Genomic DNA, 144,179 nt, shown 5'->3' on the forward strand with positions numbered 1-144,179 from the left:
CATTTTCATCGGGGTATTTTTAAGTATTATACATAAGTATAAGATTAGTATAAAATACGTTAAACAATAGTTACACTATAAACTTTAAATATTTTAACTCAGAAAATAAGTAGCGCTAGCTTTCGTTACACACATTTGCACATGAACGTCAGAGCCGCCTCACAAACGACCTGCGTTTGGTTGATCTACGACGACGCCCTGCTTCACTCCTCAATTTGGTAAACACATTGTAAATGTATTGTGGAAAAAAAGATGGGAATAGTAAATAAAATTATATTGGATATATAAGAATGAATGAAATGTTAAATGTTTTGTTAACAGTCGCGGTGTGCGTAACTAGGCAACCACGTTCAAGTTCACGTTGCATGACGTCATCGAAGTATGTCCCAGAACGTGTATACTTTTTGCTACACACTCAAAAGTATGTACTTTTTCATCACAAAAAAAGTACATACTTTTAGGTCGTAGTATAAGTAGGCGAATTGGGACTCAGCCATCTTCTTCTTCTTGAGGTTTAAGGCGGTTTGGCAAACCAACTTAAAAGGTGCATTTCTGCCACCTACTGGTCTGGAGTGTGGCCGTACATCAAGAATATTACAAGGGATAAGGGGAATGGGCTAAATAAAAATAAATAAATAAATGAATAAACACACACACACACACACACACACACACACACACATATATGAAGACTCTTGTAATGAAGACTTTTGTAATGTTTCATGATTATCAATTTTCTGGAATGATTTGAGCTCTTATTATTTTTCTAAAGTTAATATGAACGGTAATCTACGCATTAAGGATGTCATTTGTCTTTTTGAAAACCCAAACAAATCTTTAGAATCTACTGTTAACTTCCTTATCCTTGTGGCAAAGTTTTATTTTCACAAACAAAGGTTTCTCAAGAAAATTCCTACTTTTAAAGATTTCTTATGTGAAGTAGAATATTTAATCAAATCACTAAGAATAATTGATGAGAAAATGTACTTTTTTGAAGAAATATGATGAGATCTTTCATTTACCATGATTAATATCTGTTTGCTTTTTTCTTTTCTTTTTCTTTGTTTCGTTCTTTCCATTTTTGTCCTATGAGTGTGCAAAAATGATTACTTGTTTAATATGTACATTGTTGGAACAGTTCTAGATTTCTAAGAGATGCGTGTTTGCACTATTGTATTTTTTTTTCTTGAATTAAAAATAAATAAAAAAAAGGTCTCGGTGCGTCCTCCAAAGGCCACATCCTTCAAAGGATGCAGCCCCTGAATTGGGACACAGCTACTAACATGAAACATGAACCCAAAACACCGGAGAAGGTTGCAACAGGCCACAGGGGAAGTTGCAAGTGTAACATTCATTAAAAAGGTAATCAAATATTTTTTTAACATCATTTTCAAATGTATTTATTTTACATGTGCACAGGGTCTTCCCTAAGTTAAATTGGCTGGGGGAAAACATTTTTAAGTAACAATCAGCTAGGTTTTGCTAAATTATTACGAACTACAAAATATTTATTTTAATCAAAATCAACACACTGAAATGTAATACTTATGTGAAAGCTTACTGTACATTAAGTACGTGAATGTTGGATTATATTCTTATATTATTGCAAGGTTATCAAAGTTCCCTTTCAAAAGGGAACTCACCAGGCACGGCGCCAGGATTTCAGTTTTGGATGGGCCAGACCAATTGTGGGTGGGCCTTAAATTAAAAACGTTATCCAATCACTGTTTAACCTAATAAAAATTACTGACTAATATACTGTTATATTATCTGTGCGTATAATATAGATTTTAATAGCTTGATGCTCTTTAAATATTTTGTTGCATTGTAAAAAGTGTCGGTGCATAAGACGGACCTCTCCGCGATCGCTCTCCATGGTTCTGACCAAAGAAGAGCGCTTTGTAATCTCCATTACGCATCAAACCTGGCGTTGTCTCTTAGTGCGTTACGAAGACTCTTGAGTCTTGAGGTATAACTTAACTAAAGGTATACTACCACTAAAGGTACCATTGTCTTCAGGGCTATCATCCACTCGCGAGGCAGAGGCGCTGGCGCCCTCCTAGCAACGGCGCTGGTCGCCGAGAAAGATATGATACATCATGAGATGCGCAAATATGTCTGGAGACATGACATGTAAGACATGATTTTGACCACTTCATTGAGTTTTGTTTAGTAGAAAGACTTTTTTTTAAAAAGATTTTCGTTTTGTATAAATTGTATCTTAATTTTGATCAATGTTTTACCAATCAATTGCCTGTATTTAATTAATAATAAGAAAATATATAGCAGACAATGTAATAAGGCGCCGGCATGATCACTTGCATTGCACGTGAACTGGAGGGTGCCGAAACTCAGCTTGTGCCTCACAGATTTCAGAAATATAGACTATCTATTATAGAAAGCTTGAAATGTCTACTTTTAAACGAAAATATTCAAAACCAAAAGAAATAGGCTCTCTGATTATGAAATCCATATGAAATGTGCATTTTTCTCGCGTTCATGGCGAGTCAGCATCGTCAGCAACTTCATCTTTGCAGCGACACATAAAACACCAGTTTATTAATAAATAATTAAATGTCTCCTCCTTGCTATTTTAGACACATTCATAATCATGACTTTTACCGGTTCTTTGTGGCTAGCAAGCGTGCGGTCGTGCGCTTGACGTAAACTATCATTATCCTGTGTAGGCTATATGGGCCATTCTACAGAATTGGTGCAAACTGCTGTCCCTCATCCAAAAAACACATTTGAAAAGCATTTAATTATTAAAATCTTAGATGTTTACTAAGATCCTTCAATTATCTATTGAAACCCACAATAATATTTAAGATATCAGTAAGCTTTATATATATAAAATCATAATTTATGGGCTACTTTCAATTAGGAGGTGGCTGTCCCAAACCCTAACCCCTAAATTTCAACTTGTGAAAATGATATTGAATAATTTTTTGCAAATTTTTCCATTCTTGTTTTAAAAAAAATATTTTTGTTTTTTTAAAAAAAATGAAGTTAAAAAAAATATTTATTTTATATTTTATTTTTAAATCATGAAACTTTATCTAAAAAAACATGTCCCGCATTTTCATGTCACTACCAAAACAGTGAATGTTGTAGTCCATTGGCTGAGACTGATTTTAACCACACTCCTACATTTTTGATCAGGAAATATTCCTGTGTCCCTCTCTCTCATGTGCTATATGGTGAGTAGATTGATCCCATCATTTTGAGGTAAATGTGTTCTAAAGTCTAAAAATCTGTGTGTAACTTTAAGGAATGTCACTACCAAACTCATTTTTTCTGCTATTGAGTATTTTTTTTGGGATGTTATTCCATAAAATTTAGTTGTTATATGTGTTCAACTGTTCTGACCAGTGATGGCTAACCATGTGCTGATTAGCATCTTCGAGCTAGGCTCAAAAGTTATCTAAAATTGTCACTACCAAAACAGTCACAACCGAAACATTTTCTTGAAGTTTCGGTTGTGACATTGTTTTGGTAGTGACAAAAGGGAACACATAATCCTTTATTTGGAGGAATAAACTACATTTTAGTACAGTTATGCAAATAATTACTACTGTAGTATGTTTTAGTAGTGTTTTAGTATGCAATATTCTGTTAAAATTCTGTAATGTGATGAGGTTACAATTACTTAAGGTTGCAGTCCATGATACTAGCTTAGGTGTAAGGTTGTTGTCAGTAATGTTAATTTCTATGATTAACTTGGCAAGGAGAATGACATAAAACACCAACATGCCTAAAAAAAATAGAAAAACTACAACAGAGAGACAGAGAGAATACAAACAAAGGTTGAGGGAAGACCCAGTGAAGTACGAGGAATACTTAAGGAAAGAAAATGAAAGAAATAAGAAACGAAGGGAAGAAGGAAAGTTGAAGAGTATCAGTGAATTATCTGACAGGGAGCAAAGACATGTCAGAAAAGCATGGAGGAAAAGACAGAAAAGACACAGGATGATGGTGAAAAGACAAAAAGAGATGGAGACATTTTGCAGGGCTTCCACACCACCTAGCACTTCCAGTGAGGGTGATCAGACACCAGTACACACACACACACACACACACACACACACACACACACACACACACACACACAGTTCAGTGGTTCTGGAGATTTATCTGAATGAGGAAAATTATTCTGAAATTAATGTATTATGTAAACACACACACACACACACACACACACACACACACACACACACACAGAGTTCAGTGGTTCTGGAGATTTATCTGAATGACTCATAAACAAAATGTTGAAAATGTGAAAATAAAACAAAGTGGTTCTGAGTCTACATTGTAAGTTGTTGTTTTTTTAGGAAGAAAAATCTATGAGCATACCTCTTCTCACTTGCACCTCAAGACCAAAGTATAGAATAGCTCGAGGTGTTCTTATAAGATATTTACTGTCAGATGTGTGTCTGCTATATGTACTGACTGCATATGTGCATCATAGTTATTTATTTATATTAACATAAAATGTGGACAGTCTGATTCAGCCATGGCAAACTAATTATTGTGGTCACTACCAAAACATTACTGTCACTACCAAAAATGTGCAGTCACTACCGTAACATGGGATGTTTTGTCAAAAATAAAGTATATTGAATTATCAACTAAGATGTTATGATAGTGTTTGGTTCAATGCATATTAATACTAATGAATCCTTAACTTTGAAATCAGTACGATAAACTTTATGCCTTCTACAAAGAAAGATTGGGTTCAAAATACAACAAATCTCATAAATCACACTTAAAATATTATTAAAATTATAATCTTTATTGATTTAACCAGTAAAAATATTTTTTAAAAATAGAAAAAATATATATTTATAAGGTAGATGTAAACAAAATCTTAATAGGTCATTATAAGCCTTCTTAATAAATTATTTAATATTGTGTTTCGGTAGTGACAAATTTGGGGAGAAGGAAAATATTCCAGCATTTTCTGAAAATACAATATGAGAATTAACTGCACAATTACTAGAAAAGCATACCTTGGATATTATACAATTTGCATACATGCAAAATTTGTGGGAAAAAACAAAAAAATTTCAAGATGTTTCCAACTCTGACTTTGCACCAATTCTGTAGAATGGCCCATATAGCCTAAGTAGCATAATTCAAATAATATACAGGGGCGATTTATCCACGAATGGCTTAAATGAACAACGACTAGTTCGCTAAAAAAAAAATGTTTTAAGTCAGCCCTATTCCACATTTTTTCGAACCAGGCAACAGGACATCTGGGTTGAGCGAGCGGCCCTGCGGAATGAGCGAGCGGAGTGGAATATTCAGAAATGCGCTCTCCACTCACGAGCTCTGATCGGAACAAACCCGAACCACTGTCTGCTGAATTTGCGCAGAAACATCAAAATAGACATAACCAGCTTTTTAAAATGGTTTTTAAAACTAAACATTTAGACTATTTTAGCACAAATTATTACGATTTTTTATAGTTCTTGACAAAATTAGAATATATGAAACGTTTTTTTTGAAGAAGAAGAAGAAGAAGAAAAGTTTTGGGTGGGCCTGTTGAAAAGTGGGTGGGCCTAGGCCCGTCAGGCCCACCCATAACGCCGTGCCTGGAACTCACACTGATGACACTGAGGCATTCCCCAAAGCAGCATTGATGCAGTGCGAGTTCCCTGTTCTCAGGGAACAAAGGTTACAGTCGTAACCTAAGACGGGTTTTTTTGCCTCAGACTCAGTGTCTTGCCTTTACTCTTAGTTTGCTACTTACATCAGAACAGAAGGAAACCCCTATCTGTTGTGCATTTCGTCTCATGAGGCATACTGAAAACACAGAACAGATCAAATGTATGCCTAGTCTGATTTTTACTTAAATAAAAACTGTTTACTTAAATGAAAAGGGGAGATACCTGACTATTAAAATGGGTTGTTTATTAATAGGGGAGACCGGGGACAGTTGCAACACTTTTTGCATTTCTCTCAATTACTCAGAGACTATTTGGACTAGACCAACCAAATTTGTATATATTAAACTTGCATCTGTCTGCTAATTACCCATACCATTTAAAGATGATTATATATGACATATCGTTCACAGTATTTATTTGAATGGAAGAAGTCAGATGTTGCAACTGACCCCGACCCAGGGGACGGTTGCAACACGTTAAAAATACCTTAAATTTCATTAATTAACTTAAGCTTTTTGTCTCAATGAGCATATAATTCTGAAAATATTAACTGTTTTAGGCCTACTATAATATTATAGTATTATTTATTTCAATAATATTATTGTAGCCTATTATTTATCTATTTAGTCATATTTATCAAATAACGGTTATTGAGTTTTGTTTGTTCATGTGTAGAACATAGGCCTACACAGATTCAGTGATCAGGTGTTACAGATGCTATTCAATCCCTCCATATTTCAGTGTCAGACAGGAAGAATTGAACAATTTGCAATGCAACAAACTTTTATTAAACATGCAATTTATAATTTGTTGCAACCGTCCCCGACCCTATCAGCCATGACAGAACATCATGCCTGCTAGACACACTGACTTTGACACATGCTAACCATGTCACTTAGAAGTCAACAAAACAATAATTCAAACTAAGTAAGTTTTGATTAATTCATACAAAATTTCAGGACAGTATGACAAAAATATATCTAATGAAAAAATCTACTTTCATACCTCCAAAACAAGTTTTGTTCAATAAATGCAGCAACAGATGCTGAATATGTCTACCGTTTTCTTGGTGGGGGGAGGGTCTAACTGTGCATGTGCAGTGTGAGTGTCATCACTCTAGCTTGTTTCGAAAACTGACATGTTGCAACCATCCCCTGTTCCAACTGTCCCCGGTCTCCCCTACATAAATTTATAATTTTGTTAAGTTATGACAAGATTTTACATCAATGTTGTGATAAGGGAAGACAGTCATGATAAAACTTGCTCTGTTAGCTTGACACAACAGCTTTGACACATGCAAGCTATGCATTTTAAAAGGTAAGAAAACACGGATTAAAATAATATAACTTTACAATGCCTCCCGCAAACATTTTAGACTGTATGAAAAATAAAATAAAAAATATATACTTTTTAACTTTAAATGTATTTAGTTATTACTTATTTGCAGAAGGATTGGTCATATGTGGCTGTTTTCTTCCGGGAAGGAAGATGGGCTAACTGAGCATGTGTAATATGAACATCAGCTCACATTCCTGAGTGGAGACATAAGCCATGTTGCAACTGTCCCATCTTGCAGTCGAACAGACATAAAAGGAACGGAAGCATTGTTATTTCATTCTGTTCCTGACACATGATGGATCTGCGAGTCTCTGTTGTTCTTCTTTTCGTTTTTCTCACTGGAGGTACAAGAAACAACAAGTATTGAATGTATTTTTTGGTACATACTGTAGACTGGTAACTCAACATGTCTCTCTATCCTTAAGGATATTCTCTTAAGTGTTACTCGTGCATGCCTGATTCGACGGGTTCCTGTAAAGCAAAAGTGGAGACATGTCCAGATGGATTTTCTAAATGTGCAGGCAGTATAGTGGAACAATCAGATGGTAAGTCCAGTGTGATGTGGAAATCTGCTGGAATAATTTACTGAAACTGATTGTACCGCTGGAGAGAAAGTACTTGTTGATGTTTTTGCATTACTGCAAATCTTGGAATTGTTTTATTATCCTATTATATGGTTGTTTATGTCTTTTTTATCAGGTTCCACTAAGGTCTTCATTACGAAAGCATGTGCAAATCAATGTAAACCAGGGACCCAAAAGATAGATGGAGGGTCATTGTCTGTCCAGTGCTGTAACACTGACCTTACTTAAAATGAGGAAATGATACAAACATTAATACAAGTAATTCAATAATTCAAACAAACAATACTAATACACAAGTGATTGTTCATAAGACACAATATCAAGAGTAGTCAAGAGTAGAGTTTTTATTGTTTTTAAAAATGTGATGAAATTGATCAACAATGAACATGCTATTTTTAATAACTATTACTATTATTAGTAGTACTAATTACTGTAATACTAATTTCTTTATCATGTTTATTAGATGGAATGTATAAGGGACGCTTCTTCCTGCTCTTCTCTCCTCTGCTCTTCTACTTCCTGTTTCAGTGAATCCAGATTCTGCTCTTCAGATTCTTCAGCAAACACCAGCGAATGATGATGGATTGCTATATTTTACTGAATAAAGATTGTTTGTTGCACTGATGTTCTTTGGTTTAAGGAACTGAAAGTATGTACTTGAATATTGAATAAATGAATATTAAACAAAATACTGCATCAGCACTAACAGATGTATACATCTCTTATGCTTAAAATAAAAGGGTAACACTTTACAATACAGGTGCACTAATATGCATTAATTCATGCTTAACTAATGCACAGATAATCATGTGTTAATGTATGACTCATGAAGAACTAAACCATTAATTAATGATTACTGCATCAGCAACTAATAAAGATTCTATATGGTTAATATATTAAGTAATATATGAATTGTTATTAATTAAATGTGTCATAATGTATTCATTTCTTAATAACATATTTTATTAACTAAAAGTGAAAATTAAAATAAAATAAATCATGTAATTTCATGGTGTAACCACTAGATCCCTGTGCATACCATTCCAATGAAGCTAAGTTTTTTAAAAATTCAAAATACAAAACTTTTCGGTCAAAAGTGACCAAAGACCACCAGAGGGTTAATGTGGTCTTTCATTCACCGCTATACAAGTTTACAAGTATGACGTCCTGCTTTAGAGAAACCTGGAAATGTGAAGTCAAATATATATCAAACTTTGTTAGATTTACAAAGTTAATTAATTTTTGAACTTATCATTATTATGTATTGAATAAAACGGTTTTCTTTTTCTTAAATTTAAATATAACTCGTGCAAAATGGTTAATTATTTTAAATGTGAGATTGTAAATGTTTTGCCTGTTTCTTCATCTTGTTTTCTAGTGAGATGTGCAGACGAAACACACTTTGTGGCCACCACAGATTGAGTCTGTGAAGACTTTGAAATCTCCATCAACTTAAAGGGGCTATATGCAACTGTTTCCCCAAAATAAACGTAACAATTGCCTTTTTATTTGACCATGTATGACTCAAACATCTCCTGATGAGCATACTGACACCTTGTCAGCTCACAGTGGGTGCACCTATAAGCCTGTATCCTATTTTTCCTATTTTCTGTCGGGTCGGATTTTTCGCGCGCTGTCTCCGGATGTGACGTCAAGTGCGTTCATGTTAAACGTTTCAGATCACTCTGCCACCACCGCTAGTCAGCAAACAAACTTAGTTTCTCAAACAATATATGTATTTGACTGTTCTTACCTCTGTAAACATAATGTTGACTTCTTTGCAGCGGATGACTTGTGAAGTGTGCACGTACGAGAGCGAGCAGAAAGGAAGAGCAGTTCCGTTTTTTGGCCACAGGTGTCAGTCGCGAGTTTAAATTTCAGAAAAAAGCATATAGCCCCTTTAAACAAGTGGCTGCTTTCCTGACCTTATGAGTCGCTTGAGCTTTGCAAGATAGTTCTCAAATGGAAATGGACCTCTAGGTGTCTAGAAATCGCCTCTGCTGGTAGATTTACTATTGAATGGATGTTGTAGACCATGAAGTGGTCTTTTGTTGTGTTTTGCCTAGCAGACACTTGCCCCTTTTTGTCTCTAACCTACATCTTGGTTATATTGGTCACATGGTATACATTGACATGAAAAATCTTTAATATTTATAATTTATATATTATAATTTATAATATAGTTATAACATACCTGATTCAAGTCATCAGTTGAGTAGTAAATTACTTAAAGACCTGAAACCTTCCAGGAAAATGGTAAGGGAACTCTATAAATATTAAATATGAGCGCCCTCTACTGCCTGTTAATGGTAAGTGATATTAAAATAATAACCTGCAGAGAACGTTCTGGGAAGGTTCTCTTTAGGTTATAAAAAGAAAACCTACAGAGAACGTTCCTTCCTAGAACGTTCTTATTTGGTACCCAAAAAACTAACCAAATGGGAACCATATGGGAACGTTAGGGGAACGTTCTGTGTTTACTGGGGTAGCCTATACTTAGCCTACTACATAATGTATAGGCCTACTTAAAAATATACTTGAACATTACTTAAGTATAGGCTACTTCATAAAATGAACTTGAAGTAGGCCTATACTTCTTTTTCGTAAGGGTCAGTAAATCAAGCCAGTGACTAAACGATCAACTTCACGTTGTTTCTCTTAGTAGGATAAAAAATAATCTTATTTAAACGGTGATTAAAATATATACAGAAAGCGATCAAAGAACAATCCCTTTCCAATCGTCCAAGCTGTCAATCATACAGCGCGAGTTTATCTGGACACTTGCCAAAACTTGTTATGAAATCAATGACGCTGTTACACTGCACAACGAAGCTCTTCCTGTATTTACCTCATGTTTGCATTGGTGAAATCATTAGTGAGAGTGCAGAAACTGCATTGCAATGATAAGATCTTCATTCATGCGATCAACAGGCTGTCTGTCATCTGCTCATCACTGCAACCTTTTATGTGATGGGAATAAATCTAAAAACTTTAAAAGCTTCTCACGATTTGTTAATCTCGATAGCTGTAATAGTAAAAACGTATAATAGCTGTAATAGTAAAAGTTTTCGTTTCATATGCAAACATGTCAGCCAATCACAGCAGTGGGCGTTTACACTGAAGTCTCACACAGACACGCCCCTTCAAACTGAGCATTCAAATCAGAGGCTAAAATCAGGCTTGGAAAAATGCCTTTTATATCTAAATTATTAACATTATAAAATAATAAAATAATCCATGCCATGGGACCTTTAAATGTTCCTTTATTTTTAATTGGCAAGTAGGCTACATTATGTAAAATTAAGTTTGTGTTTCAAGAAATGTCTACCTGTGTTAAACTTTCATTTTCTCATGAAGACCCTCCCCTTTTGATAAGATATATAATGGCACTGAAACAGACACATTATTTCATTCTCCTCCTGATCGAATATGGATCTGCAAATCTCAGTTTTTCTTCTGTTCATTCTCTTCACTGCAGGTACGAAGACAAATAATGTTTGTGATGTTACTGGGTACAAATACAGATCATTGATGTCTCATTCTCTCTGTTTTATTCCTAAAGGACATTCTCTCAGCTGTTATGAGTGCTCGAGTCTGACGGGTTCTTGTGCAGGACAAACGGTTAAAACATGTCCCAGTGGATCTACTCAGTGTGAGAGTTCAACAGCAGTGACACAAGCTGGTAAGTCCAATATGAAATGTACAGTTATTTGACTGATAGAGACTGTGTTAATTTACTGGTGCTGCAACAGAACGTCTTCTCCTTTTTCTGTCGGAATATTCTATGCAGAATATTCAACCTATATTTCTGATATTTCATTTATAATTTTATATTTAATAAATGGTTTGAAATGAGAAAAATGCTACATTTTGACATTTATAAATACATTTACCATTAAAATAATATGCAGTTAAACTGGTCTCTCCTGTATCATTCATATTTTAGGTGACACTAAAGTGAAGACTAAAGATTGTGCAGTTGCCTGTCAAAATGGGTCCTTGAATTTCGGCATTGTAAGGACGACTTCTTCCTGCTGTAACACAGACCAGTGTAACGCTCAAGATGCTCCAGGTATTGTGCTTCAATGATCATGTACAAATAACTTCTGTAAATTCAACTCTCTTTTACTTCCAAATGACATTAAAATAAAAAGCATGGTGTGATTTGTCTGTGGTGAACTGATTGAACACTTCATTCAATACTCCAGCTAAAGGATTGTTGTTTCAGTAGATATTTTGTACAGAAAATAAAATAAAAGCATACTTGTTTTCCTCCTGTAGATCCCTCTAACATCCCCAATGGAAAGAAATGTTACTATTGTGATAAAGATAAGAGCTGCTCAAACACAGTGGACTGTTCAGGGACTGAAGATCGCTGCATTAAAGCAACAGGTGAGAATCTGGAAAAGGAAAAAGATTAAACCCATTATCATTTAAACTCTCTTAAACATTTGATAAAGATCACATACAGTATCAATGTCCAGCTTAGACTGAATCAACCTTTGTTTTCTCTCTTTTCATCAGGGACTTTTGAAGGCCAGTCATGGGTGTTTAAAGGCTGCGTGTCTAAATCTGGTTGTGACGCCACAACATCAGTTAGAGGTATTGAAAGCTTCACATGTTGTGAGGGGAACCTGTGTAACGGGGCTCAGAGTGTCACCCAGAGCTTCCTGTTCCTCTGCTGTTCTCTGCTCTCCTACTTCATGATGCACTGAATACAGCAGATCTTCACATTCTACAATCAGACACTCTTTACTGAATATATAGCTATTTCTTTGTACTACCATTGGTGTTCTGACATGATAAATATTTTTTGCTGTAGAACTCTGTGACATTTTCTGAAATAAAATACTTTTAACACCTTGTTCCTGCAGTCATATTTAATAAAGTTTGTCATGCTGTAAAGAAGTCTGATAAAACCACAATATTAAAAATATCTTACCGGTATTTCTTAAAAAGAAGATTAAAGGGGTAGATCATAGAATGGAAATAATTTACTCACCATGGTGTCATTCTAATGCAGTATGCCCTTCTTTTTTCGAACCACAAAAGAAGAAGAAAAGAAAAAAAATCACTTCCATTTGTTCATATAACGGCAGCAGCATGACCAGGATCAAACTTTTAAAAATGATCCCATGCAACATGTGTCGTATATTCCAACTGTTCCCAGGGGTATATGGTGAAAAACAAACAGAAATTAATGTATTATTTAATGAAAATCCTGACCTTGGGCGTTGGTCTTGTGTCATTCATGACACTCTGTTAGCACCAGTTCACTTCGACTCCTGGTGCCACCCTGCAGCGTTGATGTGGTTTCACTCTCAACTTGATTCTATCGTACCCTGGTGCACTTTCGTTCATCTTCACAAATGTGCAGGGCGCATGATAGAGCTATGTAAAACGCTCTTAAAGGTACATTGTGTAATATTTAGGAGGATCTGTTGACAGAAATGCAATTTAATATACATAACTATGTTTTCAGTGCTGTATAAAGACCTTACATAATGAACCGTTATGTTTTTATTACCTTAGAATAAGCCATTTCTATCTACATACACCGCGGGTCCCCTTACATTGAAATTTTGCGCTGTTGTTCTTCATGCAAAGAAGCTAGCTATAGTCAGCGAATAAAACACTGAAACAATGATGAACAAGTAACAATAATATTCGCTATAACTATAACATATCGTTTTACTGAATAATTAAGTAAATATAATTTCTTAATTAATCTTTGTAAAGAAACCTCTTACTTAACCTGCTTAACTGGTTACTCTCTGGTGTCTCAGACGACGACATCTTTTCCTGTCGGCAACCGTAACTTCTGTTGGTTGCAATTTGCAACCTCACTGCTAGATGCCGCTAAAACTTACTAAAATTTCAATTTAAATATAACATTTACACACTGCACCTTTAAGACTACGATTAAAAGGGACAATAACCATCTTGTCCTTTGTTTTCTGCTATTGTGTTTTTTATTAATTTGGTGCTATTATGCGCATCATTTGCCGCTCTGATTGCACTCGCTATGCGCGATTACACTACAGGCTCGCTCTTGCTGGTATCGGTAAATCATCAACACTATCATCATTGAAATAAATATGTCGTCATCAGCTAAAACACATGCGCAGGTTACTTTTCTTCACGAACAAGTGCTCACCCGAGTTCATGTTGTTTTTACATTCACGTGAATCACGCCACAGTTCCAGTGCAACCGATCTCAGACCACCTCCTTCAGGTAGTCTCGGGTTCAGTACCCCGGTGCGCACCCGGGACCGCATGACAGCTTTCACCAATTTTTCATGCGAACCGTGCCCCGTTTCGAACTAAACTGCCAGTGTGAAAGCACTACAAGTGAACCGAACATGTGCCTTCCCTTCCCAGTCACATTACAACATTATATCTTCTTTTGATATAGGCCTATCTCTATTTCATGTTCGCAGTTGATAACGCTGACGTTTCCCCAGTCTGGGAAATAGCTTGCATAAAGGTGGGGTAAGCAGTATTTGAAAAGCGCTGTTTGGAAGTTAGTCGGACCAACACATGAACAACAAACGTGTGTAGCCAATCAGCATTAGGGGGCGAATGATGGTGGAGGAGAGAGAATGAGCAAGAGGGAGATTTGAAGAAAGACTGGATAAATAGAGATGAGACATAATACTAAAGAGAACAGCTCATAAGAATATCACTGGATAATGAAGGGTTATAATCAGTAAAGAGCTTTAGGACAAGCTTTGATTCGCTCCAAACGTGTGTAACACTGGGTTTGAGTGTCATTGTTCGTCTGGAGCTGCTGTGCTGTTGCCAACTAACAACGACACTTGTTTGTAATTACTATTGTGTACTGTACGCTAATTTTTTTGTACTTTCTTGCTATTCGTTCATCATCTGTACTTTATCATTTGTGAAGCACAATTTTGTTGCGCTTCTGCTTTGATAAACAGTCATCCACTCTTGGATTGCATGCATAACAGAGATGATGAGTCATAAGTGAGGGTCCCGCTGACGAACGTTTAACGTCATTGTTAGCGCACTCGCCTCACATGCCGGTAATCGGGGTTCGAGACCGACCCGGAGAAGGGCAGTTAGGATTGGAGAGTGATTTTTGGAGGCAGAGAAATGAAAAGAGGGGTGTGTTTGTTTGGGTTGATTTCAAATATCAACAATGTCCAACAGCGGTTTTGAAATAACGCTTACCCCCTTTAAATTTAACTCGACTTTTTCGTAGTCTGTTTATTACAGGTTTTTTTCGGTTGCTTAAACACATTTATTGAAATTATACCTCCTTTTCTCGAAACTCTAAACACAAATCCATAACTTCTCTTTCAGGTTAGAATGAAGCTCACAAAGCTTTGCTCTCAGACATGACGAACAAGCCCTCAAAAACACACACACTACAACATACTCTTACACACTACTGAGATCAATCCAAAACTCTGTAACTTTTGGCAATCAGGAATCATTTTACAGCTCAATGTCTATTGTATACAACATAAATAGAGGGATGCAGATACAGTGAAATTCAACAATAAGCTTTAGGAAAAGTGTATTCATTACATTACTGTAAATAGATCTTGCAGTAGATGAAACTAACTAGAAAAGAAAACTTGAAATACCAAAGAATTGAACATGAACTTGGAATTGCAATACAATACAGTATACTGTCAATTACAGTAAATAAACACATAAATTCAGCATCCTTGGCCAAATTGCATTGCAGTGGTAATGACCATATGCTACACTATAACAGTGTCTTCTGACAAAAGACTTTCTCTCCCTCACCTAGGCAGTCGTCTCTCAGTTCTGTAAAAATATTACATGTATACAAGAACTTAAGTAATTGGCTACAAATCAGTTTGTCAATTACGAGTTTGAGGGTGTACAACATGTGCTACAGTATTTACTGTATACTGTATGGAATAGTGAAAGTTCTCTCATCTAAATATTGCTACTGTGTGCTGTAATTATACTGTATGTGTAAGTAATAAAACCCTGTAGATGAGCCTGTAGACCAACTTCCCTGGTCATATAAGAACATGCAACTATAGTGCTTTGTATTTCATCAGGAACAAATGTACTTTGATGCTATCCATTTTATTTTCCTCTCCTCTTCCTCTTCCTCTTTTTCCAAAGCACCCATGGCCCTATTTATATTATCCTGAGATTCTGATTGTGTGTCATCAGTTTTGCTACTTAATGTGTACACATGGACAAATGTGTGCTAATTGAGTTCACAGTGAGACACTTGAGGTAATTATATGTGTTTTCTGAATGAGAACATGGTTAAACTTGTGCAAAATGTGGACATTGTTGTGTAGAGTTTTGCAGAAAACATTGAGACATTTTTGCTGCTTCGTAAATTCCAAATCTGTTAAGAAATCTTCCAGAAAATCCTTTATACTTTAATGTGTTTTCATAGCCATTTTTAATATAAAATATTATAATAATATTTTATAATACTTATATGATTAAAATAATGTTAAAGCAAGTTGAATCACTGGCACATACTTCCTCAAATCCATAATGTTGAGAAAAAAATGATATCATCTGATTAAAAAGGTATCACTTGCCCAGTTTGACATGCAAATTGGCATGAAAATACTTCCCTTTCAATCAACAAGCAAGATATGATGTGCTTCTCTTAAACATGCAAACATTCTGCATATTATTTGTCTGCCATTATACATTTTCCCTTCCATTGTTCCTTATTTCCTTAACTTATTTTTCCACTGCTCATATCTCGTTCCTATATTTTTTTCCCCTTCTATTTGTTTTTATCTTGATATAAAATGTTCTTTTTTTGTTTCCTTATTTATGGTTCTTCTTTATTATTATTTTCATATGCAGCATTGACTTTTTTCCCTTGTGCTCTAAACCCATATTTTTGTTTGTTTAAACTAAAACAAACAAATGTAATTTTATTAACTGTCTTGGTCTTCACTCCTGCTTTGTAATTCCTCATCTTTTAAGAAATCCACAACTTTCTCAATCAAATCAAGTCAATTTATTTCCCTTATTATTATAAGGAGGAAAGAGGGAGAGAAAAGAAAGGAAAAGGAAAAAAAAAGAAGAAAGGTGAAGGAGAGGAAAGGGAAATAAAGATAAAAAGAAAACCTATTTGTGCACTCCTAGATGCTTCCGCTAACTGTAGTAAAACTATTGCTGTTTTTTCTCTGTTTTTCTCTCTCAGCAAAATACCCAGTGTTGTTCAGAGTTGTTTTGTTAATTATAATATGGGTTAATTTACCAGTGTTAAAAAGTGTTGATTCTGGTGTTGATTTGAATCACATCAACAGTGTAAATCAGTGGTCGGAGTTAGTGTAATAACAGTGAGTTGACATAATTGACACTGGTGATGAACTGGTGATGAGTTGATCCTATTTCCGGTCCTTGAACATCGTTTCCTGTTTGATTAATGGCGGACTACCACGAGGAGATCAACAGTGTTCAAACAGGTATAATATTTTTAACCACTTAATTCTGCCAGTTTTCATATTTAGATTAGGTTTCTCAACGTTGTCGGAGTGCTAACTTTAACCGATAGCAGCCACTAGGTCATCTTGCAAATTGAGGTAAGATTTACAGAAAGGAAAAGGAATGAATTTTCATTTTTGGGTGAACTAACCCTTTAAGGTGGAAATCGACAAGATATTTTCTTTGAATCGTGTAACTTTAACTGTGTTAAAACCATAGACTGTAAAAAATAAAATAAAAAATGAACGCAAATGGGCCATTCCACCGAATGGGTGACATTTTCTTGTTGTAACTCTGCAAAATTAAACTTTATTTTGTATCTTTATTTTAACACTAAATCTAATACTACACATATTTAACTATTCAAAATGTGTATTGGTCAAACTCTGGCAACTTTTTTACAAGCTTTCCAAGCAGAAGATGGACGCATCAGTCCTGTTACCGAAACTCATGTGCCATTTAAAAAGCATGTTTAAAAGCATGTCAATAAATTCCTTTGTTTTCTCCACAAGAAAGTGTTTAAAGAAATTGTTGGTTATATGATCAAATAATTGATATTTGTGACAAAAAAATATATTAAAGGGGCTATATGCAACTTTTTCCCCAAAATAAACGTAACAATAGCCTTTTTATTTGACCATGTATGACTCAAACATCTCCTGATGAGCATACTGACACCTTGTCAGCTCACAGTGGGTGCACCTATAAGCCTGTATCCTATTTTTCCTATTTTCTGTCGGGTCGGATTTTTCGCGCGCTGTCTCCGGATGTGACGTCAAGCGCGTTCATGTTAAACGTTTCAGATCACTCTGCCACCACCGCTAGTCAGCAAACAAACTTAGTTTCTCAAACAATATATGTATTTGACTGTTCTTACCTCTGTAAACATAATGTTGACTTCTTTGCAGCGGATAAATTGTGAAGTGTGCACGTACGAGAGCGAGCAGAAAGGAAGAGCAGTTCCGTTTTTTGGCCACTGGTGTCAGTCGCGAGTTTAAATTTCAGAAAAAAGCATATAGCCCCTTTAAGGCAAGGTGTATTTTATTTTATTTTTAAAACCACAAAGTAATTTTTTCATTTTAAAGAAGACCGAAGCCTCAAGTTTATACATTTTTTATCATTTAATTTATTAAACAATTGACCCTTCGCTAAGCCCCGCCCTCCTTAGTTACTGTAGCTACGCCTGTCAAGCTTTTGCGCCTGGCACGTCTATTACAGTTGTATGCACTGGTTTCAGACATTCCTAAGGAGATAATTAGTCATTTTGGCGAACAGGTGAAAATATGAGAGAGCAAGACTGCAGTATGCATTCGAGGGCTATATCCACGACATAATATGCAAACGATTAGAGAATAATTTCATCAAAATTGAAGCTAAAGCCTATAACGTTAGGTCCCAGCGCAAGCAGCAGCCGCCTCATACGCTGACCATTCAAATGGGAAACACACAAATTGAGGAACAGCTATGTGCATGCACAGCAGCGTAAGTGAAATTTGAAAATATTCTAATATTTATAAATCAAACAGCTTATCCATAATATTGTGGAATAAACACAAGACATTAGCCTGACCACTTTGCAATGATAACATTCTCCCGCTTATATTTTTAGTGCGGCAGGCTACCGCTCACACGTCGTGGGTCATTTAAGTGACTAACTTACTGTTATGAACTGATTAAGTTTGCATACCAGCCTTTTCCTTGGAGATCTCCGGCAAGCCCCCTGATGTTCCCTCCTTTTACTACCTTTTACTTTTACTAGAACTAACACCGGGAGAGTCGCGATCGGATTGGGGTAACGTTACTTGTTTGGCCGTCGATTAACAAAATGCTGAAATATATTTTTAAGTAACGTTAAGTTATGTCTGTGAGCCTCCGTCTTGCCTTTAATCACACTGCTTGATCCACGAGCTGGACAATAACTTTATTCTAGAGCTGCTATAAAGCCAAAACACTTTACTTTTAATTTACTATTATCAATGAAAAGCTGCTTTGGAACAATCTACATTGTTAAAAGCGCTATATAAATGAAGATGACGCCCGGCATTTCTCCCTTTGGGTTTTAGGTTTCGGGAAGGGAATAAAATCCACCACTGCGTCCAAACTTTTAGGATACCGGGTATCAGATTTGCACAATCCATACGCACAACGCTTCGGCATGTTTCCCTCGCTCGAAAGCTTGCCAGACCTCCCGCGCCTAGTTACGGTTGCTAAGCCACGACTGGCCTGTGGCGGTTTTCGGGCGTGGCTTAGCGAAGGGTCAGTTGTATAAATGATGGACCAAACAAAATTGATAAAGTGGTTTAACTTTTTTTTTTTTTTTTAGAATGAATGAACATTGAGTAACAGGAATGAGTTTCTATGTGTGTGTATGAGATTTCTGTGTTGAAGTGATTAACTATGTGCTAGTACTTCACAGTGAAGGAGGTGGAAAGAGAAAGAAGGAGAGAGAGGAAGGAAGAAAGAAAGAGGGAAGATAAGACAAAATGTGGGGAAACGAGAGGTTTTCTCCTTCCCGTACAGCATGCCATGGGAGGGTGTTTCTGGCACCTGCATAGTATGGGTTCTCTCCATCTTCTACAAAATAAGGAAGACAAAGATAAAAAGTTTAAGTCACTTTGTGGTGGACTGGCTCCCTGGAAGTATGGTATTCACATTGTAAAACTAATATTAAAGGGATTGTTCACTTTGAAATTAAATTTTGGTATGTTTTAGCTTACCTCAAGGGCATCCAAGATGTAGGTGTCTTTTTTTCCGCAGTAGTTTCAATTTTGATATTTTTAGGGCAAACCGTTCTTGTCTGACAGTCATATAATGCAGGTCTGTGGTCACTGTCTCAAAGAGCATGCACAGAGTCCAAATTAAAACAATTCCCCATCGTAAGTACACATTGATGGCCTAAGACACGAAACGAGCGGTTTGTGTGAGAAAACGAACAGTATTTATATCGTTTTTACCTCTTGTAACACAGCCACGTCCAAGTGATCTGAAGGCGCGGGCGCTTCCTGCTGTGTGACGTGTGCGCAGACTGGTGCATAGATATATATATACACTAGATGCCGCCTTGGCTACGGCAGTTCTTTGGAACGAATGTCTTTAATGCGACATCTAGTGTAGTGTATATTCCTGCTGTGTGCGCACACGTCACACAGCAGGAAGCGCCCGCGCCTTCAGATCACTTGGACGTGGCTGTGTTACAAGAGGTAAAAACGATATAAATACTGTTCGTTTTCTCACACAAACCGCTCGTTTCGTGTCTTAGGCCATCAATGTGTACTTACGATGGGGAATTGTTTAATTTGGACGATGGGGAATTGTTTTAATTTGGACTCTGTGCATGCTCTTTGAGACAGTGACCATAGACCTGCATGATATGACTGTCAGACAAGAACGGTTTGCCCTAAAAATATCAAAATTGAAACTACTGCGGAAAAAAAGACACCTACATCTTGGATGCCCTTGAGGTAAGCTAAAACATACCAAAATTTAATTTCAAAGTGAACTATCCCTTTAATGTCTACAATTTAAGTAATTGCAACCTTAAAACTCATAGCCTAATTCAGGTGAATATTATTATATAAACTAATATGTACTGTATTACAGTTTTTCTCGATTGCTTAAAGGGTTAGTTCACCCAAAAATGAAAATTCTATCAGTAATTACTCACCCTCATGTTGTTCCAACCGCGTAAGACCTTCGTTCATCTTCGGAACACAAATTAAGTTATTTTTGATGAAAAATGAGCCAAGTCTGAATCCTCCATAGGCTGCTATGTGACCGAAACTTGCTGGCCCAGAAAAGTTATTAAAGAGGTCGTTAATATAGTCCAAGTGACTCCAGTGGCTCAATCTTAAGTATATCAAGCGACGAGAATACTTTTTGTGCGCAAAAACAAACAAAAATAACGACTTTATTCCACTTTTCATTTCCTTCTCTCTGGGCCTCGTAGTGTTTTTGCGCTGCGCGTCTGTGTACACGTCATCACGCATCACACACATGACCGGCGTCGGCCAATAGTGAGCCTACGTGGTGACGTGTAACACAGACGCGCTGCGCAAAAACACTACGCGAATCAACTAGAGGTCCAGAGAGAAGGAAATGAATAGTGGAATAAAGTCGTTATTTTTGTTTGTTTTTGCGCACAAAAAGTATTCTCGTCGCTTGATATACTTAAGATTGAGCCACTGGAGTCACTTGGACTATATTAACGATCTCTTTAATAACTTTTCTGGGCCAGCAAGTTTCGGTCACATAGCAGCCTATGGAGGAGTGAGACTTGGCTCAGATTTCATCAAAAATATCTTAATTTGTGTTCCGAAGATGAACGAAGGTCTTACGCGGTTGGAACAACATGAGGGTGAGTAATTACTGACAGAATTTTCATTTTTGGGTGAACTAACCCTTTAAACACTATAACCAGGCTTTTGAACTAAAATTTCAAAACCATAATGCCATTTATCAAAAAGCACACCCATTTCCCTAAACTTTAAACACTATTCCCTGTTTTGACACATGAGTCAGATTTGTTGAACTGTCACTGCAAAACTCTACAGACAAATCCCTTCATTCCTCATTGCCTACACCATGTTGTCATTTAGAAAGCACTAGCATTCAATATTGTTCACTCAAGTCAGCACAGCTTCAGCTCAGTTAGCACACAATTACCCAGGTGGAAACACTAAGAGTCAAAATATAACACACATCAATCAGATCCTTCAATAGATAGATAAAAGGGTACAAATTATCTAAAATGATCTAGATAAAAGGGCCCGAATCAGTTTATTGAGTTTTGGAACAATGGATCCAGAAAGACATGAAGGAAGAGATCAAGGAGGGATAAGAAGGAGGAGGAGGAAGGGCAAGAAGACAAGCAGTCTCAGATGAAATTCAAGTCACTCTAATTGCCCATGTCGTTATATATGGTATGATATGAGGGAGGCTCGGCTACGAGTAAGGCCAAATTTGAGTCCCTTTACCGTCGCCTCGAGAACCTTCAGGGAGGTGTGGTGGCAAACAAAATTCTATCACTGAATAAAAGACAAACATTTCCAATAGTCTTTGATGAGGTGTATTTTCTTGCAAGAAAAGGCCAGCAGTCGTACAGTCACACAGAGTGGCTGCAGAGTGTGACAGTGAAGGGAGGGCATCCTTTCTCCTTTATAGTCTTGACTCCCAGAATGTTATCTTTCTAGGCCAATGATGGTATTTCAACCATATGTGGAACATTCTTAGACGTGTTCATCATATTGTCTCCTTGAGTGGAGACCCTCACGTCCCAACACTCTTTACCATTCCAATACAATTCCATATTAGAATAAGGTTTGTGTGTGCTCTTTTACTGTCATATGATGGTCACACACATCTTACTGTAAGTAAATATAAAAAAAAAATAGAGGAGAGAATAAAAAAATAAAACAGGGAAAAAATGTTTGTTTTGTTTTGTTGTGTGTGTGTTGTACTGTGTAGTACACAAATGAATAAAAATGTGCCAATGTATCCACTGGTTGTGTCTTTTGTTCATCATGTGAAAAGGTTTGTGAGGGGGGGGGAACCACAAGCAACATAACTTACCAGTTTTGGAAATGTTGTTTTAAATTTATTGCACCAGTGTGTAAGACTATGTTGTAGTGTGTGTGATTTTGAGGGCTTGTGTGTCCTGTCTGAGGCCAAAGTTGTTGTTTTCAGCAAGAGTGAATGGTTTTGAGTGTAGAGCTTCATTCTGACCTGAAAATAGGATGTTTGGGGAATTGGGTGAGACGTTATGGATTTGTGTTTACAGTTTTGAGAATACGAGGCATAGTTTCAAGCAATGTGTTTAAGCAACCGAGAAAAACTGTAAATCAACAAAACAGAGGACTCTACTCACTCCTGTTACTTCACTCCATTTATTTTTCATATGAGTAACAAGACTGAAAGTAACAGGATTGAGTTTTTAAGCAAAAAGCTATCAAATACATGACATATGGCCACATAGCATACATGCTAACAGCATGAGGACACTGAGAAAATTCTAGTGACTTACCAAAAGTTAATATTTTTAAAATAAACAAATAATATCTAAGAAATATTTTCGGTAACAGGACAGTATGTTGAGATTGACCTTCTCAGTCATCATCTTCTTCTTCTGTAGTTTCTTTGGCAGTTTGCAAACGAAGTGCATTACCGCCATCTTCTGGACTGAGGTGTGATCTCATTGGGCTGTCAGTTTACACAATGAGAAAAAAATAAATAATAATTCTAAATTCTATTTGCAAGCTGAGTTTCTTTCAGAAAGATCATAACTTCCTTAATTATAGATTGTGTGTCATACAAACTCAATAAGTTTTTTTTTAACTCAATTCATTCTTCGTTGCCCTCTCTACTTCTTTCCTTTTTTCAGAGTACTATACATGTCAAGAGTACATGTTTTACATTTTCCACTTCTCCACAATGTATGCATAGTCCAGTCTGGTGTTTTCCTATTATATTTAGGCAGCCATTTAATCTTGTGTGCCCTATTCTCAACCTTGTAAGCATATTTTCCTCCTGCCGTCTCAGATTACTGTAGTTTTTCACTATCACTTCTTTCTGAATGCTATATAAATGTCTTCCTTTCTGCTCCTGATCCCATGTATCCTGCCACATTTTGTTAATAGTATCTTTAATGATAACTTTAATTTCTGATTTACTAAGTGGAACTTGTATATCTAAGAAACTAATAATGAATTCAGTTTTGTGTATTGAAAACGACTTGGATTTAACCAAATCATAAGACGGATTTTTCGTTCGTTCAAATTCGTGTCGTACCGTCCACTAGATGGCAACACGAATGGACCGATCTATGCTGGTCCATTCCTGGGGAAGATGTTTTTAATCTTAGTTGATGTCCATTCTAAGTGGATAGAGGCATATTCAGTTCTTTTAAAATAAAAAGCAAAACACGCGATAAGTGACCATTCACAATGAGCGCTGCTATATAGTCTTATTAGTCTAAGCCTTGTCATAGTTACCTTTGATGATAAAATTCGCAGACGACCGTTTCACTTTCCGACGCTCTTCGTGATTGTCAGGCATTTCTCCTTTTAAGAGAAATTCTTGAACTTTCACATAAAATGCAAAAGAATCCAAGTTTTTTTTCGCACATGCAGGACAGTACAGTACAAATCGTGACAGTAAAGTACGGATCGAGTAGTGACAATGACGTTGTCGTAAAAACATTGACGATGACAGGAAGTGGCAGAAAAACTTCGTTCTCGCACATGCGCAGTACAGATCGTGTTTCTATGTCTGTGTGATCTGTTCGAGCTGTCAGCTGTAAAGTTGTTGATTCCTGTTTGTAGTGATTGCTCCAGATGGAATATCACATGTTAGTCACTGACCTCAAAGTAAGACGATTTTATTATATCTATGTTAAACGTGATCTGAATGATCTGAACTAAATGAATGCTCTGCTGGTTAACTGGAGATGTTTTATTTATAGTCCAGGCGTTTTAGGAAAAAAGGGTGAACAAATTGCAACAGAATCAAACTCAACTGATTTTGTATCCTCAATATGTCCTGAGTAAGGAAAAAAAAGTCCAGAAGAATCCCATTAGGGGAAAGTTCCGAAAAAGACCCAAATATAGCCTATTCATACGCCTATTCATTCTTTTTCTCACATGAATAGGGTAAAAAATGTAACCTTTAGATATCACCATGAAAATTACTGAGTTGATTACTTACATCAAGACAAACAAAAAATGTATTACAAGTTTTTTTAAATTGTTTGTTAACATGGACAAACGGTGCATAATCTAATTACAGATGTGCTAATTTGCATAAATACCACAACAGATCTAAACATTGGGTATAGCCAGGCGAAAATGTCTTGTTGAATCTTGTTGACACATAACAGTAAAATACTTAATGTTAAGGTCTGAATGGAGCCCATTTAGGCTACCCATGAACATTAATACATAGAGGCAGGAAGAAGTACTTTAAACCAGCCTTTATTAATTATTATTGCAGAAATGGGGTTTGGGGCTGGGTCCGTGGGACTGTTTCTGGGAGACGAGTCTGAGGGAAGAACAGGAGACAATGGTAAGGAGAATGCAGAAGACAAAAGGTAGGCAAAATAAAAAGTGAACCCCCAGAAACAGTCCCACGGACCCAGCCCCAAACCCCATCTATGTATTAATGTTCATGGGTAGCCTAAATGGGCTCCATTCAGACCTTAACATTAAGTATTTTACTGTTATGTGTCAACAAGATTCAACAAGACATTTTCTCCTGGCTATACCCAATGTTTAGATCTGGTGTGTTATTTATGCAAATTAGCACATACGTAATTAGATTATGCACTGTTTGTCCATGTTAACAAACAATTTAAAAAAACTTGTAATACATTTTTTTGTTTGTCTTGATGTAAGTAATCAACTCAGTAATTTTCATGGTGATATCTAAAGGTTACATTTTTTACCCTATTCATGTGAGAAAAAGAATGAATAGGCGTATAAATAGGCTATATTTGGGTGTTTTTCGAAACTTTCCCCTAATGGGATTCTTCGGGGCTTTTTTTCCCCTTACTCAGGACATATTGAGGATACAAAATCAGTTGAGTTTGATTTTGTTGCAATTTGTTCACGGTTGACCCCCATTTTGGCTTAAAACGCCTGGACTATTATTTGTATTGGTACATTCGTGCCGCGAGATGTTTCAAAAGTGGTGGGGACAATATCGACCTCAGCAAAAATTGGTGGGGATCCGACCACCCGTCCCACCCGCATAGGCCGTCCCACCCGCAAATTACGCCTATGCTGACTAAAGACTTTCAAGCTGCCTTGGGTGTTCAACCTTATGATACTAATCTTGTGTAATTGGATGCTGATATTAAAATGCCAGAATCACTCAGTACGTCGACAACACCTGAATCATTTCCAACTGTAGATAACTGGGAGCCTGAGAGTTCGAAATCTGGGTGTCAAAGAAATCAATTGCCAGATTCACCCAATGCTCAAAGAATGCCTGAATTGACTCAAACTGCAGACAGAAAGGAGCCTGTGAGTGCACCCTCTGGATGTCTACGACGCTCAGTAAGAGAGAGGAAACCACCAGCATATCTTAAAAACTTTGTGACATAAGAAATAGCGTCATCAAAAAGAACATTAGAACCTATAGAATTATGAATGTTGCGAATTGTATGATGTTAAAAAAAAAAAAGAAAAAAAAAGAAAAAGAAAATCACCACTGTAAAATTGTCCTAGAATAAATGTTGTGTCTTGGGGAAGGATTGCATATGAGTTAAATGTTAGGGGACATGTTGTATGTTAAGGGTGGTATTTGGTTTGTCCAGGAGGGGGCGGTGGCGCACTGTGTTTGTGGGCTGTGGCAGTGTTAAACGCACAGAATAGATGAGTCCTATTAAAAAGAGACCATCCAGAAGTTTTTCCTTGGTATCTACGATACAACAGTAATAATGACTTAACATCTCATAATAATGAGAAACTTTCTTGTAATAATGAGAAACTTTCTAGTAATTATGACTTAACATCTCATAATAATGAGAAACTTTCTCATAATAATGACTTAACATCTCATAATAATAAGAAACTTTATTTAAAGTTTATAAATAATGAGAAAATGATAAATATGAATATTAATTAAATTATTCATTTGTATTATTAATTGTTAATTAAATAAACAAAATTATGAGATGTTAAGTAATAATTATGAGAAATTCTCTAAGAACATAGAGAGTTATACAGGCATCTAATGCTAACACCATGAAATGACGTTTTATTAGAGTTTTTGGCACTAATAATGTAAAATACTGCATTAATTGAAAAAATATTTTAAAAATAAGAACTTTTTTATTATTATTTTCATTGGCAAAAATTAACCATAATTATTGTATAAATATTAATAAATACCATCAAATCCTCTCAAAATGCAAAAGAAAAAATATTATTGAACAAACATATATTACATTGGTCTTACTAGGGTGGAGGAAGTTCCATTTTCAGGTGTAAAGATAACAAGTGTGACTCCCAAATGAGGAGCACAGTAAAAAAATTCTTGGCTCAAAGCTGGGCTTAAAAGTTACTTATCAAGCATCTCAGTCGTGATTTAAGTGAAGTGTATGACTAAATCTTAAGTGCCAGTTTTAGAGAGGACATTCATCAGGGGGAACGAGAAAAAAAAAAAAAATTTCATCCAACAACACAAACTTGTATTTTTGTCTTTTGGATGCACATTGTAGATTGGATAACAAGATAACCTAAATGCATGAAATAAAAAGTATTTACGTTTAAAATATCAACATTTAACCTGCAAAGATTATGTGTTTTTTGCACTCACTGATACCCAACCATAGACACATACTGCACACACCCAAACACATTTGCAAAGTCCATGTTTGCATTGCAAAAGCTTTAACAAAAAGTTGAGAATGTTGGTTTAAATGTGCTCGTTCTCTTGAGTATGGAAGCTTTTTCGTTTAAAATGAATAAATAAAACAGTTCAGATGTTTTTTAGGTTAGTTCTACAGTGGTGTAACCGACTAAAAATTCGGGCACAACAGGGCTGAAAACATTCAGTGGTCAAAGGAATGTTTTCCTCTTGTAAAACAAGTAACTATCAAAAAAACACCACTGCTTCCTTGAGAAAATGAAACTTATGAGAAAACGAAACTTAAGATTCTGTTTAAGGTTGCATCATGTCCCTCACAGTGTGTACTGTAGGTGTTACACTGTAACTGAACTGCAGCTATTGTAATGCTTTATTGTTTAAGCTTGTGTCCTGGCTTCTCAATAACTTCCCATCCTCCTCACTGAATGGTAATCCATAAAGCCTTTTTATTTAAATTGATTTTTTCTTCTGCAGAAAAAAAGAAGATACTTCTGTGTTCTACGGAAGAAATAAATTCATACAGGTTTTGAACGACATGAGGATGAGTAAATTATGACAGAATTTCCATGTTTGGGTCAACCATCACTTTAAGAAGGTTGGTTCAAGACAAGTAGACACATACATAGACATATACATAGACATATTCTTACAATTCTTAAACTTTCCTTTATCTTTAATTGGCAAGTACATTGTGTAAGATTAAGTTTCTGTTTCAAGAAATGTCTACCTGTGTTAAACTTTCATTTTCTCACGAAGACCCTCCCCTTTTGATGAGCTATAAAATGGCACTGAAACAGACACATTATTTCATTCTCCTCCTGATCGAATATGGATCTGCAAATCTCAGTTTTTCTCTGTTCATTGCTGTAGAACTCTGATGTGACATTTTATTAAATAAAATACTACATCACCATTTTCCTGCAGTCATATTTAATAAAGCATGTCATGCTGTAAATAATTCTGATAAAACCGCAATAATAAAAATATCTTATTTCTTAAAGGGGTAGTTCATAACATGAAAATCATTTACTCACACTGGTGTTCTAATGCAGTATGCCCTTCTTTCTTTTTCGGACTGTTTCATTCTATTCTTTATCTATAAATAGAATGGACGGTTAACGCCAATATAGTTGCGTACACTTGAGTTTATTGAACAACCATAAACCCGCATGTGTGCTCAAAATGTAAACAACGGAAGTTCACAGGTGTTACACTTAATACAGTCTGTACTGCAACAACAACCATCCCAACACGGACCACAAAAGGAGACATAAAAAAAAAGTCCGCTTCCACTCGTTCATATAATGGCAGAATGACCAGCATCAAGCTTTTAAAAAAGATGCAGAGAATGATCCCGACACGTGTCGTATAATCCAACTCTTCTGGGGGTATGTGATAGGGTTTGGTGAAAAACAAACCGAAATGAATGTATTATTTAATGAAAATCCTGACCTTGGCCGTTGGTCTTCTGTCCACGGCGCACATTCATGACATTCTGTTAGTGCCGCATTTCACTTCGACTGGAGAAATCAAGATTAATAAAAGCTCGACATGAAATACAATGGTTTCAACGTGACTCACTTTGTCGTGGGCATGACAAACTAAGGGGGCTTTCGCACTGGACACGTTTGCTGCGGTCCACCTGCAGCATTGGTGTGGTTTCACACTCAACTTGATGCTATTGAACCCTGGTGTACTTTTGTTCATCTTACGACATCACAAACATTCACAGTGCATCTTAAGACTATGGTTGTTAAGAAGGCACAACCAATAATTAGCAAAAGAACATCTGACAGCCTAAATGTTTATGCAGTTGAACATCGTATACAGGCAGGTCCTTCATCAGATATAGTGTAACGACGCCCAGTTCCAGGAATGCACTAATATTTTGTTGGTAGTACCAGTTTGCAACAATTATTAGTTAACACTAAGTTGTCAAAACTTCGAAAAAAAATAATAAAAAATGCCTCGCTTTCTGCCAGGACTTTATTCAGGCTTTTCCCAAATCACGGAAGTGACCTCAGCATCCGGGTTAGCGGTAGCATAAGCCATCAGGCAAGTGTTATTTAAATAAACTCCTGATGTACTTACAAATTTGTCCTCGATACATCAGCATAATGTATTTCCTTATATTCCTGATGCTTATTTTTTGCAATCAGGAATTAAATTAAAGGGTCATGAAACCCTAAACCAAATTTTCTGAGATTTTAAACAGAGGTATGTGTGTTGAACACCATTGAAGACAATGTTAGCATCTGTTAGATTTAAAAGTAGGGGGACAATGGTTTAATTTGAGTTTTTTTCCGCTATTTTCATCTTCCGGGTTTAAAATCTTCATCGTGTGCACGTCACAGGCTGTGACCATAGACAGTATAAGAAGTGGACAGAGCCATCTCATTGGAACTCAATTGAGACAAGTGAAGCCCACTTTTAGCGATTTTTTAGGATTTCCGTTCCTGACGCGCAGACTCAAACCGACTCAAACAGAGCTTGACGACGTAGATGTGACGTGAGCAACCCATCTGTCTTCTAGTGGCTGTGGCATGAGAAATCTGAATCATTCCCTTCCGAAACTTGCAGAGACGGAGAGTGTGAGTAGGAGGTGTCCATGAGCTTGGAGCAGGAGAAACTTTTGCCATGTATTCTGATTAATTATTTTGTAATTTTGCCTCCACGTCCCCCCGATTGCCCGCGAGCTTCTCCTCCTGTCCATACGGTAATCTCTCTATTGTGCGACAGAGAGTCGCGTGGTTATGACGCAATCATTAGCCTACTTTTACAAAAACTGCTTCTACGGGGCCATAACATAAGCTAAGGCAATGGAGCATTTTATACATTGTCGTGTTTCTTTAGAAATAAATAATGGACAAATGGAGTCTTCAAACGCCTCAGATGTAAAGTTATTCGCTGTCAAAGTGACGCCAAAATGAATGGGAGTCAATGGAATGCTAACAGCAGGTGAAGTTCTGCTACAAGATGGTGGCACGCGGCAGGCTTCAACTTCCGGTCGACTTCCTTCCCGCTTGGCTGTGACGTGGCAGAGCACTATAGTACTTTGATGACTCATCGGTGTCTCATAATTATTCATGACTGAGTTTTCTTATCCAATGAGAAGACACTTGCTCTTAATTATTCATGACACCACGTGGAACTTTCCAATGACGGACATGTCAAACTGTGATATCGCGTAGTAGTTGAGATAGCAATGATGGGACGCGCGTTTGTTTTCGTGGTGCAAAAGTTCCATTGCATCTTTCCCCGTCACCGTGATGCTGCCAGGGCTGGACTCTGACTGCGGACGGTTGGTTGGCCATCAACCACGGACACATCTAAACTATGTGTGTTGCAACCATTCAACTGGAGAATAGTGGACTTCGACCTGGCCAATGCAGGTTTCGTCATGCGAGTGATGCGGTCCCGATGACTTTTCTATCGCTTCAGAGGTGTGTGTGTGTCTGTCTAAAATGTAACCCTGGCCTGAACGTTTTTGCCTTTTGTTAAATAATCACTCGTTATTAAAATGTAGATATTTCGATAAAACCTCAATTGTATGGAACGTATGCTTAATTTGTGCAAATGTCTATGTCACTGTCCATCTTTATTATGTGGGTTCAGGGGGCACGTAGATCTAGGCCAGGGGTGGGGAACATTGATCCTGGAGGGCTGCTGTCCTGCAGAGTTTAGCTCCAACCCTGAAAAAAACATTCGGCTGCCTGCAACTTCAGTAATCCTGAAGACATTGATTAGCTTCAGGTGTGTTTAATTAGGGTTGGAGCTAAACTCTGCAGGACAATGGCCCTCCAGGATCAACGTTCCCCACCCCTGATCTAGGCTATAAGCGGAAAATGTATTATTTTCAAATATATGCATTTGTAGTGTGTATTTAAACAAATATATATTTTATAATGACATAATTATACATATGCATGTACATTTACATGTTTTAAATAGAATTATGATTACTGTACAGTAGGCTAATATATGTGGCAGGGCATTCAGTTACTTTTGAAAGGACAAAAATAAGGTGTCAGTGTATTTCATTAGACTTTAACTTTGTCAGCTATAAAAAAATCTTGCATTTCCACACGTTTTACCACTGATTTTTAGTGACAGTCGATATGCATGGGCCACTGGCGATGACAGTTTCCCCCCCTCCCCTTTCCCCTGCCGTGGGATACCACACCCACTCCCCTCCCTTCTTCTCACAGCCACCACGGCCATTTAAGTTTCATTTTTCAAAAAGATTGTGAGCTAGACTTGAGCTGAAAGAGGGGGGTTTCATGACCCTTAAAATCTATAACTGACGATTTGATTTTTATTTGAGAGATGAAAATATTTTTTCACAGTGTGTGTATATATATATATATATATATATATATATTCCTCAAGCTTGAGAATGTGATCAAAATGATGAAACTCACTCTGATGTGTTTATTAAAGATTCAGTTTTTGTCTTTCACAATGTCTCAGGTCTAGTTAATAATTTCAGAGAAAATGAAACTTATGATTCTGTTTAAGGTTGCACAGGTGTACAACACAAGGGGTGTGTACTGTAGGTGTTATACTACTGAACTGCAGCTATTGTAATACTTTATTGTTTAAGCTTGTGTCCTGGCTTCTCAATAACTTCCCATCCTCCTCACTGAATGGTAATCCCTAAAGCCTTTTTATTTAAATTGAAATGTCTTCTACATAAAAAAGGAAGATACTTCTGTGTTCTACAGAAGAAAGAAATTCATACAGGTTTTGAATGACATGAGGATGAGTAAATTATGACAGAATTTCCATGTTTGGGTCAACCATCACTTTATGAAGGTTGGTTCAAGTACCTATACATTTCTTACAATTCTTAAACTTTCCTTTATCTTTAATTGGCAAGTACATTGTGTAAGATTAAGTTTCTGTTTCAAGAAATGTTTACCTGTGTTAAACTTTCATTTTCTCACGAAGACCCTCCCCTTTTGATGAGCTATAAAATGGCACTGAAACAGACACATTATTTCATTCTCCTCCTGATCAAAGATGGATCTGCAAATCTCAGTTTTTCTCCTGTTCATTCTCTTCACTGCAGGTACGAAGACAAATAATGTTTGTGATGTTACTGGGTACAAATACAGATAATTGATGTCTTATTCTCTCTGTTTTATTCCTAAAGGACATTCTTTCAGCTGTTATGAATGCATGAATACGGAGGGTTCTTGTGCAGGACAAACGGTTAAAACATGTCCCAGTGGATATTCTCAGTGTGAGAGTGCAACAGTAGTGGCACAAGCTGGTAAGTCCAATAGGATTGAAATGTACAGTTATTTGACTGATGGAGACTGTGTTAATTTACTGGTGCTGCAACAGAACGGCTACTCCTTTTTCTGGTGCAATATTCTATGCAGAATATTCAACATGTATTTCTGATATTTCATTTATGATTTTGTATTTAAAAAATGGTTTGAAATGAGAAAAATGCTAAATTTTGACATTTATAAATACATTTACCATTAAACTAATATGCAGTTGAACTGGTCTTTCCTGTATCATTCATATTTTAGGTGACATTACTTCTAAAGTGAAGGCTAAAGGTTGTGCTGTTGCCTGTCAAAGTGGGTCCATGAATTTCGGCATTGTAAAGATGACTTCTTCCTGCTGTAACACGAACCAGTGTAACGCTCAAGATGCTCCAGGTATTGTGCTTCAATGATCATGTATAAATATCATCTTTAAAGTCAACATTCAATTTACTTTCATATGAGATTCAATCAGAAAATAAAAAGCATGGTGTGGTTTGTCTGTGGTGAACTGATTGAATGGCGCTGCAAAAGGAGTGTTGTTTCATTAGATATTTTGTACAGAAAATAAAATAAAAGGATACTTGTTTTCCTCCTGTAGATCCCTCTAACATCCCCAATGGAAAGAAATGTTTCTCTTGTGATGATAAGAGCTGCTCAAACACAGTGGACTGTTCAGGGCCTGAAGATCGCTGCATTAAAGCAACAGGTGAGGATCTGGAAACGGAAGAAGATTAAACTCATTATCTTTTAAACTGTCTTAGGTTTAAACATTTGATAAAGATCACATATACCAATGTCCAGCTTAGACTGAATCAACCTTTGTTTTCTTTCTTTTCATCAGGGACTTTTGGAGGTCAGTCATTGGTTGTAAAAGGCTGTGCGTCTAAATCTATTTGTGACGCCACATCAGTTAGTAGTGTTGAGGCCATCACATGTTGTGAGGGGAACCTGTGTAACGGGGCTCAGAGTGTCACCCAGAGCTTCCTGTTCCTCTGCTGTTCTCTGCTCTCCTACTTCATGATGCACTGAATACAGCAGATCTTCACATTCTACAGTGTGACACGCTGTACTGAATATAGTATTTTTTTGTACTACCATTGGTGTTCTGATGTTATTTTTTAAAAAAATGTTTTGCTGTAGAACTCTGATGTGACATTTTATGAAATAAAATACTACATCACCCTTTTCCTGCAGTCATATTTAATAAAGCATGTCATGCTGTAAATAATTCTGATAAAACCGCAATAATAAAAATATCTTATTTCTTTAAGGGGTAGTTCATAACATGAAAATCATTTACTCACACTGGTGTTGTTCTAATGCAGTATGCCCTTCTTTCTTTTTCGGACCACAAAAGGAGACATTAAAAAAAATGTCCGCTTCCACTCGTTCATATAATGGCAGTGAAAAGCAGAATGACAAGCATAAAAAAGATGCAGAGAATGATCCTGACACGTGTCGTATATTCCAACTCTTCTGGGGGTATGTGATAGGGTTTGGTGAAAAACAATGAATGTATTATTTAATGGAAAATCCTGACCTTGGCCGTTGGTCTTCTGTCCACGGCGCACATTCATGACATTCTGTTAGTGCCGCATTTCACTCGACTGGAGAAATCAAGATTAATAAAAGCTCGATATGAAATACAATGGTTTCAACATACTGTGACTCACTATGTCATGGGCATGTCCGAGTCTGAGCGCGATGGTTCCCGGTGCCCCCCTGCAGCACTGGTGTGGTTTCACACTCAACTTGATGCTATCGAACCCTGGTGTACTTTTGTTCATCTTACGTCATCACAAACATTCACGGCGCATCTTAAGACTATGGTTATTAAGAAGGCACAGCCTAAATGTTTATGCAGTTGAAATATGTGCCATACTTATTGCATTAGAATGGATTGAACAGTTTAGGGATATCAACATTCTAGTATGTAGAGACTCTGTATCAGCTCTTATGAGTATGAAGACTGGAAAAGCTAGTAGTCATCAAGAAATATTATATGAAATCTTGTTTATAAATTCAAGGGTACAAGGGGAAAATATTACATATATGTGGATACCAGCACATGTGGGCATACAGGGAAATGAGAAAGTTAATAGATTGGCAAAAAAAGGCAACAAAAAAAAGAGCATGTTGACATTGAAATTAAATGGTCAGAATCAGAGTAAGGGAAGAGTCTAGTGTGGAAAAAGGTAATGGAAATATGGCAACATCAGTGGGATCATAAAAGTAAAGAAAGATATCTATATGATTCAAAATAAAGTAGGCGTTATAAGAGAGATGACAAATAGAAGGAAAGAACAAGTTGTAATAAGACTTAGGATTGGGCATTATAAGTTAAATGGAACTCTTTGTATGTTAGGAAAACATCCCACAGGTCAATGCGATGAATGTCAAGAGGAGGAAACAGTCACATTTTTATGTCATGCAGGAAATTTACACAAGAAAGTCAAGAGTTGAAACATCATTTACAAGAAATTGGTATAGGACAGTATAATGTAAAAAGTATATTAGAATGTGGAAAGAGTGAACAAGGAAGGCAATATTTGTTTTATTTTTTAAAGAGGACTGGACTGGAAAGACGAATATAAGTATGAAGTGTCATGCTAAGAGACAGCAGATGGCAGTAATGCAACTTTTTGGATGCCAACTGCCTTAAAACACAGAAGAAGAAGAAGAAGAAGAAGAAGAAGAAGAAGGCACAACCAATAAGCACACTCTTCACTACGTGACGTCAGCCAGTGTGTGCCCACTGAAGAGAGATGAGCTTTATGATGAGATGAGACAGAGAATGTCTAATAAGGGGAGAGCTTCCACTCTGAGTAAACTTCCGGCTTCTGAACTGGTTGCAGTTCCACTGTAAGAACTGATTTTCCTGCTAAGACAAAACTAACCCTGCAATAAAGTCATAAAATGCACCCTGGACAGCAGATAGCAAAGACAGAGCACAGGACGTTGTCTGTCCAAACTTTTCTCCTACCTTATCTCTGCATCCCCTCTCCCTCCTCAAGTCACTGAAAGTTCATTAAGAATATCTATATATCACATATGGTGTATCTTGTGAATCTATTGTTTTTCCTTTTCATGTTTGGTATCATTTAATTAGTCTTAATTTCATTGCAGTCATTGGTTTAATGAGAAAGATTGAGAAGAATGGAGAATCCAGTTCCCCTCTCTGGGTGAAATCTCCTGAAACCAGGTGTTACCCCCTGGGGTACACGGATTGACCCAAACAACTCTAAACAATGTTTGTATAACCCTTTTGTTCTGGTCTGGGTATTTAAGGCTAGGTGTCAGAGCAGTCTTTGGGATCCTTTACCAGGCATCCCCCATACAGTGATGTTTCAGTGTTTTCCTGTTGGAAAGCACTGACACACCACTGTGTGTCTCTGTCAGGAAAGCATACTTTTAGAGTAATCTTTGAGTAAATGATGTCCTGTATTATTTCTGAATTGGCTTTTAATCATTTACTTGTGTAATTGGCATGATACAATTTTACCTGACAAATAAATGTAACATCTTGATTTATTCTGAAGTTTCAGAAATCATTTATTTTAGTAGATTAAAAGTGCAGTCTGGTGTTTCCGCAAATCTTTGTCCAGGATAGATCAAACTAAAGGCACTTTGAATGGACCATGGGGCATATCTTAGGAAGACCTTCTGATTTCTGACTATTCCCTGACTTAGCATGTTGTACTCTGCAACTATTACAAAAAATTACACCTACGGGTCAGCAGTGAGCGGCCACATAGGGTAAAATAGTTGCACTGCACCCTCTGACTATTTCAGGACTGGCTAGTTTGTGAGCGTGAGCGCACATTCGCGACGTGACGTCTCAAAGTGACACTAGGTCCATAATGAACGAATATTTGAAATTATAATAATCAAAGATCTAAATTAATTACTAAATTAATGTACAAAGCTGTAAGCCTGTAAGCGCCTTCTCGTTCCCTTCGGTCTACGGATTCTCTTACTCTTCAGCAGCCTCCCTGTAGATTAAAGTCTATGGGGGAGAGAGCTTTCTCTGTTGCGGCACCCAGGTTATGGAATGCACTTCCTCTTACTGTTAGAGATGCTCCTACATTAGCCAGTTTCAAGAAGTTGTTAAAAACACATCTTTTTAAAATTGCTTACATAGACTGTCATGATTAGTATTTTATTGGGTTGCACTGTAATGATTATTTTGTATTACTCTTGTACTTCTGTACTTTACTTGTTTTATTGTCTGTAGCGCTTTGGGTTTTAGAAAAGCACATTATAAATAAAATGTATTATTATTATTATAATTCATAATCAATATTTATGATTATTTTCTAATCAGAAACACGATCTGAATTTGATTATCATTTGAAATTGGAGTCAGATTAAGCATGGAGCTAAAGTAATATTGAAACTAAATTCCAATAAATTAAGTGAACTTCACTGGAGCGCTGAAAAGACATACACGCATTATTCCTTCGCCAGGCCGTTGGATTCTGTCGTTGGGCCAATGAGTGGTCCTTACACCACTCTGGTTCCATATGAGGGCGCTCACAGGACGAGTGCAGAATGAATGGAGGTCTATGGAGCTATACCCCTCAAAATCCACTTTTCTCAGGATATAATTTTTTGTCTAGTAATTTGAATGTTGTATTCGAAAGGAGATGCAAAGAAATTACACATTGCTGGGTGTTAGATTTTTTTAGAGTCAATTATTTGCTTTAAAAAGTCTTTTAAAATGGCAATGACGTCATACACATCGTACGATAGATACTGCTTTACGGCAGTCCTTCAGTCGCTTTGGTGCTTTCGCGCTCTGCACTTTCTTTTCTCTCGAGGCATCGACAACACAGCTGACACAGGTAAATACACGTGCTAGTTTTGTTTGTTTCTGGTCCCGCTTCGGATGCCACGATGCCATCAAGCGGTATCTCTGGTCGTAATCAGTCCTTCACTGACCAATCAGCGTTCATTAGCAGAATGCTAGCGTGTTATGGGCAACAAAAACTCAACCTGTAAGAAATCGAAAGGACATAAGTACTCGTTCATTCAACTTTCAACCTATAACCCATGTTGAACTTGCAAAACCTACAATCAAATCTGAGATTTCTCAAGGGCAATCGGGTGAAAGAGACAAATTTAGCCGTCTAGCCCCATTGACTCCCATTCATTTTGCACTCATGGGCGATCGCCCCCAGTGGAACTCTGGTGGAACTACAACCAAAATTCGGTACAATAGGACTTAATAGGGAGTGGCCAGGTTCTCCGTAGACAGGCTCTGGATGAGATGAGTTTTCTGAGGCTGAACCAATGATCTATATAATGACTGGATAGCTCATGACGTTCTAAACTGCCAGTAGGCAGTGAAGCCACTGGAAGTGTTCGAGCCGCCATCTTATGATTCCCTACCAGCAGAGGGCTCCAACGGTCCTTATACAGAGATTGGTAGCTCCGACGGCACTTTTAAGGTGACCCGCTGTACAGCATACAAGTGTAAAACGACGTTCACAAAAGGATGTAGAAAACTGCCCACAGGTTGTAATTAAAGTCCTATACTGTAAGTAGTAATGTATATGCACAATTGTCGCTATTCCCGTGTTGTTTTCTCCGAGGCAAGAGTAATGCTTCTTCTTCACACAAAAAAACCTTATAAAACAGTGGGGGTGTTTGGCATGAGGTCACGGTGCAAAGGACCCTAGGTTGAAATTACTCCGAACCATCCCTTTAAACACATTTGTTGAAATTATGCCTCATTTTCTCGAAACTCTAAACACAAATCAATAACTTCTCACCCAATTCCCCATATTTCCTATTTTCAGGTCAGAATGAAGCTCACAAAGCTTTGCTCTCAGACATGACACACAAGCCTTTAAAAACACACAACTGCCACATTGTCAGTCTGTTTTGATTTCTGTCTTTGTCTGTGTTCTGTCAATTAGTTCAGTTCTGTCTTTCTCCGCCCCCTGCCTGTTGGTTTATGGTGTTTGAATTATTGCTAGTTCAGTTCAGGTGTCTTGTTAATTTGCTCTTCAGTTCTGTCTATTCAAACCCTGTGTTCTGTCTTGTTCTTAACATTGCATGTTTTGGTTGTTCTGTTCGTATTCTTCTCCTGAGGTTATTTTGTGAAGTTTGAGTTTGTTTGTTAATAAAACTGCTGCAAGTAGATCCTGCTTCCTCCATCTCTGCTACACGGCCGCGGCCACGGAGGCTGTTCCCGAGACACCCCCTGAACTGCCTGCACCTCCCTGGCCTCCTGAATGGCCGGATCCTACCTGACCTGTTGGCTCCGCCCTGGCCTCCTGAACGGCTGGATCCGCCCTGGCCCCCTTAACGGCCGGATTCGTCTTGGCCTCCTGAATGGCTGGATCCACCCTGGCCGCCTGAATGGCCGGAGAGTTCTGTTGGTGCCACCCTGGAGGCTCCCTGTCCGGCTAGGCCTCGCCCTCGTCGGCCTCCAGGACGGCCACCCTCCCACCCCATGTGAAGTCCTTGCGGTGTGAGGACATGCCTTCCGGGAGGTGAGCGTTCTGTCACATTGTCAGTCTGTTTTGATTTCTGTCTTTGTCTGTGTTCTGTCAATTAGTTCAGTTCTGTCTTTCTCTTCAATTCGGCCTATTTAAACCCTGTGTTCTGTCTTGTTCTTGGTCCATTCTTAACGTTGCATGTTTTGGTTGTTCTGTTCTTGTTCTTGTCCTGGTCCTGAGGTTATTTTGTGAAGTTTGAGTTTGTTTGTTAATAAAACTGCTGCATGTAGATCCTGCTTCCTCCATCTCTGCAACCGATAGTAACAACGACATAGTCTTACACACTCGTGAGATCAATCCAAAACACTGTCACAAAAACCTCGTTTTGGCAATCAGGAATCGTTTTACAGCTCAATGTCTATTACAGTATACAAAATAAATAGAGGGATGAAGATCCAGTGAAATTCACTGTATCTTGATGAAAAGAAAAGTTTATTCATTCCACTACTGTAAAGAGATCTTGCAGTAGATGAAACATATCTTCAGTAAATCTTTTCTTTAATTCTTCTTTCAAACATCTGGTCCTTGGGTCCTAAACTGTTAACCCCTCAACAGTAATTGTGGAGAATGCGGGCAATTATTCTCGGTGACACCCCTGGCAAATCACCAAACAAGATAGAAAGATTGTATTATTTGGTTAGGGCTGTCTGAATGGAAGAGATTGGGAAAGGAGAGCGGGAGAGCTTCACTCCGAAGAGGAGAGTGAGGATTAATTATACTAAAGTATAAGAAGTCACTGATGCCGTCGTTAGAGGCAGCAGACAGCGCAAGCGAAGCATGCTCTGTGGGGGCCCGCTGGGCATTGTTGGTGTAGCACCACCTCAGCAGAGTACGTCCCTGGATTGTAGGTCCAGTGGCACCACAAACCTGCTCCATCTCTTCCATCTCAGATAGGGGATCCCCGAATTTAGTGAATCAGGCAGTTAGGGATTAAGCTATTAGTTAGAAAAACAAAAATAGACTAGAAATAGGGTTGTTTGCCAGGGATGCATCAGGAACGATCCCGAGAGAAAAATAAAAAAGTTGTGACCCAAATATGCATGGACCAGTATATTTATCTGTCATTTTTGAGTATACTTTGCAGTTTCATCACGCAGATCTGCAATAACTTCAGGTGAGTTTGAACCGTGATTAAGATATGGCAGACAAATTGAGTAACTTGATCAGTAACCTGAACAGTCCTGAAACAAATAGTGAGACAGAAGAGAGCAAACGCTGTAGACAGCTGTGCTCTGAAGCCATGACTTCAAAGAAATTTGCAGAAATTATTAAGAAAATGGGTAGTCAGGATTTTGATTACAATTGGCAAGATAAACAACAGCTTGACTGGCTACAAACAAACAAAGAAACTGAAAAATTAAAAAAAATTAGCCTTGTATTGTCCCTGATTGGGACACACTGCTTCAGTGGTGTGTAGTAAGTTGGAGCCGTTTTGCAAGCTCACAATGATCGAAATGTTGGCAAGATGTGTGCTGCTGTAGTTGAGGTTGACACAGCCACCAGATGACAGAGAGTGTTTTACTGTAAATGGCCACTCAGAAGGTGAGAAAATGTGAAAGTGACAGGAATTTCTGGTGTTAATGTGTTAGTGTGAGAGACTGCTTGGGTGGAGAAAGGGATGGTATTTCTGTTATCGGCCTGCTAAAGCAAGCTTAAACAAAATAATGATAATGAACCAAAACAACCCAGCTGACTTTTCTAAAAATCAAATGAATAATGAAAAGAGATGCTTTGAAACTGGTTAAGAGACTATGTAAAATTAGGTAAAACCGAAAGAAACATATGAAGTAAATATTTTTTGAGTTAATATAAAAAAGCGAACATTGAAAATGAGCAGTTACCATATGTGTGTCTAGTATAAGTGCATGTGTTAACTGGACTTTATGTCTTGTATGTGTTAGATTGGGAACTATTATTTCCTGATCTTGTGGATATTGTGTCATTAACCTATGGAATAAGTGTTTTATCATTACAGATGGGTTAAGTGAAACAACAAAACTTTAAAGAAGCTGATAATTCAAAGTCAATCTGATGAAAAGACAATACAGACCATGGGACGAGCTTTAATTGGATTGGTTTTCCAGCTCTGTCTGCTACTGGTAATTATGATTAATTTAGTCATTTATGATGTTGATCTGAATTACTCTCTGGATTAGTATTAATGTAAATTGGAATTGTGAAGTTGAAGATTGCCGTCCATTATGGGGTAAAACTCATGTAAATTCAACTGAGGGTCTAAATTTAAATAGACAACTAGGTGGGATCATAATGGTAAACGTAAAAAAAAAAAAAAAAAAAAACAGTACAAAGGCTGACAGCGCTGAGAGACTCGGTAGAAGAGGGAAGTGAAAAACAAAAAGCTTGTTGTGTGAGATGGGTATGTGGGATTTTAAGAAAGCAATCATGCACTGGTTAGATGAGGCAGAGCGAAAAGAAAGGAAAAGGAGAAGAAACTGGCATGCAGAGAAGTAGGGAAAGATGAGAAGAAATATAGTAGAAAAATGAATGTTATGAAAATAAAAATTTCTGATAGAATTTATGGAACTATTTATGAACGCCTGTTAAGTCAAATTAAGTTGAAATGGTATGAAAAGTGAGTTTCAGATCAAAAATAAGGCGGCATTGAGTATGATTAACAGGGATTAACGCTATATAAAGATACAGAATGAAAAAAGTTTTATTAAGCAAAATGGGGAACAATTCTATATTTTAATGGAAAATAATGATTGAAATGAGGATGTGAATTTGTTTTATTTTATTTTATTTTATTTAACTTGTCGAGTTCACGCGTGTGATCATAGGTAACTAAACCTATGCGCGTGAACTCGACAATCGATTACTATGAACTTCGACCGAAAACAGGAAGAAAATACAGGTATGTGCACTGGCTGAAATAACATCATTTTTATTAATATCTTTCACATCTACTGCAGTCAGATTCACCGTGTTCACTCTGAAGGAATCACTCACATGGCTGTGCACTTGTAATGACACATCAAGGATGTTAAGAGGCTAAAAGCAGGTTTAAAACTTGCCCCATTGAAGTCAACAGGGTGCAAATTTTAAAAAGAGGATAACACGGTGTAGGCAACACTGATTTTTGTCGTTGTTCTCTGTATTGACAGCACTCCAAATTAACAAAAAAATGAGCTCAATGTTAAAATTGACCGGCGTTCTCCTTTAATGAATAGATGCTCAGCTGCTCATCTGCAGTGATGCGTGTTGCATTGGCGTCGTCATATCTGGCTATAACATATAGGCCTAGCCATAACACTCTCTCACACGTTTATTTTTTTAGCATTTTTGGGAGGAGTACAATTTACATATGTGGTTTCTACAGCCAGATGCATTTACACTTGTCCAGTTTCATCTGGAATGCGGCCCAGGCCTCCTCCTGAAGTGGTTTGAGCGATCTGATTCAAATCAGTTTTGAAATGTGTTTCGGAGGGTCTTTTCCTCCGTGGTCTTTTCACGATCGGATAGCTATCAGATCTGAGAAAACGCATGAAGCGACCAGGTGTAAACAGCTAAAAGTTCACGCAGCTCCTGAAGCTCTCTACCAAGCAAATATTGCCCGTATCTTGGTGAAACTAAGATGCACTAATATTCAGGGAATTTGACATATAGATTAGTGGTTCTCATGTGTGTAATCAATATAAAATGGAGAGAGATGTCACCAGTCGAAATAGCTGTACCCCCCCGAAGCTCACGGTATAATTCAAAAGCTAGTGGGAAAAGTTTGTTGTAAGATGTGAGATGAGATAGGCTAAACATGTTCTGAGATGTGCGTGAGACGAATGTGTCTGTGGTTGTGTGAGTGTCTCTGCGTAAGAAAATAAATATGTAACAGTTTAAAATTGTTTACAAAAAAATCTCTCAAAATATGGCTTCTTTTCTCGAAGCTCTACACACAAGGCCACAAAACACACACACACAACATGCAAAACGACACACATCTCTTGCAACGGCAAACACTTCATTCAAAACTATTTGAACTCTTCAAAAAATTTTGTTTTTTATACTAACGCTACACACAAACCATCAAATGATTCGCCATACACGTCAAAATACACATGGATGTGAAAAATGTAAAACTCTAAAATCTTGTGTCTTTTTCTTGTTCAGTGTGCAGCGGAGTTACAGGAGTTTGTCACACGTACATGTGTGTTCACAAATACACTGTATTTACGGTATGCATGGACAACTGTTGCACAAGTGATGTACTTTACAGTTATTGACCTGAATCCACACTTGAGCTGAATAATGACACTATTGGCCTGTTAGAGCTGCTTACAGAAGAATTTTTAAGCTGCTTTAAAACAATCTGTACTGTATAAAGCGCTATAGAAATACATTTTACGACTTAGAAATACAATGGTGAAAATTTTATTTGTTTCTCAAAACATTATGGCAGCATGCGAAGTCTGTTACAAACTGTTAATGGGCTTATGTGTCTTTACATTTGTTATTTATGGTTTTGTGTTTCTGTTGACTATGGTGCAGTCTATTAGGTTTATGATACAATTGTTTAATCTGGCTCATTATTCTAAAACATTCATTTATAATAAGTTTAAGATATGCTGTTTGAGTTGACAAATCAGCGGTCATCAAAACGTGTTATGTCTACGGTAGTTTCCCTTTGATGTATTTTTCCCCATTAACCACACAGAGACAAGTTGTAGTTGTGCATTTTTGTTATTTATTATTTGAAATCTGTATTTATCCCCACATTGCAAACAGTTACTCCACAATCCACATGCTGCCTACTTGTTCCTGTGACTTCTCAAAGGTGGGACCGCAGCTTCCCTTTTTTAGTGTTTGGTTAAACCATTTCTATTAATAAGGAAGATAACTTAACCCTTGGTGATTTAGGCATGGAGAAATGTCGGTAACACTTTAGAATACTGTATCTTACTTACTGCATAACTAATAAGCAATTATTGAAGAACTAATAGGTAATTATTCATTAACTACTTCTTCACTACTGTTAACTACTAAGGAAGATGTGTTAACTAATCAGTATGTAATATATTTTTATGATTGTGTTAAGTAACAGTTAGTTAATCAATAAATAATGAATTCTGTCATAACTCTTGAAGAACTACTACTAATTATCTACTAATTAAGGTTCAAGAAAAATAACTAAGAAGTAACTACTAATGAACAGTCATACAAAACTAACCTCAGATTAGTTTTTATATTTTATATACAGTACTGTGTGTGTCTGTTTTCCTCAGCATAGAATGCCATTGAGTAAATTCATGTTTGAGGCAATGACTGAGGGAAACTGAAAATATAGGGAACTTATTAGTAATTCATAAATAATTATCAAATAATTCTGCAGGAATTACTTAGAACCTGGAACAGTATTCTAAAGTGAGAATATAGGGAACTCATTAGTAATTAATAAATAATTATCAAATAATTATCCAGGAATTAGGCTACTTATAACCTGAAACAGTATTCTAAAGTGAACATATAAGGAAATTAATTGGTAATTAACAAATAATTATTAGATAATTCTTCAGGAATTACTTGGAACCTGGAACAGTATTCTAAAGTGAGAATATAGGGAACTCATTAGTAATTAATACAGAATTACCACATACTTCTGACTCAAATCAAACTTACTGTAAAAAACACATTATTAACGGTATTATCTAAACCTTTGTAAAATAGATAAGTTATCATACATTATGATACATTTTGCTAATTAAATAAAAAGTTTGCTTATTTGCAGATCAATATATAGCCTAGTAAATGTCTGCACTTATCTTTCTTATTAGTGCTGAAGAATGACTAAAACTGGCTAGAAAATAAAATAAAAAACATTGATCAGTGCTTTTTACTTTTCAAGTAATTACCTTATACTTTTACTAAGGTAATTTTGAAAATGAATAGGCCAATAGTTTATCATTTTACTGGAGTAATATTTTATTGGGTTATCTGTACTTTTACTCAAGTACTTGATTTGTGTACTTCATCCACCACTCCACTGCTAAACGGTTTATTGTAGTAACCACTGTGTATGACTGTTCATTAGTAGTTACTTCTTAGTTATTTTTCTTGCACATTAATTAATAGATAATTGATCATAGTTCTTCAAGAGTTATGACATAATTCATTAGTTATTGATTAACTAATTGAAACTTAACACAATCATACAATTCTATTACATACTAATTAGTTAACACATCTTCCTTAGTAGTTAACAGTAGTGACTTAAGTGTTAATAAATAATTATCTATTAGTTCCTCAATAATTCCTTATTAGTTATGCAGTAAGTAAGATACAGTATTCTAAAGTGTTACCGAAATGTCTTATGGTGTTTACACTTAGTTTAAGTGGCTGAATGAGTTTATTTTATTTATTTTCTGAAGTTAAATGGTTAAATGGTCATATGTTTTGGCTACAAAGGTTTTTGGTATTGATGCCCCTGCAGTTGGTACGGTCTTGGTTGTAATGAGCCTGTCCTAGGCTATATAAGCCAGTCTAAGCTGAATCTTGGGAAGGGAAAAATGGGGTCACATTGTTGAATGTATCCATGTAGATTTTGCTGCCTGTAGCAATTTGGTTTCCTTTGGTTGTTGATACATCAAAGTTTGCACTGAGTTAATATATTTATTTTTGTAAATATATATATATATTTTTTTTTTGTTTTTTGACACATCACTGTGAATATGTACACCCCTACTTCTCCACTGGCATTTAATAAAAATCCTCTGTGGATGATAACTGAGTCCTGAGCCTATACCACCTCCCCTTGATCTCCACGGGACACGTTATGACAGCATTTAAAAGCTGTTAGTTTTGAATGATGTTTCTAATGTAGAGAACTGTGTTTAGCATGTTGCAAAAAGTTTGTTTTACAATTGCAAACAGAGTGTAAAGCAGATACTGTGCTTGCAGTTTTGCAGGCTTGGCCTGAAGATTAGATGAGTACATGGTTTCAAAGGCTGGATGTTTCAAATGTAAGTGTTAGCAGTTGTTAGCAGATTATAGTCTTATTGTTTCTAACCATTTTAAACATTTGATTGGTTAGTTGAACAACCATAAGCACATTTTCATGAAATGAAAAACACATTTATCTTATACGATCTCAAAGTATCTCATTTTCTGTGTATGAAAGAAATGTTTGTTTTGAATCTTCTAATTATTTGACTATAAAAAAATCTTCTTTTTTTTCTTCTCATAATGATGAGGCAGTATATTTGTTTCAAATTTGTTTATTACAGTTTTTCTCAATCGATTTGACACATTTCTCCAAATGAATGTAGTTGCTCTCAAAACAATTAACACAGCAAACTAAACACTCTTTTTTTCTTCATAATGAAGCACTGAATTGTATTATATTAATGCATTATATCAAAAATAAATACTAACATCAAAACTACAATTGTGTTCTGTTGATTTGATGATAAATTCAGCTGATCTTTCTAAATCCTCAACTCTTCTTGCTCCATTCCTTTCCCCTCATCTCGTTCTACCTCTTCCACTGTTCATCTCCCTCTCAACATTACCCTTCCTCTATCCTCTCCAAAATGTCTATCTCTTACACCTCTTCCTTTCCCATTCTCCCCCCCCCCCCCCCTCCCCCTTTATAGTTTTTGTAATTGAGATAGCTGTGTAAACAAGCATTCTCTGGGCCCTATTTTAAAGATCTAAGCGTATGGTCTAAAGGGCATGGCGCAAATTCAGTTTGGGCGTGTCCTAATCCACTTTTGCTAGTTTAATATTCTCTTAATGAGTAATGGGTGTGTTTTGGGCGTAACGTCAAATAAACCAACCAGAGTCTCATCTCCCATTGCCTTTAAAAGCCAGTTGCGTTCACGCCATGGCAGATTCGCTATTTACATGACGGAACTGCTCGTGCGCGAGGTTAAAGCGCGTGAGCAGACCATCTACGGGACTAGCCGGATTCCACCATATATTTATGTACACAATAATAATCTTTTGCATTGTAATCCTTTAATTTTTAATATTTGTGTATATAGGTACGCGTCCCTGTGTGTGTGTAATAAGCAGAGTGTGCATGCGTTGTGGACCCACACAATAGCCTACTAACGCGCTCTTTAAATAACAAATATATATATATATATTGGTCAATGGCGCAGTCTATTTCAAGTGCCTCAAAATAGCAACGCGCCAACAATGCACCTGAACACACCTCGTTTTCAAATGCATTTGCTATTTAAACAACGTGGGTGTCGCAGGACGTGGAAATGATAACTGTTGCGCCATGTGTAAGATAGGGCCCCCTGTGTTGTATTACGGTACTAACTCAGCAGATTTTGAGAACATTCCAAGTGCAACTGAGAATTTAACAAATAACAGAGTTTTGTTTGTTGTGTTTGGAAAAATGGTCCACAAATGATTACAGTGTTTTGAGAAAATTATGCATGTGACTTTAATTTGCATGAAATGAAGGAAAATGTACATCCTGTTTAGGACAATTACAAACTGTTAAGATCACTGTGATAACTTGAGAACAGTGACCTGAGTTTGGAGAAATATGACAAATCGACTGAGAAAAACTGTAAAATTGTTTATTAAGATAATCAAATCATGATACAAAGAACAGCAGAGCAATGAACAAGCTTTATTAAGTTAAGTATTATTAAGTATAGCAATGCATCAAAATGTGAATCATATTCGCTGGTGTTTGCTGAAGAATCTGAAGAGCAGAATCTGGACTCACTGAAACAGGAAGTAGAAGAGCAGAGGAGAGAAGAGCAGGAGGAAGCATCCCTTATACATTCCATCTAATAAACATGATACAGAAATGAGTATTAATTCATAATTTAGTAATAATAATAATTATAATAACAGTGGTTAATAAAATGCCATGTTTATCGTTGATCAATTTCATCAGTTTTCTAAAAACAATACAAAGTACAAACTCTCAGAAAGCACTTGACAAATTCCAAAAAACTTATTTCACACTTTTCTAGTTTAATGCTATTTTTATACTGAAATTAGATTTTGTGCTCATTCTGAACAATCACTTGTGTTTGAATTATAATAATCGTGGTGGGAAAAGGCAACTGTTAGTTGAATACATGTAAATGTATATCAAATAAAGCACAATACCTGCTGCATTGCAAAGATCAGTGTCACAGCACGTTGTTGTAATTCCATACTGTTTGACCCCTGGTACACATTCAGATGCACACCTTTTAAATGTGGCAGTCACCTCAGTGTAACCTGCAAAAAAGACAAACTTCCTATAATAGGCTAAAGAAACAATTCCAGAAATCATGTTCCTCTTGCAATAGACAAGTAATGCCATTTATGTGATGAGATTAATCTATAATACTTCTACAGTACTTCATATTATCACTTTCAGTAAATTTCCACTTCATACCAACAGGTATTTCGCCTGTAATGCTTTCACATTTAGAATTTCCAGCTGGACATGTCTCCTCTTTCGCGTCACAGAAACCCTTTGAATCAGGCATGCACGAGTAACACCTGAGAGGATTAACTTAAAAACAGAGAGACATTCAGTGACCTCAGTGTACCAAATAATACATTCAATACTTGCTGGGTAGAAATCAGTATTCATTGTATACTAATAATAATAATTATAATAACAGTGGTTAATAAAATGGCATGTTTATCGTTGATCAATTTCATCAGTTTTCTCAAAACAATACAAAGTACAAACTCTCAGAAAGCACTTGACAAATTCCCAAAAACTTTTTTGGATAAAAATATCAAATAAAGCACAATACCTGCTGCATTTGCTGAATTGCAAAAATCAGTGTCACAGCACGTAGTTCTCATTCCATAATGATTGATCCCTGGTTTACAAGTAAATGAACACCTTTTATTTATGGAAGGCACCTTAGTGGAACCTGCAAAAAAGACAAACTTACTGTAATATGGTAAAAAAAACAATTCCAGAAATCATTAACCTATAATACTTCTACTTCATATTATCACTTTCAGAAAATTTCCACTTCATACCAACTGTTATTTCGCCTGTAGTGGTTTCACATTTATAATGTCCAGCTGGACATGTCTCCTCTTTCTCGTCACAGAAACCCTTTGAATCCGATCTGCAGGAGAAACACCTGAGAGAATATCCTTAAAGACAGAGAGAGACATTCAGTGACCTCAGTGTACCAAATAATACATTCAATACTTGCTGGGTAGAAATGAGTATTCATTGTATACTAATAATACAGTAATAATTATAATAACAGTGGTTAATAAAATGGCATGTTTATCGTTGATCAATTTCATCAGTTTTCTCAAAACAATACAAAGTACAAACTCTCAGAAAGCACTTGACAAATTCAAAAAAACTTCTTTTCACACTTTTCTAGGTTAACGCTATTTTTATAGTGAAATTAGATTTTGTGCTCATTCTGAACAATCACTTGTGTTTGAATTATAATAATCGTGGTGGAAAAAGGCAACTGTTAGTTGAATACATGTAAATGTATATCAAATAAAGCACAATACCTGCTGCATTTGCTGCATTGCAAAAATCAGTGTCACAGCACGTAGTTCTCATTCCAAAATGATTGATCCCTGGTTTACAATTAGATGAACACCCTTTAGTTATGGAAGGCACCTTAGTGGAACCTGCAAAAAAGACAAACTTACTGTAATATGGTAAAAAAAACAATTCCAGAAATCATGTTCCTCTTGCAATAGACAAGTAATGCCAATTATGTGATGAGATTAACCTATTATACTTCTACTTCATATTATCACTTTCAGAAAATTTCCACTTCATACCAACTGTTATTTCGCCTGTACTGCTTCCACATTTATAATTTCCAGCTGGACATGTCTCCTCTTTCTCGTCACAGAAACCCTTTGCATCAGATTTGCAGGAGAAACACCTGAGAGAATATCCTTAAAAACAGAGAGACATTCAGTGACCTCAGTGTACCAAATAATACATTCAATACTTGCTAGGTAGAAATGAGTATTTATTATATACTAATAATAATAATTATAATTAATAGTAGTTAATAAAATGGCATGTTTATCGTTGATCAATTTCATCAGTTTTCTCAAAACAATACAAAGTACAAACTCTCAGAAAGCACTTGACAAATTCCAAGAAACTTCTTTTCACACTTTTCTAGGTTAACGCTATTTTTATACTGAAATTAGATTTTGTGCTCATTCTGAACAATCACTTGTGTTTGAATTATAATAATCGTGGTGGGAAAAGGCAACTGTTGGCTAAATACATGTAAATGTAGATTAGCACACAGTCAAATAAACACAAGTACCTGGTGCATTGCAAAGATCATTGTCACAGCACTGGATAGACAATGACACTCCATATAACGTTTGTTTCCCTGGTTTACATCGAGATAAACACCCTTGATATGTGGCAGTCACCTCAGTGGGACCTGCAAAAAAAGACAAAATTCCTATATAATAGGCTAAAGAAACAATTCCAGAAATCATGTTCCTCTTGCAATTGACAAGTAATGCCAATTATGTGATGAGATTAACCTATTATACTTCTACTTCATATTATCACCTGAAATTAATTTCCACCAATTAATACCAACTGATATTTTGCCTGTTCCGTTTGCACATTTATAATTTCCATATGGACATGTCTCCAGCCTTTTCTCGTCACAGGAACCCATCATATTAGGTGTACACGAGTAACACCTGAGAGAATAGCCTTAAAGACAGAGAGAGACATTCAGTGACCTCAGTGTACCAAATAATACATTCAATACTTGCTGTTTCTTGTACCTCCAGTGAGAAAAACGAAAAAAAGAACAACAGACACACGCAGATCCATCATGTATCAGGAACAGAATGAAATAACAATGTTTCCGTTCCTTTTATGTCTGTTCAGAAAGGGGTGGGTTTAACAAGGAAACTTTGTGAAGTCCCACACAAATTTGACAATCTCAAACAGCCACAGTCAGTAGCGCGGGAAGGGGGGTGATGTGAGTGCTGCAGCCCCCCTCGTCATAGCATCAGCACCCCCTGGAGGAGGGCTGTGGACTAACATAATATTGTACTTAAAAACGAGAAATAAAAAGAATAAATGGACATCGTTAACTAACGCTCTTATGCCTAATGTAGTGAGTGTTCAAGCTATGGATAAAATGAAATAAAGTTTGAATTTGTCATGCTTTGTTCCGATCAGAGCATGTGAGTGGAGAGCGCATTTCTGAATATTCCGCTCCAGAATCTAAGCCATTAGTGGACAAATCGTCCCTTTATATTTATTTAATTACTTAAATAGGCTATACAGGATAATGAGCGTTTACATAATATAGCCGCACTCAAGCGCACGACCGCACGCATAAAGCTTGCCACAAAGAACCGGCAAGTAATGATTATGAATGTGTCAAAAATAGCAAGGAGGCATTTAATTGTTTATTAATAAACTGGTGTTTTCTGTGTCGCTGCAAAGATGAATTGCGGACTCGCCATGAACACCAGAGAGAAATGCACATTTCATAATATGGATTACATAATCAGAGAGTAGCTTATTTCGTTTCGTTTTGAATAGTTTTGTTTAAAAGTAGACATTTCAAGCTTTCTATAATAGATGGCTTATATTTCTCAAATCTGTGAGGCACAAGCTGAGTTTCGGCGCCCTCCAGTTCACGTGCAATGCAAGTGATTGTGCCTGCGCCTTATTACATTGTCTGCTATACATTTTCTTCTTATTTATTAAATGCAGGCAATTGGTTGATGAAACATTGATCAAAATTAAGATACAATTTATACAAAACGAAAATCTTTTAAAAAGAGTCTTTCTACTAAGCAAAACTTAATGAAGTGTTCAAAATCATGTCTTACCCACTTTCATGTCTCCAGACATATTGCGCATCTCATGATGTATCATATCTTTCTCACTTTCATAATCAACATTTATTAAATAAAAAACTAACATAATATTTAAACATAAATATGAAACTAAATATGTTTTCTTTAATGGCTACAACAGGTATACAGTACAGAGAAATTTCATGTCTTGTCATTAGCCACAACATAATGACGTCACATATTTTCCCACTCACCCCTATTTCTGTAGTAAATGTTAATTAGTTAATTAATTACAGCGTTCCAGAGAACTTTTCTCTTCCACAAGTAATGAGCAGTTACAGTTTTTTTTTTTTTTTTAATTCCTAACAAGCATGGGTAAATACTGAAGACACATTTTCAAAATCCTTCACTCAGTGAAGCAGAAGTATATATATACCAAACTGTGAATAATTTTTCATTGCTTTTACACAAAAGGCATTTAATGACCATGTTTCCCAAAATCCATGAACACTTTTGTCATCATACTTCACCATCTGCAAAACACTATATAGCACCTTTTTTTTCACGTGGCAACACACTGCTTTCAAAACTGATAAAAACTTTCAAATCAGAATGATGGCAAACACTGTACATTTCTGCAGGAATTATATTCAAATATAAAATAATATTTGTAATTAAATTAAATGATAATTACTACAAACACAACTAATTGCAATTTCAGCTGAAAACCGACCCAGGTATCCCAGTTTTATTCTCTATTACAGTAGTAATTAAATTTATTTTTTTAATCATTTGATAAATTGGGAATGCTTTAGAATGATTTTGTTTGGAAACATGGATCAAAGAAGACAAATTGGTGGGGAAAGAAGAGTGTCAGAGAGAGGGAGGACTTACTAGAACCCTCACAGTCCATCCATCCATCCATCTATTCCCTACCGCTTGTCCAATAGGGTCTGGAGGCTGGAGTCTTTCCCAGTGTCTCGGGTCGTAGGCAGGAAAACACACTGGACAGGCTGGTCCATCACAGGGATGACAAACTCACACACACATTCACACTCACACAGACAAACTTACAGTCTCCACTTCACCTGTCCTTGTATGTCTGTGGATTGTGGGGGAAACCGAGAAAACCAACGCCAACACTGAGAGAACATACAAACTCCACAACAGAAAGGATTCCTGCACAACTACGACTCCAATACATTCGCGATATACATGTTTTTTATGTTTTTGTTGTTATACTGCCACCATCAGGTAGAGAATGTAAAGACAAGATCGTAACACCTCCCTCCTCAAAAAGATTCTGCAAAGAACCAAAGAGAGGGAAAAAAATTAAGAAACAACCCAAAGGAACAAAACAATTGTAGGCTATAAAAGGCTCCCGAAGAAGTCTTCTATTGTGGGACTTTTATTTTGATAGTTATTTTGGAGTGCGATACCCGATGCTTCCAGAAGGAGGCTATTGTAATTGTTTGCTGCCTGCTGCGTAAATATAGATTACTGAGAGAACGGCTGCTGCGCACCAAGTTTCTTCCTGCCTGCTATTTGGATGTTCATTGGCGTTTTGGTGTTAAAAGTAATAAAGGAAAAAATATATAGGGGAGAGCGGGGCACAACCTAACGCTTTTTGACTTTCTCAGTTTGTGCAAATCTACTTATGGTTCAGAGTATTTATTTTTTCCCCACATTAATTTCCCACATGTCTAGTACAATTATGTGTTTTTGTTTTATTAATACAGTATATACTTTTTTCCTGATATAGCCCGAAAGAATGGAAGTGAAATGTGACAACATGCCCCATAGGTGGGGTACATTGTAACATGTGTGGGGCACATTGTAACATGACATATGGCAGCTTAAAATGTTATCTGATCCAATAAAAAAAATATACAAAACAAACTAAAATATTTTCTAAATAAAATACAATTAAAAAACTCTTTCATATAAAATAATGGCAATTTTTAATAATTAAATATAAACTCATTTTTGAGTTTTGACTACGAACACATGAAAACACAGCTATACAACATAGTTCAAAACAAATAAATAATTAGTAATTTCTGGACATTGACTCTCAGCCTTTATTCACCTTTTTCTCACGTTTTCTCAATAAAATTAATAAAAGTATAGAATATAATAGCATATTTCTAATAGGGGCACATTGTAACGCAGTGTTACAACATGCCCCCGCCTGCACAACTGGGATTTAAACCCTACTAGTGTCTTCTGCTAGTTAGCGAAGCATTAAAGAACTATCTCAACTGTTAAATAACATCTTGGAGATTAAAATAATATCAGATTTGTCTTATTTTAAATAAACACAAAAAATAGAGATGAAAAATTAACTTAAGTAAGAAATTTACTTTTGCTATAGTTTAATAAATGTCTATGGATATCTTCCAAAAAGAAAATAATTTTGGCGGATTTTTTTTTTTCTATATAGTGTTGATATGGCAACTAGTAAATACACAAAGTTCCGTCATCCAAGCATGTGCGGAAGTATTTAAAACAAGCGTGTTACAACTAACCCCGCGTTAGGTTGTGCCCCGCGCTCCCCTACTATGGAAGTCAATGAGACCAGAAACTGTCTGGTTACTGATTTTCTTCTAAATATCTTCCTTTCTGTCCAGCAGAAGAAAGAAATTCATAAAGGATTGAAACAACATGAGGGTGAGTATATGATGACAGAATTTTCATTTTAAAGTGGAGTATCCCAAAGTAAAACCAGAAACAAGTGCAGAGGTGATTTGCACATTGTATTTCATAAAGTGTACATACAAAATACAGGCCATATGTTCAGTGAAGCATGTAACATTGTAGAAGACTGTTTTCAGTGCATCATGAAGTAGAAGAGCAGAGAACAGCAGAGGAACAGGAAGCTCTGGGTGACACTCTGAGCCCCGTTACACAGGAATAAATGATGTGGCATCACAAATGAATTTAGAGACACAGCCTTTTACAACCAATGACTGGCTTCCAAAATTCCCTTATGAAAACAAAGATTAGTCTAAGCTGGACATTGCTAAACGTGATCTGTGTCAAATATTTAAAACCTAAGGCAGTTTAAATGATAATGACTTTAATCTTCTTCCGTTTCCAGATTCTCACCTGTTGCTTTAATGCAGCAATCTTCAGTCCCTGAACAGCTCACTGTGTTCAAGCAGCTCTTATCATCACAGTAGTAACAAGACTTTCCATTGGTGGTATTAGAGGGACCTACAGAAGGAAAAATAGAGGGTCCTGGTCTTATTCTGCACGGTTGCCGTGATTTTGCTAAGACATGGTCCTGGATCAGCATCTTTTGTTGATCCTGGAACAACATTTATGTTCACAGATGCTGCAGAGCCCAAATTTTAGCAGCGTGAGGCGCAACTCGAAGCTTCAGTAGTTTATGCTTAAGTGCGAGATAAGATAGCTAAACTAAACAGTTCCTATTTGACAGCTGTTTTAGGTAATAAATGTTAGACTGACAGAAATAATCAGGCAAACTAATAAACTTTTGTCTAATTTCGCCATTTTTAACTGAAAATAGGCCTATGTAACGTGATTCATGTAATGTAATAATATAGTTTACTGTCATTGTGAGGGGAGGGGACAAAAAACATTAACAAAGCCGTTTTCATCATATCAGGCACACGGTTAATATGAATGTGTACATATTGAGAATTAATATTATAATATAATTTGTAGCCTTCAGTAAATTATAAAAGACCAGCTTTAGGATAAGGCAAGATAAGGATACTGAGAGAAAAAGAAAGACTGATGGAGTTGAGGAGAGAGCAGATATTGACAAATAATTACTGCCCGCTAACATGGGTTTAACGCCATTTCTTATCCTCTTTGGGCTTCAAACGTCTTGAAATGCACATATGTCGATCAGAAAACTTTTAACCCCCTAACAACCTCAAATTTAGGACCTAATTGATTATAAATCCCGACTCAAGCGAAAAGGTGATCGTGCCTTTTCGATAGCCGGTCCTAGGTTATGGAATAACTTGCCATCCGCTCCGTCCCCTCTTTGTCCTCTTTTAAAGGGGACATATCATGCTAAATCCACTTTTTTAGCCCTTAAATGCATTTTGTTGTATATTTGGAGTGTTTAGAAGTACAGAAAAGTTTAAATTATTCTCTTCAGGTGTTTCGTTGATATCTTTATATTCTGTTTTGGTCATATTTTTCAACCTGTTCCGATTTTTCTGTTCTCTATGACGTTTTGTGAACTATTACGTCACAGTATTTGCAGCGGAACTGCCAAATAAGGACATTGACTTCCAGCTCAACACTTCGAGCAATCCGCCATTTTTATTTCTCGCTGCAATTTTGTAGTCCAAGCTAAAGGATGCAGAAGTTACGAGAGGGTAAGTTAAAATGTTCGGTTGTTGGATGTAGTAACCCACACGCTTCATTACACCGTCTAATGTAGATGAACTGCTTCGCTTGTGACAGGGCGCATGTTTAACTGAAAGAACGAGCACAGAGAGAGAGACCCGGTCGCGCTCACTCTCTCTCTCTTCAGAGCCAGGCGAAAGTGTAAACAAGACTTCACCGTCTCCAAACTAGATGCTGTCTTGCTCTCTCTCCCTCGCACATATTAATCAAAATAAATCGACACGGTGGTAAAAGGTCGGAAGACCAAAGTTTCATGTGTAAATACAGTAACACACCATTGCGATACATCCATATGAAGACGTTGTTCTGCAGGTTCGTCGTCTTCATTTTCATCTCGCTCCGGCTCCGACTCTGGCTCGAACATGTAAGGCTGGCTGGACAAGTCTTCCATTGTTGACATTTTGTTAATAACGTGTGAATAAAACGTTTCTGTGCTGCTAGATAATCGTATCTCTGCTATCATCAAACTACAAAAATGGCCGAACGGGGTGGAGTTGAACCAAGTGTCACCTGGAGAGGGGGCGGGGTATGACGTGTCTCAATTGTATTTAAAGAGACCGCACCAAAACGAGTTGCTCTCAGACGCACATCAGAAAAGGGGTAGAAAAGGGGCCTGTGGAGCTATAATAATGAGGAATTCAGACCCAAGCATTGCAGTTCCGCTTTATATAGACTACAAATGTATGATTTATATGTAAAAAGGAACGATTTAAAAGCATGATATGTCTCCTTTAAAACGGCTTTGAAGAAGCACTTTTATAGCTTGGCGTTTGACTCTGACCCAGGAGAGAACTAAATATTAATTTTATGTTGTTGTGTTTTGTATTTTCTTTGTTTGGTCTTATTGATGATGGCTTTGTACAGCACTTTGGGCTGCAATTGAGGCAGTAGAAATGTGCTATATAAAAAAATAAAATAAACTAAATCAAGGATTTTTTTGGCAAAACTTTATTTTTGCTGTATCGAAAACGTACCGAACTGTGTAACGGTTCACAAAATTCACGGTTCGGTTTGGTTATATATATATATGAAGAGTTCAGACTTAGAGGCACTTAGAGGCTTTTGCATCTGAACTCTTCATATATATATATATATACGTATATGTATATGTATACGGGTATTAATAAATTACATACAGTTTAAGCAAACACTTCTGAATAGGCCAACTGCTCAGATGAAAAAACTGTGTATACTATGTATACATTAAAATGTCAAATAATTGAAAGTGAATGTTGCACAGCAATATGGATTTTGCTCTTCCATGAAATGTCATATTACACCATTGCATAAAAGCCTTTGTGTCTTAATGACATTTTTTTTAAACATGACATGGACAATTACAAAATGTAGTCTGTTGGTTGGTTATCAATATATCTGTCATGACAACTCTCGGAGTGTATTGGCATGGTAATGCCAATATATGCCAATATTGTATATTTGGTCTTGGTGGAATAGATCTGCTACACTGCGAGAGATTGTTATGAGGTTATTGCTGCTGCTGCGGGACTTAGCAAGTACGGGACTTGCTTCTGCCAATACGTACTGTACATGACACACTGCTGTGAGCAAGTAAGGCATGCTGCTGCTGTACAATATAACGTACATGAATTACCCTTAGCAGATCTACAGGTGGAGCTGGGGAAGGTGGAGGGTTTCTGTAAGCGCGCTGCACTGCTAAGGCAAATGCTACACAAGTATTGAAGGTTGAGCACATAAGCTCATTGGCTACTGATATGGCAGGAACCAATCAGCTGCGCCCTATAGATAACGATGTGATTATGAACAGGTGAGTAAAAGGACCTATTAGCTTGCACCATCTACAGTTTCATGCTAGTACTTTGTATATATTTATTAAATAAATGATGATATTAAATAAATGATTTTTTTTTTTTCATTATTGTGTATTGTTTTTGGTAACACTTAACAAAAAAGGTACATGAATGATCATACCTGAATTAATACTTACTTCAACATGAACTCATGATTAGTGAAGAATGAGCTAATCATGGACCAGTGAAGAACTATCCTTAACTACGACTGCAGTCATAAGAAATCATCCATGAATGGCAGAACCTTAACTACATGATAGTTAATGCATTAATTAATATTTAGGGTAAACTAAATCAATCAGGCTCTACTCTGACTGTTTAAGTGGTTGTCTTAATGTTATTCTCCAGCCAACTCCTGTGTTTCTGTCAGTGAATTGAATAAAGACTGTTCTGTTTATTCTCCTTCATCATGCAATGTATCTACACAGCCAGATTGTGACAGAGTGACCGACCTAACAAAGATTTTAAAGATGGACTTAGCAGTCTTGCAGAGACTCATCACCTGTTAGAACAGGCCACTGGTGGCGTGCTGGTGGTGGTGGTGAAACTCCCCATTCACCATCAGCAGGGGCAGAGAGAGGGAGCACGAACCAGAGCCTTTTCGGATAATAAAATTATTGAAACTCTGACAGACAAAAACTCATAGAATTCATTTTTAAAATCCTTATTGTACTTTGTAGGCCTGTATACAAGTGCACATAACAACAAAAAAGCAGTGTCAACTCTAAATAATTGCATTTCAAAACAGGTCCAAGTCCCAGAGGGAAGTTTACAACATTTAGAAAGATTTTTGTACACTGTTGCAACACCTCCACCTCGCACAGAGGTTCTCGGGTAATTCAAAAATAAGTCATTGAAAGGAGAAAGTTCTGATAAAGGACTTGAGTCCAAAGAATCAAGCCAAGTTTCAGTCACAAAAGGGAAGTCCAAATTATTTGACGAACAATAATCATTTTATTAATTAGTGATAAAAAAATCTAAACACTTTTTAACGAAAATTATTAGGATTAAGCTCTAGCTGCATTGTGTTTTATTCTATTTTTAATCTAAATCTTAATGTACCACAGCCTTTCACACAAATGATGTTGCTCTAATAACATTTAATACTACTCTTAAACTGGAAATGTATCATTCTTGCTGTTGTACTCCTTGATTTTTTTTTATATAAAAAACCTAAACAAATTATAAAATAAATAAATAAAGATAAATATATTTGATTTGACCTAATAGGCTCCAGCATCCCCATAATCATACATCAGACAAGCAGCTCGGAAAATGCATGGATTTTATGTTTTCTTGTTTTGGACAAGACATAAAAAAATGTATCTAAATTTCGCTCAAACGTTACTCGTGCTCAAGAATGTGATGAAAAAACCTCCGTCTAGGATCATTAAAGAAGTTCACAATGTCTTCTTTCACTTTATCTCAAGTCTGATCGTTCATGATTTAAGAGGAAATGAATGGGTAACACTTTACAATACCTGGTTCACTAATCTGCATTATACCATGGTCTGGGTGAATACTCGATTCTGATTGGCTGCAGGGTGTCCGTTAAAAAGAGATAATGTACACCTAGGAAAGGCGTCCCGTCAATTTGCCTGATGACAGTTCTAAATGATTGCGCTGGCTCAAACCAAAGTCCTTTTAGGAAAGTCGTGCCACTCGGCCGCCATCTTGGCAACTCCTCCGGGCAGCTATTTCGGACTAACAAGACCAGGCTCCTATCTAAATGAATGGGCAGAGAGTCAGAACTGCACTTTCACTGGTCACCGGGACATAAAAACTGCATGTATAGAAACAGCAGTAAAATATGATAAAAATCGCTGAAAAAGTTTGATGACTTTGCCCCAAAATAAGGTTCAAAATGCCTTTTTCCCCACAGGTTATACCTTTAATACGCATGCGCAAGGGTTCACGTTCACAACACCAAACTTCATTTACGTCTCTATCCAGAATGCCGGTGTTGTGCCAAGCACTTAAACAATTATATGTATTTAAATGTCTGAAACCTAAAATAAACATTATGTGGTTAAACACACTGAACAGTTGTGATATAGCCTATGACAAGCGCTGAGCGCGTCCGTCTTTGGCTCAGCGCCAGCCACAGCGCGAAAGCACAGGTTGAATATGGCAGTTATGTCACGTCACTGTACATTCGCTCCTTAGTGGTCAGCTGCTGACTGTTAAAAGCAGATGATTGGCTTTCCAGCGGGAGGGGCGGGACATGTGCATACAACCGCCATCTTTGCCGTTACGGGCTTTCCTTATATAGTTGTATTGAGGATTGAGGAAGTGGCATGTCTCTTATAAATTGTCTCTGCTCAAACTCACTGATCAACTGCTGCGGTCGGGTCGCTGTGGCCACGTTGCTTGGCAACGCCTGTATACAGGAGATATTAAATAGTGCGCTCGACTTAATTAAAAAAAAAACTCACGATTTTTACTGTAAAACACATTAAAGTATTATTAATTGATTAAATATTTCTTTCTTTCGTAAGTGACCATGATATAAGCTGGTTAATGCCCTTCGAGGTGTCCATTGTCAGGTATTAATGGACTGCGTCGGACGGTTCACGCCTCGCCGTCGAACAATCATTTCTTTGACAAATTTTCAATGAGGCCAAGTAATGCTTGCCCTTGCTGTTGCTGTTGCTGAAGTAGCATAGTCTGCATTGCCTGCATTTGCTGTTGCTGTTGTTGCATTAGTTGCATCATGTCACTCATCTGTTTTTGTGTTTGTTGTGCTGCTTTTGCTTGCTCTTCAACCTGTATTTTTTCAATTCTAATTCCTTTTCTCTTAGAACGCTCTCAGTCTGGCTTCTCTCCCTCAAAAACTCAATGGTGTCATTCCCACTCCTTCTCCTACGTTTGTTGTTTGTCCAGTCCTCTCCCTCTTCACTAAGCCTCCTGCTAGTCTGGCTAACCCTCTCCATGCCCTTCTTCCTTGCCTCTTCTGCTTTGGCCCTGTCCGTCTCTAACTTCCTCATACTCTCATCACTCCCTTTGTTTTCCTCAGCTGCTCTTTCTTTCTCTGTTATTTCTTCAATTAGTTCATCAAGTTCTGTTATTTCTGCAGATGTTCCACTGCTCTTCTCATCTTTATTGTTTCTGGCCTTGTATTTCGTCTGAATCAAGTTGAATCTCTCCCTCACTGACCTCTGCATAACTCTGAATTTGGGTTCTTGAGAGCAATTCAGTGTGTATGCTATAGTTGACCAGGCCTTGCCCTTGTCAACACTGCCCTTTTTGTACCTGTATGGTTCTGTGAGCAGGATTTCTCTACAGAGAAGCACATCATGTTGCTCTTTCCACTCCATAGGGAGGACTCTAATCAACAAGAAACATTAAGTAAATATAGCTAATTTTTGAAAAGTAAGTATATCTTGATAGATAACTAAGTTAATAATAATAACTAATCCATTAATCTATTTCGAATCTGTTAATCTACTTTACCCAATTAAAAATATTTTAATAGCATAGTAATACTTTTAACATGGATTTTGATAAGGATGTTTATGCAATACTTACATTGTTCGCTTCACATCATCTCTAATCTCAATGCTGCCTGAGGTGTTGTTGCTAACTAACAACAGACATATACAAACGGAAAAAATCGTTAAAATTAGCTTAAGTTTAAAACATTTTAACACATATTATATAAAAGACTAGTGGTACAATCATAAACTGATGCAATAGGCTATGTGCACAAGCGTCGCGACAAACTTCCGCTATTGTCAGAAGTCGGCATATCAGTTTCCGGTTTACGGCTGTCTTCATCGGCATCCGCTGTAAACAAACAAGATGAGTGCTGCTGTTGTACGAAATAAAGAGATACTATGTGCGTGACACATCTAAGTTTCTAAGAACTGTAGGTGGATCTTACGGCTGTTTCCCACATACTCCGTGTGCAGTGTGTGTGTGTGTGTGTGTGTGCGGTGCAGGAGCAGCACGAGCTATAGTGCTTCACATATGATGCGTTTGCAGTGAATAACTGATTCACGACTGATTACAGCAATGTAGCCTACTTCAACTTCCAGTTGTCTGCTTTAATTAATAATTAACTAATGATTTGCAAATGTATCAATATGTTATGACTTTACTTGTTGAGGCACATGACTATTAACTAATTGTTAAGTAATATGCCATTTATGGGTTTTCACAGTTTGCACATGCAGTGAATGTAATGTCAAAGAATGTGTTTGAAGGATGGGTGAGTTGGACTGCACACAAATATCAGCACACCAGAATCTGAACTCCTGAAGATGTTACACTGTGTTTAAACTGGATGAGACCAGCTGTCTACACTGGACATGACAGACCATCGTCCGTTTGTCCTTCGTAACAGAACTAGCACAAGAGCTCTGAGTATGTCAGAAATAGAGTGTGGCATTGGTTTACTGTCAGGTTTTTGTTGTGTAGTGTCGCGCCACATCCAGTGTAGTATCACTGACTATAATGGACGTTCTATTGTCTTTGTCCAGTCTAGACACCGTGTTATGAAATAGCAGTTCTCAACCGCATGTTCTCAGTGTTCCACGACCTCAAGCTTAACCTGACAGTCATGTGCATGAACAACAAGGTTCATCGGACTCAGTGAAATATTGGTTGTACATGGTTGGAAATTGAAATCCATGGATTAGTGTGGATGTCAAAACCAAAATGGCATATTACTTAACAATTAGTTAATAGTCATCTGCCTCAACAAGTAAAGTCATAACATAATGATACATCTGCAAATCATTAGTTAATGATTAATTAAAGCAGACAACTGGAAGTTGAAGTAAATTGCTTTGACCAACTGTGGTAATTAACGCATTAATTTACACTTTTAGTTAATAAAATAAGTTATTAAGGAATTAATACATTATGACACATTTAATTAATAACAATTCATATATTACTTAATCTATTAATCATTTAGAATCTTTAGTAGTTGCTGATGCAGTAATCATTAATTAATGGTTTAGTTCTTCATGAGTCATACATTACAACACAACACATTAATATCTGTGCATTAGTTAAGCATGAATTAATGCTTATTAGTGCACCCGTATTGTAAAGTGTTACCAATGAATGTCTGTGGCCTAACCCAAGCTCGATCCCTAAACCTACCCTTCACAGAAACATGTGCTAGAAACTAGAAAGGACCAAATATGTCAAAATATAAGTGACATTTGGCCTTCACAAATATAGCCAAACATGTACACACTTTTCTAAATATCTACTTTTGTATTGCGCAGGCGAAAGAAACTCAGGTTTTGAATGACATGAGGGTGAAAATGACGATAGAATCTTAAATTTTGAGTTAACCATCACTTCAAGTATAGGTTGAAGTAGACCTACTGTATACTGTTGTATAATATCAAGAAAATGCAACCACCTGCCTTCTTGTTTATTGTAGGTGCCTTTTTGTAACACATATTTAGCCACTGTATTGAATATAATGCATAGAATTCAATGTTGTTATTTATTTTTGTTTGTAAAAAATGCCTTATATTGTATTGGCATAGATGTATACAGTAATTTGTTCGTTTGTATATGTGTGTGTGCCTACCCATGAGAAAGAGGAGCAGAAGTGTGTGCTATTATGTGTGTGTGCTCAAGGACACAAAGAACTGTGGTTCTACTGTGGTTCTACTCCTAGAACCTTAAAAGGAAAACAGCCATCTTGGTTGAGTTTACTGGAGTTCAAGGACATGAAGAGGTAGACAGCTTGCACCTGCGAGGCTTTGAGAAGGATCTGGGAAACTTTGGGAAAGTCACAACTTATGTCATTCAAGAAGATTAGATCCTAACATGTGTGGTAAACAACAGGAGTATAAAAGACTGATGAGCTGATTGCCTCTTTGGATACTGATACGTCAGTACACACGATGCCTAGAAGCCCAGAGCTGAGGACAAGAAACCCCAAGCGGAAGACAAGAAGCCAAGAGCTGACTACACCTTTGATTCAAAACGTGATTATTGTATTTTATACTTTAATGATGAAGTTTTATTTGCCTTTACATTTTTGTTTATTATATAAAGAAAAGTAACCAATTAAAATAAATTGAATTTATTACAAAAACCTACTGAGGCTTCAATTTATGGTGCTATAAGGCTTTCAATAAGAACATACCACAGAGAAGTCTTCTGACCAAATTATAAGTGATTTTAAAATGCTTATAATTTAGGCCAGACTCGACTTATTTTACAGAATCTGAGAATAATCAATAAAAAGGTGTTAAGATCAAAGTACACACTGCAAAACAATACATTCCTTGTAGTTTCCTAAAACCATCATTTATCATTAACTCGCCTTGTGATAAGCTATAAAATGGCACTGAAACAGACATTATTTCATTCTCCTCCTGATCAAAGATGGATCTGCAACTCTCAGTTTTTCTCCTGTTCATTCTCTTCACTGCAGGTACAAAGACAAATAATGTTTGTGATGTTACTGGGTACAAATACAGATCATTGATGTCTCTTTCTCTCTGTTTTATTCCTAAAGGGCATTCTTTCAGCTGTTATGAGTGCTTGGGTCTGACGGGTTCTTGTGCAGGACAAACGGTTAAAACATGTCCCAGTGGATATTCTCAGTGCTTGAGTTCAACAGCAGAAACACAAATTGGTAAGTCCAATAGGATTGAAATTTACCATTGTTTTTGACTATAATATGACTATAACATACTGCTATATTTTACAGGAGCTGCGACAGAACGGCTACTCGTATTTCATTTGCTATTTCATTTGTTTTCTATTAGAGTATGGATTTGTATTTAAAAAATGTTCAATGCTAAATTTGGACATTTATAAATAATTTTTCCACCAAAATAATGTGCAGTTGAACTGGTCTCTCCTGTACCATTCATATTTTTAGGTAACATTACTTCTAAAGTGAAGGCTAAAGCTTGTGCAGTTGCCTGTCAAAGTTGGTCCTTGAATTTCGGCATTGTAAGGACGACTTCTTCCTGCTGTAACACAGACCAGTGTAACGCTCAAGATGCTCCAGGTATTGTACTTCAATGATCATGTATTCAATGACTTCTATAAATTCAACTCTCTTTTACTTCCAAATGACATTCAATCAGGGAAGTGCGTTTTGTCTGTGGTGAACTGATTGAATGGAGCCGCTAAAGGAGTGTTTGATTAGATATTTTGTACATAAAATAAAATAAATAAAAATAATACTTGTTTTCCCTCTGTAGATCCCATCCCAAATGGAAAGAAATGTTACTTTTGTGATGAACAGAGCTGCTCAAATAAACTGAGCTGTTTAGGGACTGAAGATCGCTGCATTAAAGCAACAGGTGAGGATCTGGAAAAAAGGAATTAGATTAAAGTCATTATCTTAAACTCTCTTAGGTTTAAACATTTGACACAGATCACATATATATCAATGTCCAGCTTAGACTTATTCAATCTTTGTTCTCTCTCATTTCATCAGGGACTTTTGAAGGCCAGTCATGGGTTTTTAAAGGCTGTGTGTCTTCTATTTTTGACGCCACAGCATCAGTTAGTGTTCAGAGCTTCTCATCTTGTGAGGGGAACCTGTGTAACGGGGCTCAGAGTGTCACCCAGAGCTTCCTGTTCCTCTGCTGTTCTCTGCTCTCTTACTTCATGATGCACTGAATACAGCAGATCTTCACATTCTACAATCACACACTCTTTACTGAATATATAGCTTGCATTTCTCTGTACTATCTTTGGTGTTCTGATGTGATTTTTTTTTTTTTTTTGCTGAAATAAAATACTACATTACCTTGTTCCTGAGGTCATATTCAATAAAGCTGTAAAGAAGTCTGAAAAGGATCAAGGAAGCAATAAGGATCCTGGCTCACAACACATTGGGACACTGATGACTTTTTCCGGTGACATGATATGTCCTCGTAGTACAACATCACTACTGTTATTTATGAGCAACATCAGAACTGATATCTTTCTGGCATTAGTTTTTAATATTATTTAAGTAGCTACATTATTAAAAATACTTTGCTTGTTACATGTGTATGCAGTATTGGGCAGTAGCGTCGCTACAAGTAGTGACGCTACTAGTTTAACTACATTTCTCAGTAGCGTGGTAGCGTCGCATGTTTTCTGAATCAAATAGCTTTTCAGTTTTTTGATCAAGTAGTGTAGTGTCCACACAAGCTACATTTTCCCAAGCATTTCTAAAGTTCAAATCTTCTTTTTCTACCTCCTACTCCCATAGGGCCATATGATTTCATTCCAGCGATGCAGAAAATCGTGGAATCCAAGCATAAAAACGGAATTCATCTACTGTAACGCGAAATTTGTTAGATCTTGGATGAAAAGTAGGTCACTAAACTTAAATAAAATCGCGATATAGACTAGTGTCTGTGAATATTAAACCACATAAAGACTATAATTGAAATAATAAATTCCGCCAGAAAAACGAGTAGCCGTTCTGTCGCAGCTCCTGTAAAGTATAGCAGTATGTTATAGTCATATTATAGTCAAAAACAATGGTAAATTTAAATCCTATTGGACTTAATTGTGTTACTGCTGTTGAACTCATGCACTGAGAAGATCCAATGGGACATGTTTTAACCGTTTGTCCTGCACAAGAACCCGTCAGACTCATGCACTCAGAACAGCTGAGAGAATGTCCTTTAGGAATAAAACAGAGAGAAAGGGACATCAATGATCTGTATTTGTACCCAGTGACATCACAAACACTATTTGTCTTTGTACCTGCAGTCAAAAAAATAAAGAGAAAAAAAACTGAGAGTTACAGATTGTCTTGGTTACATATGGTAACCCTTGTTCCGTGAGGGAGGGAATGGAGATGCCACGTCGAGACCGACGAATAGGAATCTCGCTAGAGAGGCCAATCTACTTTGACTGAAACTAAAACAAGCCAATACACATTGACGTGCAATAATTTGCATCAGCTGTGCAGCCTCGCAGTGCGGGTATAACAAGCCTGAAAAGCTGGTCGCCCCGGCGGGCAGCAGTGGATGTGGCAACGGGACGTGGCGTCTCCGTTCCCTCCCTCAGGGAACGAGGGTTACCATATGTAACTGAGGCGTTCCCTTTCGGTCGGTCAGTCGATGCCACATCGAGACCAACGAATAGGAATCCCTACTAAAGGGCCACAGCTGCTGCACCCCATCCAACGCCCTGTGTAAGCTTTCACACCTTCTTGCCTGAAAGGACGATAGGAGAGGGCTTACACTGAGTGTATCTGTCACTGTTGTTCCGTGATAACCCATACAGTGAGATTATTGAATAACACTGGGAAAGCGTGCCCGATCTGAGGGAGGGGAACGCTGCGGGAGCCACATTCTTAAAGAGAATTATGTGGGAACACACATATGGACTAACCCGAGGGTTGTACTGATATGAATAGTGTGGGTGACTTAGCCCAAGGGAAAGACACAGGCTTCCGTTTAGAAGCAGCCGTGGAGAATATACACACATGGGATCCCTCTACATGTAGGCTATAGTATCTAGCGAACGTATTAGGTGTCGCCCAGCCCGCAGCTCTACAGATATCTGTTAGCAAGGAGCCATGTGCCAGCGCCCAGGAGGATGCAACGTCTCTCGTGGAGTGTGCATGCAACCTGAGCGGGCAGGGCACGCCTTGAGCTTGGTAAGCCAAGGCGATGGTATCCACTATCCAGTGGGCCATCCTCTGCTTGGAGACAGCCTTTCCCTTTTGCTGGCCTCCGTAACAGACAAAGAGCTGGTCTGAGGTCCTGACGCTTTGAGTTCTGTCCACGTACATCGCTCGTCAAGTTCGTAGAGAGCTTATTCAGTCCATTTTAATTTCTGATTTTGGCCGCCTCTCAAATGGGTTAAACCATAGATATATTGCCTATGAAGTTCAAGTAATGCGCTAGAAAATCCGCGCTCATTCATGGATGTGCATTTATAGCATGGACGGAGAAAGCGCCGACGCCTGCATGATTTCACCTGACGGTATAAACATATTATAATCTATCTGTTCCATGAGAGCAGAACGAACGAGCCTTTATTGACGTTTTTAAATCTGAAAACTCCAAAAAGCAACGAAATTGTCAGACATCCATTAGTGCATGTTCACAGAGGAAAACAACTGAAATACAGCGCTGGTTGTTCTCTCGAACGATACTCGACGACAATGACGGAATCCTAAGCCGTGGGCGAAGTAACATTAAAGGGTTAGTACACCCAAAAATGAAAATTCTGTCAGTAATTACTCACCCTCATGTTGTTCCAACCCTGTAAGACCTTCGTTCATCTTCGGAACATAAATTAAGATATTTTTGATGAAATCTGAGAGCTGATCACTCCTCCATAGGCTTCTAGGTGACCGAAACTTGCTGGCCCAGAAAAGTTATTAAAGAGATCGTTAATATAGTCCAAGTGACTACAGTGGCTCAATCTTAAGTTTATCAAGCGACGAGAATACTTTTTGTGCGCAAAAACAAACAAAAATAACGACTTTATTCCACTATTCATTTCCTTCTCTCTGGGCCTCTAGTTGGTTCACGTAGTGTTTTTGCGTCGCGCGTCTGTGTTACACGTCACCACGTAGGCTCACAATTGGCCGAAGCTGGTCATGTGTGTGATGCGTGTTGACGTGCAACACAGACGCGCTGCGCAAAAACACTAAGAGGCCCAGAGAGAAGGAAATGAATAGTGGAATAAAGTCGTTATTTTTGTTTGTTTTTGCGCACAAAAAGTATTCTCGTCGCTTGATATACTTAAGATTAAGCCACTGTAGTCACTTGGACTATATTAACGATCTCTTTAATAACTTTTCTGGGCCAGCAAGTTTCGGTCACCTAGCAGCCTATGGAGAAGTGATCAGCTCTCAGATTTAATCAAAAATATCTTAATTTGTGTTCCGAAGATGAACGAAGGTCTTACGCGGTTGGAACAACATGAGGGTAAGTAATTACTGACAAAATTTTCATTTTTGGGTGAACTAACCCTTTAATGGGTGTATTAAATTGTATGAAATAATCCCGGGAAAAAAAGCACAAAACACTGCAGAGATGGCAAGTTCAGCAGCAACATTTGCTGAGGTGAAGTGACGGCTAGTAACAGCAGACAAACGGCTAGCATTGACATCAGCGGGAATCCATCTGTCACTCAAGTGGCTACACCCTTAATTATGCAGAACTTTAAATATTAATCAACTAAACGGATGAGTTTTTAAAAAAAAAAAAAAAATCACCCTCCTCACAGTTGTTATGAAGGGCAAAATTAGCTGTATAGACCAAAGCAACATAGAGATCCAGGCTGTAAACATGTTTTTTTTCTGCTGTAAGAGACGGGGAAGTTGCCGCTTGTTTGTACAACGCTGAACGCTCTCTCACTAGTGTGTTGCCCACAGCGCCGCCACTGGCCGGAGGGCTGAATCGATCCATAGGATTTGATGAATCGATATTGAATTGAGAAACAAATAATTGCAATGCATTGATGAATCGATATTTTTACCCAGCCCTATTATACGCTAAGTTTCGGTTCATTTATGAGATGAACTCTAGGTCTGTGATGAAATAACAGGAGGATGCAAATTGCAAGTAAAACTCAGTTTATTAAGATGGTCAGAAAAAGACACAGGCCGGGGACAAACACTCAGGTGGTGATGAAGCAGGGACGAGATGGCGATCCGGTGGTGGTGCGGTGAACTGCGTGCTCGAGTGAAGACAACCAGGAACCGTGGAACATCAAACGACACGAAGAACTGACGAAATCCAGAACGAAGAATCTTAGCAGACGAGGCACAGGAACAGGACACACACCGAGGAACAACCACAACGATCTGACAACATGAGAGGGAAATTACTGGGCATATAAAGGGAACTGAGATTGATGACAGCTGGAGACACTAATCAACACAACGAGTAACCACACCCACACAATTACATTCACACAGACACATCAGCATGAGACAGCCGATTCATGAACCGTGACAGTACCCCCTCTCCTAGGAACGCCGCCTGGCGTTCCCAGACACCCTTACCTGTCGATTGTAATCATCGATAAGGGAGTGATCCAGAATGTCTCTAGCAGGTACCCAACTTCTCTCCTCCGGACCGTAACCCTCCCAGTCCACCAAGTACTGAAATCCGCGTCCCCTCCGTCTCGAGTCCAGAATGCGATGTACCGAATAAGTTGGTTCCCCATCTACGAGTCGCGGCGGGGGGGGAACCGGGGCAGGCGGATTAAAGTGAGAATAAAACACAGGCTTGATTTTGGATACATGGAAGGCGGGATGAATTCTCCTGTACGCAGGAGGGAGTTTGAGTCGGACTGTCACCGGACTAATAATTTTGGTGACAGGAAACGGGCCAATGAATTTGGGAGCTAACTTGTTAGACACGGAGCGGAGCGGAATATTCTTTGTAGAAAGCCACACTTTTTGACCCACGACGTAAACGGGAGGCTTTGACCGGTGGCGATCGGCCTTGGCCTTCATGCGCCCCCCTGCTTGGAGTAGAGTCTCACGGGCTCTAGTCCAAGTATGGCGACACCTCTGGACGAATGCGTGAGCGGAGGGGACCGCGACCTCGGATTCCAGACTAGGAAAAATTGGTGGCTGGTAACCTAAACTACACTTAAAAGGCGAGAGGCCCGTGGATGACACTGGTAACGAATTGTGGGCGTACTCCACCATAGAAAGCTGTTGGCTCCAGGACGACGGATTCTTGGCAACCAAACATCGCAACATTCTCTCGAGGTCCTGGTTGGCTCGCTCAGACTGACCATTGCTCTGGGGGTGATAGCCCGAGGACAGACTGACCGTGGCCCCCAGTAACTTACAAAATTCTCGCCAAAATTTGGATACGAATTGGGAACCTCTGTCAGAGACCACGTCCATCGGGAGGCCATGTAACCGAAAGACGTGATCTATGACTGTGACCGCTGTCTCCTTGGCTGAAGGTAATTTGGGCAAGGGGATGAAATGTGCCGCCTTCGAGAACCGGTCCACTACGGTTAAAACAACCGTCATGCCCTTGGAGGGCGGGAGGGCGGTGACAAAATCTAGAGCGATATGGGACCAGGGTCTTGAAGGGACAGACAGAGGTCGAAGTAGCCCATCTGGGGGTTGGTTAGATGTCTTACCAGTGGCACAGACTGAACAAGCCAATACAAAATCGTGAATGTCGCGAGCCATTAATGGCCACCAGAATCGTTGTTTAACTAAAAAACTGGTTCGCGTCACTCCTGGATGACAAGCCACGTTGGAGCAATGACCCCATCGAATAACGTCGGACCGTAACCCCTCCGGAACAAACAAACGACCCGGTGGGCAACCAGGCGGAGGCGTTACCCCTTCTAGGGCTGTCTTGACCCTCGATTCGACCTCCCATACTAGAGTGGAGACGACAATCTTCTCAGGTAAAATACACTCGGGAGTCACCGGGCGTTCGGAAGGATCAAAAATACGAGATAAAGAATCGGGTTTGATGTTTTTGGAACCCGGGCGGTATGAGAGAACAAAATCAAAACGTCCGAAAAAAAGAGCCCACCGAGCCTGCCTGGAGTTGAGTCTTTTAGCAGATCTGATGTATTCAAGATTCTTATGATCGGTCCAAACGATAAAGGGTACCCCCGAACCCTCTAACCAATGACGCCACTCCTCCAACGCTAACTTGACCGCCAACAACTCTCTGTTACCAATGTCATAATTACGTTCGGCAGGCGACAGTCGATGAGAAAAAAAACGCGCAGGGATGCATCTTGTCGTCTGAGGAAGCGCGTTGTGAAAGAACTGCTCCTACTCCCACCTCTGACGCGTCGACCTCCACCACGAACTGACGTGTGGGATCAGGGGTGACAAGAATGGGAGCCGAAACGAAGCGACTCTTAAGTTTGGTGAACACTGCCTCGGCAGTGTTCGACCACCTGAACGTCGTTCGGGGGGAGGTCAAGGCGGTCAGAGGTGCGACTAGTTGGCTGAAATTGCGAATAAAACGCCGGTAAAAATTGGCGAATCCCAGAAACCGCTGTAGGGCCTTACGGGAATCTGGACTTGGCCAATCTACCACAGCCTTAACCTTGTCAGGATCCATGCGCACTCCCTCAGAAGAGATGATGTACCCTAGGAAGGGAACAGACTGTGCATGAAACGCGCATTTCTCCGCCTTGACAAAAAGCCCATTCTCTAACAATCTCTGGAGCACTCGTCTGACGTGTTGAACGTGTTCCTGGAGAGACGAAGAAAAAATCAATATGTCATCCAGGTAAACATATATGAACCGATCAACCATGTCTCTCAACACGTCATTAACGAGTGCCTGGAAAACCGCTGGACTGTTGGAAAGCCCGAAAGGCATAACCAAATATTCAAAGTGTCCTCTAGGGGTATTAAAAGCGGTTTTCCATTCATCCCCCTTCCTGATGCGAACCAAATGATATGCATTACGTAAGTCCAGTTTCGTGAAAATAGATGCTCCCTGCAACCTCTCAAAAGCTGAAGACATCAACGGCAAAGGATAAGAATTCTTTACCGTGATGTTGTTCAGCTCTCGGTAATCAATGCAAGGTCGCAGAGAACCATCCTTCTTCCCAACGAAAAAGAACCCCGCCCCCGCAGGAGAAGAGGAAGGTTGGATGAACCCAGAGGCTAGAGAATCAGAAATATATTTCTCCATGGCCTCCCTCTCGGGAACAGAAAGAGAGTAAAGTTTGCCCTTAGGCGGAGATTTACCTGGCAGTAGATCTATCGCACAGTCATAGGAACGATGCGGAGGAAGAGAAGCAGCACGAGACTTACTGAACACCTCCTTCAGGTCGAGGTACTCCGCGGGCACGTTTGACAAATCCGCTGCCTCACTCTGAAACACAGAACCAGACACAGAAGGACAGGCAGACAGTAAACAAGACTCATGACAGTGGTTACTCCAAGTGGAAACAGTGTTAGTGCTCCAGTCGACACGGGGATTGTGTTTGGACAGCCACGGGTGTCCCAAAACCACTGGTGCAAGTGGTGAGTCCATGAGGAGAAATGAAATGAGTTCCGTATGATTGCCCGAAGTGATGAGGGTGATGTTTTCAGTAGAATGAGTAATCCGGGGGAGTTCTTGACCATTGAGTGCGTTGACAGTAATGTGACGTGAGAGAGGAGTGATGGGAATCTGAAGCTTCAGTGCAAGTTTAAAGTCCATGAAATTACCCTGTGCTCCCGAATCCAGTAGTGCGCTGGTGCTGTGCGTCGATGTTCGCCATCTCAGTCTTACCGGGAGGAGGGTCGATGATGGTGATGAGGTCTTCTCGGCGGAGATCCCACCCGATAGTAGCCTCATACTTACTATCGGGCTTGCCCCTTTTACCGGGCAGGCATGGATGTAATGGCCCGCCCGGCCACAGTAAAGACAGAGTCCTTGGGATCTCCGCCTTTCCCTCTCCTCCCGGGAAAGCCGAGCTCTCCCCACCTGCATGGGCTCATGGTCGAATGTGGGGCTGACCGCGCTCGCGCCGCCGGGTTGATGGTCCTCCGTGCTGGGCTGTGGGCGACTGGTACGCGTTAATCTGGTCACACGATTCAGACGAGCGTCAACTCTTAAAGCCAGTTCCACCAATCCATTGAGGGTCTCGGGTAAGTCCAGGGCATAAATCTCCTGTTGAACACGGTCAGCCAGCCCATGCAGGAACATATCCCACTGCGCCTCCTCGTTCCAACGGCACTCTGCGGCCAGGGTGCGGAACCGGATAGAAAAGTCCGCCACCGAGCCTTCTCCCTGTCGCAGTTCGGCGAGTAATCTGGCCGCCTCCTTACCCGCCACTGCACGATCGAATACTCTCCTCATCTCCTCGGAGAGTGCCAGGAACGAGGTGCAGCAGTTGTCTCCGTTCTCCCACACCGCCGTTCCCCAAAGCGCTGCTCTCCCTGACAGCAGGGTCAACACAAATGCCACCTTAGCCTGTTCGCTCCGGAACGTGCGTGGCTGTAGAGCGAAATGCATGGAACATCTCGTGAGGAACGCTCTGCAAAATTCCGGCTCGCCGGAATAACCCTCGGGTGTGGGTAGGCGTGGCTCTGGGCTGTCTGCAGCAGCAGGCGCTGGTGGTGGGGGAACGGACGGCGTGGGGGGCGCAGTGGGAGTCCGTAGAAGTTGTACCTGTTGGGTGAGCTCGGACACCTGCTTCACGAGTGCTTGCACCGCCCGACCTGTGCCCGAGATGCTCTCCTCTTGCTGGTCCATACGTGAGATACTGTGAGCGATGAAATCGTTGATCTGGGACGGGCTTGCTGCATCCATGATCTGGTCAGATCGTTCTGTGATGAAATAACAGGAGGATGCAAATTGCAAGTAAAACTCAGTTTATTAAGATGGTCAGAAAAAGACACAGGCCGGGGACAAACACTCAGGTGGTGATGAAGCAGGGACGAGATGGCGATCCGGTGGTGGTGCGGTGAACTGCGTGCTCGAGTGAAGACAACCAGGAACCGTGGAACATCAAACGACACGAAGAACTGACGAAATCCAGAACGAAGAATCTTAGCAGACGAGGCACAGGAACAGGACACACACCGAGGAACAACCACAACGATCTGACAACATGAGAGGGAAATTACTGGGCATATAAAGGGAACTGAGATTGATGACAGCTGGAGACACTAATCAACACAACGAGTAACCACACCCACACAATTACATTCACACAGACACATCAGCATGAGACAGCCGATTCATGAACCGTGACAAGGTCACGCACCAGCACCTCCGTATCGTGATTATCTATTGTCTGCTATATTCACTTCTTATTTATTAAATCAAAGCAATTGGTTGATGAAACATTTGTTAAAATTAAGATACAATTAATACAAAACGAAATTCACTTTAAAGAAAGGCTTTGTGCTTTCTGTTTGAGGTCTCTGTGAAAGTTTTAAAGCAGTCTTTTAGTGCCACTTTCAGAGTGATCAGGTCTGTAACTTTGTTTTTTCCTCATAAATGCGAACACGAAAAATTAAATAAAATTAGCTACCTGATACAACTATAAAATAGCAAGGTGACCAGTAAAACTACAGCAGGCGACTAAACCTGGCTAATTAAAAAAAAAAAAAAAAAAAAACTTAAAGATGCTTCTTCAGGTCTTTGGTCTTTGGACACTGAAAGGAGATTGGTTGCTGGCAAGCAGAGGTTGCTCTGCACAGTTATATTTCATTCTTCCTTCCTTTTCTTTAATGTGAAATGCTGTTTGAATTTCCAAGATAGAAATGCATTCTTGCCCTGGCTCTGTTGTTCGGGCTCCATCTCTACCTCTAGCTCCATCTCTACCTCTACCTCTGCTCCTCTTCCGACTCCATTGTGACTGATCACGCAAACCGCACATTTTTTCGTTTTCATATTGCGGCTTCTGGGAAATGCATGGAGTTGCCTTAATTTATTTAGAGAGTGAATAAACTCGTGAAACAGAGGGACTCCTGCCCGAAGGAAAGAGGGGTCTGACCACGGGCTGAAGGTCTGGCGGCATGCCGGTGTGACTGTGATTGTGAGTGCCATGATGCCATGCCCATCTCTGGACTCTGCCTTGAAGCTAGTGCTGAAGCGGTCTCATATGGAGCGGCCCGAGCGGAGTTACCGCTGCTGCCACTGCCATATGCCCCAGGAACCTCTGAAAGAATTTCAGTGGGACCGCCATCCTGCCTTTGACCGTGTTCAAGCAGTTCAGCACCGACTGAATGCGTTGCTCTGTGAGGCGCGCTGTCTGTGCGACCGAATCCAACTCCATACCTAGAAAAGAGATTCTCTGCACAGGGGCAAGTTTGCTCTTTTCACAGTTGGCCTGAAGGCCCAGCTGGCTGAGTTGGCTGAGCACGAGGTCCCTGTGTTCGCATAACTGATCTCGGGAGTGTGCTAGTATGAGCCAGTCGTCGAGATAGTTGAGAATGCGAACGCCCTGTTCTCTCATGGGAACAAGGGCCCCCTCCGTAACTTTCATGAAGACACGGGGAGACAGGGACAGCCCAAAGGGCAGGACCTTGTACTGATATGCTCGACCCTCGAACGCAAAGCGTGTGTCGAGGAAGAATCGAGACATGAAAGTATGCGTCCTTCTGGTCGATCGCTGGAAACCAATCTTGGGGATGGATGCGAAAATGCGTTTCTGCATGAGCATTTTGAACGGTAGCTTGTGGAGGCTCCGATTCAAAACTCGCAGGTCCAAGATCGGTCGTAACCCACCACCTTTCTTGGGTACAATGAAGTAGGGACTGTAGTGCCCTGACCTCATATTGGCTGGAAGGACCGGCTCTATCGCGTCCTTCGCCAGTAGGACTGCGATCTCCGTACGCAAGACATGGGCATCGGCTGCTCTCACTGTAGTGGAGTGGATGGCCCGAAACTTGGGGGAATGCTGGGCAAACTGAATCGCATAGCCGAGCCTGATGGTCCGAATGAGCCAGCGAGACGGACTGGGGAGTGCTAACAAGGCTCGCAGAGGCCGTGCAATCGGGACCAAAGTGGGGCAGCGAGTTCGGGGTACCCCTGAGTGGGGCAGCGAGGTAGAACATAGGGACTCGGCTCGGGAGGCTCTCTCTGGGAAGAGGCCCATAGCGGAGTCTGAGTGTGCTGTGCAACACTTACCTGGTTCCACGAGGCAGGAGGTGCAGGAGGCGGCTTGGTTGCGTTCTTGAACTGCACACTGCTGCCTGCTGGCGATAGAAGAGGCGGATGAGAGTGGTGAGGATTCTCTCCCCCCTCTGCCCTCCGGGCCCTCTTCGGACCCAGAGATGGAAGAAACTGCTCTTTTATTGAAAATTTGGGTACCGCTGGTTTTGAGGCCAGCGGTGAAACAAAGACAAAAGCTCCATAGGAGACACCCAGTACACACCTCGAGGGTGGTCCGGTGTTCTCCAATGGAGGCTCAACTGGCTGCGGAGCATGAGAGGGGTGAGGGCTCCTAGGGGGTTGGTTCCCTGAAGGAGACGCCCTCACCGTAATCAGGTCTCCCATGTCACTGCCCGAAGCAACCCTCTGAGGGAGATTGGATCGACGCAGAGGCACAGGGACTCTCCGCCCCTTCGCAGGAACAAGAGTCTCAACCACAGCTCTGCGATGGTCATCTTCCCACAATGGGTACATGACTCATCCACAAAAGCTGCCTCAGCGTGTTCAATGCCCAGACACACGAGGCAGCGATTGTGACCATACCGTGATCCCAGGTAACGACCGCATCCAGAAACACACAGATAGAATGTCATCTTTAAAAAGACGCGTTCTATCTGTGTAAGCTCTTTTAGGGACTGCTCTCACTGGTGCTGAAGCACACAGGGGAATGGCCACCGCAAACAAAAACAGGAATGTGCAACGGCCTGTGAAAATGGCCGTTGAGCGCTCTCCGGCACACCTTACCAGCTGTGATAACAGTGTTTTGTTTTTGTTCAATTTGACAAAATTTGTGCTGTCACGCCCGCACCGAAGATGGAGAGGTCCAGAAAGACTTGTAAAGTCACTCTGTAATTAGTAGAGTGCATCGAAGTGCTTGGCTCCAAAGCAAAAAGCTGAAGTGCAATCACACCAGCTGCTTGTTATACCTGTGCTGCGAGGCTGCACAGCTGATGCAAATGATTGCATGCCAATGTGTATTGGCTTGTTTTAGTTTCACTCGAAGTAGATTGGCCTCTCTAGCGAGATTCCTATTCGTCGGTCACCAAAAGGGAACCATCTTTGATCAGGATGTGAATGAAATAACGTATGTTTCAATGCTTATTTTATAGCTTATCACAAGGGGAGTTAATGATAAATGATGGTTTAAGGAAACTACAAGGGATGTATTGTATACCGATGTGTGTACTTTGATCTTAACACCTTTAACCTTATTATTGATTATTCTCAGGTTAGGTAAAGTAAGTCGAGTCTAGCAGACGCAATAATAATAATAATAATAATGCCTCTTGTTCCCTTATCTCAGAGAACTGAGGTTAGGTTAGTAACCCAGTCGTTTACCATTACTTAAAGTACTTTTTCTAAACCCTTAACACAGCAACACACATACATTGGCCAAATAGTTAATTTTCTGCCCAAAACTATATTTTGTTAACTAAATAATTCCTGAAAAATTATGAAAATATTTATTGACTTTTTTTTTGTGTTGATTTTCTATAAATCTATTGTGTTATCAAAAACAGTAGGATAAATCCGTTGGAGACCACTTCTATATACTATAACATAACTATAGAAATATCATGTAAGCAAATTTAAAAGTGTAGTATACTGTATAGGTAAGCATTATAAAACTAACTTTCTGACAGTGGCTAGTAGGCCGACTCTTCTTCCTCAGTTTTTTATTTTTTTATTTTTTTTTACACAATGATAGTATTAGTGCCCCTGCTGTTGTTCATATTGCTTTATTAGAATTTTTATATAGAATTATTAGAACTCTATTTAAACATGGCAAACCTGATTCAAAATTGAATCAATCTGTCAAAACACAAGCACTAGTTTTCTATCCAACTTAAATATATAGTGTAATCAGCACAATGACTGTCAAAACAGTTGATGGCATTACGAAAACGCCTCGGTTACGACTGTAACCTTGCTTCCCTCAAGAGATGAAACACAAGAAACACTGTGTCTATAAAGTCTATAATTTTTTTGCATTTCAAGGGGCGGAGAAGAGTCAAAAGTTGCATGCCAAATGACACACTATACACTATGTACTTATACACTATGTACTTATGCACTATGTACTCATTTGTGTAGTGTATGAATTTTATAAGGTTATTTTGTCATTTAACATCAGAGTCTGAAACCCCTCTCACTCCAGTAATTAAAGCTGCGACAGAGTGCATGAAGTGTCCGACATTACACACTTCGTTTTTAACTAAGTGCATCATCCGGGTATTTAAAGTGTACTTTTTATTTAGAATTTTCAGTGTGAACACACCGCACTATTTATACTACAAAACGTCATAGAATAGTGCATACGTACGTGAATTGAGACGCACCTTTGGTCTGGGATTTTCCGTCTGCTTGAAGCAAATATAGTACTGTTTTTAAATATCCTGTGCATAGCGCTTAATCTTTTATATAGATTTTGGCCAAATGTATTCAACAACAAGAAAAACTGAGGGCCCATTTTGCTACAATAAACTTAATTATAACCAATAAGTTGATGAAAACGTAATGCGCACTGACCATCTTGGATGTGGCTGTTCCAGTGATGGACAAACCATATCTCTGTCATTCGCATTTAACTCCATTTGAGCTTGATATTCATAAAATGTCATTTTAAAAAAAAAAATGTAACATTATAATGACACATGCAAATGTCTGACAATATATACAACCACAATAAATACCAACTTTGACAACTTGGTGTTTAAAAGATCTATCACAGGGTCTAAAAGATCTATCACAGGGTCAGCTCCCTCCTTCTTTCACCCACTCCTACGAGTCTACATCCCTACCAGAAGACTACGATCGGTCAACGAGCGACGTCTCGTGGTTCCCGCACAGAGAGCCACAAAATCAATTTCCAGAACATTCTCATTCACAGTTCCATGCTGGTGGAATGCTCTCCCCACCCTCATCCGGAATGCAGAATCACTGACAACATTCAAAAGACAGCTGAAAACCCATCTCTTCCGTGAGCACTTAACCTCATAAAAAAAAAAATAAAAAAAAATAATGTCTTTCCTTTTCCTTTAATCCTCCTTTATTGGGCTTACGCTACTCTGAACAATGCCGGTGTGTTGAACAATCGAGTCCGGCTGAAGAGATGAGTCCGAGCTGCGTCAATAGTTGTTTGAAGTTGTTTGAAGCTCAAATATGTTGTTTATTTATTATAAAAAACACACTAACAACGAGAAATTTTTAATTTCACAATCTTCGGTTAAATACTAGTATATTAAACATATAAGTTAAAATACATTAATGACTCGTTATAAAGTAGTACAAACTTCTTCTATAATAAAGTGATTTTGTATTATTTGTAACCAGGCACCAAAGCAATTACTCATAAAACGTGCTTTGAACCAATCGGATTGCTTGGGTCCTAAGCTCGGACTCATCTCTTCAACCGGACTCGATTGTTCACCACACCGGAACTTCATATTTTGAGCACTTCTTGCGTTGTTTTTGCCTCTTCACGATGACTCACTTAATTTAGTCCTAATTTGTAAGTCGCTTTGGACAAAAGCGTCTGCTAAATGACTAAATGTAAAATGTAAATGTAAATGTAAAAAATATGAGATTTCTGCCTGACAGCAATTATATGTACATTTGTTTTATCATCACCAACAACATCATAGCTACCTATATAACCTTACTGTATTCCTTTGTTGTGAACTTGTTGAGAAGTGTCTTGTTTAATGCAGTCGTATTGTGTTTCTTTTCCCGTCCTACCCTATAACCTGAGTTACTGTCTGGCAGCCAGACCGGTCTGGCAACCCTTGAGCTTAAAGTAGAGTTTCCCAACCCTGGACAGTGGTGGAAAGAGTATTAACAAATTGAACTTAAGTAAAAGTATTGCTATTTAAGTAATAATTTACTTGAGTACAAGTAGAAGTACTGAAAAATAAAATGACTCAAGTAAGAGTAGATAAGTAGTTTGCTTAAAAAACTACTCAAGTAACTACGTTACAAAGTACTTTAGTATTATTTTTCTATTTTTACCCAAAATGAGGAGATGATAGCGATATGGAGCGCTAAACACTCACATGTCATCTGTTTCATTCATACTGGAAGCCCAGTACTGATTCATCCCTCACGCAGAAAGTCCACAAGTGAGATTCATAGAAGTATTAAACTTATGACGTTTCAGGAAATGCCTTGGATATAATAACATGCAGATAGAGACGTTTTGACTGATGAAACATGAAGACAAGCAGATGATAGCGATAATATATCTGTTCATCAAGCTATTTCAGGTACTTTCATAAGAATGATGTATGTCTTTAAAGGGATAGTTAACTCAAAAAGAAAGATTAGCCCATGAACAGGGTTGGGAAACACTGGCATCAGATCTCTGGGTCATTGTGCCCTTGTCTGGTCTTCACCATAACCATCTGCCTGGTGCAGCTCTAAAAATGGATGATTAGGTGGTTATTTTCAATATGTCTGTATGGAAGTATCTCTCAAAATATCTTGATATATCAGATATTTTTTACTTGTATAAAATTAAACTTCATCCACAAATTTAATTTCATCCACATATTATAATATGCCTCAGAGCAACTTTTATTTTTTCCTGCAGCTCTAACAGTGGGACTCAATGAAAAAAGTTCATTGTTTTGTCACTAAACATATTTGTGCATGCTATGTTTGCATATCACTATTGCACAAGAGTGAAAAAGGTCCCTCTCTCTGCCTTGCATTTTCTTTTTAATCTCAATCTTAATGTACCACATCTATTCACACAAATGACATTGTTCAAACAACATTTAATGAAGAGAAAAATATTCTTGCAGCATATCCTTGCAAATAATTATAATACTCTTAAAATGGAAATCTTTGGACTCCCCTTGCTTCAAAACTTGGTTGAATTAAATGTTATTCATATGGAGAATATACATTCTTTTGAGCCAAACGTTCACTGTCGATTTCAAAGTGTGTGGCAGTGCTTTCTGGAAATCTGCATAAAGTATCCTTATGTAAAGTTCTTAAACTTTTTTCTATGCTTTGTTAATGTTCGCGCACTTTATAGTTCTGATGTTGATGTTGTCTATCATTTGCTTTTTTTCTTGCTTTTGTAGGCTACTCCTTGCATTTTTGTGTTATAGCCTAAAATAAGATGAATAAAGAAAAATAAATAAAGAGAAATAGTATATTTTACCTAGGCTCCAGCATCCCCGATCAGACAAGCTGCTTGGAAAATGCATGGATATTATATTTTTACTGTTTTAGTCATGTGCTTGAGATTGTGATGAACAGATAAAACTCCCTCTGATGTGACATTATAGAGACATTAAAGGCTTAGTTTTTTGTCTTTCACAATGTCACTGTTATGGAAGCAGACACAGAGGAAGTAAATGGATGGATGGAGAGATGGACGATGGGACGCTGGAGGGATCACTGAGAAACACATGTGGTGTGACACTGGAGATTCATTGAAGAGTTGTTCACTTCGTATGGAAACCAGATCGGACAATGAACTGGGGTGAAGTGTGTGCTTAGAGGTGATGAGAGTGATGATAAGGTAGGTATGTGTGTGGGATCAGTGCTCAGGAGAGAAAGTATGTGTGATATGCATTGCAGTATGATCAGTAAGTGCAGAAACCTGGCAGACCTGTAACAGTCAAAAGTCTCATTGCTCATGATTTCAGAGAAAATGAAAGTTATGGTTCTGTTTAAACAGGTTGTTACATGTCCCACAATGTGTAGGTGACATGTAATGTGTATAAGTACTACTGAATTGTTCTTATTGTAATCCTTTAATTTTGCAATAATAAAGTATATTGGTAACACCGTAACCCTAACCCTTACAATAAGGTTCATTAGTTAACAAACAGTATTAACAAACATCAACAAACCATGAGCAACATTTGTTACTGTATTCTGTTCATCTTTGTTAACGTTAGTTAATAAAAATACAGTCATTCATTGTTTGTTCATGTTAATCAGTACATTAACTAACGTTGACAAGATTTGATTAATGTATTAGTAAATGTTGAAATTAACATTAACAAAGATTAATGCACGCTGCATAAGTGCAGTTCATTATTAGTTCAAACTAATGTAGCTAGTGAACCTTATTGTAAAGTGTTACCAGTATATTTTTGACAACTTGAAAACTGTCTCGACCTGGTTTCTCTATAACTTTACTCACCACTGAATGTAGTTAATAGCTAAATCTATATGTAAACTTAAGTATGTGTGATTTTCTTTCTTCTGCAGAACACAAGAATATATTTTAAAGAATGTTTGGGTCCAAACACCATTGAGACCCATTGGCTTTCATGTTATGGATTTTTTAAATATCTACTTTTGTGTTCCATGGAAGAGAGAAAGTCATAGAGGTTTTGAATAATCTTCATTTTTGGGTCAACTGGTTGGTTTACTTTAAGTAGACATATACACATAACTGGCAAGTAAATGATGTAAGCTGAAGTTTATGTTTCGTTTTTCTCATAAGGATCCTCCCCTTTTGTTAGACTATATATTAGCACTGAAACAGACACGTTGTTTCATTCTCCTCCTCATCAAAGATGGATCTGCAAATCTCAGTTTTTCTTCTGTTCATTCTCTTCACTGCAGGTACGAAGACAAATAATGTTTGTGATGTTACTGGGTACAAATACAGATCATTGATGTCTCTTTCTCTCTGTTTTATTCCTAAAGGACATTCTCTCAGCTGTTATGAGTGCACGAGTCCGGCGGGTTCTTGTGCAGGACAAACGGTTAAAACATGTCCCAGTGGATCTACTCAGTGCATGAGTTCAATAATAGGGATACAAGTTGGTAAGTCTAATATGTTTGAAAAAGATGATGATTGACTGATGGAGATGCTACTATTATTATTTTTTTAATTATTTTTTTTTTGGCAGAATTTACTATTTCAATCACAAAATACTCTACATAGTTTTCTAATGGTTTCTCTCAGATTGTAATGATTTGTATTTTAAAAAATAGTTTGAAATGGAGGGGAAAAAAAAGTATAAATCAATTTTTAAGTTTAATTGGTCTTTTCTGTCTCATTCATATTCTTTAGGGGGCATTAGTTCTACAGGGAACACTAAAGCTTGTGCTGCTGCCTGTCTAAGTCAGTCCTTTAATTTCGGCAATGTAAGGGCGACTACTTCCTGCTGTAGCACAGACCTGTGTAACCTCCAAGATGTTCCAGGTATTGTACTTCAGTTATCATGTAGGGTGAATTCAGGTTGATTGGGACACTTTTTACAAGTCATCTCACTGGTAAAAAGTGTCCAACTAGCCCTGAATTCATCTCTACGAATAATTTACTTCTGTAAAGTCAACACTCATTTTACTTCCAAATGACATTCAGCTTGTCTGTGGTGAACTGACTGAATGGAGCCGCTAAAGGAGTGTTGTTGCATTAGATATTTTGTACAAAAATAAAATAAAAATAATACTTATTTTCCCTCTGTAGAACCCATCTCAAATGGAAAGAATTGTTACTATTGTGATGATAAGAGCTGCTCAAACACAGTGAAATGTTCAGGGACTGAAGATCGCTGCATTAAAGGAACAGGTGAGGATCTGGAAACGGAAGAAGATTAAAGTCATTATCATTTAAACTCTCTTATAGGTTTAAACATTTGACACAGATCACATACAGTATACCAATGTCCAGCTTAGACTGAATCAACCTTTGTTTTCTTTCTTTTCATCAGCTTCTGTAGGCCAGTCAGTTTTAAAAGGCTGTGTGTCCAAATCTATTTGTGACGCCACAACATCAGTTAGTAGTGTTGGCATTGGCAACGTCACATGTTGTGAGGGGAACCTGTGTAACGGGGCTCAGAGTGTCACCCAGAGCTTCCTGTTCCTCTGCTGTTCTCTGCTCTCCTACTTCATGATGCACTGAATACAGCAGATCTTCACATTCTACAATCAGACATGCTGTACTGAATATATTAATATATTCTATATATTAATTCATTAAATATATTCTATAGCTCTTAAGATTCTAAAATGAGACACGATGTACAGAATATATAGCTTGCATTCTCTCTGTACTATACTTGCTTGTTCTGAGGTGATTATTATTTTATTTTTTTGCTATGAAATTCTGATGTGACCATTTATGAAATAAAAAAACTACATCACTGTGTTCCTGGGGTCATATTTAATAAAGCTTTTCATGCTGTAAAGAATCATATTTTCTTTCTTACAAAAATGAATAAATCAACTTTATGTTCAGAAGAAAAATGTATGATGCTTATTATTATTGCTGATCACTGTTGATATGCTATATTTTTACTATAAAACTCTTATGACAAACATGTCTTCTAATATCTTCAATTGTTGCGTATACCGAGCTGCAGCGGACACATTTGTAAAGGACTTTACTTGGACTCATTGTGCCAGCTATCTCTACCACGTGGTTTATATACATGTTGCTGCTGATTGGGCTGACATTTTCGAGACACCCACCAAACAAGAGAAAACGACTAACTAGGACTGGTCACTTGCATATTGTTGTCTTATTGTTAGTTTGATTGCTTTATTGCTCTCCTCATTTGTAAGTCACTTTGGGTAAAAGCATCTTCTAAATGATTCAAAATAAATGTAAATGCATTTAATTTTCTCTTACCCAGCACTGACCTGTCTTAATTTCCTGCTCAGGGGTGTGTTTCCCAAAGCCAACTGTGGTTTTAAGTTCCGCCAGCGACAAAATCGTTTTGTTTATTCTAAGCGCTTGCTTGTCTGCCGCTTTAAATGCTCGAGCTCGTTACAGCAGGGTGGTTCTGATTGGCTGTTAAAGGTGCCCTAGAATGTGAAATTGAATTTATCTTGGCATTGTTAAATAACAAGAGTTCAGTACATGGACATGACATACAGTGAGTCTCAAACACCATAGTTTTCTCTTTCTTATTTAAATCTCGTTTTTGAAAAACACCCCTGAAAAACAGGCGAATCTCCACATAACACCAACTGTGACGCAACAGTTGGGATTATTAATATGTACGCCTCCAAAAATTTGCATATGCCAGCCCATGCTCAGTGCCAGGCGAAACTGCACAGCCGAATCATCGGAAGTTCTGCAGGTGAAGAAACAAGCGAGGATCATAGGGAAAATGGCAGATCTATCTATCTATCTATCTATCTATCTATCTATCTATCTATATATCTATCTATCTATCTATCTATCATCGGATACCGCTACAGTTTAATTCGAAGTTGTTAGTTGCTCTGCCCATTTCACCACGGACTGTTTTTCTAACCTGGAACAATATCAAGCAGCCAGGCTTCTCTCGGCGTCTCAAACGGACGAAGGGGGCAATTTCAACTAACGTTATATTCCCGCAAGCGGTAAGTAAGTAGTGCTTTTATTAACGATAATTTACACTGTGTTATCTAGATCCAGCGCGATATTGTTTTTTCCTCGAGAGACATCGCTTGCAAACGAGCGAACGAAGCATGGCAGTTGCTCAGTGTTTGGATGTACAAATGAACACAAAAATATTTTTTTAGTTCCTCCATCCGAGCCTCTGGAGAACCAGTGGGTTATGTGAATTTCTGATGTGTAATTGTTCAAGTTCAGACAGATAATCTTTCTCTCAAAGTCGTTCAACACTGTTTATGCAGCATCAGTAAATCGCGTTGCAGTGATAAGATCTTCATTCACGCGATCAACAGGCTGTCATCTGCTCAATGCTCATCACTGCAACCTTTTATGTGATGGGAATAGATCTAAATACTTAAAAAACTTCTCATGATTCGTTAATCCCGATAGCTGTAATAGTAAAAACGTATAAAAGCTGTAATAGTAAAAGTTTTCCAGATAGCTCTACATGTAATGCCAGATATTTCATATGCAAGCATGTCAGCCAATCACAGCAGAGGGCGTTTACTCTGAAGTCTCTCAGCAGACACGCCCCTTCAAACTGAGTGTTCAAATCAGAGGATGAAATCAGGCTAGGAAATATGCCTTTTATTTCTAAATTATAACAAATTTTGATCTAAAAAACATACTAACATTATAAGGGCACCCCAGGAAACATTATAAAATAATAAAATAATCCATTCTACGGCACCTTTAATGTATTTTATCGTTCATCGATAAAATCGTTCTGAAAGTGATTCCAACGATATTGTTTCTCTGTGCCGTTATTGTTATAGCTGTGGTGTGAACTCTGCTATTCTTTAATATTAAAGGGTTAGAAAAAAAATGAAAATTACCCCATGATTTACTCTGATCTCCTCATTTGTAAGTCACGTTGGGTAAAAGCATCTTATAAATGATTAAAAATAAATGTAAATGCATTTCATTTTACTGACCTGTCTTAATTTTCTGCTCAGGGGTGTGTTTCCCAAAGCCAACTGTAGTTTTAAGTTCCGCCAGCGACAAAATCGTTTTGTTTATTCTAAGCGCGTGCTTGTCTGCCGCTTTAAATGCTCGAGCTCGTCACAGCAGGGTGGATTCTGATTGGCTGTTAATGTATTGTATCGTTCATCGATAAAATCGTTCTGAAAGTGATTCCAACGATATTGTTTCTCTGTGCCGTTATTGTTATAGCTGTGGTGTGAACTCTGCTATTCTTTAATATTAAAGGGTTAGAAAAAAAAAGAAAATTACCCCATGATTTACTCACCCTCAAGTCATTCTAGGTTCTTCTTTCAGACGAATACAATCAGAGTTATATTACAAAAATGTCCTGGCTCTATAATGGCAGTGAATGGGCATTTTGAAGTCCATAAAAGTGCATCTATCCATGATAAAAGTGCTCCACACGCCTCTGGGGGGTTAATAAATGCCTTCTGAAGTGAAGCGATGTGTTCATGCAAGAAAAATATCCATATTTAAAACTTTATTGACTAAAATAACTAGCTTCCGGCCGTAACTTACATGTCCATGTCTGCATTGCATAGCCTATGCTTTAAATAAAAATGGAGAACATGAGCTTAAATGTGGTAGCGATTGTTATGAAAGCTAAAATGAATAAGAGTCATTCCACGAAACCGGTACGATTTGAGTCCCTCTGAAGTTTTTAAGTGTATTTTACCTATTGGGTCACCAAAATCTATTCTTAAAAGCTTTTTGTATCAATTGAAATGTCTCCTTTAATAAAGTTTAAAAATAATGACATACATATTATCTTTATATTAGAAATTATCTTGTTTTTCAGTTGACACCACCTATTTTGTCATGTCCCTCATGGCCTTCTTTGAAAGTGTACTTGGAATATGAATAATATAATTAGAAAAAAGTCCATACATTTTGCCATTCCCATGAATATCTATCTGTGCTTTTTTGCTGGTAATGTTTTTTTTCTAAGTAAATTCATGATTATTTATTAAAATCACATTATTTAGTTCCGTCCCTCAGTAATCCCTCAACCCCGTTACACAAACCATTCTCCCCCATAAAACTAATGAACAGATCCTTATATGTGACATCAATAACATGAATTAACATCATAGAAGTCTTCTGAACAACACTGTGTGTAGACACAGGCAAGTTACCACCTTCTTTTATAACTATAACTTATTTAGAATCTGATATTGTGGTTGTCAAGCTCAACGACTCAACCCCGTTACATCAAATAAAGATAGAATTCTATTACTTGTGAAAATTATCTTTGTTATTTCAAAAATATACATGATTTCTTAATACAATGAATGCCATGTACTCTCTTGTTGTTCACTACATGTAGAGCAGTGGCCATTTTCAAGCAAAAAATCACAACCCCGTCACACTCAACCCCGTTACTTTTTTGCCACGAAGCGCGCGCACATGCAAAAAAACACACAAAAACATGTTCACACAGACACACAAACACATCAAAAAAGCACACAAGTAATATGTTTTATTTTGATGACCTATTTAGTCAGTTTATAATGTTCTAATGTATTTAAAGTTATTGTTGTTTTTCCTGCAGTCGGGTTCATAAAACTGAGTTGCAATTGCAATTTATATATGTTGTTTTTCTTTGTTACATAATGAAATACAGTGCTCATAGAAAATCTTTCAGTGAATTTGAGAAAAAAACAACGATGTATATGTTTAGCTGAATTTGTCTCTTCAACCCTGTTAATCTTAGTCTCAACCCCGTCACACCTACATTTTTATTCATTTTTTTTTAAGTTTATGAATAAGTAATTTAAAGTTTGTTGAACTTAGTCAGAAATGTTCAGAGCAATCATAAGAATACTGATTTTAGTTAAAATTCTGAAGTTAAGCCACATCTTTGATCAAAAATGATGAGGTTGCTGTCACAAAAAGTGTATAGCATTAGTATAGCATAAGTGTAAAATTATATGTAAATTTTACATTTACAATTACTGAATTAGTGTGAGGGACATATGATTAATAGGAAAATGTTGATTTCATTACAAATATATTTTATAATCATATTCAGAGAGCTCCCATAGTGTCCATAACGGGGTTGAAGACTAATAGTGCCCATATCTTAAAATAATTACCAATAATAATAGGGATTTGATGCCTGAGGTGGGAAAATATGATTTTCTGGAAGTTAAACATGTAATTAATGTTGTGGGTTGTTCAGAAAAGTAATACATAAAAGTAAAAAATCCCAAAATGTGTTTGTCCAAATCGTACCGGTTTCGTGGAATGACTCATAAACAAAAACCGTTAATAACAACAATCCTTTCAATTTGTTCTACTACTATGTGACTGTACAGGGCTTTTCTTTTTATTTTTTATTTTCTTGAGACCAATTATATCCTTTCTGATTAATAGTTAACAGGTTGGCTTAAGAAGACCTTTACTTCCTTACAAATAGAAACATTGATATATCATTACTGAAAAGTAAAACTATGCACTTTTTTATAAAGATCTACTTGTTTTATTGTGTAATTCTCTTCCTGTTAAACTGCCATTTTCTCGTGAAGCTATTTGATTTGATAAGCTAAAATAAGCGATGAAACAGACATGTTATTTCACTCATCTCCTGATCAAAGATGGATCTGCAAATCTCAGTTTTTCCTCTGGTCATTCTTTTTTTTCCTGCAGGTAGAAATTGCTTTTTATAAAAACTGGATGTCTCACTTTTTCTTTTATCTCTAAAGGACACTCTACTGCAATGAGTCTTGTGAGAATCGAGTGAGTTTAAAGTCGTTTGTGCCTCTCCATCATTAATGGGACTTCATTTTACACTTTTGACTTTTGATACATCACATACACCAATGGCCAACTCATGCACAAACTTTTCATCGGGGAGTTTTGGAGGCCAGTCATTGGTTGTAAAAGGATGTGGCTCTAAATCTATTTGTGATGCTGCAACATCTACTGTTAAGAGTGTCATCCAGAGCTTCCTGTTCCTCTGCTGTTCTCTGAAATGATCACGGATGTAAATTCTTTATGGTATTCTGCCATAAAAAAAATGAGTTTGAGATTTCACTGATTACCCCACTTTAATCATTTTGAGAAATGGACAGATGTGATATTAAAGTAGCCTACACTGGTACGAGATCGAAACGTTTGTGTTTTGTTTTTTTGTTTTTTGTTTTTTTTTGCTGCTTGTGTCTATATCGCGGTATTATTATATAATTATTATATAAACAGCATTCATAACAACTACAAATTGAGAGATGAAGGCAATAATACTAATGTTGTCCACCAGAGGGAGGCTTAGGACAATAAATTAGGCAGCGGAGAAAGCAGGAGGCGATTGCCTTAATGTGACATGTATGGTTTATTAACTGCAAAGGTAAAACATAAATTAAAATTATTCTGACTGATGTGAAGGGGGAGGAGATTTTTAAAGATTTCCACACAGGATAAACCTGTTCATCCTAGCTCTTCACGCCAGGTTTGCGGTGCGAAGGAGCAGCATCAGCTCATGTGCTTTGTACCACTCTGTAAACAAGTTGTTGCCTTACATTTTTAAGCTCAATCAACTTGGATGTTAAGTCATTTCAACTTGGTCATTTCAAAATGGGTTGAATCTTGTTAAACTTAAAAAAGTTGATAATTGCTTAACTTATTTTGATGAGTTAAAGTAATGTGAAAATATAGGTTGGCATAACTTATTGATCATGTAATTTTTTACAGTGCAACAATTGTTTGTCAGCACTGTGATTCTCTTTGTACACAGTACAGTTATGCAATCTTTCATAGACATTTAGATATTTTCACGTTTAAACAAAATAAATTTAAACAACATGTTCAGTTATTATAGTTGCACTGGTTTGACGAAATAAAGGCCACGCTTCATATAAAAACATCAAAATATGCATTTCTCAGTCCTTCACAAGTCGAGCCAATGTCTGATGAAACGCACGTGAATGTGGCAACAGAAATACGTCAAATCCAATCAACATCATGAATAGCACATCACATTGTGCACGTAAAGTAATATAAAACAACACTATAAACATTATGAAATATATAAAGGCAAATTACCGTGTGCGCCTCTCAAACCATGCAGATCAGGCAATTCCTTCTCAAACTACATGTTGTTTCTCTGCAACCATGTATGTTCGTTCTGACCCAAAAAATGACACAGACCCGCTCCAAACTGAACCGGATCATGTGACATCACGTTTTCTACGTAAATCTTACTTAAGGAACCCCTAACTTTAAACACCTCAAAGGGCATGCATTATAAATATAGGCTTCTGAATATCACAATTGTTTTTTAGATTGACTGAACTCAAATTGACATTAAATTTATAACAAAAACATAAATACACATCTCAACAAAACATGTTGTCCATGTCTCTCCATCATTGACTGCAGTTTGAACATAAAATGGTTAAAAGTTTTTGAAATTTTAGTGCATGTCTGTGTGAGGTAAAAGGACATGAGCTGTTGAGCTCCGCCCCCTGTGTTGGGAGCAGCAGTTAATTTGCATTTAAAGGGACAGACACAAAAATGGTGCATTTTTGCTCACCCTCAAAAAGTGACAATTTGCTATATAAAAATATCTGTGGGGTATTTTGAGCTAAAACTTCAGATACACACTCTGGGGACATCAACAACTTATTTTACATCTTGTGAAAAGGGCATACCACCCATTTTAATATGTTGGCCTACCTTCTTGTGTTAGTCACAAACATTTACAACTGACAAAAACTCTCATGCCTTTTCTTTTGCATTTAAATCTTTATACAAGTAATCTTGCAGGTCATAAAGAACTTGTTTTTCCACCTCCACGAAGAGATGATTGACTGAGTTTGATTTGGCTGTGCAATTAAGGTCAAATTTAGGGAGGCACCGATACCAGTATTTTTCAACTGTTGACATACGACGTCACTAACAATGTTTACGCAAAGATAGGCATTTTTACATAATTTTGTGTGATACCAGTATCAGTATTGGGCCCGAAACTACGCTTGTGTACTCCTACTCATTAAAATGCTCTGATTTTACTGATTTTACTGTAAACCACACAGCGTGTACAGTAAAGTGTATGTGACAAAGAAACAGACAACAGAGTGAACAGAGAGCAAAATTGATTATCAGAGCAGGATTTATATGAAGTAATGAATATAATTAATAGAATGTTAAACAAATTAAATATTTACACTTTTATAGATGGTGTGCTCATTCTGATCAGCAAAACGCGGAGTGGATTGAGTGCACAGCAGCACAGATGCGTGAGTTTGTCGAGCGCACAACCCCTTTTTCACAGACATTACTGGAAAGTTTGTAGTTCGGTTGGATATGTCAATAGCAAAGAAAGTAAATCAAGGCACATTAACTAGAGAGCACACACAATTCTGTTGAATGCACTTGATTGCTGATCATTAACTGCACACATGCGTCATTTGGATTAAAACTAAATCTAAAGAAAGAAAGGCACATCTAGACAGCGCTTGAATAATGAATTGAATTCTCTTTCATGTTTTCTTGCGCTTGAACTGACATATTAACACAAAATTATGTAAAAACACCTGTCTTTGCAAGTAACATAGTAAACGTGATGTCTTAAGTGAACGTAAACAGATATAATGTATGTGTAACATTATATTGGATATGTGCATTCAGTCTCAAAGGAGCAGCTTAATAAACCTGCAGCTGTGTTTTTAGTATTAATCAAACAGCAAACGACAAATAAATCACTCATTGCTCTTGACTGAATGACTTTTGCAACTTTAATAAATTCACCTATAATTAATTTATACAATGAAGACAATGCATTGTTGTTTTACATTTGATTACTGTATTCAAATGAAACAACCGTTAGACCTATACCTGAAAACCTGAAAAGCACTTTTTTTTCATTTAATCTTCTTGTTCTATTGAGCCCTGCTGAAGAAGCTCTAAATATGCCCTGTGCTATTAAATGAAATATAAAATATGATAGAGCAATAGAATGAACAGTGAAAGCAACATAAGCTTGTACAATGCATTTTAACAGGCATCATTTCTGGTCTTATTTACACATGCTTAATGCTCCAAAGATTAAATATAGTATAAAGCCTCTACTTCTGCAACAACAGCAGCTCAAAATTATTGAAAAAAATATCTAAAACAAAGACTGAAACAACTGATAAGCATTTTTAAGTAACAGATCAAATATTGAGAAATAGCTGAATCCAATCTTAGTCGGAGGCATAGTCAAGTGTACACAGAAAATGCAATTCAATTTGGATGCAGAGCAACTCAGAAGCAGAGAGAGAGAAAATAGTATGTTGCCATGTTGCTAAGAATGCACATATTTAACACTTATTATAAAAACAATGGATTTCATATTGTCTGCAGGTATAACTGAAACATGACAAGTAATGCAGTTTTCATAATGCCATCAACTGTTAGTATTTTGACAGTCATTGCACTATTATTGACGGATTTTTTTAAGGTTAAAGCGAGGTTAAAGCATGCAAGCAGACCATCTACCGGGAAAAAGTGTATGCGCGTTGTGGACTGGCCTATAGGCGCATATTACTAACGCTCACTTTAAACAACAAAAAATAAATAAATAAATAATAGCAATGCGCCAACAAATGCATTTGCTATATAAACAACATGGCAGGACGTGAAAATGATAACTGCGTTGGGCTGAAACTAGCAAAAAAAAACCCACTTGTGTCGCGCCTGGTGCCGCATTGTGCTGGGTGTATGATAGGGCCCTTAATGTTCACGTTGGATAGAAAACTAGTGCTCATGTTTTGACAGATTGATTCACTTTTGAATCAGGTTTGTCGTGTTTAAATAGAGTTAGTATATGTACTAACTATTTGGCCTGTGTGATATAGGGGTCTTGCTGTGTTAAGGGTACTTTAAGTTATTATAAACGCTTGTTAGCTTTTGTAAAAACAAACAAACCAAAAAAAAAAAAAACTGTGAATTAGTTCATTTCATCTATAAAGCAGTTCTCCAAAAAAAAAAAAAAAAAAAAAAGTAATTGTCCAGCTCTGTTCAGTTCTCATACAACATCTCCAGCCCCACTGAGATGGTCTTCAGTCCCGTCAGCTCTGCCCTGGTGCCCTGGTGCCCTGCCCTGCCGGTTCTGGTCGTGGAAAATTATCAAACTCCAAAAAATAAATAAAAATAAATGCTACAAACAAGAATATATTTGTTGCTGTCGGCAGAAAACTCGTATCTCTATATTCCATCTTTTTTAAATCTTTTTTTTTTTTTAAATGAATGCTAGTCATCCTTTACGTCTGTACATGGGTTTAACAAATATTTAATCAATGGAAAGGATTTAAAGGGTTAGTGACTAAGCCTTGTAACTCCATTGAATCCTCAAACTGTCGGTCAAACCTCATAACTCTATCGTGAATGAAGTGCTGCGCACAGTTTGGACCGTGTCTGCTTTTTTCAGTGCAAAGGTAAATAAAGAACCATTTGTTTAAGTACAGCGTTTTCTTTACACAATAAACACATTGTGTCTATAAAGGCTAATATTGTTTGCTTTTAAAGGGCGGAGAAGAGTACTGAGTACTGTAAATATCCTGTGCATAGTGCTTCATCTTTAATATCATGAGATTTGGCCAAATGTATTCAACAACAAGAAAAACTGAGAGCCCATTTAGCTACAATAGTGGAACTCAATGAAAAATGTTCATTGTTTTGTCACTACAAAACATATTTGTGCATGCTATGTTTGCATATCACTATTGCACAAGAGTGATAAAGGTCCCTCTCGCTGCCTTGTATTTTCTTTTAATCTCAATCTTAATGTACCACATCTATTTACACAAATGACATTGTTCAAACAACATTTAATGAAGAGAAAAATATTATTGCTGCATATGATCCTTGCAAATACTTATAATACTCTTAAAATGGAAATCTTTGGACTCCCTTTGCTTCAAAACTTGGTTGAATTAAATGTTATACAAATGGAGAGTATACATTCTTTTGAGCCAAACATTCATTGCCGACTTCAACTTCATTGTCGAATTCGTGTGAATCCGTACGAATGCCCTACCCCTGACCCCGCACCTAAACCTACCCATAACTGAGGTTTAGACAAATCGTACAAATTCATACGAATTAGCCACCTTGTACTCACTCGTACGAATTGGTCATGAGATAGCGTTGCGCGCAGTTCTTAAACTTTTTCTCTATGCTTGGTTAATGTTTGCCCACTTTTTTTAGTTCTTAAATTTGTTCATTCATTCTGATGTTATCCATCATTTGCTATTATTCTTGCTTTTGTAGGCTACTCCTTGCTTTTTTGTGTTAGCCTAAAATAAGATGAATAAAGAAAAATACATAAAGAGAAATAGTATATTCAGGCTCCAGCATCCCCGATCAGACAAGCTGCTTGGAAAATGCATGGATATTATATTTTTACTGTTTTGAACCAGACTAAAAAATCTTATTCATATAATATTTTCCTCAAGAGATAAATACTATTCAGCTAATTTTAGTCATGTGCTTGAGATTGTGATGATCATGATAACTCCCCTCATTGTTCATGATTTCAGAGATAATGAAAGTTATGGTTCTGTTTAAACAGGTTGTTACATACAGGTCATACAGGTTATGAATGACATGAGGATGAGTAAATGATGAGAGAATCTTAATTTTTGGGTCAACTATCACTATAAGAAGGTTGGTTTAAGTAGACCCATACACATTGTAGTTTATATTAATCTGTTATTTGTCATTAACTGGCAAGTAAATGTTGTAGGCTGTAGTTTTTTTCTTTCTTTTTTAAATTTTCTCATGAAGACCCTCCCCTTTTGATAGACTATATAATGGCACTGAAACAGACACATTATTTCATTCACCTCCTGGTCAAAGATGGATCTGCAAATCTCAGTTTTTCTCCTGTTCACTCTCTTCACTGCAGGTACGAAGACAAATAGTGTTTGTGATGTTACTGGGTACAAGTACAGATAATTGATGTCTTTCTTTATTTTTCTCCTCCTAAAGGACACTCTCTCAGCTGTTATGAGTGCGTGAGTATGACGGGTTCTTGTGCCAATCAGAAGTTAAAAACATGTCCCAGTGGATCTTCCAAGTGCATGAGTTTAACAGTGATACCACAAGGTATAGAAGACCAGCATGACAGATCGAGTGGTGTAAATATAACTTCTCATATAACTGTGACTCGTTTTCTTGGCAGAATTTACTAAATTAATCACAGAATATTTTATTTATTTCTGCTGTTTAATTTGTTTAATATCCGATTGTTTTGCTAACAATGGCAATTGTATTATTAAAAACATTTGAAATAAATTTTTAACATTTATAATTTTTCCATCAAAATAACATGTGCTGGTCTTTTCTGTATAATTCATATTTTAGATCAATTTAGTTTCAAAACGAAGATTAAAGATTGTACTGTTGACTGTCAAAGTGGGTCCATTAACTTCGGCATTTCAAAGATGTCTTCGTCCTGCTGTAACACAGACCAGTGTAACGTCCAAGATGCTCCAGGTATTGTGCTTTCCTGACCTTGTGCAAATGACTATCTTCTTTAAAGTCAACATTAATTTTTCTTCCAAAGGACATTCAATCAGGAAATAAAATACAGGGTGTGGCTCGTCTGTTGTGAACTGATTGAATGGAGCAGCTAAAGGAGTGTAGTTACATTATATTATATATACTAGTACATGTTTTCCTCCTGTAGATCCCTCTAACATCCCCAATGGAAGGAAATGTTACTATTGTGATGGACAGACCTGCTTAAACACAGTGAGCTGTTCAGGGACTGAAGATCGGTGTGTTAAAGCAACAGGTGAGAATCTGGAAAAGGACGAAAATTGTTGTTATTTTTGTTTCTCCACCATTTATTTAAATATTTGATACAAATCACATACAGCAACTGCCAGCTTAGACTAATTCAACCTTTGTTTTCTTTCATCAGTGACTGTTGAAAGCCTGTCAGCTGTTGTAAAAGGCTGTGCGACTACATCTATTTGTGACGCCACATTTATTCCTTCTGTTGGGGGCATCTCGTGTTGTGAGGGGAACCTGTGTAACGGGGCTCAGAGTGTCACCCAGAGCTTCCTGTTCCTCTGCTGTTCTCTGCTCTCCTACTTCATGATGCACTGAATACAGCAGATCTTCACATTCTACAATCAGACATGCTGTACTGAATATATTAATATATTCTATATATTAATTCATTAAATATATGCTATAGCTCTTAAGATTCTAAAATGAGACACGATGTACAGAATATATAGCTTGCATTCTCTCTGTACTATACTTGCTTGTTCTGAGGTGATTTTTTTTTTTTTTTTTTTTTTTTTTTTTTTTTTTGCTTTGAAATTCTGATGTGAAAATTTATGAAATAAAAAAACTACATCACTGTGTTCCTGGGGTCATATTTAATAAAGCTTTTCATGCTGTAAAGAAGTTCAAATCATATTTTCTTTCTTACAAAAATGAATAAATCAACTTTATGTTCAGAAGAAAAATGTATGATGCTTATTATTATTGCTGATCACTGTTGATATGCTATATTTTTACTATAAAACTCTTATGACAAACATGTCTTTAATATCTTCAATTGTTGCGTATACCGAGCTGCAGCGGACACATTTGTAAAGGACTTTACTTGGACTCATTGTGCGAGCTATCTCTACCACGTGGTTTATATAGTGCAGCAGATTAATGGCATATTTCAAGAGAATCGTTCAAATTGGTATAGAAGCATGAAATTTGGCACAGATACTCTCTAAGTCACTCTTTGGGAAAAAGGCGCTGGCCATCCAAAAATTCAACATAACTATTTGACAGAAATGGTGGCCATCTTGAAAATGGTGGCCATCCTGAATTTTTGAGTGGCACATACCTTTTTCCAAAAGAGTGTTCCTTGAAGAGTATTTCTGCCTAATTGTATGCTTGCATCACCATTTTAACAATTTAAATAATTAAGGCGAGACACTACGGGTGAATAGGGTAAAAATAAAAAAAACTAGCAGATATCACCATGAAACTTTCCCAGTTGATTACCTACATTAAGATGAGAAAAAAATGTATTAAAAGTTTTCTGTAATTTAATGTTTAAATTAGCAAATTAGGCAATATCTAATTAAATATGCGCTAATTTGTATATATTTAAAAAAACGAAATCTGAGTATTGGATAAAGCCAGATTAAAAATTATTTTTTCATTGTGTTCACATATTAGATGGGGAAAAAATACAGAGGCATTTATGGATATCTACTTTTGTTATCCTGTAAATCATAATATACTGTCAATAGCCTTAAAAAATGATTTTCGCCATGTTTTTTGGAATAAAATGTTATATAAATCAGGCTAGGAATAATATATTTACAGATCCCTCTGTAAATGTCTTCATAATATAACTAGGTACAAGACTGGAAAGATTGGTGTATATAGGTACTACTGAAGTGGAGATTTCAGACTTGGAGTATGAGAGAAAAGTCATTTTGAGAAAACGGGTTTTAAAGATTTATCATCAGCCAATGAGATCGCGCATTCAGCCCTTTTACTTTCGCGATTGGTTGCTGATAAAAAGGAAATGACCATATTTGGATCCGACAGCATTGTACAGTGAAGAGAGAGCTTTCCAGCGGTGCCTGTGAAGACAGAGAGCAGACAGAGATCGCGGATCGGTGGGAGGATTTACAACGACAACTTTTGTTGAATTTACGCGAAATCTACAGACGCAAACAGACAAAGTGTAGTAAAATAAAGATCTAAATGTGTTTTTTGGACTTTTTTTCACCACAGTCTGAAAGAAGACATGTTATTGAAGACAAATATCCAAAAATCTCAAAATTGACCAGTAAAAAAAAAAACAATGTTTTTGCCTGCCATGTCTCACCTTAATATTCGACAGGAACAGTGGCCATCTTTAAAAATGGCGGCCATCTTGAATTTTTGAGGGACAAGCATCTTTTTCTATTATTATGTCCTTTAGAGAGTATATTTGTATCAAATTTTATGCTTGGATCACTGTTTGAATAATTGATATAATAAGCATTGAATAGCAATGGCGGCCATTTTGAAAAATGGCCGCCATATTGAATTTTTGAGTGGCCAACGCCTTTTTCCAAAATAGTGGCCCTTAGAGAGTATCTGTGCCAAATTTCATGCTTCTATACCAAAGTGAACGATTTTTTTACTAACCTGCTGCACTAATATACATGTTGCTGCTGATTGGGCTGACATTTTCGAGACACCCACCAAACAAGAGAAAACGACTAACTAGGACTGGTCACTTGCATATTGTGTCTTATTGTTAGTTTGATTGCTTTATTGCTCTCCTCATTTGTAAGTCACGTTGGGTAAAAGCATCTTATAAATGATTAAAAATAAATGTAAATGCATTTCATTTTACTGACCTGTCTTAATTTTCTGCTCAGGGGTGTGTTTCCCAAAGCCAACTGTAGTTTTAAGTTCCGCCAGCGACAAAATCGTTTTGTTTATTCTAAGCGCGTGCTTGTCTGCCGCTTTAAATGCTCGAGCTCGTCACAGCAGGGTGGATTCTGATTGGCTGTTAATGTATTGTATCGTTCATCGATAAAATCGTTCTGAAAGTGATTCCAACGATATTGTTTCTCTGTGCCGTTATTGTTATAGCTGTGGTGTGAACTCTGCTATTCTTTAATATTAAAGGGTTAGAAAAAAAAAGAAAATTACCCCATGATTTACTCACCCTCAAGTCATTCTAGGTTCTTCTTTCAGACGAATACAATCAGAGTTATATTACAAAAATGTCCTGGCTCTATAATGGCAGTGAATGGGCATTTTGAAGTCCATAAAAGTGCATCTATCCATGATAAAAGTGCTCCACACGCCTCTGGGGGGTTAATAAATGCCTTCTGAAGTGAAGCGATGTGTTCATGCAAGAAAAATATCCATATTTAAAACTTTATTGACTAAAATAACTAGCTTCCGGCCGTAACTTACATGTCCATGTCTGCATTGCATAGCCTATGCTTTAAATAAAAATGGAGAACATGAGCTTAAATGTGGTAGCGATTGTTATGAAAGCTAAAATGAATAAACAAAAACCGTTAATAACAACAATCCTTTCAATTTGTTCTACTACTATGTGACTGTACAGGGCTTTTCTTTTTATTTTTTATTTTCTTGAGACCAATTATATCCTTTCTGATTAATAGTTAACAGGTTGGCTTAAGAAGACCTTTACTTCCTTACAAATAGAAACATTGATATATCATTACTGAAAAGTAAAACTATGCACTTTTTTATAAAGATCTATTTTATAAAGATCTACTTGTTTTATTATGTAATTCTCTTCCTGTTAAACTGCCATTTTCACGTGAAGCTATTTGATTTGATAAGCTAAAATAAGCGATGAAACAGACATGTTATTTCACTCATCTCCTGATCAAAGATGGATCTGCAAATCTCAGTTTTTCCTCTGGTCATTCTTTTTTTTCCTGCAGGTAGAAATTGCTTTTTATAAAAACTGGATGTCTCACTTTTTCTTTTTTCTTTTATCTCTAAAGGACACTCTACTGCAATGAGTCTTGTGAGAATCGAGTGAGTTTAAAGTCGTTTGTGCCTCTCCATCATTAATGGGACTTCATTTTACACTTTTGACTTTTGATACATCACATACACCAATGGCCAACTCATGCACAAACTTTTCATCGGGGAGTTTTGGAGGCCAGTCATTGGTTGTAAAAGGATGTGGCTCTAAATCTATTTGTGATGCTGCAACATCTACTGTTAAAGGAGCTGTATGTAAGAAATCTATTTCAATTAATCATAAAATGGCCCTGATGTGTCACTAGACATTAAGAAATCATGTTCATTTCAAATACTTATATCACTGACAACAGTAGTATGGCTAGGATATTGTCATTTAAAAAGTGGACTTGCAGCCCTCAACTGATGTTGATGTTGTCATTTTGTGTTTTGGCCTGACGCGCCTCCCTCCACCTATCTACCAATCACGAAGTCAGTAGTGTTTCGGGATCCGGGTTGCCAGCTTTGCTCTAACCTACCCTAACTCTAGTCGGATAAAAATGTCTAACGTTACTAAATCAAAAATACCTCGTTATAATTCAGAAATTCGTTGTGACAAAGTCCGAAATAAAACCAGAATTTGTATTGGAGATGCTTTTGAAAGATAGAGACGGATGAAAACGGAGAAGAATTTGAACACAGACGCCAACGTTGCTAATTTTCTCTTGGATAGGTAAGATTAATCTATGCTTGGCTAACTTGTACTTGATGTCAATGTACATTTCATATATTCATGACAGTTGAACAAAGTTATGCATGTTCGTGCAAAGTAACGTAACATTAGCTCACATGGACGTATGCTAACATTAGCAATGCATTATAGGAGCCCGTTTCTCTGTCATTATGCTGAGACGCTGAGGAAAACAACATTAGCACGCCCATTATGGCAATTTGAAACGTAATTGAGACAGAAGCCTAACTTTACCTCAGAAAAAAATTATTCGTCATTCGTTCTTCACGTACAGTATATCGTGGACTAAGTTACACATGCTGCAAGTTGACCTGTATGACCATTGCTTATGTAATTTAGTTACTCTAACAATATTTTCTGATGGGACTGAAAACAACCCTGTGATAGCCATTGGTGATATTGAATTTGTCCCGCGTTATAATTGCTGTGGCAAATGTTTTGGTTATTTGTTAGCCTACTTATGACAAAAACTTTAGTACTTGTAAATCAAGTTTTTTTTTTTTTCGTATTGAAAAATAAGGAAGTTTTATTTTGTTGTTTATATGTTTTTTGTTTTGTTTTACTATTATCCTTTTTTTTCTCAGATTATTTTTTTAAATTGTAATTGTATTTATATGTTCAAAATAAAGAAATCAAATCAAATTAAATATCAAATCAAAAACGCTTATCTCTTCAGCAATCTTTACGATTATATTTAACTAATGACAATTAGTACATTTTTTAAATACATAATTACTTATCAAAATATCTCTCATGAAGCATTAACATAATTAACAGAAAAAAACCCTAACTGTGTACGTCTCGTCGTCACTTGCCATTGGAAGCTCATTGAAGCAGCCTGCGTTTCTGCTGAATCCTGCAGCTTATCTGGCAACCTCGAGTCAGGGGGTAGGGGGAGGGGATACACCGCTCTACAGTATTTTTAAAGTGATTGCAGTACCAGTTTTGGCCACAATCCTACATACGGTTCCTTTAAGTTTTATGTAAAGTACTTCGAAAATTTGCATTAAATCAAAAACTATTATTTCTTACGCTAATCTAAAAACACAGATATATTGGTATCTTTAATAATAATAAAAAAATAGTAATGATAATATTCATAGTTTCATGCCACCTTGAATTTAGATACATTTTAGATTAAGGGCACACAGTTGCAATAACACGTGCAGGTAACGTTAACTTGTTGGAGAAAAATAGTACTCTGCAATGGTAATGTTAAAATGTCACGGTTTCTACACATTATAACAACTAACTAATTTAAACAATGAATATAACAAAAATAACACGCATACTTACAAGATCGAAGTAGAAATTTGAAGGTTTTCAGAATGTTGCTCACCCGTTGCTCTCTGACAGCAGCCTCGTGTAAAATAAATTGAAAATGGAGGAAATGTGTATCGCGAGATCTGGCTAAAGTGATCTAGTCGCGCAATGCCAGTAGTCCCAGTAGTCATGTCTCAGTAGTGTTTCGATTGTGCCATCTAGCGGTTGAGAAATGCAATTGCATTTGATTTAATTTGAAATGATAGACAGTCATATCGTAGATTTTGTATGAATGTTATGTTTATGTGTGACAGCAAACATTAAGCTGTGTGAGCGAAAACATTTTTAAGACTAATATTCTTATACTAGCTCGCTGGTCTGAATCAGGGCTATAGCCAAGCCGTACGTAGACCAGATTGCTTTAATTTTGCCAGGTGGGCTAAAGCAGACTGCATATAGCCCGTCCAATTCGGAGCTAAATCGTGACTACAGATCGACCATGTCGTGAAATGACACATTGAACCTTGTAGATATCATTACCAATGCGAACGTGATGAAATAACCATTTCATGCACTTCCTGGCAAAAAAACTACAATTAATCAGTTTTGACTAAAAGTGGTGTAGCCTACAATAGCCGGGTCTGAATACGAGCTAAATCGTGGCTACGCACAGCCTACACATATAGGCTAACATGTAAAATAAAGCAAACCAAACAACTTGTAATCACAGTTGACTTTGCTTACATGATGGAATATCATACATCTCACAAGTTATTTTGAAAAAAATACATTTATCCAGATTAAATGTTATTTGGGCTAAAAGTGGGTTACACATAGCAGACTATATCGGGTCTATATTTAACCGAGACGTTGAAATGACGGCTATTGCTTAACACAAAAAGTCCCACAGCTGTCCCCCCCAATGTGTGATTGACAATTTCGCCCTTGCTTCGGAGGAACTGTTCTTGTCCTTGCACCGGGGAGGTTCGTTTGCGGCGGATTTCTCTCACTCTTTCCGAACGCCGCTAAAGCCTCATCTCGCCAAACTGTTCGATCCTCCCTTGATGACCGTTAGAGGGGCTTTCAAGTATACAATTTCTGTCAAACCCATTCATCGTGTCGGACCCCTCGAGCCCGTATTCCGCACTGGTCCTGTTGAATTTGTTAATCCAGAGACAGTGGAGGTTTCACCGGCTGAACCGGAGTTCGAGCGCGTGCCAGCCGACTCGAAAGAATCAAGTGTCGAGTCGAGTGAATTGAGTGGGTTAAGCGAGTCAAGTGAATCGAATCCTGAGTCAAGTGAACCGAATCTTAAGTCAAGTGAACCGAATCCTGAGTTAGGTGAACCGAATCCTGGGTCAGGTGAATCGAATCCTGAGTCAAGTGAACCGAATCTCAAGTCAAGTGAACCGAATTCCGAGTCAAGTCCTGAGTCAAGTGAATCTAGCCCTGAGTCAAATGGATTCAGTCCCAAATCTAGGGAATCCAGTGAGTCAAGTGAGTCAAGTGAATCAAGTTCGGCTGAATCTATGGAGTCCGGTCCAGTTAAGCTAAACGAGTCTGTTCTCCTGGATATGAATGCATTTTTTTTCCATCAGTGACTGATGGACAGACGGAAGTTGTAAAAGGCTGTGTCTCTAAATCAATTTGTGACGCCACAACATCAGTTAGTAGTCTTGGCCTTGGGAACGTCACATGTTGTGAGGGGAACCTGTGTAACGGGGCTCAGAGTGTCACCCAGAGCTTCCTGTTCCTCTGCTGTTCTCTGCTCTCCTACTTCATGATGCACTGAATACAGCAGATCTTCACATTCTACAATCAGACACTCTTTACTGAATATATAGCTCGTGTTTTTATCAGTACAAGATTTGACCTGGTGTGGGGAACTTAAAACAATATACAAAATATGATGAGTTGAAGGAAATATGGATTTTATGAAATATTTAACAAAATGTAACAATCACTGAAATAAAATGTAATGATCAACTTTGCATTTGTTTCTGGATTTATTTTTAAAACATAAAATTAGTGAAAAGGAGGCAGGGCTAATTTGCATATTCACCAGTTATCAGCTTCACCTCGATTCTGATAGCTGTCACAGACAGAGCAAATGAGATGGCAGGCGGTAGTGACTGACGCTTTCTAAACACGCTTTGTGCAGCTTTGAAACCTTTGTGAAACGTTTTGAACCAGTGATTCGGGGCTCAAATCAAACTGCCAAAGTCACATGATTTCAGTAAACGAGACTTTGTTACATCATAACCTCTTTGAAATTTTGATGGCTAGTGGCTAGGGGACGATAATCTCTGTGAACTAGGGGTGTAAGGATTCACGCGTTTTCTTGATGCATCGATTACAAATCCTGCAAGGGGGGCTCAAGCAAACACCCTTCTGAAACCTATAATTAACAAATGGGACACCCTACGGTCTTGTGGACTTAATGGTCTTCCTACGAGTTCGCACTTTCGTGACGTAATGCCGCTTTGACTGTCGGGAAGAAGTCTGCTGCGGAGCCCAAGAGTGCATATCGACCGCAAAGGGGGCGCTCACGAGCACCCTTCTGAGACCTAAAATGACAAATGGGACACCCTACGGTCTCAGGGACTTAATGGACACGTGCACGTGGCAGCCATTGTAAGTCCACAAGAGCGAAAGTGCATATGAAGTGTGCCATTTGGGACAGGGCCTCTCACAATAGACCCTTTCACATTTACGGGTTTCTCAGAAGCAGAAGTCGTCATAGTTGGGTCAAGTTCTATAGCGGTGAATGAGAGACATTAAATATATATTTTTTATAATAATAAAAATAATAATGGAAGCAGTGCATGTTTATGTACCTGGAACACTGTAATAAGTTCCTACACAATAGTTAACATGAACTAACAATACTTTTAAAGCCTTTTTACATTTTGCCTTATGTAAATTATTAAAATAAGAATCATTAAGAAATAACATGTACAAATGGACAAAAGTTTTTAGTTTTTTTGGCCCCACACGAAGGCCGATGTGTAGGCTAATTCGCACCCAGACTACATTAGGGGAAACATTTAAATAATCCTGTGAATGCACTTTTAAAAAACGCAGAATCTAATAGTTAATCGAATCGGCATAAAATTTTATTGTGAATCATTTCAAATTGAATCGTTCTGAATTAGAAAAAAATTGTTCTTGAATCGAACACCTATGGATCATGAATCAAGTCGATTCTCTGTCTACCCAAATATTCACAGCCCCACTGTGTATGTTTTTTTTTTAAGAAAAGAAAAAGAAAAAAAATTGTAAATACTTTGAAATGTCACATTAGTACAATAAAAAGGAAGAGATTCAGTTAATAATATCTTATTGGCCTGATTAACCAAGCTCTCCAAAATTTACTCAAATCACATGGACTGCAAAAAGATGTGCTAGTAAATCTCTTTGTGACGGCCTCTGCTAAAGCTGAGAGAAGAGGCTGTAACATGTAAATAAATGTTTTATAAATTGGTATACTTTACTATACAAGGCAATTTCTGAAATCAAGTTTGGAGTAATGCTAAAGAACTTTATAATAACTTCAAAAGATATATTGCAAAATAATAATAATAACTTTCTTTTGGCACTGTTGTACTGTAGTAACAGTGGTTTAAATAAAGTGTAAAACTGTATTTAGCATCATTGATCAGCAGGGGGCAGCAGATTATATTTCTACCAAAATAACACTGCATCTGCTTGACATCAAACAGCTTAATGCAAAATTTGTTTTGTTTTTTTTATTTCACAATTATGTAATGTTGGTAGTAAAGTCTTATCATATATCAGAGAAGTCACCAGAACATAGAAACTACAAGCTGAACAACAGAACAAAACTGGCTTCAAGTGGCAATCTTCATCTTTAAACCCCCATGATGATTGACAGTGCTTATTGATTAGCCTCATGGATAATAATCAGCAGGTCAACAAACGGGTAAAAATTGCTGTAATAAATGTCAAAAGTTTTCATCAGATGGGACAAAGATCAAATGATTATTACGTTTATGTATATGTTTGTGCTCAAATCTGCTCTTGTGCATTTTACATTTTTAGACTTGTTCATCATATTCTATCCTCGAGTGGAGGCCCTCCTGTCGGGTACCAACACCCTTTTACCATTCCATTGCAATTCTATATTAAAATAATAGGATTGTGTGTGCTCTTTTACATCTATAAAATGGGCGCTTAAATTCATTCATCCCCCACATTAATTCATTCACCTTCTCATCAAAGATGGATCTGCAAATCTCAGTTTACTGTTCATTCTTTTCACTGGAGGTACAAATACATTTATATACATATATTTTTACAAAAAGTGTTTATAATGTTACTGGGAACAAATACAGATCATTGACATCTTTCTCTCTCTTTAATTACCAAAGGACACTCTCTCAACTGTTATGAGTGTGCAAGTCTGACGAGCTCATGTGACCAGGTAACAAACCTCTCCAATGGATTCTCCGACTGCTTAGGTGCAACACTAGATGTTGATCAGTCCAGTATGATGGATTGAAATATAATGATATAATTTATTGATGCTGTGACAATGTTACAGGTTTTCTCAATTGCTAAAACACAATTTCTGAAACCTTGCTCAATTTTCTGAAAACATTAAACACAAAACCTCATCTTCAAGCACTATTTTCAAAACCTCTGACTCCTCTTGCAAAATGAAACTTTCGCCTCAAAACAGTTTTACCTGTGTTCAAAATCAAACACTGCTCTAATCATAAACAAAGTGATCAAAATGATATACAATATCAAGTACATTTTTAATCTCAAAACAAATTTCATATTTTTCCGTCATTGTCTTTTGATGAACGAAAACATTTTATCATTGTAGCTCAAAGTTTATCAGAAATAACTACTATATTTCAAATTACTATATTATTTTTTCTCCTCCTTGTACCCCTATTTTTACAGTACTGTACCCTGCATCTCACAAACCTGTCCTTTGTCTCTGTGATACTGTAATTCTTGTTCTTTGTTGATATGAACCTGCAACCAGTCAAAATCTATTGAGCAGTCAGTACTGTTAACAAATGGAAAGCACAATGTTCAGGGCCATACAATTTGTTCATTGTACAGTATACAGCCTACAATGCACTGTACTACAGTATACAATACTGAAAGGGACAAAAATCAAAGGAGTAAACATGTGATCAGTGTGCTTCTTCTTGTCTTTGGGCATCATTTGAAACAGGTTAAATCAATTTTGAGTGGTTGTGTTCAATCAATGACATGTGTTCTCTATTTGTATTTGATCGTTGCCACTTGTGTTTACCAGTATGGATGACGTGTGCATTAGAGTGCAGAATGTGTTTTGAGAATGAGAATGTGTTTAGCGTTTAGCTGAAAAGTCTAAGTGAGATCTGCAAATTGTGTTTTACCATGTGAAATGGTTTAAGGTATTGACAACAGACTGCACAATTAGCTAAATGAGTTCAGGCAACGGAGAACTTTGTTCAGCCAATGGGTTTTAGTGTTTTAGCAATTGAGAAAAACTGTAATGTAAATGATGTTCAACTCGTCACAGAACTACTCTTTTTCTGTGCAATTTCTTCTTTTGCAATTTACAATTGCAAGCATGGAATCAATGTTCGATACACAATTATTTTTGCTGAAATTGTTATTCTGATCAAATAAATAGAAATTTGTTTGAAATTAGAAAAACTTTACAATAAGGTTCCATTTGTTAACATTAGTTTTCTCTAGTGGTCTTACACTTAAGTGACATGTGAAGGCCAAGTATGCATACTCAGAATTTGTTAACCCATCCAAGTTAGTGCACAGTGCACACATTAGAGTAGAGTAGTGAACACACACACACACACCAAACCATGGACACACACCCGGAGCATTGGGCAGCCATTTTGCTGTGGCGCCCGGGGAGTGATTGGGGGTTAGGGGTTAGGTGTCTTGCTCAAGGGCACCTCAGTAGTTTCCTGCCAGTTTATTTTTTTATTTTATTTATCTTTATTAAATTTTTACAATACAAGCAATAAGAACACACAAATAGAGTCATTAATACAGGAAAACAATATAGACAAGAGCAGAGCCTTGCTCATTTAGTTTCAAATAAATACATTAAAGATAGAGCATAACTGAATGGTTTTAGCAGCCTTCTTATTTTTTGAATCATGGATGGACTTGATGTACTGTTCCGTCTCCTTACCAAAAGCAATAAAAGAAGGTTTAGAATTACTAAATTTGGCTTTGTGAATATGATATTTCCCTAAAATGATCAATAGATTAATTAGGTATATTTCTTTCTGTTAATTTCCTGCCAGTATAGACGTTATGCGCCAGAGAAACAAGCTCGCAGCCATCTTTAGAATACTGTCTTTGAACTTCCGATTTTGCAGTCGTATTTTTGCTGTGTATTTCAAAGGCATCGCTGTCGAGGAGTAATTAGCTGGTGAAGTGGATTTACTTACTGTAAAGTTATCACTATAAAATGAGGATATTTCCTCTGATATTAATTTCGGGTCTGTGATAAACCCATCATTAATAATTAAACTATGAACTGCATTGCTTCTGTCTCCTCTTTTCTAACTGACAAAAATATCCCGTATTCTTCTCTCCTTCCAACCATCTTGCAAGAGACCTTACAAAAGCTCCTTGTGCTTTCATTAAATACAAATGATCTAATTTAGCTTGAAGAGAAAATAATCATAAATATCAACATCTTGAGTCATTTTTTGTGTATTACATTCTTGAACTAAACTTAACTCCCTCTGCTTCTGTTCTTTGCTTTGTTGTTTATTAAACCGAATTTAAATTTAAAATACTCCCATTTATTCCCATTAGAAGTTATGAAGTCATCTTTAATCTCAATAATCAAATTTCTTATTTGACTACAATAATCTTTATCCTTTAATAGTTCCACATTAAAAAGGTATATGTTTTATTGTTGCAGTCAAAATTAATTGGCAATATGGCAATGATCTGTCAATGGTGTTGCAGAAATTGAACATTAGTGGCAAACTCAGAATGTTCCACAGTAATAAGCCAAAAGTCTATCCATTAGTTTTGACCCAGTAAAACTGAATCTCGTTAGCATGCTTAAACCTCCAGATATCATCATCATATCATAAGGGAATTTTATTGGCAAAACTCCTCAATAATGTTAATGGTGGCTTGTATAGCTGAAAGGTCTAGATTTGTTAGATTTTCACTATTGTAATGAGACGCATTTGTAAACTTGTTTTCCGCTAAAAATAAAAGCTTGACTGCAGTTTCCATCAAAATAAAAGTTCACAGGTTTATCTCTTGCATGTATAGAAATTAGGACAAAACTAATTATAAAAGTTTCATTTATTTTTCAGTGTATTTGTTTTACAGTATATGGCTGACATAGGAATAATATTTCAACATTATTATTAGTAGTAGTAGTATGTAGTGTAATGTAGACTGAGACACTATATCACAACTCAAAAGAGATTTGATTCCCCTTCAAAGTTCATGTACAAGTCAATGCACTGACTATGGGTTGACAAAGTTTTGTAATGGTTATTTTCTTATTTGTTTTGTTACCGAGGTCCACCCACCTCAGTTCTAACAATCATACAAAAATCCTGTGATGCATTTATACATTTTCCTCAAGGGTATTCTCAACTTTTCACATGCTTTCCTCATGCTGACACCATACAATTACACCAGGAACAAAAGCATGTGAACACCTAATCACACCTACACACGCCTGTTGAACACCTTCAAAAGAACAATTCCAAAATTATATTGTACAGGCCAGTCACATTCTTCCACACCAGATTCTGCGTAATGTCATCAATCAGACTTGAATTACTTGAATTACACACTCTTTTAAAAACATTAAAGGGTGTATCTACTTTTGGAACAGAAATTCTCAAAACACAAATGATGTTTTGCTGAAACCCCTTTGACCATTTATGACAACTGAGTGAATCTTCACAAGTGTATTATTCAAAGGCTTTCATTTTTGTTTTTGTGTGTTTTATAATCCTCCACATTTACAGACTTTGGGCCCTATCTTGCACCCAGCGCAATTGACTTTGTATACCGACGCATGTATCATTCCTATTTTGCACCCGCGCACAGCGGACTTTTCCCTCCACAGACGCACGTCGGTTAACTAAGAAATACACTTGCGCTCCCCAGGGCGGTTCAGCGCAAAGAGGAGACGTGTTCCGGCGCAAACGTTCCCTGGTGCTATTTTGCAGGTTTAGAAAACAATTCCGCCACTGACCGAAAAAAACTAGTTTAAAGTCAGTGGCGCGTTGCGCATGTTATTCATATGCTATTTTAAGGGCGCATTCTTGGCCATAATCAATGTAGCATGTGCACAACGCGCATACACTTTGATTCTCTCATCTACACACTCTCATCTACAGCAGGTTTCATTATTGCAAATCATACACTGTTAGACATTTTATCGTATTTTTGCGGTAACTTACTGGCAGCACTATTACCAGTAAGTTACCGTAAGTTCCCCTTTACAGTAGCTTACCTGTAAATGTGTTTTACAGTAAGATGCCCTTGCCGCAATTTAATTTTACAGAATTATGCCCATTTTACACTATTTTATTATTTATATTTTATATGAATGCTATTGAATTTAATAGATTCCAAAAAAGTGACTTGAGTCCATGTACATCAGCATATTCTTTATTCACTGTCACAGTCAAATTACATCCATTTTATTCATTTATTGTGATGCAACATTAGGAAAGGCAGTTTTATTTATATAGCACGTCATACACTTTGGCAATTAAAAGTGCTTTACACAGTAAGGAATTAAAATAATCACAAAATAAAAGCAAGGAAAATTAAAGTGCCCCTATTATGGATTTTTGAAAATGACCTTTCATGTAGTGTGTAACAGCTCTAAGGCCTCGTTTACAAGTGAAATGTAACACAATTCCGATTTTTTGCTCATATGTGACACAGATCGGATGTGTTCTATGAACGTGTAAACAGGAAAAAAACGCATGCATTCGGATATTTCGAGATCGGTTTCAGGCCTCATTTATATGTAGAAATAAATCAGATATAAATCAGATATGTGCCAATGCGACTGTCATGGGACTCGTTTACACTGCAGGTCTTGATGCCATTTCTGATTTGTTGCCTATATCCGTTTTTTTGACTGTCCGTTTACACGTTCTTTCAATTGTGACCCATATCCGATTCATGTGTTTACACTTGCCATACTATCTGAAACATTGCGCATGCTTAAAGGGTTAAATTATCTTGCACAGATGGACGAACGCAAAATATGATTGATGCTAACTCTGCGATATATGCAAAGTTCGCCAAACATCACCATGATTATGAGGCGGAGGAGGGCGAAAAGTGCCATCATTGCAGCCTGTGCATATGCTTCAGTTATTGTGTGCGAGAGAGTTCTCAGGACTGGTGGGAGCATATTGCGGCGGGCTTTAACAAGAAGCAGTGGGTCCGAAATTTTAGGATGAGCAAGCCAACCTTTGATATGTTGTGTCAACGTTTGTCCACATTCCTCTCCTACAACGACACAACGTTTCGTCGGACCATCCGACCCTTTGCAGAAGTGTTTCTCTCGTCATTAAACTGCGGAGACGTTGCCTAATGACTCAGAAAATCCGAATATATTATGAGAAAATTAAACAGTTTTTTTTTTTTTTTACCTTTGATGCACATAAACCTGTTGTAATTGTAGTAAATAGCATAATAGGGGCACTTTAAACCATAAAAGCAATTTAAAATGATGTACAGTACAGTTATAAAATAAAATTAAAAGAGTAAAAAGATGATACAGATAAAATTCTCATCTGGCAATACACCGGTGTATCATATTTTTCACAACTCCCAGTTTTACTCTGAGATTTTCCCATGGTGATTACACTGTGTCTGTGGTGTTCTTGCGGCACGCCTAAGAAATCAATGTATCCAATAAACCCGTATCCAATTTTTCCCTAAAATCGTACATGAGAAGCTCTAGGACTGACTCACGGGGTAACCTCGGGTTCACTGCCCCATCAGTCCGCACCCCAAAGATTTGTACGGAAGCTCTAGGAATGGAATCGATCAAGTCCGCACCCCACAGAACCTCGAGTTTAATTACATGTCAAACTCACTACTTCACCACAGACAGAGGTCATCAGCATGATTTCATCTCTCAATTTCCCCAATTAAGTAATTTATGTTTGTCTCTTAGGCCTACCCAATTCACTGTGCAGTTTAGAATCAAAAGGAGGATGCAAAAAGAGAACTGAATTCATAACAAATCAAAGCAGGGATCATGACAATACGCAAAAAAAGCACAAAGCATGAAAAAGCATCCCAGTTGGTCTTGACTGGCCTCCATACTGGTAAACCACTGATGGCTGATCTGGAAAAAAAAAAAAAAAAAAATTTAATCTAAAAAAAAGTTTATTTAATCTAAATTTGTTCATGGACAGACGAGGTAACAACTTGTGCAACAGCAGTTATTACCAGTCAAGTTAGTTTAAATATAATTCCGCGAATAACTGCAATTGCAGAATAACTGCAATTGCAGATTTCGAACAGAGATGGCGACAAAGAGGAAAAACTACGGACTGCAGCTTCAAGTAAAAACACAAGTTTTCAGTTTAAACTGAACTCAGACTCAAGTAAAGTACAAATACACCAAAATAATACTCCCATGTTATCATCAGTCATGTTATCACATCATCATTTTAATGCTTAAATGTATTGTATCACTTGACGTGTTTGGCTACAGTTGCGAGACAAACAGTCTCTTTGAGTGAAAAGAGAATGTGAACTATTCATAGACTCAATGACATTTTTTTCATAACATCAGTTGTACCTTAAGCCTTATTATGTGTGTGACTGTCTGTTCCAAAGACTTAGCAAGCACAAATACCTTCTACTGAAAAAAACAAAAAAAACAAAACAAGCCTCGTCTGCCCTGTCTGGATCGTATGAATCCTTGTTCAGGCTGTTTTTAACTGGTTTAAGGCATGGTCTACTGGTGGATAAACTTTGCTGTTCACCATCTGAAAACAAAATTTGCTTTTCTTTCTAACTAAAGATCTTAAAACATATGGATCTTTGAGCACAGTTTATAGTGGGAGGAAATCAACACCAGCACATACTGTGCTTGCTATTCCATGTATCATTTCCAAAGGAAATAATTATTTTAAGTTATGAACATTGTTCTTGTCACATTGTGAACACTTAAAGTTCGGTATTTTATACTTAAAGCCCTGTTTACAGATCGTTTCTGATGAAATAGAACGGTGAAGATAAAAATTTTGACACATGCTGCTGTCCCGAGAATTTTAGGTTTCTTTCGCTTTCCCCCCCCCCCACCTCCAGAATGGCTGCATATGTGCACTGGAACAATCCTTCCTAAAACGCATTAAACTTTTGTTTACAAAGACGTGAAACTCGCCAAGTGGTCAGGGGTGTTCACTGATATGCTCACACAAAAATCGCTGCAAAAGATGCTTTCCAACAGGTTTTATCGTAGTTTTTGTCCAACTCCATTGACTTGTATTGGATGTGCTGTGAGGTACGGGATTACTCCACCGCCGGAAACTGGACTGGAGTGTCTATTATTCAAGCTCTCAGCGGAAGAATGTACGGGTGTGAGGCGTTGGGAAAAATAGGTCCACAGTTTTACAACGAATGGTAAAACACCTGTTGGAAAGCATCTTTTGCAGCGATTTTTGTGTGAGCATATCAGTGAACACCCCTGACCACTCGGTGAGTTTCACGTCTTTGTAAACGAAAGTTTAATGCATTTTAGGAAGGATTGTTCCAGTGCACCTACTGTATGCAGCCATTCTGGAGGTGGGGGGGAAAGCGAAAGAAACCTAAAATTCTCGGGCCAGCAGCATGTGTCCAAATATTAATCTTAACCGTTCTATTTCATCAGAAACGATCTGTAAACAGGGCTTTAAGTGTAAAATACCGAACTTACCCTTTAAGTTACTTAACTGTCACCCTTTAACCCTTTCACACCAGGAACGATAACTAAAGATTACTATATTAATGTCCACAACAGCAAACAATTTTTTTATTCTTAATGTATGCTTATGTCCTCTGCTGTTTGAAATTCTCGAGCTCAATCTTAAAACAGGATGGATTCTGATTGGCTGTGTAAGACTGGAGAAACTGGAAGAACTGGAAGAGAGGGCAACTCTCTGAGAGAACAAAGGAAATTAACATTTAACATCACTCTTGTGCACCATTTGAGACGCAAGTCTCACCTCAGAATTATCCTAATCTACATGTCTTGCCCTCTTCCCCCATTCCTTCTCTCTCATGCTGAGATCACCAAAATTCACCCAAGAATCTATATAGTTTAATGTGAATAATTATCATACAGTATTACACATGTTTGGTATCATTTGAAATGTCAGTTTTTTAGAGTTTAGAGATAACTTGCACAAAGAGGAGGGTGCGTCTTCCAGGTAAATGGCCTCCTGCTCTTAAAGTAAACTCTGAATGCAAATTCCCATTGTTAGGAAATGTTTCCATGTGAAAGGAGTTTCTGTCTTGGTTTGGGTATTGCAACAAGAGGCTCAGCATGATTCTGTAACCCAGACCAGCCCGTGATGTGAAGTGTATCCAAAACACTTCGCATCATGTATTTTATAATGTCAAGGTTTGCATCTTCTCTCTTTATTCCAGAGCATTTGATGTTTTGTATCTATTATCTTTGAACTGATTATTTGCCACGAGGAAAGTCAGTAACGCGCAGAGACCTTCACCCGCTGATCGGATGCCTCCATTGGGCCGATTGAGTCGACTACAACTGTCAATGTTTTTATCATTCATCAGTTGGAAAAAAAATAATTCTGGACTTGATTACAATGATATAGTTTCTTGTCGTTACAGTTGTGTGACCTCTGCTATTCTTTTATATTTAGAAAAATTTACAGGACAAATCGATATAGTTTTTGCCTTTTATTGTGAAGAGGCCTTTAAAGGGATAGTTTACTCCAAGAATGAAAATTCTGTCATCCTTTACTCACATGTTGTTCCAAATGCGTATAACTTTCTTTCATCTGCAGAACACAAAAGATATTATGGGTTGCACTTTATTTTACAGTACATGCACTTTAACTGAGGTAACTTGGTAAGGTAACTACATGGGTTAGGTCTAGGGGTACGTTCAGGGATTAGTACCTATTACCCAGTTATTCTAATTACTATAGTAACTAAATAGTATATAAAGGGAGAACAGGAAAGTAAAATAAAGTGCTACCATTTTATGAAGTATACTTTTCTTTTAAAGAGCAAGATTAATTTCCATACTAGAGTCCTCTGCTGAAGTAGTAATATTGCAAGTAAATAATTTAATATCTACTGGTTTTCCTTCATTGTCTTTGTGTTAAACTTTCATTTTCTCATGAAGATCCTCCTCTTTTGAGGAACTATAAAATGGGTGCTGAAACAGGTAAGTTATTACATTCTCCTCCTGATCAAAGATGGATCTGCAAATCTCAGTTTTTCTTCTGTTCATTCTGTTCACTGCAGGTACAGAGACAAATTATGTTTGTTTTTAATATTACTGATTACAAATACAGATCATTGATCTCTCTCTCTCTCTCTCTCTCTCTCTCTCTCTCTCTCTCTCTCTCTCTCTCTCTCTCTCTCTCTCTCTCTCTACTAAAGGACACTCTCTCAGCTGTTATGAGTGTCTGTTGGGCCCTTGTGCACAGAAGACATGCCCCAGTGGATATACCAACTGCCTCAGTTCCATATCTGCTGGTAAGTCCAGTATGGATTTAGGCATGTGGCAGTATCAAATATTCATGTTGCGATAATTGCTGAAGCTTTTATCACAGTATTCGGTATTATCATGATATTGAAAATAAGTTGCAAAAAAGTGTTGTCATAGTCATAATATAGGAGGTTTAATATATTGTATTTCTTATAACAAAAATAACTGAACATTTAAATACAATAAAACAAAAGTAAACAAGTTTTTTAAACAGATTATATAATTTGCTATAATTTGTCAGTCGTCACAGAATGGCTACTTGTCTAGACAGAATTTACAACTGCATGCATAAAATATTCTAATATACTAAAATAATTTAGTTTATCCTCAAATCATTATTCCATAATATATTTTGTACATTTTAAACATTTTTTAAATGAGAAAAAAAATGATGTAATGGTCATATTATATTACAAAGTTTGTCTTTTCGTCCTACTTTGCAGGTCTAATTGATACTTCTTCAGCAACAATTAAACTGTGTGTTCCAGCAAGTGGCTGTACAACTGGGTCCTTCAACATCGGCAGTTATAAGTTCTCTTCTTACTGCTGTAACACAGACCTGTGTAATGCCCAAGATGCTCCAGGTATTGTACTTAAAGTCAACAGTTTACAGTCATAAAACATTAACCAAGAAATAATTATCGTGGGACTTTCTATTGGGGACTATGACGTCAGCCAGAACAATGTAAAGAAAGCTTGTTTTTCTTCTTCTTCCTGTAGATCCCTCTAATGCCCCGAATGGAAACAAATGTTACTATTGTGATGAACAGAAGAACTGCTCAAAAGTGTTGAGCTGTTCAGGGAGTCAAGACCGCTGCGCTACAATAACAGGTGAGAAGTGTCATGATTCCTGTCTGTGTTCCCCTGTTTTTTTCCATGTTCAGTTCCCCATCATGTTTAATGTCTATTAGTCTCCCCAGGTGTTTCCTATACCCACACCCTCTTGTTATCTTGTTAAGCTTGTCTGCCTCTGTACTTAAACCCTGTGTCTAGTGTCAGTGTTTGTGGGTTCTTGACTTTGTATGTTGTTCTGTTCCATGTCCGAGTCTATGTCTGAATCTGTGAAGTTTTGAGTTTATTTAATAAAGTGGATCTGGCTTCTGCCTCTGCTTCAACCTCAGCGTTACAAGAAGGACGAAGTGATTTTTTTCAATCTTTTTTAATCTTATGCATTTGATACAGTTTTCATATACCAATAACCCGCTTAGACACCTCAGCTTTCATTCATGGATCCACTTCCATTTTCTATTCTTTTCATCAGGGACTGTGGGAAATCAGACAGAGGTTGCAAAAGGCTGTGTCTCTAAATCAATTTGTGATGCTGGAACATCAGTTAGTAGTCTTGGCATTGGGAACGTCACATGTTGTGAGGGGAACCTGTGTAACGGGGCTCAGAGTGTCACCCAGAGCTTCCTGTTCCTCTGCTGTTCTCTGCTCTCCTACTTCATGATGCACTGAATACAGCAGATCTTCACATTCACAATCAGACACTCTTTACTGAATATATAGCTCGTGTTTTTATCTGTACAAGATTTGACCTGGTGTGGGGAACTTAAAACAATATACAAAATCTGATTAGTTGAAGGAAATATATATACATTTTATGAAATATTTAACAAAATGTAACAATCACTGAAATAAAATGTAATGATCAACTTTGCATTTGTTTCTGGATTTATTTTTAAAACATAAAATTAGTGAAAAGGAGGCAGGGCTAATTTGCATATTCACCACAGCTATCAGCTTCCCCTCGATTCCATCCACTTGTCAATCGAATTATCTGAAGTTCGGTAAAAAAAACTCATGCGAATAAAGCTGGTGAAAGTGTGTTTCCATCCAACGGCTTTAAAGCGAATAAAAACCTGTGCGTAATGACGTCAAATGCTGTTTTGCGATCAAATTGGTATATCGAATTGATTTAAGACATTTTAAGGTGTTTCCATATATTTTCGCACTGACTCGCACAACATTCAAGCAAACATTTGCGAACAAAGTTTTGCTAGATAAAATGGATCGCAGCAAATCTCGTTTCCGTCAGCGTTTATCGCATAAGCCGTATATCGATCAAGATAAAATACGATGAGACCAAACGTGTTTCATTTGAGTTGATATTCATGAAATTCAGTCGAATTTTACTGTTTCCATTAGGCATTTTTCATTCGATATCACTTAATAGCTGGGTTTCAGTCACGTGATTATGATGACGCACGAAGGCGGGGCAATTTCAGATGGAGGGCAGGAAGTAAACATGGAGAATACGTCTATGGAGGAAACCGTTGCGGAGTGTCCGTATTGTACCTTTATCCGATTTTTTTGACCGTCCATTTACACGTTCTTTAAACTCTGACCCATATCCAATTCATGTGTTTACACTTGCCATATCTGAAACATCGCGCATGCTTAAAGGGTTAAATTATCTTGCACAGATGGGCGGACGCGAAATATGCTTGATGCTAGCTCTGCGATGTATGCGAAGTTCGCCAAACATCACCATGATTTTGAGGCGAAGGAGGACGAAAAGTGCCATCATTGCACATATGCTTCAGTTATTGTGTGTGTGAGAGAAATCTCAGGACTGGTGGGAGCAATATTGGCTTTAACCGCGGAGACGTTGCCTAATGCCTCATAAAATCCGATCTGCCTGTTTACATGACAGTCGCATTGGCACATATCCGATTTATTTCCACATATGAATGAGGCCTGAAACCGATCTCGAAATATCCGAATGCATGCGTTTTTTTCCTGTTTAACGTTACACTGTCATAGAACACATCCGATCTGTGTCACATAAGAGCAAAAAATCGGAATTGGGTCACATTTCACTGACAGTGTAAATGAGGCCTAAGTAAATGAGCATTTAACGACAACCTAATGCTATAAAAAACACGTTGGCTAGCTAACATACCTCCGATGAAGTGGTCGCTGCAGACACGGGCATTAACAGACTCTGCTCCTCCCGACCGCAGACGTAATTTACGTTAAAAATCCACTTTTTACGGCGTTGTTCTGTGAGCTTTTTACATTTCTCACCTTTATGAGTGACAATCTTCGGTACTCTATACAAACCCTTTCCCTTTTCTCGATTAGAACGATTGGAGCAGCCGTAAACTACACAAAACATTGGCATTTTTTTCAGACGGCAGATCCTCAGCTATTTTACTTCCTGCCCTCCATCTGAATTTCGCGCTCTCGCGATGCAGCAGCGTGACGTCACGTGAAACCAACCTATTCGGATAAAAACGTGTGGATGGAAACATTGCTACAGACAGAGCTAATGAGATGGCAGGCAATTGTGACTGACGCTCTCTAAACACGCTTTGTGCAGCTTTGAAACCTTTGCGAAACGTTTTGAACCAGTGATTCGGGGCTCAAATCAAACTGCCAAACAAAGTCACATGATTTCAGTAAAGAGACTTTGTTACATCATAACCACTTTGAACTAGGGGTGTAAGGATTCACGCGTTTTCTTGATGCATCGATTACAAATCCTGCAAGGGGGGCTCAAGCAAACACCCTTCTGAAACCTATAACAAATGGGACACCCTACGGTCTTGTGGACTTAATGGACACACGTATGCGGCTGTCAGTCCACAAGACCGCAAGTGCACATGAAGTGTGTCATTTGGGACGCGAGGTGTTTCTCAATGTCAAGGATACTTCCTTGGCAGGACTGGTCCTTCCAAGTCACTTCCTTCAGAGGCTAGGCGAGGCTCCTCTTCAGCATTCTACTGTCTATGGTTTTTCAACGGCTCTGGAACCATAGACTGTAAAAAAAGATGGACGACGCCCCAAACTATGACGACTTCCGCTTCTGAGAAACCCGGAAATGTGAAAGGGTCTATTGTGAGAGAGCTGTGAGAGAGCTGTCATCTGCTCATGATAGTCCGTAGGCGTTTCTCAATGTCAAGGAAGGATCCTCGGAAGCCAGAATTCCGAGGATGCTACGTCATCGACATCCGTCGAAGGACTGTTCCAATGTCGAGGCTCCTCGGAATTTCAACCAAGGACTGAGTCCTTCGTTCGAAAAATATCCCATATACAGGAAAGGATGCATATGAGTAGACTTCGCGCTCTTCACGCTCTCAAATCACCCACAATCCTATGCGCGCAGCTTTGCTATCTTGTTAAAAAAATTCAAAATGTTAGACGTTAACGGACTAACGGAGTCGGAGCGTTAATATGCTTTCAAATGTAAATATATTTACGTTACCAAACATTTGTTTAAAAAAAATAATTACATCCATTATGTTATGGATCAAATTGACCTGCACTGTTTAAACACACTTGACAGTCAAATAATCAATATGATTAAAAAGGAGTTTATTGATTTAAAAACGATTATATTGCCCGAGTGAACAGAACTGCGTCCATAGCAACGCTCTGTTTTTCATTTTCACTGAGGTAATGACGCACTGACGTGCACTTGCTAGCCTGTTCCAGAGCCGTTGAAAATCACTGAAATAAAATGTAATGATCACCTTTGCATTTGTTTCTAGGTTTATTTTTAAAACATAAAATTAGTGAAAAGGAGGCAGGGCTAATTTGCATATTCCCCGTTATCAGCTTCACCTCGATTCTGATAGCTGTCACAGACTAGAGCAAATGAGATGGCAGGCGGTAGTGACTGACGCTTTCTAAACACGCTTTGTGCAGCTTTGAAACCTTTGTCAAACGTTTTGAACCAGTCATTCGGGGCTCAAATCAAACTGCCAAAGTCACATGATTTCAGTAAACGAGACTTTGTTACATCATAACCGTTAGCGGCTAGGGACGATAATCTCTGTCAACTAGGGGTGTAAGGATTCACGTGTTTTCTTGATGCATCGATTACAAATCCTGCAAGGGGGGCTCAAGCAAACACCCTTCTGAAACCTATAATTAACAAATGGGACACCCTACGGTCTTGTGGACTTAATGGACACACATATGCGGCTGTCAGTCCACAAGACCGCAAGTGCGCATGAAGTGTGTCATTTGGGACAGGGACTATAATGAGCAGATGACAGCTCTCTCACAATAGACCCTTTCACATTTCCGGGTTTCTCAGAAGCGGAAGTCGTCATATACAGTGCCCTCCACAATTAATGGCACCCCTGGTAAATATGATCAAAACTGGCTGTAAAAAATAAATCTGCATTGTAATCACATTATGAAATAAATGTTTTTCTCCAAAACACGTTGGCCACAATAATTGGCACCCTTTTATTAAATACTTTTTGCCATCTCCTTTTGACAAGATACCAGCTCTGAGTCTCCTCCTATAATGCCTGATGAGTTTGGAGAACACCTGACCAGAGATCAGAGACCATACCTCCATACAGAATCTCTCCAGATCCTTCAGATTCCCAGATCCATGTTTGTGCTTCTTCTCTTCAGTTCAGCCCACTCATCAGGTCAGGGGACTGGGACGGTCATGGCAGAAGCTTCATTTTGTGCTCCGCATCAAATTTTTGTGTTGATTTTGATGTTTGTTTTGGATCGTTGTCCTGATGGAAGATCCAACCACGGCCCATTATAAGATTTCTAGCAGAAGGCGTCAGGTTTTGATTTTTTAACTGTTGATATTTGATAGAATCCACGATGCCATGTATCTGAACAAGAAGTCCAGGACCTCCAGCAGAAAAATATGCCCACAGCATTAAAGATCCAACGGTATATTAAATTGTACACATGGGGGACTTTTTATGCTTGTGTGCACCAAACCCATCTAGTGTGTTTGCTGCCAAAAAGCTATTTTTTTTGTCTCATCTGACCACAGAACCCTGTGCCGTTTGAAGTTCCAGTCGTGTCTGACAATTAAATTTGCTGGAGGTTGTTTCTGGATGAGCGAGGAGGATTTTTCTTGAAACCCTCACAAACAACATGTGGGGATGTAGGGTTTTTTTTAGTTTTTTTTTTTTTAGGCTTTCTGACCCCAAGACTCAACTAATCTCTGCAATTCTCCATCTGTGATCCTTGAAGAGTCTTTGGCCACTCAAACTTTCATCCTCGCCGTGCATTAAGACAGTATAGACACACGTCCTCTTCCTGGCAGATTCGTAACATCTTTAGTTGATTGGAACTTCTTAATTATTGCCCTAATGGTCAAAATGGGGATTTTCAATTCTTTAGCTATTGTCTTACAGCCACTTTCTATTTTGTGAAGCTCAACAATCTTTTGCTGCGCATCAGAACTATATTCTTTGGTTTTACTCATTGTGATGGATGATTAAGGGGATTTGGCCTTTGTGTTTCCTCATATTTAAACTCCTGTGAAACACGAAGTCATAGCTGGACAGTTTCATGTTTCTAGTCACCCTGGTGTGCTAAAAAAGGTAAATATTAATGGGAATATACTTCAGAGATATTTTACTCGTAAAAAATTCTAGGGGTGCCAATAATTGTGGCCAACGTGTTTTGGAGAAAAAAAATTATTTCATAATGTGATCCCCCCCCCCCCACACACACACACACACACACTTTCAATTCTTTTACTTCAATGAAAGGTAAGAATTTTGCACATTTTTTTGAATGAAAGATCAAAAGGATAAACAATGCAGATTTATTTTTTACAGCCAGTTTTGATCATATTTACCAGGGGTGCCATTAATTGTGGAGGGCACTGTATATAGCAGTGAATGAGAGACTACATTAAAATATATTTTTTTAATGAATAAAATAATACAAAATAATAATGGAAGCAGTGCATGTTTATGTACCTGGAACACTGTAATAAGTTCCTACACAATAGTTAACATGAAATAACAATACTTTTAAAGCCTTTTTAAAATGTTCCTTATGTAAATGATTAAAATAAGAATCATTAAGATGACAAATAAGGGTGAAACAGCATTTTTTAAAACAAAGTTCTAAATTGCTTGAGAATTGTTGTTTTTGAAACTGTTAGAGGTTAGCAGATTTTTTTTTTTTTTTTTTTTTTTTTCTCATTATGCAAGTTATTAAGCTTTTCTCACAGCTCCAGGCAAAATATGTCCTGCGGTGTGACATGACATTACTAAAAAATTCAAATATTGAAATATTATTAATTTCAAATAAAAATCAGGTATGTTTTAAGTTTAACAAGTATTCTTAATGAATGATCATTCAAATTATTATTTTTCACAGCTGTTTTTCGATTATATTCTTTGCTTGTGCAATCTTTTACCACTTACTCCAGTGGAAATATTGTGTACAATGGGAAAAAATATTTGAAAATGTTTATTTATTTTTTATATAGTTATATTATGCAATGTTTTCAAATGCATATAATTATTTAAGCTAGTTAACATAGTAATAGTTGTTTAATTGTGTTTGAAGTGATGTCACACCACAGGACATCCCGTCACACCACAGGAAGAAATGAGACACTGTATGAACATTTATGGTGAAATTAATTGAATACTTTTGTAACAAACAAATTCATTTGCATCTCTATTTGAACATTAATGAAAATGCAGTACAGTATCAGTACAATCTTATTACTTAGTGTATGAATTTGAACTAAAAACATAGTGAACAAGACATACTGAATAATTAACATTTTGGAGGCGTCAAATCAGACCCAGTCATAAAGACCATTAATTTCTATTTTTAACTTAAAAGACTAAACAAATATCTTGTTTCTCAGAGGAAAGCCATTAAAATCCTGCTAAAATAATTAAAAGCATGTTAAAATCATCAATTCAGCTCTTTGAACAAAGATTCCAGTGAACAAGAGAAATTTTACATTCTGGAGTCGTCACTAACAAAAGATCAGACCATAAACATGACAAGCTGTTAGAGCCAATATTTAATAAAAAAAAAAAGATGTAGAAATTATTTCATATAGGAGAAATGGCAAACTTATGTGATGAACATGAGCCAGTCCATGTTCATAAACTTCGCAACTCGACCATGGGGCTCAGGCTCTGAAATCTTACCAATTATGTCATTCCACGAGTAGTAAATGGTATCTTCTTTGTCAGGCCACTGGAAGGCATTCTTGTTTCCATGTTGAACCATACAGTTCGCTTGTATTTCCTCTCCCTGAATATTCAACACTTGGCCCACATATCGCTTCTCATCATATTTTACTATGATGAACTTTCCCACTTCAAACACTTGGTCTTGGTCACTTTCAACATCTTCATCCAAGAAGGACGGGGTAGGGATAGGGGTAATCTCTTGAGCTGGACTGTCACCAGCCATTTTGACTTTTTTAACCTTGAAGCAGCCACACACTTTTGGGTAGCTGCAGAAGCAACTTACTGCCCTATGAAACACCTCCCCTGTTGTTGTAGAGAAAAACTAGTGTGTACCTAGTATGCCTTTCACAGCAGGGAGCACAGGAGGGAGCAGTTTGTCAAATTCTTCTATGTCCTTTTCCTCTATCCATTTCATTTGGATTTTCTTCTCCTCTTTGCTGGACAAGAAGTCACAGAGGGCCTCTGCAGATTTTGAGACGGTTGCAAAGCTCTGAATGGCCGTTTTGGTGTAGGCAACCACTGTATGTATGGTTGCTTGGTTTCTATTTCCACCAAAGTGGAAAGATTGAATTTCTGTGTTCAGTTTGCATCCATAATTTTCAGAGAAATCAACGTGCAACACCAAATCATTTTCTTGCAATTCCTCCTTTAACTCCCTCATTTTGGCTGATTGGTGCATCCAATTGAATTGATGGGATGGAATTGACTCCAGGTCACGCCGGAAGGTCTCTGCCAGCTTTCCCAGCGTTCCCTCAACCCCTTTTTTAACCCAGTTCATGAACACCTTTTCCCCTACAGTCACCTTCACCCGCTCCCACTGCTCCCACCTAGCGAATTCATCAGGATTGTGTGAGTTGAGACGCACCTCATCAAAACAGCAGTTGGTGCACTGCCTGTACATACATTTTTGTTCCTCTGTGTTACAAGTAATGGAGGAAAGAAGATTAGACAGGCTTTTGGTTGAAATCATGCCTTTAAAAACCAAAGAGTCAATCAGTAGGCACATGTTTTCATGCTGGTAGCATGCACAGGTATTTCTATCTGTTGGCCTGGTCTCTGTTATGTGCTTAGGCCTGTAGAGAGCAAACTGCCGGTACGACATTTGCATTGTGAAGCTAGATTCTTGGTTGTATTCACTCAGAGTGTAGCTTACTCATGGTTTTGGTCAAAACCCGCCGCTGCATTTTGTTGTTTTTCCGGACCACAGTTTCCCTTTTCCCTGCCAAGAGCCTGCTGTTTTCATCCCTGGAAAGAAAGTTAGTGACTTGCTGGGTTTTTTTTGTGTTGCAGATCTCTTCGTTGAAGATCTGAGGGTAGGTTGACGTGCTTTCTTAGCTTTATTCCAGCGATGCTTTTGAACCCTCATTTTACTATTGGCTTTTTTCATGCCATCGAGCATTGCTTTTAGCTAATTGTTTTCTCTTTCCAGCCTCTTAATTTTTGCTGTCAACTTGGGTGGACAAACCTTTGGGGGGGGGACTTGGAATTGGGGAAATAGAACCATGAGCAGGAGAAGGATGAACTGGACTAAAGGACACATCAAGGTCTTCGGGTTATTGGGGAGTAATATCCAAAATGGCTGCCACCAGATCCTCCTTCTTCTTCCTGTTCCTTGCCTTTGTCTTCTTCCATTCCTCACGAAGCTTTGCTCTCTTATGTTTTGGGAGGCTGGTTATATTTCGTGGTTGAATTTCTCCTTTAGCTTTTCTTTTCTTGATATCTGTTGATGGAACAGAGACAGCTGTTACATGTTTTCTATACAAGTGTACGTCTTAGAGAATGTTTTACTCAATTTCCCTAATATAAACTCAATTTCCCTATTATAAACGTATTTACTTTCTCCTTCTCTCCCTAAGGATCTCTTCATGCCTGGCTTCTTCATGTGCTAACCTTTCCCGGTACCTCCTTGTCCTTTCTTTGCTCATGCCTAAAAACGGACAAAAATCACTTTAAAAACAATGATCAGTGACTGTTAACATACACATACAACAAACAAATGAAGACAGATATATTTATGTTTAATATATGTATAATATAGGTATATCATGTATAATGAAGACAGATATATATTTGTTTAATATATGTATAATATAGGTATATTATATATAATATTTACAATATTTGTTTAATATATATATATATATAGAAACAGATATATTTATATTCATGTTTACTATTGCAAACATAACAGACAAGAATCTAGCTAGACATCTGACTTAATCATGTCACACTACAGGACGGGCTGTCACACCACAGGACTCTTTCACCTTTGCAGCCATTTTGAGTCATTGCTATACAAGACTGACCTTGGGCATTACAGTAACTGAATAAGTTCATTGTTTTAAACCTGAATTTTTTTTTTTTTTCTTGAACTAGATCAGTCACACCACAGGACTATCAAAAATGGACACGTACATGGTCTGACAGAAATGATGAAATTGATCAAATTAATAAGAGATTAACACTTACCTTTTAACCTACTCACTTAAAAATGTTGGGTTAAAAATAACCCAACGAATAACCCAACTGTGGATTGGTATAGCACCTTCCCAACTGTGGGTTATTTTAACCCAATGCATTGGGTTAAACTCCAGTTGGGTTAAAATAACCCAACAGTTGAGTTAAATATTTATTTTTATTTATGACCTTATTTTAATAAATAAAATACACATTGTTTTCAAATACAGATTGTTTATTTGTATAAACAATACATATGTTTCAACAAATATATTTTTCAATTACAAACTATATATTGGGGAGTCTAGCATTTAATGTAAATTGTGTACATAAATTCAAAAGTGTACATAGAACACACATAATAAATTCAAAACCTATGCAAATATGTACAAACAGAACACATTCAAAACCACAAAAATGCACATAGCATACATACAATTGTACAGCATACAGCACACAAAAATTCAAAATGAACACTAAATTTAGAACTACACATTAATAACCTACATTTAATTCAATAACCTATACAAATATGGACAGAATACACAAATTAATAACAATAAATCCTAATCACCACCACTTTATTAAAAGGTCTTCACTGTACACTGAATGCATTGATGTGTTAGTGTAAACATACCTTGAGTAATACAACTACAAATACATATGTTGACTACTGGACCTAATGATGATGATGATCAAAGTTCTTAATGAGGCAGGAACTCCTCCAGATATATTGAAGTTTGCATGCTACAAAAACTCCCAAAATGGGTGCAGAGGTCTTGAAATAGTTTATGTCATAGATGTAAAACATTTTTGAAACACATCAAGTCATGTGGATCCGGGCTTGTCTCATTGTTTCTCACTTGTCTCCAACCTTAAAAGAATAAATAATGTTCAGTTGAGCATGCACTGTGACAACATCAACAGTGTTAAATTATGAAAAATTTACATTAAAGCAGTGCTGTATTGAATTAAATTATGGTCACTCTAATTAGTCATTACACCTGCTGTTAAATGGTTAGTTCACCCAAAAATGTAAAATCGGTCAATAATTACTCGCCCTCATGTCTTTCCAAACCTGTAAGACTTTTGTTCATCTTCAGAACACAAATAAAGATCTTTTTGATGAGTGAGAGATTTCTGTCCCTCCATTGACAGCTACACAACTATCACTTTTAATCACCAGAAAGGTAGCAAACACATCATAAAGGTAATACATGTTACTCCAGTGGTTCAACCTCAATTTTATGAAGTGACATGAGTATATTCTATCCCTTAACCATAATTTATCACTTTATTTACAACATATTAAACTCAAACGCATGTTCACGAGAGCACCTCGACATTAACATGTTGTGTTAATGCGAGAGCAGACGACAAGAGCGTGAATGCAACAATTATGTATTTTTGCACAAAGCACTTGCGTCGGTTCATAAAATTGAGGTTAGACCACTGGAGTCACATGGATTACTTTAATGAAGTCTTTACTACCTTTCTGGGGCTTGAAAGTGGTAGTTGTGTAGACTGTCAATGGAGGGACAGAAATCTCTCAGATTTCATCTAAAAGATCTTCTTTTGTGTTCTGAAGATGAGCGAAAGTCTTACAGATTTGGAATGACATGAGGGTGAGTAATCATGACAGAATTTTCTTTTTTTGGATGAACATGAACTGAAGAGCAGTGTAATTTATCAAAATTGATTTGATAGTGTTGCTTTTACTTACAGGCCAAATGTCATTTAAGCTGCGCTTCATTTCAGCATATGTTGGACACACCATTTTTCCATTTGTGAGGTATGGCGATGATGGAAGGATGTCAGGCCATTTCTCCGGGATCATCTTTGAAAGACAAGAAAAAAACAGTTTTCAACTATACCACACGTGTGTGAACCTAATTTCATATGCAGACACAGCGACACAGCCAAAACAATTTTCCAAAATAAGACACCCCTTCCCTATAGAGGGTATGCACTGACGTCACTTTCCCGCCGAAGAGCTGCTGTGTGACTGGATTAAATAGGGGAAACTGCGAAAACGTGAGTAAAACAAACGATTATCAGTTTAAACTAAAGGTTGGACTCGACATAGTGTTCCTTACAACTTAACAAAGATCCAGTGATCTGTGGATATTGACATGCAGCTGGAATCATGTTTCCTGATATTTATATGAGCCTGATTTCAACACCCGAAAAAAAAAAAGAAAAAAAAAACTAATTTGCCTGTGAACGCTTTATATACCGACAATATAAGTCCGGATGATCACTTCTATCAATGTTATATATATCATATCGTCCAGCCCTAAAACTTTTATAGTTTTTTGTCAATGTTTATTTAAAAACATCCAATTATGCGCTCCATTTGTTTCTCTGTACTGTAGTGATGGGTCGGTCATGAATGATTCGTTTATTTTGAACAAATCTTTAATATGACTCGGGACTACCGAGTCTGTACTGGAAACAGAAATGATTAGTTCATCTCTTGAGTCTTCGGGTCTGATTCTTCTGAGTCTTTCATTCTTTTGTCACATGACAGCGTCACATAAACTAATCAATTCTGTATCCGGTACCGATTGCATAGCTCAGCTTATGTAGCTGTCACGTGTTGAAAGAAATGACTCGAACCCGAAGTCGATAGACTCGAACTAATCTAATTCTGTCTTCGGCATTACAGACTGCAAAGCTCAGTTTATGAGGATGTCACAGGATGAACGAACGGCTTAGATTGGGTAAACTAACAGACTGCATAGCCTGAAGACCCAGATAAATAAATGAATCGTTTCTGTTTCTCATAATTTGGCCTCTTCCTTGCATTGCAATTTTTTTCTTATTCTAAATGTGATCAACATTTGATGTGTTTGGGGAATTTGGCTATTGACATGTAACATTTAAGCGCGGCAGTGCGTAGGCAAGGCATTCCAGAAGCAGAGCGTGACCGCAGTTTATTAAAGCAGTTTTGTAGAGGGTGTTGGGATAACCGTTTACTTGCAAATTTGCGTCTTGAAGAAAGAAAGAGCAACCCCCCTTCATTTGCTGAGTTAGTAGTGTCTGTTAGGGCTGAGGAGAACAAGCAAGCTTCCAAGGAGGAGCGAATGCAGAGCCATTTAGGGATGAGTAGACTCAGCTCACACCCTTTTAAGGCAAAAGCTGCTGTACATCAATTATCCCCTCATGTTACTGAGCTAGGAGGTGAAGCGATTGCTCAAATTGATCAGGCAAATAGAACAATGTCAGGCATTCAAACACCGTTAACTCCTCAGAAGATTACAGGTTTTAAGAAGGGGCAGGCTGATTGCAAAAAAGCTGTAGAATTCTCGAAATTAAAAGCAGAGGTGAAAGAGTTGAGAGAGCAAGTCCAGGCTATGGAGTCAGCTGTGCCTAAAAAACCATTGTACGCTGACTCAAGTACTTCAGAACTTGCAGAGCTGAGGAAGCAAGTAGCTGCATTAAAAGCTCAAATGGTTACGATTGAAGCACAGAAAAATCGAACACCTAACCAGTTAGGGTCCCGTGGAAACTTTGAAAAGCCGTGGCCTAGGCAGGTTGAGTCAAATGAGAGTGCAGCAGGTTTGCCCCGACCTCGTCCAGGGTACTGTTTTCGCTGCGGCGAAGATGGGCACATGGTTGTCCAGTGTGAAAATGACCCAGACCCTTCCAAAGTAGCCAGGAAACGGTGTTTGTTGAGAGAGAAACAAGCCCAATGGGACTTGCAGAACCAGGGGAAATTGCAGCAGGTAAACTCCAGGCCGTTTCTGCAGAAGGGCATGTAGGGAACGGCTCTGAGTTTCAATGCCCTAAAAAGAGCAGGGAAACCTTTGACACTTCTTCAAAAGGCAGAATGTTTAGAAGGTTGCCAAAAGGATTAATTGGGACAAAGTGCACTGCCCAGTTGTGCATTAACGGGATAGATGTGAATTGTTTATTAGACACTGGGTCCCAAGTGACCACAATTCCATCCTCATTCCACAAGGCACATTTAGCAGATCATCCAGTGAAGCCGTTAGATGCCTTGTTGGAGGTAGAGGGGGCCAATGGGCAGTCTGTACCCTATTTAGGGTATGTAGAACTTACTTTAACCTTCCCTAAAGAATTTCTAGGATTAGAGGCTGAAATTGATACTCTAGCTTTAGTGGTTCCTGACTTGGTGGGAGTGCAACAGATTTTAGTTGGAACAAACTCTTTGGATACCTTGTATGATACTCATGCTCAAGGAGGAGACATTGAGCTCAACCCATCTTTCAATGGGTATCGAGCTGTGCTTAAGGTTCTGAGCGCCAGGCATGAGGAGAGATGTGCAGAGACTTTAGGGCATGTAACTTTGGGTGGAGAAAATGCTGAGATGGTGCCTGCGGGTGGTAGTACAGTGTTTGATGGTGTTGTTTATCTGAACAGCTGCCTACCAGAGAACTTAGCAGTCATTGGGCCATCTGAATCATCTAACTTACCTGGTGGTTTGGTCATTGCCAGTGGTTTACACACCCTTCCCAGCAGACGTTCCGTTAGTGTTGTAAGCCCGTCTAATTGGTCCAATGGAGGTCTCCAATAACACGGGGAAGGTTTCTCTGCGCGTTACTGTCTTTCCTTTTACGCAACGCAACAATTAAATGCAATATATTTTCTCACATGCAATAGCTCGTTTCATCTGACTCCAAAAAATGAAAAGGTTTTAATGATATCTGTGGATCATTAAAACGTGAACGAATATTTGATTATTCTCTTAAAACTCTGTTTGTATTTTACCCGCTTAGATCAGGAAGACTATATCGCTCCGAGTTCCTTACCCAGGTCTCCGACACAAGTGGCCAGTCCCGAAGATCAGGAGCTGAGGCAGTTGGCTACTTCTCTAGGATTTTGACGAAACACGCACAACAATCAAAGAGACCTTTTCATAGCCCCCTTGGGTGCCCTTCAAGATCTTAATTCAATCGTTTTACTTTAGTAGGTTTTGGCTCTGAATTAATCAAGCCTGTACATTTATCTAAAGTAACATTAAATTAGAAAAGAAGACATCGGAACACATCCACCCACCCAAGTCGCCAGCAAAACTCCCTGATATCAGTTGTTAACCGTCGTTAACCTCTGACGCAGCTTGTGGCAATATACGAATCCGTTAATCTATTTTGGAAAAAACAAATCTCAGAGTCGTTCAGAATAAAATCAAACGTTTACAATTTATTGGCCAGGTAATGAAGCAATAATTCAAAGTCCAATTCGCAAGAATAAAATCATCAGTTAATCATAACATAACAACAATTCAGAAATGGAATGATTTGTAGAAATTACCTGGCAACGAAAATTACACACAGCGTTTGTGTGGGCAGTCAACCTACAGACTCCTCGAACCTTCTGCACCTTTTCCTTATATACCCAGATAATTCAATGTGCTCACCAAATGGTGGGGTCTGTCATTATAATTAGATTTTGGCTCCCTATTCAGGGATTCACACTGTGAGATCAGAATTTGTATTTGAATAGGTTCTTGTTTTGCATACAGGAGGTACAGTCTGAATGGAGGATCTGGGGGAGGGAAACACCTTTAAGGGACACATCACTTTTCTCATACCTTATAACTTCTTTTAACTTTTCATTATAGTTGGGAGAATGAGACCATTTTACCAGGCGCACTGAGACACTTTAAATGGTATCAAACATGCATAGATACTTCTTGTACATACTTTACATTGCATAGGTTTTCAGTGTATTTCAGGTGAGGAGGAGGGGGGATGAGGGGGAGATAGTGTGTGTGGAGTGTGAACTGCACTATGTGCTGCACCTCGAAATCCCTGTTACATATGCAGGAGATAGTTCAAGTGTTAATGTCCAGTGTTAATGTCCAGGGGGGCCTTTTGTTCTATCGAGGGGTCGGCCAGACATACTGGCAGCAGCCTTACAGTGTGCCTGTATTGGTTAGAAATGAAACCCATGCTGACATCGTGATTCCTCCTAAGACAGTGTTAGCTGAAATGTATTCGGTTCAGAGGGTGATTGAGGCACCTCAGGACATTTACTCCCCACAAGCCAGAGCAGAATCACAAGAAACGCAAATACACATTGATTTCGGTAACTCACCTTTGCCTACGGAATGGAAGAGTCGGATTTCTGCCTTGTTGAGTGCAATGCCTGAAGTTTTCGCTTTGCATGATATGGATTATGGTCATACTGACAAGGTGAAACATCGCATTAGACTCAGTGATGAGACTCCTTTCAAACATAGGCCCAGACCAATTCATCCTCATGATGTCAATGCAGTTAGGAAGCACTTGCAGGAGTTGTTAGATGCTGGAGTGATTAGGGAGTCTGAATCGCCTTTTGCTTCTCCCATCGTTGTGGTAAAAAAAAAAGATAACTCTGTACGGCTTTGTATCGATTTCAGGAAGTTAAACGCGCAGACCATTAAGGACGCTTATGCCCTTCCAAATCTTGAGGAAGCGTTTTCGGTTCTTACGGGCTCCAAATGGTTCTCTGTTCTCGACCTGAAATCTGGATACTATCAGATTGAGATGGACGAGCAGGATAAGGAAAAGACGGCCTTTGTGTGTCCCCTGGGGTTCTGGGAGTTTAACCGGATGCCCCAGGGTATAACAAATGCCCCAAGTACTTTTCAGCGGCTCATGGAGCGTTGCATGGGGAACTTAAATCGAAGTGAGGTTCTGGTCTTCATCGACGACTTGATTGTGTTTTCTGAGACCCTTGAAGAGCATGAACGCCGTCTACTACAAGTCCTTAATCGGTTGAAAGAGTACGGCTTAAAACTTTCTACCGAGAAGTGCAGTTTTTTTCAGACATCTGTACGGTATCTGGGTCATGTTGTGTCCCAACATGGTGTGAGTACTGACCCAAATAAAATAGAAGCCGTAAAAACCTGGCCAAGACCACAGAATCTTAGAGAGTTGAAATCCTTTTTAGGATTTGCAGGGTATTACCGTAGATTCGTACAGGACTTCTCCAAGATCGTTAGACCCCTAAATAGTCTCACAGCCGGGTATCCCCCAGTTAGGAGGAAAACTAAGTGTAAAGAGGTAAATCGGCCCTACTTTAACCCAAAAGAGCCGTTGGGGGATAGATGGACTGTTGAATGTCAAGAAGCGTTTGAAACCACTGTGAACAGATTGACAACCGCTCCAATTCTGGGTTATGCTGATCCAAGGCTACCTTATCTATTGCACACTGATGCCAGCACCACCGGGCTCGGTGCTGCTTTGTATCAAGAGCAGGAAGGCCAGCTTAGGGTCATTGCGTATGCAAGTCGAGGTTTGACTCGCAGTGAAGCAAAGTATCCAGCTCATAAGCTAGAGTTTTTGGCGCTTAAGTGGGCGGTTACCGTTAAGTTTAGTGACTATTTGTATGGGAGCGAATTCACAGTAGTGACCGATAGTAATCCCTTAACGTATGTCCTAACTTCAGCAAAACTCGATGCCACAAGTTACCGGTGGTTGTCCAGTCTGTCTACTTTCAATTTCAAAATCCAGTATCGAGCAGGTACCCAGAATCAGGACGCAGACGGATTGTCTCGACGTCCGAATGGTCAGCTCAGAGATGATTTGGAGTCCCAGAAGGAACGGGAACGCATAAGACAGTTCACCTTAAACCATTTAGGTGAGGCCGAACAGGAACAGCAGGTTATGCTTCCTGAGGTAGTGAGAGCTATATGTGAGCGGAATCAGATTCACCAACCTTCTCCTGTAGCTTTGGTTGAGTCCTTAGTTGTGACTGCAGACGTGTTACCTCAGGCGTTTATGGATGAGTGCGACCATGGGTTACCTGCCATTCCTAGATTGTCTGAGGATGACTTGATGCGTAGACAGAGAGAGGACCCTGAAATAAGAGAGGTCATTGAATGTCTAGAGTCTAACGAAAAACCACACAGTGTGAAAGGGAAGCCGTTGGAAATGGTTTTGTGGTTTAAGGAATGGAATAAGTTTGAACTGAGAAACGGATTGTTGTATCGTAAGCGTCTGGACCAAGGAAAAGTGCAAAGACAGCTAGATGTGGAAAGGACCATTGATCTTCTTCGTTCCCGGTTTTACTGGCCACGAATGGCAAATGCCGTGGAAAGGAAGATCAGGACTTGTGAGCGTTGTGTCAGAAGAAAGTCTCCTGTACAGAAAGCTGCTCCACTAGTAAACATACAGACAAGCAGGCCATTAGAGTTGGTCTGTATGGACTTCCTGTCAGTTGAACCCGACCGCAGCAACACTAAGGATATTTTGGTCATCACGGATCACTTTACGAAGTATGCTGTCGCTATTCCCACTCGAAATCAGAAAGCTCAGACAGTTGCTAAGTGCCTCTGGGACCAATTTTTAGTACATTATGGGTTTCCAGAGAAGCTACACAGTGATCAAGGGACAGATTTTGAGTCCCATACCATCCGGGAATTGTGTAAGATCGCTGGCATTCGCAAAGTAAGAACGACGTCGTACCACCCTAGGGGAAACCCAGTAGAGAGATTTAATAGAACTTTGCTGCAGATGTTGGGTACTCTAGAGCAGTGGTTCCCAAACCTGTCCTGCCGGCACCCCAACACTGCACGTTTTCTTTGTCTCCCTAATCAAACACACCTGATTCAACTCATCAGCTCATTATCACATGGGTTAATGAGCTGATGAGTTGAACCAGGTGTGTTTGATTAGGGAGACAAAGAAAATGTGCAGTGTTGGGGTGCCGGCAGGACAGGTTTGGGAACCACTGCTCTAGAGAACAAACAGAAAGCTCACTGGAAAGAGTATGTCAAACCCCTAGTGCACGCGTACAATTGCACCAGAAATGATGTTACCGGCTACTCTCCTTATGAGCTCATGTTTGGAAGGCAGCCTCGGTTGCCAATGGACATTGCGTTTGGCATCCTGAACGACGAATCTTGTCAATCCCACTCAAAGTATGTAACCTCTCTAAAGAATAGGCTAGAAGAAAGCTACAAATTGGCTTTGGAAAACAGTATGAAAATAGCCGAACGGAATAAAAAGAGGTTTGACAGAAATGTAGTGGTTTCCAGTTTGGAAGTGGGTGATAGGGTTTTAGTTAGGAATGTCAGGTTGAGAGGCAAACAGAAACTGGCAGACAAATGGGAATCAGATGTTTATTTAGTGTTGAAGAAAGCAAAAGATGTTCCTGTGTACACCCTTTGTCCTGAAGGGAAAGAGGGTCCTGTCCGTACGCTGCACCGAGACCTGCTCTTACCCTGTGGGTTCTTACCTGGTGTGGAGGCAGATGAGACAATTTTACCCAAAGTGCGTCAAAGACGTCGAGCAAGGTCTCAGTTGGGTACGGAAAATGCTAATGAGAAGGGAAATTCAAACGATGAAGAGAGTTCTGAGAATGAGTCAAATTGTTTTTTACCCAGAGATGTAGTAGAAGTGGTTACACGTTACATACCACCTGAAAGTTCTTCCTATAATTTGGGGAATTTCCAAATCACAGACACTGTTGAAGTTGAATCGGCAGGAACCAGTCAGACAAATGTTGATTCCCTGAAAGAAAAACAGTTTGAGGTTAGTGAGGTAAACGAACAAGTGTGTGACGTGAATGAGAACTTGCCTGTAAGTGATGGAGTGGAATCTGAGAATATGGATGTTGATCCTGGAGAAGATAGAGCAGATGACACTGTTATAGTGTCTGGGGAGGATGATTGTATTAACGATGGGTTGGTGAATAAGTCGCTGGAGGATGTAATCCCGAGTCCATTTGAAGATCTGAGGGTTGTTCAGGATGAGGGAAATTGTCCTAGACCTGGTATAGTTCCTGAAGAGGGTATGTCAGAGGAAGATGACCCCCAGTCTGATGGTGTTAGACGTTCCTCAAGGCAAACCAAACCCCCAAAGAAGTTTCATTATCCTCAATTAGGAAATCCTTTAATTTCAGTAGTCCAGTCCTTATTACAAGGACTAAGTAATGCTTTTGTTCAATCCGAAGAAAATTCAAATTTGATCTGGGGTAATTGTGTCATGGTACCGGGTGACCCTTTGTCAGTGTTGACAACACAGCCGTATGCATGCCCGAGGACGTGCATAAGATCAACAGGGGGAGGGTGTAACCCAGGTTAAAAAAACCAGTATTAACAAAGAATTAGAAAATTCTAATCCTATATATATCCTATATAAATTATCTTTTCATTTCATAAATTATTTTCATGCGTTTTAAAATAGCCAATTAAAATTAGTTTTATTTGGGAGGATTGACCAATGAGAGTGCATTTCTGTTTTCCATATTTCGCACGCAGTTAGAGACCGCGTTCTTTTTGATTGCAATCGCAGACGAGAGCAGACGTCAGTTAAATCTCTCCAAGGAAATTTGAGAGATAAGTTATCTTCTTTGAGAAACTTGATGAGAATTTCATGTATATTGTTCCAGAGACGATGTAGTGGAAGAGAAGTAAATTTGATATGAAAGAGACCGAGAAAAAGAGTTAAATTGATTTTATACTGTGTGGCGCAGTTACGGAGAAACCGCATGTGACGCAGTTACGGAGAAGCAGCCGTTGTAACACAGCGCGTTCACAAATTGAGGTTTATTTATTGAGAAACAGAGACTTATACGAATATATTTTTGAGTGAGGAAGAGAAAAGGATTTTTCTGAGTTGTAACCGTTCTTCAAACCTAAAAAAAAGGTTTATATTCAAGCTCATCTGGTCTTGGTGAGTTAAACTTTTATTCCATTTGGGTTAAATGTTCATGAAATGCTTATATTAGAGAATTGTAAATGAGAAATCTGTTTATTTTATAAGTAATGTATTTTCTTCATAACCACATTTGGTGAACGAAATGATTGCACGTTGTATGTGAAACGCAATCGCCATTTTGATGCCGTGTTAAACACTGTTAAATGATGTGATGTGTAACGTTATGGTATGGAAAACTAACAAGGTTTTTTCTGATCTTGTATTCAAGGTCAGGTTTTTTGTTTTGTTTTGTTTTGTTTTGTTTTGTATTCTCTCTGTTTTCTTCTTGTCTTTTCCTGATTTAAATTTTTCATCGTCGTCGAGTGCGTGCTGAATTGAGTTGATGCTGCTGTGAGATCGAATCTTTCCGGATTGGAGTTCCTGGATTTTGTCCCAACTCTCATGTTCGCGGAGGGAGTCGGGACTGGCGAGCCGCACGAGTCTAACAACGAGTATTGATCGATTGCCTGAAACTGACATTATCGTTGCCGCACTGGATGGTAGGAAATTGAACTAACAGCTCTCACACTTTTCACTGTTACTGGGAGGAATTTCATTCACGAGGAGAAACGGACAAAATCATTGTCATTACCCATTTCAGCCATAACTTCAGAGACTGCACTCAACTCATGTCGAAATTGAAAGGTTAAATTCCTGAAAAAAAAAAAGAATTTAAATGTGAATTTATTAATTATTTTTTTATTTTGTGTTGCTTGATCAAAGGTAATTGTTTTTGTTTTTTTTTGTTGTCTATTCTTTTATTTTGTTTTGAAAAATTAGAAGATAAGAGAAGAATTTCAAAAAGGAATCAGATTAGGAGTTTAGCTTGAATTGATTATATTCTAAATTAAAATTTAATTATAAGGTGAAGTGAGTGTTACAGGTGGTGACTAAATTGAATTCTAAATTTTATTTTGTTTCTTTTATTTTCCAAAAGAACCACTGAAATATGAGTGAAACCTAAGAAGTTTTAAACAAAAGTGTTTAAAGAAATTAATTTGTCTGAGACGCACACTTCATTGTATTTTATTTTATCTATCTCTGTTTTTTCTTGAATATCTTGAAATTCTTGAATACAAATTTTTCATTGTACTAAATCAGTTACAACTTAAACCTTGTGTGAGTGACTCATTATTGTTGGGACATCCTATTCTCTACAGGCGAATTCTAGGCTTCTGATTTGACTGGTCCATACGCAGACATTGTCTGTATCAAATTTAGTGAAGGGTTACATACAATATTTATAATTTAATTAAGATAGGGCCTATTTGGACAGAGATTTATCCTGAAAGGAACTTTGGCTGTTCTCATTATTTAAGTTTAATAAATGGGTATATTTAATAAATATACAATATGATTACATTTTTCTGAATAGATTTCATTATTTAACAAACATGTACACTGATACATTATATTTATACACGTACAAATTCATAATTTCAAGTAGCTTATTGTTTTTTGTTTTGTATTAGGCTATGTCTATGATCTTCGTTACTTGATTTATATTTGATAAACCTTTTTTAATCAAATAATATAAAATAATTACTAATAGAAGTATTTTATTTAAATAAGTACTAAAATTTTATATTGATATAATAACTTATTTGCCTGGCTAAAAGCGGCATCCACCTCCGACTTCCGGTTATAAGCGGCAGCTGACGTCAGCTGCTAGTGGCAGCTACTTCCTGCTGCCAGCTGCCGAATGTTTAACGAAATTACGAAAATAAGGATAAATTATGTTTAACAGGGAACACATCTCAAGGTCGCATGCACAGACTCATGTTCCAGTTGGAGCAGTCATCACCGAACAACAGGCAAATAAAATATTAAGCAAATTAAAGTTAGAGAAGTTCAGTGAGTGATTTTCTTTTTCTTTTGTTCTTTGATCAGCATTAATGGTAGCAGCGAGTATATGCTGTCAGTGCACTGATTCAATAGACATAGGCTTACTGTTTTTCTTTCTCAACCATTTAAGACAAAAAAAAAAAAAAACGACTGTTTACCGGGATATTTGAACTTGAAAAAGGTTGTATGTGTCACTATATGAGAGGCGGCTCTTTTCGTGCTTTGTGAGTGCGCAGCACAGAAAACAGCGGGCATGCAGATGTGTTCTCTCACGTTTTGCGCTTAAAGAATGCTATCAAGAAGAACACCGTTCCTGTCCAGTGATGCAAGATAGGCGGCATTTGAGGGGCCCCTAATTGCCACGGGGCCCTGGGGCAGCCGCACCCAAGCACCCACGCTATCTCCGCTACTGTTTGCACATCACCACATTTTCAATGATTTTCAAACGACTCCTCAGATGAATCATTCTCTCTAAATCCCTCCTTTCCGCGAGCTACTCTGCTCTGATTGGCCAGACGGCTCAGTCTGTTGTGATTGGTTTACCGCGTACAGCGCGCGTCGAAAACAAAAACGCCCATTGACATAACAACGTTAGGTCTGCGTGTCCTGAGGCTTCCTACACCGTAAACTAAACACAGTAATGAACAGTGACGTCGATTTTACCATATCAATCCTAGCGCGAGTCCGATGATGAAACAATGGAAGAATTACTCATTCAACCTGAACCTCCATCGCAAGGACGACTCAAGCAGGACGTTTCTCATTGAGACACTACTCAGTTTGAAGTACATTATGAGATGTTACAACTGCAATTCCTCATCATCAGCATTAAAAAGTGCATGTCCATCATGAACCAACATGAAAATTTATTTACAGAGTATTTTTATAATTTACTGCGGTGAACATGTGGAAACTGTATCAATAACAGTGCATACATTGGCCGAGCTCTAGCGTGAATGACTGATGTAACATAAACGTTGGTAAAACAAATCTTGCTCCATGCTTAATCTTTCCTCAAAGAAGTGAGAACGACAGACAATCTGCATAAATAGACACAGTTCTGTCAGGACCACTACCGTCAAATACGATTGACAATTAGCATACAGTTTGGATTGGGAGGTATATGGTTCCGTTCTAGGTGAGAACTCCCTGCGCATCCATGCAGCCTAGCATGGATAAGAGCAGGGAGAACAGCAATAACCCCCCTTCGGGGTAAACAGAACAGAACCAACATGAAGTTTGCAAATATATTTAATTCAAGATTTTAAAGTACAACATAATCGAGAATTTATTCTGATTCAAAGGGAAATCAGAATGCCAAATCCTGACTGGGCGAGAGGAGGAGCTGGGGATGGAGGAGGGTAATTAGCTCATGAGAAACGCGATAGCTGCTGATAATACTGAAGGAGCTTATATATGTATACGGTGATCGGCGTCGTATTCCTATAGGTAGATGTGGGTCAGCTGATGCGAGCTTGACTAACGTGACCTGCTAAAACTAACGCTATGCTTGATTTTTAGGTAATAGTGGCCCACAACTGATTAGCAGAAGTATTTCAGTAAGACAGTAATAATGTGTTTGATGTTGAAGTTTTCCCTGGTGTCTGCGCGCGCAATAAGTGGGCGGGCAATATGCTAATGTTTCGTCTTGACGTCACAACGAAACGGCTTATGACTCGTTTGAAAAACGATTCATTTCATTGAAGGATGTTCATTTTCATTGCAGGATGTTTTTATTCACTTAGAGCTATGTTACACACTACATCAAAAATCCATAAGGGCACTTTAAATTAAAACATACATTTTAACAAAAGTAAAAGTAAATTACAGTAATTAATTACTTGGTAACCCAACACTGGATGTAATAAGTGTTAGGCCTATTATTTCACAAATCCCTTTGTCTGTTATTTTGCTCAATGTGTGTATGTTTTATGTATATGTAGATATAGCATAAGTGGTGTATAAAGTGTAATTGTAATACATCATGTAAAGGAGGACTAGCTCTTGGTATATATCCAGATTTTGTGATTTGATTCAGATTCACAAGCTCTTAGTTGAATTTGATTCCATTCTTGATTCACTCCTATTCGATATTTATTCATTTGGAAATATTTCAGGTACACGTAAATTTTTAAGGCAAAAAATGTCTCTCAACTAATGCTGTTAACTGTACAGGGTAGATTGCTATCAAATTCAATTGATATTTACTTTCAGACATATGTCTAATAATAAATATTCAAACAAACTAGACATATAAACATTTAAGTAAAAATATAATGCATATAATATAATTTGTTTAGCGATACACCACTCTTGAGGTCTTTTTTCTAAATGACATTCCTGAGGTAAGAGTAACTTGTTATCTTCAATATGAGAGTGACATCTAGAGGACAAGACTGGTAACAACAGGATTCATCTTAAAGGGATAGTTCACCCAAAATTTTTTTTTTTTTTTATCATTTAATCACCCTCAGTTGCCAGTGTGTTGAAGAGATGAGTCCCACCATGAGTCCCACCTTAGCACCCAAGCAATCCGACTGGTTCAAAGCACATTTTATGAGTAATCGTTTTAGTAGGCTACCTGGTTAGAAATCAGACAAAATCATTTTATTATAGCCGATAATTAATTTGAACTACACTATTACGACCATTAATGTTTTTTAACTTGTTTCATATACTAGTATATAACCAAAGCTATAGATTTTGAAATTAAATAATTCTCATTTTTAGTTAGCTGATATTAAAATATTTTTTTAAGGACATATATTAATAATCTACCAAGCCGAATCCTATTTCACAAGACCCTTACTAAACCAATCTTTGAGAGAGAGAGAGAGAGAGCACTTGCTGATTTATACTAACTGATTAACCTGGATATTGGATATATGGATAAAAGAAAAAGACAAACACCAGTAAATATTGTTCTGTGATATAATAATTTAATTACAGCCATACATTCCCTTGACGTGTCAAATTAAATTATATTTTGCTTGTATCAATATAAAACATTCAACAACTTGAGATAGACAATTGATATGAAATATTAGCTATAGAATATACAATTCAATTACAGTACAATAGCTGTCTGTCTTTCTGTAAAGCTGTGTGTACTGTTAAAAGTGCTATAGCCTACAAATATATTAGCCTGCTTGATGGCAGAAAACGGCCTGCTTAAAATTGCAGCGGGATTTAGCATGCTAAATAAACCTACCACATAAAGCCATAGACAGTAAAAGAAATGGACACAGCGGCCCCATAGACTTCAACGCAGACAAGTGAAGTCAGTTGGAGCACTCACTTCCTGATGGCTGAGCGTACTGCGCAGACTCAAACTGAGCTTGTGACGTAGATATGATGTGACGTGAGCAGCCTGTCTGTCTTCTAGTAGCTGAACCAAGAGAAATCTGAATCATTCCCTTCCGAATCTTGCAGCGACGGAGAGTGTGAGTAGGAGCTGTCCATGAGCTAGGAGCAGGAGCAACTGTGTGACTCTCTATGTGCTTCTCCCTTGACTGACTCCCTTTATCAGACTTTATGCCTCCACGTCCCCCCGATTGCCCGCGAGCTTCTCCTCCTCTCTATATGGTAATTTCTATACTGTGTGACAGAGAGTGGCGTGGTTATGACGCAATCGTTAGCCTATTTTTACAAAAATGGCTTCTACGGGGCCATAGTGTAAGATACAAGGTAATGGAGCCTTTTATACATTGTCGTGTTTCTTTAGAAATAACCAATGGCCAAATGGAGTCTTTAAACGCCTCAGATGTAAAGTCATGCCAAAATGAATTGGAGTCAATGGAATGCTAACAGTAGGTGATGGCTTGCGAGATGCATGCCTGTTAGAAATGTGTCCGAGTGCGGTCCGACTTGCTCTGATGTCATCCTGACGTATGTCCAAAAACTCTCGCGATCGCAAGGCGGATGTGTCGGATTCTGCAGTCGGGCGCAGTTGCTCTCCACCGACTGCGCTGATCAAAAGCATGATGGGAAACGACTTGCTGACGACACAGCTTAATGCTCATTGGTTTAAACAACCGTGATGTATCGTTCTCTTTTAAAATGTTTGACTTTAAAACTCTGATATCGTGTTTTTATGTGTGAGTATTCCCAAACTCTCTGACAGTGTGATCTCTATATGGGTTATTTGATTGTTGCCATATTTATACAAAATATATATAAAACATGTCTGTAATTAAAGTAAAAATGATTGATAAACACGTCTTTGGTATGTAATTAAATAATAAGTACTTTGGGTGTCATGACAATTTATTTTCATATAAAAGCAACAGAACTTATATTACATCCAGTTTATTAGCAACACCACGCACCAGCGTTGATCTCGCAGACTCGCAGTGTCTGATCCACCACACAAGGGGGTAATCTTTCAAAAAAACCTGAAGCTTTCCCGGGGGCCGCCATTGATTAGCAGAACTTCACCTGCTGTTAGTATTCCATTGACTCCCATTCATTTTGGCGTCACTTTGACAGTGAATAACTTTACATCTGAGGCGTTTAAAGACTCCATTTGTCCATTATTTATTTCTAAAGAAACACAAAAATGTATAAAAGGCTCCATTACTTTGTATCTTACGTTATGGCCCCTTAGAAGCAGTTTTTGTAAAAATAGGCTAATGATTGCGTCATAACCACGCGACTCTCTGTCGCACAGTAGAGAGATTATGGACAGGAGGAGAAGCTCGCGGGCAATCGGGGGGACGTGGAGGCAAAATGGCAAAATAATTAATCAGAATACTTAGCAAAAGTTTCTCCTGCTCCTAGCTCATGGACACCTCCTACACACACTCTCCGTCTCTGCAAGTTTCGGAGGGGAGTGTAAAACATACACATTCAATAGGTACCAAATCTCAAGTAATTGCCGAACGGAGCGGGTGTGTGTGTTCACGCATAACTTCCATTGGAATTAATTGAAAACGCTCGCTCTGCTCCACGCCGTTATGAATGC

At 37.9% G+C, this 144,179-nt stretch overlaps 4 protein-coding genes and 1 long non-coding RNA gene across 7 annotated transcripts; 4 read left to right on the plus strand and 1 right to left on the minus strand.

The window, feature by feature from the left end:
• Window positions 1–7,200: 7,200 nt before the first annotated feature.
• Window positions 7,201–33,906, plus strand: LOC307144947 (urokinase plasminogen activator surface receptor-like). 3 transcript variants are annotated; one of them, XM_079847704.1, is made up of 6 exons: window positions 7,201–7,354; window positions 7,436–7,555; window positions 11,157–11,276; window positions 11,541–11,666; window positions 11,876–11,986; window positions 12,119–12,335. In XM_079847704.1, exons 1-6 carry the CDS (start codon window positions 7,303–7,305, stop codon window positions 12,307–12,309), a joined length of 720 nt encoding a protein of 239 aa, XP_079703830.1. In that variant the 5' UTR covers window positions 7,201–7,302; the 3' UTR covers window positions 12,310–12,335. The 3 variants fall into 3 exon arrangements, with proteins under 3 accessions (XP_079703830.1, XP_079703832.1, XP_079703831.1); XM_079847706.1 differs by lacking the exons at window positions 7,201–7,354; window positions 7,436–7,555 and adding an exon at window positions 10,996–11,072; XM_079847705.1 differs by lacking the exons at window positions 7,201–7,354; window positions 7,436–7,555; window positions 11,157–11,276; ... (1 more) ...; window positions 11,876–11,986; window positions 12,119–12,335 and adding exons at window positions 32,431–32,498; window positions 32,583–32,702; window positions 32,971–33,102; window positions 33,308–33,415; window positions 33,551–33,906.
• A 13,841-nt stretch (window positions 33,907–47,747) lies between these two features.
• Window positions 47,748–51,031, minus strand: LOC307144280 (uncharacterized protein). Its single transcript, XM_079846535.1, has 10 exons — window positions 50,952–51,031; window positions 50,728–50,877; window positions 50,471–50,593; window positions 49,965–50,084; window positions 49,686–49,808; window positions 49,185–49,304; window positions 48,950–49,072; window positions 48,580–48,699; window positions 48,306–48,419; window positions 47,748–47,977 (listed from the first exon to the last, which is right to left on the minus strand). Exons 1-10 carry the CDS (start codon window positions 51,001–51,003, stop codon window positions 47,910–47,912), a joined length of 1,113 nt encoding a protein of 370 aa, XP_079702661.1. The 5' UTR covers window positions 51,004–51,031; the 3' UTR covers window positions 47,748–47,909.
• A 13,483-nt stretch (window positions 51,032–64,514) lies between these two features.
• Window positions 64,515–97,239, plus strand: LOC307144951 (urokinase plasminogen activator surface receptor-like). The gene is made up of 5 exons (XM_079847710.1): window positions 64,515–64,610; window positions 64,695–64,814; window positions 65,064–65,195; window positions 96,774–96,881; window positions 97,011–97,239. Exons 1-5 carry the CDS (start codon window positions 64,562–64,564, stop codon window positions 97,196–97,198), a joined length of 597 nt encoding a protein of 198 aa, XP_079703836.1. The 5' UTR covers window positions 64,515–64,561; the 3' UTR covers window positions 97,199–97,239.
• On the plus strand, window positions 83,272–84,285 carry LOC307144957. Its single transcript, XR_013818859.1, has 4 exons — window positions 83,272–83,346; window positions 83,431–83,550; window positions 83,801–83,932; window positions 84,200–84,285. It is a non-coding gene; the product is annotated as an uncharacterized lncRNA (long non-coding RNA).
• Window positions 97,240–115,899: 18,660 nt separating the features above from the next.
• LOC307144656 (uncharacterized protein) lies at window positions 115,900–117,967 on the plus strand. Its single transcript, XM_079847201.1, has 5 exons — window positions 115,900–116,072; window positions 116,211–116,306; window positions 116,763–116,903; window positions 117,040–117,150; window positions 117,581–117,967. Exons 1-5 carry the CDS (start codon window positions 116,024–116,026, stop codon window positions 117,775–117,777), a joined length of 594 nt encoding a protein of 197 aa, XP_079703327.1. The 5' UTR covers window positions 115,900–116,023; the 3' UTR covers window positions 117,778–117,967.
• The last annotated feature ends 26,212 nt before the right edge of the window (window positions 117,968–144,179 follow it).

Source organism: Squalius cephalus (genome assembly GCF_949319135.1).
Source record: "Squalius cephalus genome assembly, chromosome: 17".
NCBI lineage: Eukaryota > Metazoa > Chordata > Actinopteri > Cypriniformes > Leuciscidae > Squalius > Squalius cephalus.

What these genes read in the sequence shown, in the direction of transcription:
- LOC307144947 (XM_079847704.1), top strand. Translation starts at nt 7,303, where the DNA reads ATGATGGATCTGCGAGTCTCTGTTGTTCTTCTTTTCGTTTTTCTCACT. An exon ending in TTTCGTTTTTCTCACTGGAG is followed by an intron (nt 7,355 to 7,435) that starts GTACAAGAAACA and finishes TCTATCCTTAAG; the next exon opens with GATATTCTCTTAAGTGTTAC. An exon ending in AACAGCAGTGACACAAGCTG is followed by an intron (nt 11,277 to 11,540) that starts GTAAGTCCAATA and finishes TTCATATTTTAG; the next exon opens with GTGACACTAAAGTGAAGACT.
- LOC307144280 (XM_079846535.1), bottom strand. Translation starts at nt 51,003, where the DNA reads ATGATGGATCTGCGTGTGTCTGTTGTTCTTTTTTTCGTTTTTCTCACT. An exon ending in TACAGGCGAAATAACAGTTG is followed by an intron (nt 49,073 to 49,184) that starts GTATGAAGTGGA and finishes TCTTTTTTGCAG; the next exon opens with GTTCCACTAAGGTGCCTTCC. An exon ending in TGATCTTTGCAATGCAGCAG is followed by an intron (nt 47,978 to 48,305) that starts GTATTGTGCTTT and finishes CATGTTTATTAG; the next exon opens with ATGGAATGTATAAGGGATGC.
- LOC307144951 (XM_079847710.1), top strand. Translation starts at nt 64,562, where the DNA reads ATGGATCTGCAACTCTCAGTTTTTCTCCTGTTCATTCTCTTCACTGCA. An exon ending in AACAGCAGAAACACAAATTG is followed by an intron (nt 64,815 to 65,063) that starts GTAAGTCCAATA and finishes TCATATTTTTAG; the next exon opens with GTAACATTACTTCTAAAGTG. An exon ending in TCGGTGTGTTAAAGCAACAG is followed by an intron (nt 96,882 to 97,010) that starts GTGAGAATCTGG and finishes TTCTTTCATCAG; the next exon opens with TGACTGTTGAAAGCCTGTCA.
- LOC307144656 (XM_079847201.1), top strand. Translation starts at nt 116,024, where the DNA reads ATGGATCTGCAAATCTCAGTTTTTCTTCTGTTCATTCTGTTCACTGCA. An exon ending in CCTCAGTTCCATATCTGCTG is followed by an intron (nt 116,307 to 116,762) that starts GTAAGTCCAGTA and finishes CCTACTTTGCAG; the next exon opens with GTCTAATTGATACTTCTTCA. An exon ending in CCGCTGCGCTACAATAACAG is followed by an intron (nt 117,151 to 117,580) that starts GTGAGAAGTGTC and finishes TCTTTTCATCAG; the next exon opens with GGACTGTGGGAAATCAGACA.